This window comes from Plectropomus leopardus, chromosome 11, assembly GCF_026936395.1.
Source record: "Plectropomus leopardus strain MGB_pleo_1.0 chromosome 11, ASM2693639v1, whole genome shotgun sequence".
In the NCBI taxonomy this organism is placed as follows: Eukaryota; Metazoa; Chordata; class Actinopteri; order Perciformes; family Serranidae; genus Plectropomus; species Plectropomus leopardus.
The window spans coordinates 878,436-1,020,000 of NC_142186.1; the positions used below are offsets into that span (position 1 = coordinate 878,436).

Sequence of the window (141,565 nt, forward strand, 5' to 3'; positions counted from 1 at the left end):
CCACAGCACACTTTCCCACCTCAGGTCCAGAGGAGTCGGCCATGTCTGGCTTTCACTTTGCATGGTGGAGTCTGAACTTGCATTTGTAGATGCAGTGATGAACTGTGTTTAATGACAATGGTTTTCTCCTGAGCACGTGTTGATATCTTTATATGCCTCATGTTGTTTATAAACTGTTGGATTAATTATGTATGCAGTTGGAAATGGGTTATTAAACCCTCCAACAGTGAGCCTGTACTGATACCAACTTATTGACCGCGTGCAGCGCCTTAATGCGTTTGTCACTCTACAGTAACCCCGGATTTCCACCAGATCTGTGTGCGGTCCGGCTCCGCTCCATCTCCGCTCTGTCACGGCAGACAGAGCAAATAGATTGCACTATAGTCGATGTGTCAATTTCCACTGGCTCTGCTGTGCTGCGGATCGACTCCGTTCTACCTCCGGCAGTCCGGGGGCTTGCGGATCAGATATGCAAGCCTCCTAGTTTTGCCAGACGCCGGATTACTTCAGATAAATTCCGCCGAATTTAACACAGAGCAGACAAGAAATCGGAGAGCGATACAACATTAAAACATTACTTTTCAGAATAAAACCCTCCGAGTTTATGTCTGATCATGTTTCACTTAACTACATCAACAAAACGTCAAATGAGCGGATCCAGGCCTGGATTCAACAGGTCAGAGGTTTTTGGAGGTCATTACCGGCAACACGGACGAGGGGAAGCCAATTTGGAAGGAGGAAAACCACAAAATTATTTATGACACCACACATCTTTTTATAAGGACAACCACAGAACTAAAAAGCATGGAGCAACTTATTGGGAGTTATGGGACTGAATTGACATCACTATAATTAATCCACGGAGTGCATGGAGTTACTACTTTTTCTTCTGTAATGATATACTGCGCATGATTCTGTAACAACCGCGAGAACTCCTCGGTCTCGCCACTCCAGCTGATCCGGCGGTACTGCGCCATGCCGGACTCAAAACGCAATAGGTGGGAATTGACAGATGATGGAGCACAGAGCAAAACGCAGCGGAGCTGTAATGCAACGCACAGTTTGATGTTTTTATCAATTAAGTTACATTGGATCAACTTTAGGAATGTAAACTGCTCAAACTGAGATCGACATTTAATATTGTCATAGTTGTAGTTGGATGTTTGACGGGCTGTCGTGGTTGACATGACTCTGCAACATTGCGTGGACATCGGGGGCAGTGCCTCTGGACTGGCACCAGAGGGTGTGCTCCAACTACAGGGGGATCACACTCCTCAGCCTCCCTGGTAAGGTCTATTCGGGGGTTAGAGAGGAGGGTCAGCCGAATCCCGGATTCAGGAGGAGCAATGCGGTTTTTGCCCCCATTGTGGAACTGTGGACCAGCTCTGGACCCTTGGCAGGATCCTTGAGGGTGCATGGGAGTTTGCCCAACCAGTCCACGTGTTTTGTGGACTTGGAGAAGGCATTCGACCGTGTCCCTCAGGGAGTCTTGTGGGGGGTTCTCCCGGAATATGGAGTTTCGGACCCCCTGATACGGGCTGTCCATTCCCTGTGCCAGAGCTTGGTCCACATTGCCGGCAGTAAGTCGAACTCGTTTCCAGTGAGGGTTGGACTCCACCAGGGCTGTTCTTTGTCACCAATTCTTTTCATAACTTTAATGGAAAGAATTTCTAGGTGCAGCCAGGGTGTTAGGGGGGTCCAGTTTGGTGACCAAAGGATTGGGTCCCTGCTTTGTGCAGATGATGTGGTCCTGTTGGCTTCATCAGGCTGTGACCTCCAGCTCTCACTGGATCGGTTCGCAGCCGAGTGTGAAGCTGCCGGGATGAGAATCAGCACCTCCAAATCCGAGGCCATGGTTCTTAGCCGGAACAGGGTGGAGTGCCCCCTCCAGATCGGGGATGAAATCCTGCCCCAAGTGGAGGAGTTTAAGTAACTCAGGGTCTTGTTCACGAGTGAGGGAAAGATGGAACGGGAGATCGACAGGCGAATCGGTGCAGCGTCTGCAGTAATGCATACTCTGCACCGATCTGTCGTGATGAAGAGGGAGCTGAGCGGAAAGGTAAAGCTCTTGATTTACCGGTCGATCTTCATTCCTACCCTCACCTATGGTCACGAGCTTTGGGTAGTGACAACAAGATCGCAGGTACAAGCTGCCGAAATGAGCTTCCTCAGTAGGGTGGCTGGGCTCTCCCTTAGAGATAGGGTAAGAAGCTCGGTCATCCAGGAGGAGCTCGGAGTAGAGCCGCTGCTCCTCCACGTTGAGAAGAGCCAGATGAGGTGGCTTGGGCATCTAATTAGGATGCCTCCCGGACGGCACCCTGGTGAGGTGTTCAGGGCACGTCCCACCAGTAGAAGACCCCGTGGAAGACCCAAGACACTCTGGAGAGACTATGTCGCTCAGCTGGCCTGGGAACGCCTTGGGATCCCCCGGGAAGAGCTGGACGAAGTTGCCGGGGAGAGGGAAGTCTGGGCTTCCCTGCTTAGGCTGCTGCCCCCCCGACCCGACTCCGGATAATGATGGATGGATGGATGGATGGATGGATGGATGGATGGATGGATAGTTCTAACAAACTGCCTCAACAAACACTACATTGAATTCAGTGTTGTAATATAAGGTATACCCACCTTTTTTTCTCTGTTTACACTTTATTCACCTGTAAGCCAAAAATCCATTGGAATTATATAGATTATACCCACTTCCTCCTTGGTAGCCTACCCATACGTAAAGATACACCCACTTCATCAACTACCACTACAGGATCAAAATCCGTCTAGTCTCAAGAAAATGGTAGTTGTGTTTATTTGATTTTAAAGTGTTACAAAAACTCTTGAAAAAACTGAGCAGCTTATGAAAATCTGTGTGGAGAAACAAGGATAAGTTTAAAGAAAAAGAAATGTCACCAAAAAAAGCTTGGGACTATACTATGATATTTTTATCAATTGTTGGTCGACATACCATACTATGACATTTTTTATCTGTATTTGGACAACATACTATACGACGACATTTTTATCAGTTTTTGGACAGCATGCTATACTATGACGTTTAATCAATTTTTGGTCGCCATACTATTCAATGAAATGTTCATCAATTTTTGCACAACAAACTATACAATCACATTTTTATCCATTTTCTGACAACAAAGTATACTACTACATTTTTAACAATTATTGGCTGACATACTATACTACAATGTTTTTATCAATTTTTTGACAACATAACATGCTATGACGTTTTTATCAATTTTTGGTCGCCATACTATACTATGACATTTTAGCAATTTTTGGTCGACATACTATTCAGTGACATTTTTATCAATTTTTGAACGACATACTGTACTTTGATGTCTCAATCAAGTTTCTGACAACATACTATACTATGACATTTTTATCAATTTTTGGACACAACGTGATACCATGACATTTTTATCAATTTTTGAACAAACACTATACTTTGACGTTTTATCAGTTATTGGAATACATACTATTCTATGATGTTTTTCTCAATTATTGGCTGACATACTATACAAGGCTGTTTTTATAAATTTTTGGAGGACATACTTTACTATGACATTTTTATTAATTTTACAAAAACATACTATACTATGACGTTTTCAGACATTTTTGATAGACATACTATGACTTTTTCATCAATTTTTGGATATGCTATAGTATGACTTTTTTTTATCACTTTTTGATCGACATACTATACTATGATGTTTTTATAGATTTTTAGACAAAATACCTTACTATGACATTTTTTTCCATTATTGGATAACATACTACACTATGACATTTTTATCAGTTTTTGGAAAACCTACTTTTCCATGACGTATCAGTTTTTTGGACGACATACTGTACTATGGCATTTTTTATCAATGAAATGAACGAAATACTAAACTATGATATTTTTATCAGTTTTTGGAGGACTTACTATACTAGAACATTTTTATTAGTTTTTGATTGACATACTATACTTTGATATTTTTATCAGTTTTTGAATGATATGCTATACTATGAAGTTTTTATCACTTTTTGATCAACATACTATACTGTAATATTCTTATCAGTTTTTGGACGACATACTGTGCTATGACATTTTTATCGATTTATAACAAGGAGATACTATACTATCATGTTTTTATCAAGTTTTGGACAACAAACTATACTATGACATTTTTTATAGATTTTGGATGAAATAATATACTTTGATGTTTTTATCCATTACTGGATGACATACTAAACCATGAAAAATTTATCAATTATTGGACGACAAACTATACTATGATGTTTGTGGTTGACATACTATACCATGACATTTTTATCAGTTTTTGGATGATATGATATACTATGAAGATGTAATCAATTATTTGACAACATACTATACTATGACGTTTTCAGCAATTTTTGGACAACATACTATATGATGACATTTTTTTGATCAATTTTTTGAAACAAGATACTATACTATTTTTGGTCAGCATACCATTTTAACATACTATACTATTACATTTTTAGCAGTTTTTGGACAATACACTATACTATGATATACTTGTACTTGTCCTTATACTTGTCCTTTATTGGATGACATACTGGACTATGATGTTTTCACCAATTTTTGGACAACATAATATGTTAGAATGTTTTTATCAATTTTTGGTTAACATAGTATTCTATGGCATTTTTATCAGTTTTTGGAGGACACACCATACTATGACGTTTTCATCAATCATTTTTGGATGATATATTATAATATGATGGTTTTATCCATTATTTCATGACATAATATACTATGACATTTTCAACCATTTTTGTTATTTTGTTATTCGTTATTTTGAGGTTTTCATTAGTTTTTGGACAACATACTATACTATTACATTTTTATCAATTTTCAGCCGGCAAACTATACTATGATGTTTATTGGATGATATATTACACTACGATGTTTTTATCAATTTTTGAAAACAAAACACTATACTATGAAATTTTCATAAATTTTTGGACACCTTACTATGCTATGACTAATCCCTTTATTATTCAGTCGAAGTGGAAGTTGGTGCTGAATTTGAAGAAATTCCCTCAAGGTGTTTGTGAGATGTCATGTTCACATAAATGAGACAAAAAAGCTCATTTTGATATTGACCTTTGACCAAGAAAATCCCATTTGTTCACCCTTGAGTCCAAGGGAATGTTTGTGCCAAATTTGAAGAAACTCCCTCAACGTGTTTTTGAGACAGACAGACAACCTGAAAACATAATGCCTCTGGCTACAGCTATCACTGAGTGCATGTTAAATGCATTCTGATGAACACAGCCAGTAAAATTCACAACGACCACATCAACTAAGAAATTATGGTTTATTTAAGGAAGAAAAAAAACATAACCAGCCATACAATCTCAGCACATCTCCTGATTGGACAGATCAGAATAAGTCATGCTCTTACACGCTGCTGTCTATCTACAGGGGAGGACAACACACAGTCCCACTCACACAAATGCTATCTGAGGCCCAGTTTCTTCTTCTCTTTCTGTTTCTTGCGAACCACCTCCAGGTTGCGGTCCTTCCACATGCTCTTCCTCAGTTTGATTGGACGACTGCCGACATACTTCCCTGCTCAGACAGTGCGAGAGGGGGACAAAAGGAGAGGCAGCCATTAGAAACAGAGTCAGATTTACACTCTGGCAAAGGCAAAAAAAATGGAAGGAGGAATTTCTAATTTTAATTCAATTATACCTATTGATATTTGAGGTCACCATGATCTTTGACCTTCAACCACTAGATTCTGATGAGTTCATTCTTAAGTCCAAGTGGAAGTTTGTGCCAAATTTGAGAAAATTTCCTTGAGGCCATCTTCAGATATTGCATTCACAAGTGTGAGAAGGATGGGAAGTCAGTGACCTTGACCTTTAAACAAAAAATTCTAATCACGTCATCCTTGAGTCCATGTGACTTTTTGTGTCAAATTTGAAGAAATTTCCTCGAAGTGTTCTTGAGATATCATTTTCACAAGAATGAGATGAATGTAAGGTCACTGTGACCTTGACCTTTGATGTAGCAGGATTTAGGGACAAATTTTAATATATTTTTCTCTTACACCATGTTTAAAAAAAAGACAAATAAATCTATCTTGTACCTTTGACCACAAAAATCTGATCAGTTCATCCTTGAGTTCACTCGAACGTTTGTGCCAAATTTGATAAATTACCTCAAGATGTTTTCGGATATGATGCTCACAAGGATTAGACTGACAAGGTCACTGTGACCTTCACCTTTGATTTTTGACCACCACAATCTAGTCAGTTCATCCCTGAATCCAAGTGATCAATTGTGCCAATTTTTTTTTAAAAAAAAGATATCAGATTCACAAGAATGGGCTTAATAAAAAGACAAGCTGAAAACATAATGCCAAGAAAGAATTGAAATTGAATTAAATATAACAAAGCCATAACATGACAACAACGTTTGTTTTTTTTTGGTAAGTAGCAGAGAACAGCATTCACCTACTGTTCTTAATAAGAAATTTCTTCTTTAAACCCTTGAGTCAACAGTTTGACAAACACATTTTTCTGTTTGGGATTTGTTCTAAGGTCAGACCAGAATCTACAGGCACAAAAGAGCAGTCTCTCTTTTTTCTGAAATCCTACAGTTGTATAATATTGTAAGATTTATATTACCATAATATTTTTATCATTATAACATAAATATATATATTTAAATTTTGTAATTTTACAAAAAGAATCAGTCTTTTAAAATAAACACTACAGTAACACTTAAATTCACATCAGTTATATTAATGACAATCACACCATCTAATAATTAGTGATTGATCACACTAGAAAAAAAAAAGGAGCCCACGTTCCCTGTTTTTCACCCTCGTTTGCCACAAACACACACACACACACACACACACACACACACACACACACACACACACACACACACACACACACACACACACACACACACACACACAGAGTCCTCAGTCCTGACAGCTGTGTTACTGTTATACGTTTGCAGTTCTTTAGCTGATTAATATATATTTTTAGCATCCCATGTATCTCTCAACTTTTCTTCATCTCCAGTCCATCTCTAATGGTGCACACAGCACTGCAATGTCATGGCCTTTTTGGGGGATTTACAGGGTGTTCACCTCTGCTAATTAGGATCAAATGACACACACTGTCAAATTTAGGAGGACTTGAGATTGATTAACTTAGCTGCTTTGCATTTTGCTTTGCACTTGCATACTACTGCATATCTTTAAGATCTTTTCCTTGATTTTATGCATTTATATATTCTATTTTTATGCGTATTTTATTAATAGTATCAGTGGGTTTTATTTTATTTTATTTCATTTTTCATTTAATGTTATGCATTCTGTGCACTAAATTTGTATCCTTATTTTATCTTACTGTTACTGGATCCATTTGAAGGTGCATTCTATGTATTCTATTCTGATTTACACTAAAACATTTTGGGCTGCATTTCTTGTATGAAAGGTGCTATATTTGAACAATTCTGGTGTTTAAAAACACCTCGTGAGCTCTTTCCTTAGGAACAAATTTAAGAAAAAGTGCAGAATACATTGGTGAATGAGTTGACTGTAGGTGACATAAACAATGACTGGCACATCAATACTGTGGAAAATGAGTATTAAAACTGTTTCAAATATTTAGAATCCACATTTATTAAATCAATAGTTTTTAATGCTGGTTGAAAGTCATTAGCTTAAGTTGTACATCCAGCACCGTCAGAGTGTAAAATATATGAATGAATCCAAATCAAAAGCAGGCACATGTAAAGACAAGCGTGTAAATGTGTGAAAAGGTGCAGCATGTCTGCAGACTGACCGTTCATCTCTCTCATGGCTCGCACGTAGTCGTTTGGATCCTTGAAGCTGACGAAGCCATAGCCTTTAGTCTTTCCTGTACGCTTGTCTCTCACCACCTGAGGACAACAGTTCAGGGGATGGTTTTACTTGTCTGCTACAGACACCACAGGTCACACACGTGGAAGTCACAAGTCTAAGATCACAAGCCTAAAGCAAGTCCCAAGTTACTGTGTGAGCAGTCAAGTCAAGTCATTGCTCAGGTCAATCAAGTCATTAGTCAAGTCACACTCAGAGAGGAGCAGGAAAGGGCAGTGCTTAGGCACTGTTACAGTCCAAAATCCTCCGTTATCAGAGAGCCTGAGAATATGACAGCCTACAGTGTGTGTCTGCTATGTGTGCAGTGATGGAACGACGAGCTGACACTGTGTCAGTAGTTGAGAAAGACAATCTATACTGAATGAGTTATTAGTTCAGTCACAGAAGCCAATAAAAGGACATGCTGAAGCATGCTGTCTCTGTACAGAGCTACATCAGAGCTACATCAGAGCTACATCAGAGCTACATCAGAACTACATCAGAACTACATCAGAACTACATCAGAACTACATCATCGCATTCATGAATGGTACATCTAGTAGGTGGCACCTTGTACAGAGAATAACTTCTGCCACTACAGTGTGAATGTGTGTGTGAATGGGTGAATGTGACAAATCCTGTGTAAGCACTTTGAGTAGTCGAAAAGACTAGAAAAGCGCTATACAAGTACAGTCCATTTACTATTTACTATGTCCTCCACAGAGACTTCTTAAAGTGGGTACCAAGACCAGGGGGTTCTCCCCTGCTGCAACATGTCATGTCGAATGTTAAAAAAACAAACAAACTTCTCAATATCAAGAGAAACGTAAATAGCTCATAAAAAAGTCCTGTCTAAAATCCAAGTCAAAGTCTCAAGTCACGAATACAAAGTCAAAGTTCTCAAATTTGCCACTTGATTTGAGTCTGACTTGAATAGCCAAGTTTCCAGTTACTGAGAAAGACTGCGAGATGGAGCTGGAAACTCAGGAAAATACATGAAGAAGAGCTTGAGTTCAGACATGTTTTACAGGATGTGTGTCCTGAGACAGGTACTAGGAAGCCAGTTAAACTACCCAGGATATGTTCGTTGTCAGGCTAAACTAACATAACATATGCTGTCTGGATACCTGGGATTGACTAACTCGGATCAATTTGCTCAGTCAGCTCAGGGATTTCCTCTCAAGCCAAAAGTGCGTTCACACCAAACCATGAACGAAGCATGCTGCCTCATATTCTGACATGACACAGTGACAATAATATATGTTTTTTCCCCTCTATTTAGGTAGATGATGAAGAAACTCCTCTGAATATGCCACATAAAACACTTAAAGTGATGCCAGAAGGTTTCTCCCACAAAAGTGAAAAGTGGAAAAGTAGTAGTTGCATTTATAATAACAGGAGTCCAATTAACAGTCTGGGTTATATTTCTAATAAAATATAATCTTTGGTTTTTATTTCAAGTTCCCATCACACAGGTGTCTGGTATTATTCTGAGCTGCAGAGAAGAATCAGAGCATAAAATCAGACACATTCAGATATCACTGTGGGGACAATTTTTTTCAGCGATCTGATTGCTTGATGGTCAGGTTTGACAGGTTGTGATCTGATCCACAGAAGTTAACACTGTCTGCAGCAGGTTAGCAGTTCAGCAAAGGTTACCATGGTGATTCACTGTGCAAAAAAATGATCCAGCTTTGTGGTACTGAAAAGTTAACCCTTATGTTACCTCGCTAACTCCAAAGCCTGTTTCGTAGTATAGGCCTCTGGATGATATCATGACAGATCTCTACAACAGACAGTATAACTCTTCACGTAAATATATACATGTAAGTTGTGTGACTGGTGAGTAAGATGTTCTCAGAGCTGAAAAACTACAAAGATCAAGGCTGTAGAGTTTGTCTCCAAGTTCTCAGAGAGGGTAACACGCAAACCTTAGCTTTGAGGAAAGACGGGTATCTGCTGAAGGCTCTGGCCAGTATGTCATCATTCACCTCATTACCAAGATCACCGCAGAATATTCGGAAATCATCTGCAACAAAACGAGAATCAAATAGAGCTTTAGTTCTCAAATATATGTCTGCTTTCTGACATCATTGTCATGTTCATCAGGTGTCTAAGGCTGTTTTCACTGAACCCTTTTCAGAGTCCTTCTGTCCCTGTGGCAGTGTGTACCTGAATCCCAATCCAACAGACTGGCGTCCTCCCACGTGGTTCCTGCTGCAGTACGGATACACTTCTTCACCTTCTCCACCTTCGCTCTCTTTTTGTCCTCTGAAGCACTTTCCACAGGCTGGAACACCAACACACATATACACACACCATCAGAAATCTCCACCTATATATCCCTGATAGACATCTTTTAGATGAAAAGTACATTGAATAATATCTTCTGTTTTTTCTCAAATTTTGATTGCAAATTTGTTAAACTCAATGTCAGTGAGCACTTCTTTTTTTTAAGATAATCCACTTCACAGGTGTGGCATATCAAAATGCTGAGTAAGCAGCATCATAACTACACGTGTGTCTTGGTCACAATAAAAGGACATTCTAAAATGTGCAGTTTGATCACAACACCATGCCTCAGATGCCACTGGGATTCTGACTGCAGTAATGTCCACCAGAGCTGTTGCACATGACCAAAATGTTAATTTCACTACCATAAGACATCTCCAGTGTCTTTTCCCAGAAAATTGGTAGTACATCCAACCAGCCTCACAACCCTGGACCACTCCACAGATGTGCCTTGAACTGGTCACAACAAAGGCTTCTCTAGAATGCAACATGTTCTGGCAAATTCACAAAAAAGTACTAACAGCATCACAGCACCAAATCCATCTTGTATTGAATCAGTAATAAATAAAATGGCAAAGTGATAATATTTGAACACTATGTTTTCATGTTTATGAATGGACTTATGGAGCAATTAGTGTCCTGGAGCCTGCGTATAATAAGCATCCACATTATATTTCAGCTTCGTTAACAACCCTCTCTAGATTTCTTTCTTGCTGCAATGCCACAGAGCTCAACCTTTCTCTATGGATCACAATCACAATCTTAATACAAAGGATTTTAAAATATGCAAAGCAACTTTTCAAGGGCTGTTAAATAAAACATTTATCATGGAATGCAGTTTCAGTGAAACTTGCTTGCTCAGGCATAGTGTGTTGAGTGACCTCAGACATTTGCAGTGGAGTGGGTGCAGACAAAGAACTGAAGACTGGGGCTTCCACACTGTCTCAATGTATCCAGTGTTTATGGTGGAAGTCTGCCAATGTTACTTTTGGTTGTTATTTGTGTGGTTTTCAAATTTTCAGACTTACTCTGCAGAAAAATGTCTTTCTTTTGTCTTTTTGTCTACCTTACACAGTATAGCTAGGGGCAATGGGCCTCATTTACTAATATGTATGTAGAGACGTTCATACCCTACACGTAAAATAAGTGCACTTGCAAAACTACCGTCAGATTCATGACATGTGTGCACAAGTTAATTTAGTTCTTACGACTGTGTGTTTGTTGATCAAAATCTTTTTTTTTTTTTTTGATTATTCTTTTGGGCTTTTATGCCTTTAATGTATAGGAAAGACTTTGCGTGAAAGGGGGAGAGAGAGAGAGAGAGAGGGGGCGACATGCAGCAAAAAGGGGTTGAACTGAACTGGAATCGAACCTGCGGCCACAGCCAAGGACACAGCCTCTGTACATGGGGTGCCTGAGAAAGCACTAAAGTTGTTTTTACATTCATATTATGGCCCTGACACACCAGTGTCTGACCCTCAGTAAGCGTCTGTGAATGTAATGACAGTCAGAAACAGCTGATCAGCCACTCCTCTCTCTTGTTGACATGTTCAAACATTTCACTCTCTGCTGAACACAGACTGCAGTCTCTTCCAGCAAGGTTAGATATGACAACGTAACACCTGCTTAGAGAAAATTCTGAATTTTCTAAACCCTGTTTAACAGAATTTCGAAGCAGAGAAATTTGGTAGGAGAAGACATCATTACAGGCAGATTCAATTCTCATGTAGATTCTCAGATTTACTTTCAATTATCCACACCTCTTACAATAAAATCATTATCTCTGGTGATTTTAACTTACACATTGATAATCAGTCAGACTCCATCGCCTCCGAGTTTTTAAACCTGCTTAACTGCATGGCTTTTATTCAACACATCACTGAACCCACTCACAAGAGAGGACACAGTCTGGATGTTGTCATAACCTCCGGCCTGTCCACCAGTGTGTCCTCTGTTGTTGACTTGGCATTGTTTGACCATTTCTGTATCTTTTTTAACATCACTGGTTTTATTCAGCGGGACGCTTCGGCGCACACTGTGAGGAAACACTATCTTACTTCTGAAGTGGCTGTAAATTTTATTTAGGTTTTACATGACATTCCTGTTGACATTTTACCTTCCTTGTGTGATTTTATCGTTGAGAATTTTTACCGGAAATTAAAGTCGACTCTTGACTCCGTCGCCCCACTAAAAACGAGGAAGGTGACAAGAAATCCTATACTTTCATGGAGAAATGAAAAAATAAAACAATTAAAAAAAACACTGCAGGACAGCAGAAAGGAAATGGAGAAAAAACAAACCGTCAATAAATTACCAAGTCCTCCGTGAGCAACTAAAAATTTACAATAATGCAGTCAAAAATTCCAGAAAGGCTCACTTCTCTAAACCCATCACAGACCATAAGCACAATCCAAAAATCCTCTTCTCTACTATCAATCACCTTATTAACCCTGATTATAATAAGTTCAGCGGAATGTCAACAGACTCCCTTTTTGAGGACTTTGCAGACCACTTCAGAGGTGAAATTGAAAAAAATAGATCAGATTTGTTACCATATCAGAATATGGCTTTTAACACACCTGAATCTTTGCTTTTATATGAGGAAACACTGAAGAGTTTTGTCCTGGTTGATGCTGAAATGCTTGGTAGAGTTTTCTCCCAAGTAAATCTTACAAACTGCTTTTTAGACCCCATTCTCAGTTCACTTTTTAAAACATTTTATGGATTCTTTGAAGATGAAATTTTAAACATCATGAATTGCTCTCTTCAGACGTATGTCTTCCCAACTGCCTTTAAGACTGCAGTGGTCAAGCCCCTTCTGAAGTAGAGCAACTTAGATGCTAACATTCTTGATAACTACAGACCAGTATCCAACTTACCATTTTTAAGTAAAATTTAAGGAAAACTTGTTTTTATTCAGCTAAATGATTTCTAAACAAATACAATATTTTAGAAAAATATCCATTTTTAGGATGAGCCACAGTACAGAAATAGCCCTATTAAAGATCATAAATGATTTCAGGTGTGACATGGACATGAAGAAACCTTCTGTCCTGGTGCTACTGGATCTAAGTGCGGCTTTCAACACAGTAGATGAGCAAATTCTTTTAAACAGACTCCACAACCTGGTCGGCCTCTCTGGTACTGTTTTTAACTGGCTTTCCCCCTATCTCACAGATAGAGAATTTTTAGTTAGTATGGGTACCTGCTCCTTGAAGAACTATGAAAATAAACTGTGGTGTGCCCCAAGGCTCAATTTTGGGCCCCACACTTTTTAATCTTTACATGCTCCCACTTGGGAACATCATCAGGAGGCACAGCATCAACTTTCACAGTTATGCTGATGATACACAGCTATACGTATATCTCCATGTCTCCTGATGACCCAGGACCACTCGATGCCCTTTTTAACTGCATTTTAGACATTAGGTTCTGGATGGCAGTTTTTCCTTGGGTGATGTGAGAGTCTAAGGCAGGGGTAGGAAACGTGAGGCTCTAGAGCCACATGCGGCTGTTTTGCCCATCTCCAGTGGCTCCTGTATCTCTGACTAAAAATTATATGGAAAAGAATTGCGATTATTTTTTTAAAATTTTCATTCATTTTTTGCAAAAATTGCAAAAAATATGTAGCCTGTACACAGAATATGAAAATGTATTTCATTAACTAAAATATGCATCATATTTCTGTGACCTTGGTGTCTTTTCTGCTAAATTTTGCCAAATTTCAAAAATGGTGGGCGGTCCTGGATCAAAAAGGCCTTTCTAGCTATGGATTCCAAATCCAAGATAGGAGAAGTCTCAGAGGAAAATGGAGAAGTTATTAGTGCATAGAGATAATATTAACAGTGCATGGATTGATCTTTTAATTTTTACCACCAACACTGCAAAGTTAATGTAAAGAAAAAATAATAAATAGTGGTAAAACATATTAAGGAATGATCATGTAGACCCATTAATAATATTGATAGGCTAGTTTGACTATATGTGTTATGTTACCTGCGGCTCCAGACAGATTTTTTTTTTGTTTTGTTTTGTTTTTTGTTTTGATAGTGTTTTGATAGTAAAGGTTGCCGACCCCTGGTCCTAGGGCAGAGGGATGTTGTACACTGCAAAGCCCTCTGAGGCAAACCATGTTTTGTGATAATGGGCTCTATAAATAAAATTGACTTGACTTGACTTGACTTGACTTGACTTGACTTGACTTCTTGCAGCTCAACCAGGACAAAACTGAAGTTTTAATTATTGGTCCTGAAACTCAGAGAGAGAAACTTCTAACAAAAATACAGACATTGTTTTTAAAAGCGTCACAACAAGTAAAAAACCTGGGGGTCATCTTTGACTGTGAGTTTGGTTTTATTCCACACATTAAAAACATAACAAAAACGGCATTTTACCATCTCAAAAATATTGCCAGAGTCCGCTGGTTTCTCTCCCAAGCAAACACAGAAACGCTGATGCATGCTTTTATCTCTAGTCGTATTTACTACTGCAATGCTCTACTCTCTGGTCTTCCTAAAAAGAACATTACTCGGCTACAACTTATTTCAGAATTTAGCAGGAAATGTGCTGACGAGGACCAGAAAGAGAACACACATTACGACTGTTTTAAAATCTCTGCATTGGCTCCCTGTGTGTTTCAGGATTGATTTTAAGGTACTTTTATTGGTCTATAAACATCTTAATGGTCTTGGGCCTTCTTATTTATCAGACTTTATCATATGCACCCTCGGGAACCCTGAGGTCCTCCGGTACCAGCCTCTAATTCAAAAAACAAAAACCCACAGTGAGGCATCGTTTCAGTATTATGGCCCCCATCTGTGGAACAGCCTGCCACAGGACCCGAGGGCTGCAGAAAGTGTTCATATTTTTAAACGCAGGCTCAAGACCCTCCTTTTTAGTCTATCTTTAAGTTAATCTGTATTCTTTTCTAAAATTATTTATTTACTTATTTATTCTATTAATCTTCCAACACATTCATTTATTTATATTTTATATTTATTTAGTTATATTATTAAGATTCTTAGGTTGTTAAACTGTATGTTTGAGCTAATTTTTGATCACGTATATTTTATCTCAGATTTGTTTTATTTTATCTGGCTGGGAAGGGGGGGTTGGATTATATGTACAGAAGTTGTTTTATGTTTTGATGTTTTGCTATGAAGCCCTTTGTGCTACATTAAATGTATGAAAAGTGCTCTATAAATAAAGTTTGATTTGATTTGATATCATAACTGAATGCTAAACCTAAATAATATCATAATATTATCCACTGCCAATATCATAATATTATCCACTGCCATCCACTTAGTTGGGTTCTTTAATTACCACATATGGCTACAATGTTTGTATCCACGAACTCTGGGCTATATAGTGCACTAAATCCTTTCCATAGTATTAAAAAAATCCAGAGAGTTTCAGAGTTAACATTGGAAAGCAGACATCTGATTTGAAATGTACCTCAGTGTGGGGGGGCTCAGGCTCAGGCATGCTGGGTCCAATGACGGTGCTGCTGTCTTCGCTCTCCTTCTTATCCAGCAGACCTGCTGCCATCACTGCTGCTTGCTGCTCTGCAACCCGCGCTGCAAGTTCCTCCTGAAAGATCCACATCACAGACACTCAGACTGGCTTCATGAGAGGGCAACCTCATGGTACAACAGCCGCAGCCTGGATACTGTATCACATTCATTACATTACACACTCTGGTGTGTATTAATGTGGGTATGTGTGTCACTACACACATACCCACATTAATACACACCAGAGTTTAAAAACACATCAGAATAAAGAAGCAGCCCTCTCTGTGCATGGAGTGATGCAGTCTCTACTGTTCAAACACATACATTCAGGCAACACAAGCAAAATATGAAATAATACAAAGAGACAGACAAGCAGCTTGCTCTCAAAAAATTTGTAGCAGCACGCAGAGACACTCTTTTGTAAGGTATCAATCATATTACCATTCTGGCCTGTCTCTGAGCTCGGACATCAATTCTTTTATGTCCAACAGGGGCAGGAGGGGAGGAGTATACGGTTGGTGCTGCCTGGATGATTGACGGTGTCGGTTTGATTGGGGGTGTGGCTACCTGTCTTGTGGGTGGGGCTGACACCATTGAGACCATATCATTGACCTGGGATACACCAACAGACACAGAGACGCAAGAACTTAAGATACAAGATAGATTACAGTAGACAATATTACAATAAGACATAAAGCTATACTGTGGTGAAAAATCTCCCCGGTACAGTAGGTGGACGCCATGTCAACACCATCTGACCTGAGTTGCTGCAGCCATGTGCTGGATGGGCTGAGAGGCACTCTGAGGTGCCTGGCCCTGCAGAGAAGGAGGGAGCATCATGGGAGGTGGTGGAGGAGGCCGGGGCAGAGGAGGTGCTATTGGAGGGCCGCGCATCATTGGCAGCCTCTGACCAACTGTCAACACAGTGTTAGGAGAATAATAAATACTGAAAATATATATTAATACAGCAATTGGTTTTGCTTCCATTTTTCACAGGTTTAAGTTAAAGACCTGCCTCACCGTGATGGGTATTGATTATCAAAATGCTGATTAAACAGCAGGTGCTCAGGTGTACCTTGGGATGGTCACAATAACGCTCATATTTAAACAAATTTGTGGCCAAAATTTGAGAGAATTAAGTGTTTTTGGTTAAAAAAATTACTTAGAAACATTTTTAAAAAATGGATGCACAAAAAGAAAGTATGGTGTAACTAATAACTTGATGAAAGTAACTTTTATCAGCCATTGCTTTGTTAATTCAATCATTTAACAAACTCAAAGCTAGTTTACATGAAAATATTATTTCCTTGTGGGCTAGATTTACTGATTATCAATAATTAATAATCACTTCTAGCATTTCTGCTGAAAGCCTTTCAAGCAAACATGCTTCCCTGGTAGTAACCTTACCAGGTCGCTGCAGGATATGGGGGACAAAGGCTGGTCTCAGCATGGGAGGACGCACTGGAGGGACTGGGACAGACATAAATCACAAAGTGAGTGTGAGTAAAACTGAAAGGCACATGACAGTAGAATGGGTTCTCCTGCCAGAATAAGCCTGTGAACACTAGAAATAGGCTATAGTCTGTTTTCCCATTGCTAGTAGCAGACAAGTCTGTCTGTGGCCGTTTTGCACTGTCCAATTGACATCACAAGAAGAGCAGGTAAACAGTAGTTAGCATCAGGAACAAAGGTCTGTGAAAACTTTCCAGTTGTTTCTTATATATACACACACACACACACACACACACATATATATCACTTAATCTATCTTTCAAACTTAACTGCAGACTCATTTGGACTGATTTTTTAGTGCTGCTTAGACGGCAACATACATTAATTAATGATGGATCATCTTTGAATTTCGCCAGTTAAGGAGATGAAATCAACACTTTCACTCAGGTGTTCAATCAACGCCGAGGTGATTTGTAATTTGACCCAGGTTTGAATGTCAACTGTATACATTTTCATTAAATTAAGAAGTCAGATGTTAGCGGGTGTTTGTGGGATTTTTGTGTAGTGGGACTGAGGCTTTAATATGCCCTGCCTCTGACAGTTACATATAGCACCTCAAAATACAATCCACCTTTATTAAAGATGCTAGTCTTGAAAAAAAAAGGACAATGAAGTACAATCTTTTAAAACAAAAATCAACTAGAATTGCTGCCTCATGGCTGTATACCTCTGCAAACCATTCTAGTTACAGTTAATATCTGTCCAGACTCATAGCCATGACAGTAGACTCGCTTCAAATATGGATGCTGCTGCAAAGAAGTTACAGTTGTTGATGCTTCACACACATCTTCCCCCAGAAGCACAGAGGATCTCTATAATCAGTGCAGTTTACAGATTACTGTCACCATTTTGGTATTTGACTAAATATCTTCCCCTCTGTTACTGAGTTTTGGTGTTGAATCTGATAAAAAAAAAGACTAAAAAAACATGTTTAACATTTAAAATCAGTGTTTTTGAAACGCTGTTTGGTGAATGTGGAGGGGCTACGAACTATGGTGGCCTACGTGAAAACACATATGTCCTTCTCTAGAGCCAGATTTTGGTTTGTTTGCTCTGTACTACTGTAGAAACATGGCAGTGCAACATGATACATCTCTGCAGATGAGGACCTGCTCCCTATGGAGAAATTAACGGCTAATTCTGGGGCTGTTTACACAGCAAAGGTTCTTGCGTGAAACGTTTAACATTTGGTGCAGTTTGGCCTTTCGTTCACATGGCAACAGTGTTTTGGGAGTCTGAAAACACAAACTTTTGAAACCGGGTTCCAGAGTGTAATTTTTTTGAAAACGCCACCCTTCCTGTTGACATGTAAACTGGCAATATGCAGATACTGTGAGAACAGTGACACATTACATGTCAGACAAATAGCCATGCACAAGTAGAAGGACAACAATAACAACAATGGCAGACTACCGAGTTGTGTTTGTGCTGCTGACTCTGCTGAGATTATGAACGCTGTAGGTTCTCAAGTGTGCATTCACCATGATCTTGTTTGTTTGTACTCAGCGCTCTGTAGAGGAACGCCTCTGTGTGCAGGTTACACCACTAACTACTGGCCTGGCATGTTTTCACGATTTTATCATATGAACACAGATTATTTTAAAACTCAAAAGGAAAGACTTTTCTGTTTGTAGTAGGGCCGTTCTCGTCTAAATGTGGCTTCTAAGGTAATGAAAACACAAGGATTATTTTTTTTCGGGTAATTTGACACTACGGAAAACGTAATTGTATTCTATTCCATTTCTGCTAATAATTTCCTCTAAACACTGCACACTGGGCCTTCAAGTATATTCCTGCAAAACCCTGTGAATTGAATGTGTGTGAGAGTTTATGTTCACCTGGTCCAGCATAGATGGGGGGTGGAGGACCAACAAAACTAGCAGCTCTGGCTTCTAATGTCTGCTGGACCTGAGAGAGGAAAAAAGATAACAAAAGGTAAGAGCTATAAGAGGCAGGGTGAATGCTGTGCACAAAGAATAGAAAAGTCAATTTCAACATATTTCCTCCATCAGTACCTAAATTTTAGAATTTTTTTGCTATGAAGACAAAGAAGCACAGCTGTTAGTATTAGTAAATGTTAGTATTTGATTGTACATTTCAATTTAGATATGACTAGAATAGTACAAACCTGTCTGTAGGTGTTGGTACCGATAATGGGTCGCACTACTGGAATTGCAGGGACAGAGAGGGCCACAGGTACTGCCTCCATAACAGGTGGGCTTCCTGACACTGGTACTGGGCCACCAAGAACCTCCTGCTCAAACCTAAAGCAAGACAGGTACAGAAATAGACTGCCATTAATAGACCACAACATTTACAGTTTTCCGTCAGTTTCCTACTTGATCCCCTTCTGGGTTGTTTTACCTGAGCTAAAGAGACCATCATTTTTTTTATTTATGTATAAAACAAAAAAAACATTAAGAGAGAACAAAGAATGACATTCAAAGAAAAGCTGAGCCTTAACTCATTGAGTGCCATTGACGTATATATACGTCCAAGTGTGTTTTCGGCAGCTGGCACCGGGGGGCGCTCTCAGGTGCCACGGGGTCCAAAGTGTTTACTTTGAAAAAGTACACAATAGTGTTCAAAGCAGGCATGGTCGCCCGCATACTGCAGGCAGGAATAATGAACTAAGGGATTCTGGTTCTACTTTGTGGGTTTTCTCTCTCTGAACTGGGGCCATAATTTGTTGCATTGTCCTGTACTTTGCATATTTACACACATTTGTTATACAATTTTCAGATGTCTTTTATGTCATTGAAGGCAAAATTATAACATTCAAATCACTGTTTTGCTTGACAGACTCCCTTTCACAAAAATGCATTTTTCTCAGCTTTCTAGAAAAAAAATGGTCTTTTTGGTGAAACTAGCCTTTATTCAACTTCAGATAAATCAAGAATGGAACAAGGTGCAAACAGCAGTTTTTTCCATGACGAAAAAGAGAAAAAGATTTTCTTTCATTTGAGCTATTTGGTGTTTTCAGAGTCTTTTAAAAAATATTCTGTGGGTCTTGAAAGATGACTCAAAATGGCCAGAAAAGCTAGCAAAAGCCACTTTCCATTATACAATAGGGCTGGCACTCAATTAGTTAATTGCCTTTTGTGTTGAAAAGAGAATAGAAGTGAATGAAAGCTGCATGCAGTTAATCCACAAAGTCAGGTGGAGCTGTACAGAGGTCCACTTCAAGTCCAACTGCAGAAAACGCTACAGTGGCGCAAGCTTAAAAACACATATACTCCAATTTACAACATAATTATCGGTCATACTTTTGTATCATTTCACCAATACTTCTGCAACATCAACATTTTTTTTTTACACTTGTGAAGTAGTGTGTGAAGCAGAGGGTGTAGCAGTGTGTGAGGCAACGTGTGAAACAGTGTGCGAGCAGTGGGTGAAGCGGTGGATGAAGCAGTGGGTGAGGCAAAGGGTGAAGCAGAGGGTGTAGCAGTGTGTGAAGCAGTGTGTGAAGCAGTGTGTGAAGGAGCAGATGAAGCAGTGGTTGAAGCCGTGTGTGTGAGCAGTGGATGAAGCAGTGTGTGAAGCGGTGTTTGGAGCAGAGGGTGAAGCAGTGTGTGAAGCTGTGTTTGGAGCAGAGGGTGAAGCAGTGTGTGAAGCGGTGTTTGGAGCAGAGGGTGAAGCAGTGTGTGAAGCGGTGTTTGGAGCAGAGGGTGAAGCAGTGTGTGAAGCCGTGCATGAAGCAGTGTGGAGCAGAGTGTGAAGCAGAGGGTGAATTGGTTTGTGAAGCAGTGTGTGAAACAGTGGTACTCACAGAGCCATCTCAGCCTCCATCTCCTTCAGACGCTCCTCTCCTGACTTGAGCGCCATGCTGCTAATCAGAAACATTAATCAAAGACCAACAACAGTGTCTCCATCTGCTGAGATACACCACACACTGAATACTTGCACACATGAGACCAACATCTTCACTACAAAAGACCCCACTGATCTCACTTAACCTTTAAGAAAGCTACATTCTGGCTGGTAACACCAACTTCCACAGTAGATTCAGGAAAGTGTCGGTAGTTTGCAACGGGGTTAGTTAATGCATTGTCAGTCAGACCGTTTCTTAATTTCATGTACTCTAGATAACAGTCATAGAATCACGGACCTTACCTCGATGTGTTATTGTGTCGCTTTGGATATGAATCGCTCCCTCTTACTGTTGACGCTAGGCTTTAACGTTAGCGTTAGCTAGCACATCAGAAGCTAGCTAAGGTAACAATGAGCCTGGCTCTGCTCTCTTAACCAGTTAACTACTGCTGTTACCGCTAACCTACGTGACAGCTACTTAACCTAGTTACCAACTAGGAATTGACATGTTTTAACTGGAAATAATTGTATAATAAGTTGACTTAGCTGCAGCAGCACGAGCCTACACTGATGCTAACCATACTTGTATGACGCTAGCGTTCTTGGTTCTTCCCTGGTTCTTCCTCCCGGAGGTAAAGCCGCGGCTGGGAGCTGGAGGTACTCTCACTACCGCCCCCTCCTGCCGCGGAACGGGAGGACAGCCTGGATCATGCGTCTTATCAAATCGAAGAAAAATCTACTGCCTGCTCCACTTGACAGCTTCATTAATGCTTTTATCTCAAATATGAACTCCAGCCTTCTTGAGATCTTCTTGCGTCCTTTGAGACCCACAGCTCTGGAAAAAATGAAGAGACCACTTCGATTCTTTTCTTCGACCAGCAGCTCTACATGTATGCCAACCATTCTATTCCACTTCAAATCCATTTATTTGACGCAGCGAATCACGTGAACCAAACCTTCTTTAACTAGGAAATGTTTTTTTGTTTGTTTGTTTGTTTTTTTTAAAGAACACTATCATGGTTATCGCTATGGTCTTGCAAAAGGGCCAGCTGGATTGCAAAAGCAGTGTCAGTAGGCTACCTCAAAAAGAATTAAAACATAATTATTGGCCATATCAGAAGAGATGAGGAGAAAAGTCAAGCAAAGTTGAAAAAAAAAGCCCTTCATTCAGAGATCCAGGCTGAAGTTTGAAAAAGACCCTGAGGACTGGATCATGAATTAAGGTCATTCTCTCTGATAAGACCAGTTTTCAGTTTTTGACCAGTAGCTAGATGTCTAATGGCAAAACAGAAACCTGGAGAGACTTAACCACAGTGTCTCACACCACAGTGAAATTTGCAGGAGGATCAGCGATGATTTGGGGCTGCTTAAGTGTGGCTGGAATCAACAAGCAACACATGAATCAATCCAGTCAATCCACCAACAATGTTATCCTGGAAGACAATTTACTTCCTTCTGCTCTATGTTCCCCAAATCTGAGGATTGGTTTTTCCAACAGGCCAATGCTCCATGCCACTCAGCCAGGTCAGGCCATATGTGGATAGGATAACCAGATCAAGACACTGTTATGGCCAGTGCAATCTCCAGACCTAAACCCCACTAAAAACCGACTGCCTGTGATCAAGAGGAGGATGGATGGTCACAGGCAATTAAACACAGCTGAGCCGCTTGAATTTTATTTAATTTTATTTTATCTGTTTGGTCTGCTTATTTGTATTTGTTAATTTATTTTTTGCACCACGAGTGACATGCAGCAGTAATGTCAAAGACTGGCAGAGAGCATGATTAGACTATAACTACTGATTTAGATAGATAGATAGATAGATAGATAGATAGATAGATAGATAGATAGATAGATAGATAGATATGCTTTATTGATCTCAAAACTGAGAAATTGGGGTGTAGCAGAGCCATACAGTAAGAACAAAGAGAATAAAGAGCAAACAATATTAATAGAATATAAAAGGAATACGCTTAAAAAACTAAAAACTAAGAGACTATACATATATACATATATACATAAGAGCAGACAGAGGTGAGTTATTGTACAGATGGATGGCTTGTGGCAGGAAAGATTTCCTGTATCTGTCCTTTCGACAGCGATTTCTGAACTCTTCTTAAGTTAAAACATTAATATTGTGTTTTTTTCAAAATTAATATGAGCTTCTTTTTTTTTACTCAAACACAAACCTATAAATAGTTAAACCAGAGAAACTTATCATTTTGAAGTGGTCTTTATTTTTTTTCCAGAGCTGTATATGCTTTTGAATAAGCATATTGACAGAACTGACAATTTCATTTCGCTGAAGTCATATGATTTCATGTGACAAATTGATTGTTTGAATTCTAATCTACACTCCATGATTACATGTGCTACAGACTCCTCCACCTCACAATGCAAACAGAAAGCAGCTGGTGCGTACAGGTGGAAACTGATAGTGTGCTTTGTAAAGCGTTTGGGCTGAGAAAACAGGCTGGGCAAGATGCCAAAGACTAATTTTAAACTGTGACCTCAGAAAACAGAGAACATTCCATTGGTAAAGATTGTTGGATAGGATTTATTCCAACTAAATGTCATACTTTGGCACTATTAAGCTGTACATATTATTCAGTGTAACGTTATGATGGCCAGTTAGACAGATTATCAGCAGTCATGTTTATAAATCAATGATCACAAAAGATCATCTTTGTTAGAAGTTGCAGTTGCAGGCAGCAGGTCTTCCTTGACTTTAATATTGAAGTTAAGACAGATTGAGTTATAAAAATCTTTTTTAAGGTATGGTTTGGGTTGTACTCGATTTTTTTTTCTTTTTAATTTTTTTTTAAAGATCATTTTAAAAAATGCACATAGATACATAGACGGCAGGACAAAAACAACAATAAATAAGTAAAATACACAAAAAAGGAGACAAAGACAAAAAGCAAATATACAAAAATAATACCAGGGTTTGTGTAACATGCATTATATTATAACCATTTAACAACTTAAATGTCTTAATAGCCTTTTTATTTTTAACCTTCGCTAACCAGGTGATATAGGCCTACTGCTGAAAGTTATTCTCATGAATATGAAATCTTCCAAAATAATAAAAAAGTTGTATGTCATACAATTTGTTATTTTCTAACATTCCATCAAATATATTTCTTTCAACATTTATCTTGAGTGTCTGTTTTAGAAAGTTTGCACAATTGATCCAAAATCCACATTTCACATCCATATAAATCACATTTATAATCAGCATTCATCTTAATTCTTTCCAACACAGGCTTTACTGGATAACTAATATGTATTATTTTTTAACGAACTTATTGAGCACAAGATAAGAACAGACAAAACGGCACATCATAACTATGTTCACATCTCTTAAATGAAACGAACTGAACGAGAGTAACAACCAAAAGAATCAGAACAGGTAAACAGCCACAAGCAAGAAGACAACCATAGAGTGAATCATAAGACACAAAAAAAAGAGAAAAAACCCCAAAACATCGAATGGTCATTGGGGAAGGAGGGTATATAGAAATTAATAAAGATGTAAGGCCTTTTTCAGTTTACAGTGTTTCGATGTTCTTTTAAATGGTTATATTTCATTCACGAAAGTAATAAAAAAAATGGGTAGTATATTGAGAAAACGACACGTGAATTAAATAAACTTTATATTAAACTTCAATGAAACAACTTGTATGATAATTCTTTGCTTGTCATTATACAGTAGGCTATTTATCGAAAAGTTGCCGTGCTCTCTCCAGTTATTTTAGTTGTCTATCCGACGACAGCGCACCGATTTATAATATCTCCATGCAACGCACATCAGGCACGTTTGTATGACGCACGACGTAAGGCCACGCCCCCTAGCGAGACTCCCGCGAGGACTCCGTTCTTAGGTTAGTTCCGAGTCTGGACCCTGGAAGTAGCCACCGTGTTGCGTCGGTTGTGCAGGAAGAAGTAGTATGCTCCGTACCGTGCTCTCCCGGTCCCTTCCCGGACTGAGCAGACCGCTGGTGTGTAACTACTCGGCGGCCGCTATCCCTGCACCCAGCACCCAGCCCGAGGTCCACTACAACAAGGTAAAGTTCGCCCCAGCTACTGTACGTCTTTCGACATGACGTTGGACTTTGGCCAACTGCGCAGTCAACAAGTGTTTGTCAACGGCTTTGATAGAGTTTAAACAGTAAAAGGTGCAGCAGGGGACTATATGTGAGAGCTGCAGCAGAGATTGTGCTGGCTAACGGTCCAACGTCTGCTTTTGCCTATAACCTGTGCTAGACAGGATCTATCCAGGCTCCACACACACATATCACATTTTTGCTCAACTCCTCCGTTACTTCCTGCTCCTGTTGTTTGCTGCAGGTTTGATAAAGAAAAGCCAGGAGTGTCGCTGTTGAAAGGCGTGTCTGTGCTAATCAAACTTACCGAACTATATTTCATTGCAACATTACACAGAAACCTTGCAAGGTGAGGAAAGGTCAATAATTAACTGTGCGTCCGTGTCAGAGAGCTATTTCGCTGCTTGTAGATCAGAGTAGATCATGTTGCATATACATGTAGGCTAGTAGCCTTTTTTTCTACTTTGTTTTATTTATTATTATATATGTATTTAAATTATTCCTGTTATTTTAATTGTTATTTAGCCTTTTTCTCTTGATTTAGTTTTTGTAAATTCTTGTGTATTTTATTTATTGATTATTACTAATTTTCTATTTAGCAATATATTGTTTTTATTATATTTATGAGTCTTGCAATTTATTGACCATAGGTGACACTGTTAAAGTGAAACATGTTCAATAAAATATTAATCAAAGATGAAAAATATTAGCGTTAAATAATACAATATGACAGAGTCATAATTGACCTTGTTTGCAGTTGGAGATGTCCAGTCAACAGTTTTATAGGTGTCTCTTTTATAATAGTGGTCTATGGACAATGCTTTCTGGGCTACAGGGGATTTTTTGCTGATTGGCCACTGGAAAAAAATGCTGCAAGGATGACAAGGATGACTGCTTTCCTGGGGGCCTCCAATTTCTGTAGTGGCCAGAATGTGGTATTGTATTTTCCTGGATTCATTTTCTTGAGTGCCACAGCCTCTGCAGAATGGCTAATTTCCCTATCAGGATTTAATTAATTCACTCTGATAACATTTGGAAAGTCTAGAAAAGCCACAACATTCAGTTATTTCATTCCCATTCAGGCTAGTGGAGCACTAAACTGGAAGCCAGTTCAGCAATGCTTGGTGGTCAAAAGTTTCAAGTGTGCCTGCTCTGTGGGCTTGATGACATGGAAGCATCGGTGATAATCTGAGTAATGATGCTGCTGTCATTTGGTTCTGTGTAAAAATGTAAAGAAATTTCATAGCAGCTCTGTTGCACAATGTCTGTGCGTAAAGGGCTACAGATTCAGTAGCTAGAGTTAGCCAGCTATGGGGCGCTTCCATCAGCAGGTCGTTTTGGTTCAGTGGCATTTTTTTGCGTTTCCATTGTGAAAAGTTTTGGATGGCACCTTTGGAACGGTCCCCATTTTGGTCCCCACTCTGTTAGGGTATCTATCACACAGATCTAGTCCTAAAAGGTGGAGCGAGAAACACTGCAGTCTGTTGACTGCAGTGTTTCCTCTACACTCATTTCTCCTACCCAAATCCTACCCGCCCCTCCTTCAAATGTCGGTTTTTTTTGGTTGTTTTTTTTTTTTTTAAAATTGCAAATACACTACCGCTGCATCACAGCACAGTCCTGCACTGCGTTGGGTGTCGCGAGTGCTGAGGCAGATAACTATCTTGCTCCGTATCTACTCTTTGGGGTAGATACCACCGCCCCCTCTCACCACCCAACAGAACTAATTGGTGCCGACGTTAATTAGCTACTCGCATCAAGGCATCAGGTCGGAGAGTCAGAGTGTCGGCTTGAAAATAGCGTGCAACTTACCGGAGAAAAGGTAGACTTATTAGCTTAAGAAAACTTATAATAGATTTTATTAGTTAAATAAACATTCGCAAAATATTGATGGCCAGCTAAGGTTACGTAGCTTAAGTTAATTGGGCCCGGTGCCAACTCAACTCAGTGTCGCTAACGTGAGTAAACTAATTGATAGCATTAAGCGATATACACGGCATGATGTAACTGCTGACTGCATTTTCAGATGAGCTTGTTCAAATATTTTTCAAAGAAGAGAAAGACACCTGATGAGGATGGCGCTAGTCAGGTATCATTAGCCTTTTTACTGACTCAAATTATGATGGTTAGGTAAAAAAAATATGTTCACATTTGTAATCAAATGTGACGTGAGTGTAAATTATCTAACGTTAATGTTTTATGTAATCGTATAAGACAAGTAACAGACAGGGAGGAGCAGTGGAACAAAGTGAAGGAGAGCAGAGTACAGGAGGGGGAGTGCTGAGTGAAGGAGCAGGAGAGCAAAGTGATGGTGCAGGAGAAAGAGATGAGAGTAGAGGAGAAAAACATAAAGGGAAACACAGGCTATCAGGCTGGACCCTAAATGGGTTGGAAAAAAAAAAAAAAAAATTATTGTTTCTATTTGTAGGTGAAGACTGACTTAAGAAACAGGCTGCAGGGGGATCACCTTGCAGCATGTATGCTGCTGAGCATCAACGGGCCACCTCTTGGGGAATTTCCGTACAACAGAGCCATAGAGCTGTTCTACAAAAAACCAAGAAAAATCCATTGTTCTGAGCCTGGGTGCAAACTTTGCCACTGATTACAGCCCCATCAAGAAATTATTATTTATTGTTTTTATTATTTTATTGTGGAATTTTTGTTATTATTTTTTATTTTTACATTCAGCCTTTAAAAAGCGTCATTTGTTTACGCCGCCACAGCTCCCCAGAGAGCCTGCCCCCACTGCTGAAAAAAATCCTAGAGGAAACACTGGACTGGTCACTTGAGAATCAACACTCTGAGCTCAGAGCTGAGCTGTGGCTGCTTTAATCACTGTTCATACTGTGACAAGCTTTTCCTACATTAGTAAACTACAACTATAAAATGACAGGATGTTTGCAGCCTCTATCAGCAGCTGCAGACTGAGAGAAAATAATTACATTCACTGGTGTGACTTCTGGAAACTTTTAAAGTGTAATCTAATAGCATTCAATCAAAAAAGAAATGTGACAGTGTAAAAACATAGACTGTATAATAAGGAGTACGACTTGCTCCCACTAACTCCCACTATGCTTATACAGACTTTGCAATTTTTCGAGGGCGATGTCATTGAGAACCGGAGTCGGATGAATTGGATTGGCTGTCACAGCTGTCAGTCATGGTGGAACACCCCCTTTTTGTAGAACTGAAATAACCGAAATACCGAACTTATTATTAAAAAAAACACTTGAATAAACATCAGGGTGATGAGAACTACTTTCAGTGACATATACCATCTTTGGGAGAAATTAATTTGGCGTGTACTTTAAGTTTTTTATTTGACCTATGTCCATTCACTAACATGAAGGGGAGGGCTTTCTGACATGTACTGCAGACAGACACCAGGGGGCGATCAAGACTGAAAAGTTACACTTCGCAGGCGCTGTCATGTTGTCCATCTTTATAAGCAGACACACAGACTGTTTCATGCACACTGTCCTCTGATAAGCTGTCCCCACGTCACTGTTATCATAGCCTCTGTCCAGGAAGCGCTCAGTCATTTCTGCTCAAACTCTCCTCTGTGCTGCATTTTGTTTTCAGTGGCACAAACTGTCCTGTAGGAATGATTTTGATAAGTTGTTGAGGATGGAGGCTGTTGGGTGTCAGGAGAGCGCTGCTGCTTCATGGTTTGTGGTAAATGGTGGTATCTAACCCCCTATGTTTGTAGCTGAGAAGTTCTTCACTGACTGTATCAGTGTGGTTATATTGTCAGATCCATGTCAGTAACGCTGAACCAGTCTGAGCTCTCTGAGCTCTGAGCCCCTGATCCTCAGGGAGGAGATGCATGTCACAGCAGCACATGAAACAGACTAAAGAGGCCAAAGAAAGAAAAGGAACTGTGTCATTTACTATTTAGTTTTTCTTCTGCAGTGAATGAAATGTGTTTTTGGAAGGCAGCCTTGTAATGATGTATTTGAATATTTCAGCTGTTCATCAACAACCAGTGGGTGGATGCAGCGAGTGGAAAAACCTTCCCTACCATCAACCCTGCAACTGGTGAAGTCATCTGTCAAGTGGCAGAGGCTGATGGGGTAAACAAAATCTCTTATTCATACACACTGCTGTCATTCATTCGCTGGTGTTCCTGTGAAGGTGGGGAAGCATTGTGGAAATCATTTACTGGGACTGTAAGATAACATTAAACTTGTATTGAACATTGTTGGTCCTACTGAAATGAAATAGCATGTTTTCTGCCATTGCAAACAGATCTGCTCTGTAAACCACGTCTCGTAGAAAATAAAAAAATGAAGAATCATCACACAAATGAATGTGCAAGTGCAAGTAAATTAAATAATAATAATTGATAGGACTTATATAGTACTTCTAAGAACTCAAAGAAGCTTTAAATGAAATGTAAAAAGACAAACACAAAATAAAGACTACAAAATACTGAAAGACACTTACATGAAACGAAAGAACAAATACAAAATTTAGAAGTTATGACTTTTACCACTGTCCCACTGCAAGGTGTGTTTTGAGTTGATTTTAAATGAGTGGAGTGACTCTGAGTTGCTGAGGTTTGGAGGGAGGGACTTCCGGAGGGTTGGGACAGCGATGGCAAAGACTGCTCTTTGGGAGACAGAGCCTTTGCTATTGCTGCCACAACACTCCGAAATCTAAACTGTAATACCATAAGTTAAAGCAACAAATGAAAAATAAATAATTAGAATTATAATGTGAAATGAAAAAGAAATGTTTTGATGAATGTTTAAAAAGATGTTACAGATGTTTAATATCAATATTTTAAATTTAGGGGGCCTTTAAGCTTGGTCAGGCTTTGTCACCAGCCAAGATCTGGATTTCTAGCCGTCTACCTGGTATGTGATGTTAGGCCGCTTGACATGTTGTTAAACTTAATTATTAAGTCTTAAAGTTATACAGTAGTTTGAGATTTTTGAAGAGGGGCTGAATGAGATGCTTATGTAAAATCAGTGTATTACATACAGTGGCAGTCCTTGCGCTCTGGTTTGCAGAAACAAACCCTCAAATCTCAGCTACACTGCTGTGGTATGGGGGTGACAACAAAATGTATTTTAGAAACTTTAAAAGAAAAAAAACAACATTAGTCTAGGTGGAGGCTGTATTGTGAGTATTTTAACGTTTTACCTCGCTGTCATGCCACCCTTTCTTTTAGCATTTTCTCAACTATATAATTTCCATACTCCTACACAAATGTGCCGTGCACTGTATTATGCCGCTGGTGTATTTATCTGTGTATGTACCTGAAGACAGTTGATCATAAAAAAAAAAGAAAAACCCTGATCTTTTCTTTTAAGGATTAGAATCTGTAGTCATTTCAGTGTCTGCATGAGCAAGAGGTGGTATGTTTTTAATTTCATCTGCTGAAGGTGGAAAGCTTTCTCTTGTGTCTGAGTTAAATATGTGTATCTATAACCATGATTTATGACAGCATAACTGATGTGGAGTGTACATCTGCTGACAAGTAAAATCAGGAAAGATTGCACCTGTTTTGGAGCATATTATCAAACATTGTAGTTATTTAAAATTTTGCCAGAAGGTTTGAACTTATTGAGTGATTTTGCATGTTTATGATCAGTTTGTTTGGAGTATCCTGTTTATGTCTTTAAGCATGCCAATACCATATTCTGTTTCTGAGAAACCCAAATATACTAGCTGGAGTACTCTGATGGAAACTGGAGTGTATAAGTAGAATGTGTCAGTAGTTGGTCTTTTTGTGCTTATGTAAACACCACATCCTGAATATAATCACTACTGGTATAAGGTTAATAAACAAGTTGTTCATGTGAATGGACTGTAACCACACTCATTGTGAGAGTGATGTTTCCACATATTCCCTCAAAGACAGATCTCTCAAAAACAACCACAAACCAGGGAAAGTGTTCCTGTCCCTCTAGAATCAGTAACCACAAGCACACACCACTGCCTCACATACTAACATCAACACAAATGCACACGCGCGCACACACACACACACACACACACACACACACAGCCCACAGCAGTTAGCAAACCTTGAGTCAGATCAGTTAAAAGACTTTGGAGGCTTGGTTTAGAGCTACTTTGACTCTTAATATCCATCAGTCCACAATAAGACAATTTTTTTCTAAATGGAGATGATTTGGCGCTGTGGTTAGTCTCTCTAGAGGAGGGCGCCAAATGGGGAGGTCAAGAAGAACACTCGACTTCCGGTTATGGCGGCCACGTAGGAAGACGCATCTCGTGCTGCTCTTTCCTAGCTGCTACAATTTCTGCTAAAAAATCTCAATTTTGCTATAAAGCTTCATAGCGTAGTGATAGAGTGGTTACGGTAATGTCGAAAGTTGTAAAGTTAAGCAAAGAAAAGAGCAAAGCGTCAAAACAGCCGAAGCTAACGGACTACCAGGTGCGTGGTGAAACACAGAAAGCTAGCGATGATATGGCAGAACAGGGTGCTAATGGAGGCGGAGAACACGGCGATGCCAAGACGGATACTGTACTGGCTGCAATAAATTCCATGAAAGCGGAGTTTTCGACCAGATTTGATGGGATTATGGCGGCGATAAATGATATGAGGAAGGAGGTAAGCGACTGCTCTGAGCGAGTGTCACAAGCTGAGCTACGTATATCCAGCGCCGAAGACGAGGTAGCTAACCTGCAAGCTAAAGTAAACAGGCTGGAGTCAAAAAACTTAACTCTGGAAGAGAAGCTTCTGGACCTGGAAACCAGATCTCGTTTGAACAACCTGAGACTTGTGGGACTACCAGAGGGAGCTGAGGGCCAGGATACATGCTCTTTTTTGGAGAAATGGATTCCAGAGCTGCTAGACCCCGCAAATCTACGAGCCCCGGTGGTAATTGAAAGGGCACACCGAATCGGACCGATGAGGGACAGCAAGGCGCCGCCGAGAACACTAATTATGAAGTTTCTCAACCACAAGGACAAGATGTCAGTATTGGCAGCCGCACGGGCTAAAAAGGAGATCCGGTACAAGGACCAGCAAGTCAGGTTCTACTCAGATTTGGCTACGGGAATACATCAACTGAGGAAACAGTTCGACCCGGTCCGGCAGGAGCTGCGCAATCTTGGGATCCGACATGGAGTGATTCACCCCGCCAACCTTTTGGTAACATATAAAGGACAAACCCGCACTTTTAAGACCCCAGGCGAAGCACAAACGTTCATAAAGACGATCCGGGAGGAAGCCGTGGACAGTTAAATGACGAGGAACAATAACGGTAATGCCGGTACATGAGACTGTGACGGTGTGCTGTATTTGAAGGATGGTGCTATAACAGACTAAAATGATTCAACCACACTGGCTGATACAATATTAGGCAGATAGGACGAGCTTGTCACATAGCTATGCACATGTAAAAAAAAAAAAAAAAATATGGATCAGAATTTATTTTTATATTAAAGCTCCATCCATTGGAATCTTAATACATACACTATAATAATTTGGCATATCTTATATGGGGGGTAAAATATGTAACCGTTATGAGGTATAAACTCAGGACAAGATAAGTAATGCCTCAATAGGAGGAGCAGCAGAGATTTGTTTGTTTGTTTAGGAAAATAGGAAGTGGATTGACTGATCCTCACTAAGTGTGGAACTGTTGCAAGCGATAACGGGAGACAGGAGACTTCTGGGGGGGGTTCCCACAATTGTGGGCACGGGGGAAGAGTTCAAGTTCACAGTGTTGGATGTGGTTCTAACATCCAGGTATGTTATGCTTCTCAACAAGTGTATTTTTTTATGGCAAGGTAATCTACTATTTCCCATAGGGAATGTCTCAAGGAGTAAATCTTAATTTTGTTTCTTGGAACTGTAGGGGTCTGCAGCAACTTAGAAAAGTCAAACAAGTCATGAATAAGTTAAAGGATATGGACGCCAAAATTGTATTTCTACAAGAAACTCATCTATTAGAAGAGGATACTAAAAAGATTAGGAGGAGGTGGCAGGGTAGTGTATTTACAGCATCATTCTCATCCCAGACCAGGGGAGTTATGACCCTTATTCACAAAACAGTACCATTTCAAGTAAAAGATGTAATCAAAGATAAAAGGGGAAGATACTTAATAGTCCAAGGTTCCCTGGTCTCAGAAAATTTAAATTTAGTGAATCTGTATGGCCCTAACACAGATGATTCTAAATTTTTAAATGAGATTTGTTCCTTTATGCTATCAACACTAGCGGGACAACATGTAATAGCCGGGACTTTAATTGTACGCTAAAACCCCAACATGGACAGATCCACAGGTACAGATCAATCACACAACAGGTGTAGAACAGTAATTAATCACTTCATTAAGGAATTGAATCTGTTGGATATATGGAGAGAATTGAAACCAAATGCCAAAGCTTACTCCTGTTTTTCTAATAGGTTTCAGACTTATTCCAGAATAGATTATTTTTTAATTTCCTCAGAACTACGATCAAAAATTCCAAATTGTTTCTATGATAATATTGTGATCTCAGATCATGCACCATGTTGTTTGATGTATATGGATAAAAAACTGACAAAAGACCCGCCTAGATGGCATTTCCAACATAAATGGTTACAAGATGAAGAATTTGTCAAATATATAGGAAGACAGATAGACGAGTTTTTTGAAATTAATACTATACAAACATCAGCGGGAACAAAATGGGAAGCATTTAAAGCCTTTCTCAGAGGACATATTATTAGCTATACTGGGTCAAAATCAAAGAAGGCTCGTGAGGAACGGTTGCAGCTGGAACAGAAAATAAAGATTCTCCAAGAAAAAGTTAATGAGAAAAGTAACTCACAATTGGAAAATGATTTACTAATTTTGAGAGCTGAATATGACAAAGTTTCTGCCTCCAGAGCAGCTTCTAGTCTTTTAAGACTAAGGCAAACATTCTATGAGCAAGGCGATAAATCAGGAAAAGTATTAGCATGGCAGATTAAACAACTAGAAACCAAAACATCAATCACATCCATTATATCCAATGGCCAAACTATTGTGGATCCTCAAGAAATTAATGATGCATTCAAGGATTATTATGAGGGATTATATGATACCAACAATGAAACAGACTTACCAAACCTGAATAGATTTTTAGATAAACTATCAATACCCAATATCCCAAATGAAATAAAAAAAAATCTAGAGCTAGAAATTACCAAAGATGAAATAGGATATGCTATCGACAATATGAAGTCAGGGAAAAGGGCTGGACCAGATGGTCTCCCAATTGATCTGTACAAAAAATTTAAGAATAAATTGCTAACACCGCTTTTGGAAATGTTTTTAGAGGCATTTTTCAATGATAGTCTCCCAACTTCTATCAATAGCGCCTTAATTATTTTACTTCCAAAACCAGGTAAGCCCTCTAACAAATGTGAAAACATGAGACCCATTAGTTTGTTAAATTCTGATCTTAAGATAATATGTAAGCTCTTAGCAAAACGCTTGGAAAAGATCGGGTCAAATGGCCTTATCTTTTCAAAGTTTTAGAAAAATTTGGGTGTGGGAACAACTTCATAAAATGGGTTCAGGTGATATACAAACATTCCACAGCTGAAATTATAACAAATAAAAATGTTTCAAAACCAATAAAAATTAGTAAATGATGCCGGCAAGGTTGCCCTCTGTCGCCCCTACTGTTTACACTGGCAATGGAACCTTTCGCAATAGCAGTGCGATCACACTCTCAGTTTAGTAGAATAGCGGTGGGGCCGATGGAGCACAGAATAGCTTTATATGCTGATGACGTAATCTTAATGATGACAAAATTAAATAAAACAATTCCAGCCCTGTCACAGCTAATACATGCATTTGGTGTTGTCTCAGGGTATAAAGTAAATAATACTAAGTCCTCTATACTACTACTTAAAGCATCTGAAAGACAGAACCCAATCACTGAAGCAATCCAATTTAATGTTGTAGAACAATTTAAATATTTGGGAGTACAGATTTTGCCAAGACTAGAACATGTTGTCAGTGCTAACTATGAACCTCTGATGATAGAGACGAATGAATCTATTGAGAAATGGATGTCATTACCAGTATCTACAATTGGGAGAATTAATATTTTAAAAATGAACATTCTACCTAAATTCCTTTATTTATTCCAAAACATTCCCCTGCCGCCACCTTCAGACTTGTTTTCTAAAGTTAAAAAAATATTCCTTAGATTTATATGGAACAATAAGAGGGCACGACTGTTTGTCTCTACTGTACTTACCATTTGACAGAGGAGGTTTAAAATGTCCAAATTTGATGTGGTATACTGGGCTGCACAGCTGAGGTCTGTCATGTTTTATTTTTCAAAATGATTCTCCTCACTGGACAGAAATGGAATGTTATGGTCTAAAATTGCCTCTTCCTTATATATACACTCAGACACAGAAAAAAGACTACGGAACAAGCTAAAAATCCAATTGTAAAACACATGGTAAAGATATGGTATGATATAAAAAAACATTTAAAGAAACATACCCTTATCACAATATAGTCCAATATGGGGTAATCACTTCTTTTGTACCAGGTAGAGCAGATGCAACTTTTAAATTATGGCACTTTAAGGGACTTAGAACAATCCAGGATCTATATATGGTAGACTCAGATATATTGATGTCCTTTGATGAATTGAGGTCTAAATATAAACTTAGTAGAAAACATTTCTTCAAATACCTCTCCAGCTTAGAAGCTTTGTTAAAGCTTAATCAAGACAATACACTCACCAGACCTTTAATGATCTTTGTTGGAAGGAATGATGGTAAAAGACAGTTTGAGAAAGGGTATCATATCAGAGTTTTACAGTTTGATGACATCTGGCTCATCTGAAAGTTCACAATTTAAGTTATATGCCTGGAAAGAGGACTTGCAGAGTGAAATTTCAGATGAAGATTGGAAAATAGCCTGTGCCGATGCCCAGTCCAAAAGTATTAATACGCCTTAAAACTAATACAATATAAATGGTTAATGAACATATGTTACACCTGTGGAACTAAATCGATACAGAGAAAACATACCAGACACATGCACAAAATGTATGGAACATAAAGGGACATGGTTTCACTGTATTTGGCAATGCACAATGATTCAGAAATTTTGGGAAGAGGTAAGAGCCACAATCGAGAAGATCATTTCAAAACAAATTTCACTGGACCCTAAGCTCTTCCTGTTGGGCTTATATCCAAAGATACATAATTATAGTAACAATGAACGAGCATTTATAGACCTCAGCTTACTGAATGCCAAAAAATGTATTGCACATTTATGGAAAAATACTCACAGACCAAATACAGCTCAATGGATGAGACAGATGCTATCAGACCTTCCATTAGAAAGAATAACTCATATATTGAAGGCTAAACAGTACATATTTGAGAATATCTGGAGACCTTTTCATCAATTATGCCAAGAAACTTGATTTAACAGATGATCAAGGTGACTGATTGCTGTAGACGATACAGTTCCTAAACTTTTACAAGTTTTATTTTATTTATTTTTTTTTTCTGAAGTATGTGCTACATTTTGTATCTACTACAATTTAAAATCCACTTAGTATAGATTACCATTTGTTAATACAGGAGGAGCAAAATATTGTTGAGTCTGTGTTCATTTGTCGGTTTTTTGTTTGTTGTTTGTTGTTTTTTTTTTTGTTTTTTTTTTAGAGCTAAAACAGTCTTTTGGATAGGCTGTTAACAGCAGAAATGATAATTACGTATTTTTTATGATCAGTTGTTTAGTCTGAAGACTGTCCTTCTTTAAAAAGGTTCAGGGATGTGCCTCAACTGTGGGCAAGGGAAAATAGCTGAGGATGCCATTTTGGTCCTTGGCAAACACTGATATCTTGTCAGTTTTTCGGACATACAGTGGACGGTTCAACAGATTGGAGATCAGGAAGATGATCAACAGGACTATTGGACAATATTTGGTCTTAGATTGCAGCCCTCTTTATTTATTTATTTTTGTATTTTGTTTTTGAAATAAGGAAGCAAACTGTCAGCATACACTGAATGTAAAAGGCTGATCTCATGCTGTCATGCTGGTAAAATGTTAATAAAAATATTGTGGAAAGAAGAACACTCGAGTTCACAGCTGAAGGCTTGAAGGAATCACTGGAACTGGAGACACTGGAACAGTTGGTATATTGATATATAAACCAACAGAGGAGAAGTCTGTTATACTTTGTATACAATTTAATGTTCTGAATGTTGGTCACCATTGGAATCCTGGGTAAATTTCTTTTTTTTTTCTTTAACCTGCACCTGGAGTATTTGATACACCACAGACCTCTTCCTCACACAAGAATTCCTGTTAAAACTATGAGCCACCGAGTCAATCATGTCGTGCTGTTTTATTTCCAGGCAGATGTGGACAAGGCGGTGAAAGCGGCACGTAATGCCTTTAGGCTGGGGTCACCGTGGCGACGGATGGACGCCTCTCATCGCGGCCTGCTACTCAACCGATTGGCCGATGCCATTGAGAGGGATTCTGCTTACCTTGCTGTGAGTTGTTACCAAGTATCAAAACACTCAACAGAAATTAAGCTGTTTGATGAGAAGTTCCAGGATAGACCAGTACAGAGTCTCCATCACTGACCTCCACTCGCATTGTATTAAGTGGATGCTAAATGGACTGCGCTTGTATAGTGCTTTTTCTAGTCTCACACACTTGTGGTAGTGAGACTACCATACAAGGTGCCATCTGCTACACAGTAACCATTCACACGCACATTCTGATGATGCAGCATCAGGAGCCATTTGGGGTTCAGTGTCTTCCCCAAGGATACTTTGACATATTGATTGGAGGGGCCAGCGATCGAACCGCTTGAATTAAGTCAGTTTTATTTATAAGCCCCTTATCACAAATGACAATTTGCCTCAGAGGGCTTTACAGCATACGACATCCCGCTGTCCTTAGACCCTCACATCACTGAGGAAAAGTCTCCAAAAAACCCTATAATGTGGGAACATAGAAGAAACCCCAGGAAGAGCGACTGAGGAGGGATCCCTCTTAGAATGCTTATGTGAGAAGAAACTATATTTTAACTTTTGGGAAGATTGAATTGAAATATTGCTATTGTACTCTGAAGGGGGCAGAGCTGCATTTTTTGAAAGTGACAGCAGAGAGAGAGAGACAGGGACAGACAGGCAGCTGCAGGTGATGGAGAGCTCAACAGAGCACACACTACACCGCATCAACTGGGTCTAATAACGGGCTGTATCAGTGGAAGAAAACCTATTTCATATTTCAATTTACTAACATAGAGCTGTGGAGGAAGTACTCAGATATTTTACTCCAGTAAAAGTAGCATGTGTAGAAAATATGTAGAAATACGCTGTTTTCATTAAAATTCCTACATTCAAATTTCACGTAAATAATAGTATGTTTTATGGTGAGTATTTCTATCAAAGTTACAACAGCAATCCAAAGTAAAAGTTATGCAGAATGGTCCACTTCAGACTAATCTAGCTATATATTATAAGTATTGATGCATTAATGTGTCCATCACTTTAATATAGCAGCTGGTAAAGGTAAAGCTCATTTTAAATATGGGACCACTGCTGGGTAGATTAATCTATAATAATACATAATCATTAATTAGTTGATATATAGTTTGTGTTAATAATCTGAATCTGTAAAGTAACTGAAGCTGTCACATAAATTGGTGTAGAAAAGTACATTATTTACTTTTTACCTCTACCTCTCCTCGTAAATGAGGGCGAGTAGAAGTAGAACACAAACTAGCATAAAATGGAAATAATCAAGTACATGAACCTTAAAATTGTACTTAGGTACAGTATTTGAGTAAAGGTAATTAGTTACATTTCACCACTGTTCCATACAACTCTGGTCAACACGTGTTTAATAACAGCAGTCTTGAATTATTTATTTTTCTACTCAAAACCCATACTAATTATGACTAACAGCTACTAATACTTTTTATTTACAATTAATCTGTAAAGCTGAAGACACTTTTTGAGGCACGCATTTCAACTTCTCGATGATAAAGATGTGTATTAAATTTCATGAAAAGGTCAGGACTAAGCCCTAAATGTCCCTCAAACCCTAGAACACCAGGCCCATGTAGCTTTGGATAAAAAGATGAAACAATTCACGTTATAGCATGCAGTGAATAACTCCTATTACCCACGAACATCACTTATTGCCCCACATTCATAGCAGTCCCGAACAGGGCCTGTTTCACAATGCTCCAAATCCCCCTCAGACAGAAGTGCAAAACACAGCAGAGGAGTCTCTCAGGCCTGGAGGACAGAGTCTCTAGTTGACACTGTCTGTTTACATCAGGGGCCTGTTTTCAGGAAGCAGCTCTAACAAACTCTGAGTGTAACCCTGAACTCTGAGCTGATGGACTCTGAGATGGAAAACTCTGAGTTTTCAGCTCCAAAGCAGCTGATCAGAGTTTGTTTGTTCAACTCTGAGTGTGTTCACTGTGAGTTTAGCTTGTGCACACTGGAGCTCCAACTCTACCATTCATCATGGCAACAGGTAGATAAAAGGCAGAGCCTCTGTTTTAATCCAGTGGACATATGTACTGATCTTGAGTGATCTTGAGTTACTAACACACACTTTCATTTTCTCCTGCTTATATTATTGTAATTACCTTTACATATGCCATTGTCAAGCTGCTCTAAATCGTTTACAACTGGTTCAAAACGCAGCCAAGACTACTGACTAGGATGAACCGTTGCACCCACATAACTCCTACTCTTGCATCCCTCAATTTGCTACCTGTAAAATTCAGAATATACTACAATATCCCATTGATAACCTTCAAAGCCCTAGACACAACCTCGCCCCCAGTTACATTTCTGATCTTCTTGTTCCTTATGCTGCTTCTCGACCACTCCAATCCGCAAATCTTCGTTACTTATCTTACTTTAAAACAAAAGGTGATTGTGCATTCGCCGTTTTAGCCCCTACCCTCAGGAATAATCTTCCCCACCCTATTAGTTTTGCAGTGTCCTTGGACTGCTTTAAACAACTACTAAAAACTCACCATTATAGGCAAGCCTTTTATATAGCGACTCCATGTGTGATATTTTTCTTTGTTTGTTTTGGTCTTGTCTGTCCCTCATTACACTGTGTTCCAAATTGTAATTCACTGAGACTCATTTAATTTGTTCATTCACTGATATATACACACACGTGTGTGTATATGTGTTTTGTGAAGTGCTTTGTAACTGTATGTTTTAAAAAGTGCTATATAAATCTATATAAAGCTTAACTTACTTACCTACATAGGCATATTAATGCCTGCCCTGTATATACAGACTTTACACATTTATCTCAAAATTTATCTCATTGTTCAGTAACTTAAAACAGCGTTTCATTCACTGTTGTCCATTAATTCATCTTTAAGATAATTGATATCAGAGATATAGACATGGCTGTAAGCTCACACTCTGATCCATTGATAATGTGTTTGGTGATTTGCACCTGAAAAGTCAGGTTAAAATACAGAAAATGTAAATTATTGACATCTATTTGGATCCTTTTTGTTCAGCAGCATTCGACTTTAACAAATGAAGTACACTGAAACACAGCCACTGAGATGCAATGCACTCAGACTTTCCAAAGTTTAAAAAACTCAACATCAAACCACATTCTGCAGCTGCATCAACACCGTGCTCATAACAAATATCCGTTAAGATATTTTATGTATTATATATATATTAAAGTCCAATCTCATAATAATCACAGTTATTGCCTCCACCACCACCCCAAAAAATGAATACTTAAAATTTCCTCTCCAGATGTAACCCACAGTTTAAAGATTTACACTTGCAAAATTATATATAAAGTCAAAACAGACATTGCAAATATGCTGTGTTGTGCTGTGGTGATTTTTCTTGTGTGGCAGCCTTCAATCCTACACCTGCATAAACAAGATTGTCAGGTATAATACACATACTATGATGTCATATCATACAAATACTGAATATTGTGTTGTGGATTATAAATAATATATTAGATTATAAATAAATTTACATCACTGCCATAACTTTATCTCCTCTGCTGCTTCTTATTGGAAATAACAGCATTCCGTAGATTTTCGTTGATATTTGAAACACAATATTTAATATCATATTGCAAAGCTTAAATTGGTTCAGTGTTATACATAGCATGTAAAGCTGATTATGTGTTGTTTGCACAGGAACTGGAGACCCTTGACAATGGGAAGCCATATGCTTTATCCTACACAGTGGATCTGCCCAATGTGGTGAAATGTTTGAGGTAACAAAAACACAACACATGTCGCATTTTGAAACGTAATGTGCTTCATGGCTTTTAAATAATATGTTAATATATTTAGACTTTGCCACTTAGTATAACATATATATTGATGTTTTCTTGAAAAAAATAACACAACTTTTTGATTTAACCCTTTGATGTGCATGATCATACCAGTGTGATCATCTATCAACCTAATCAATATTTGGAGAGAACACAGCTGGTATATGATATTTAAGAGGTTTAATGTGGGAATTCCACATATTAACATCCTGCTATTGTAACACCCTGAGGTGGTGTGCTGTCATTTTCAAATCAAATTGGTCTTTGGAAATGTGTTCCATGTGAATGAGGTTGACTAATTACTAATACAATTTGGAGTCATTTTTTCTGAAACACAGTTTGCAGGGAGTATCATTCATTATCTCTATCATTCATTTTTCATGCCTTTGTGTCAGCTGTCCATCTGTACTTCTGTCCATCCAATTTTTGTGAAAGCAATATCTCAAGAACTCCTTGAGGGAATTTCCTCAAATTTGGCACGAATTGAAACAAATTGAAACCAAACCACCTCCAGATGAAAGACATGCTCCAAGGTCTGGAAATCCGTTCCTGAACATCTGGTTCCCTTGCTTCAAAGTCAATGGGTTTTTTTAATATGTTTTTGGTTTGAAGCCTTGAATAAGGTCTGTGGTTAACACAAGCTGAAAAGACATTCAGGTATTGTTCTACAACATAAAATACGTCAGTAAATACCCCACTGTGAACTTTGAAGCTTTTATATGTCTTAAAAAAGGCAGTTGCTAACAAGTGGCTAAATTAAACTATAGAAGGACATCACATTGAGCTGTACAGAACACGGCTGTACTGCCTCATAGCAGTGGCGATGCAACCATAGTGCAAATATCATTAATGTTTGTTCACTACAGAGCTTATTTTCTGCAATGATCGAAAATCCAATGGAAAAATCTCATAGGCTTTTTGAGGAGGGAACCAGGGTGACACTAGCTTCCGCTGCGGCCTACGGAGAAATGTCATCCTTGGTGTGCTCTGTGATTAACATGAAATGAGTAGAGCCAGTTGCACATTTTGCTTTCAGCCATTCTTGTTGTTGCTGTGCATAACCCCGGATTTCCACCAGATCCATGTATGCTCCGGCTCCGCTCCGTCATGGCAGATGGAGCAAATAGATTACACCATAGTCTGTGTGAGTTTCCACTGGCTCCGCTGCGTTGCAGATCGACTCTGTCTCAGCTCCGGCAGTCCGGAGGCTTGCGTATCTCATCCGTGAGCCTCCGGATGCCGGATCACTCCACATAAATTTAGCCGAATTTAACACAGAGCAGACAGGAAATCAGAATAAAACACTCCGTGTTTACATCTGAACGTATCTCACTTAACTGCATTAATAAAATGTCAAAATGAGCTGATCCAGGCCTGGGGTCAGGTTTTTGGAGGTCATTACCACAGCAACACAGGGAAAAGAAGTTAATTATGGAGGTGGAAAACCACAGAATTATTTATCACGCCACAAATCCTTTTATAAGGACAACCATAGAAAGGAAATGGTGTGGAGTAACTCATTGGGAGTTATGGGAGTGAATCGACATCACGATAATTAATCCACGGAGTGAATGGAGTTATTACTTTTTCTTCTGTACTGATATAATGCGCGTGATTCTGTGATTACCGCGAGAACTCCTCGGTCTCGCCACTCCAGTTGATCCGAGCTGATCTGGCAGTTCTGCGCCGTGCCAGACTCAAAACGCAACCGGTGGAAATCTGCCGTAATAGTTTTCATGTCAACAACTTGGCCCACTGCCTTCATTACAATGTATCATTTAGGGTGCATGCACCAATATTACATTTTTACTTTCTTGAACAATACTACATGGCACACTCCTACTCCTCCCCGATTCATTTGGTTACTTCAGCCTAGATGGACAATACTGTTTGATCCAGCTCCGAAGTGGAAAGACATAAGTAAGATGAAGTATCTGTGCTTTAAACTTTGAATTTGAATACAGATATTGTACTAATCCATGTTTAAACCTGTTGTTTTAGGTACTATGCCGGCTGGGCTGACAAATGGGAGGGAAAGACTATCCCCATCGATGGAGATTATTTCTGCTACACCAGACATGAACCCATTGGAGTCTGCGGACAGATCATACCGGTGAGTGAGGTTGGGGTGGTGGGGAGATAAAGATCAAAATATTGTATGTAAGTTATTAAATACAAATTTTTAAAAAAGCAGAATATGAAAAGAGGGAATGGAAATGCATACAAACAGTGGCTGAACCCTGTGTTACAGGAAAGCACAATTTTAACTCAGAATAATCAAGACTACACAGAGAAGCAGTAAGCGCTTAATACTTGTTAATCTATTCATTGCAAACCTATAGGGTTCTGTTGAATATCAAGCCTGTGGTGGGGAGATCAGCAGCAAAGATTCCTGGGTACAGAACAGAGTGAGCATCAGTTAGTACATTTGTGCAATGTTAGAGAAAGTTGAATTATTATGTTAGTCCAACTAAAACTGGACTTTGAAATACATGTAAACATGTTAGTCTGACCGAAATCATGTTAAATCGAATTTCTCAAAGTAAGACTAACACGCCTAGATATGCAAATGGAAGTCGAGCCATTCCGTCATGTGCAGTCAGACTTAAACTGGACTAGATGTCCTGTGCATGGAAAACTTACCAAACGACAAACAAAAATGACACTGAAATGTCAGACAGAGCATGAAAAGGAGGAGCTGTGGGAGATGCAAAGAAGCAGCAGTGGGCAGCAGTGGGCAGGCTAATGCTGTTTAAACAGACGCCCTGAATGAGATCTGCCAATTGTTTGCATAGAAAGAAAATGTGATCCATCAGCTGACTCACCCTATTAGAAAAACCACAATTTTCTCATGTTTTTCACGTCATCACATGTCACCAAATGGGTTTTTGCACATGTGAAATTCATGTGGTTTTTCTGTCAGGGTTGAGAAAAAAATGGTAGAATTGTAGCAAGTCTAGTAATGGTTGGGAAAACTCTCAGTTTTATTCTGGCATCATTTTTTGGACATTTTTAAATAAACAAACAATATTGAGGTCAGCAAAATGGTCAAGGTCATGTCCATATATGGCACAAGTTGATAATGTATTGACAGTGACAGGCGTGTTGTATACTCCCTGTAGTTGGATGTCTTCACATTTTTCAGCACACTGTGTTTGGTTCAGCTCTGCTGCTGATCTGTATTTTCTCTGAGCTCTGCACTTTGTGTCTGTCAAGAGACAGAATCCTTAAAAGCAGCTGTCACTGTGGCTCAGCAACTTCTAACCTCCCTGCAAACTTAGTAAAGATGTTTCCTCAAACTTATTCACTCATTATTGCACAAGAGCGTGTTTTTGAATGTCATCAGCTGAATTAAATCTAGAGTGTGTTACCAGAGCACAGATGGAAGACATGAGGAGTGGGTCAAATAAGGCCATGTCATTCTAAACCTGAGGGTCTAGGAAAGCTTCCAGGTCACAGGCAAAGATAGAAGTGTGTGCACGTGAGTGTTGTGGTATGAAACATATTTTTGGCCTTTAAATGTGACTGCTGTTTGATCCCCCTGCACACTTTCACCTCTCTTCACTGAATAATCACAGCAGGAGCCAGAGTTTTGAGCTTTGCAGCTCTGTAAAGTCATACTTTGACTCTCACAAAACCAGAACCAGTTTAAAGCAGTGCACGGACTGTGTTGGAGGGAGTAGGGGTTTCCCCCACAGTCCAAAGACGTGCAGGTTAACTGGTGTAGGTGTGAATGTGAGTGTGTATGGTTGTCTCTCTCTGTGTGTCAGCTCTGATAGTCTGGTGACCTGTCCAGGTGAACCTTGCCTCTTGCCCAATGTCAGCTGGGATAGGCTCCAGCCCCTCCAGCCCCTCCCCCCGGGACCCGTGACAGGATAAGCAGTTACGGCTAATGAATGAATGTACATTGTACATTTGATCAAGTACAAATTCCTTTTTCTAAGTAGCTTTAGTGAACCCAGGTAGATTTCTCCCAATGCTAGCTTTGCAGGAGCTTACCTTTTTCCAGTGTGAAGTCATTGGTAGCATGCAAAGCTGTGCTTTAGAGTAGCTTTCCCAGCACTGGAGGAGACAGGAGCAGATGAATGTGTTAAAAGACTTCTCAGACTAACAGGAATGTATCCTTGCATGTGTGTGATTGGTCTTCAGAGAGCCTTACTGGATGATGTCGTGCGCCTTTGCAGCAAAAGTTGAGACTGGCTCAACTTTTTGGCAGAATAACCCTGCATTGTTACGCCTGAGCCCTCTGTGTCTGCATCAGCACTGCTGATGGACTGGCTTTTTCACACAGGCTTCAGGGTCTGAGCCGCCTTAACACATAAAGCTCGGATCAATGAGTGCATGCACAGTGCTAAAAAAGTTAGTCTTTTCTTAAGGTACAGTAAAATTACATTTTCTCATGTGGATACTAAATGTTTATTCACAGCTATAAACAGTGAGGGAGAGCGACAGCATTTGCAGCATTGTAGTAGAATGATAACAAACAAAACATGATGAAGAAACAGGGGAGAATAACTTCATTTCCAAACATTGTTTCTGCTGACCGACCAGGTACATCTACTCAGGCAAAGCCGAAAAAAGTTGAACTGTGACTTGTGATTTAGCCAGAACTAGCTGGAAACCCAAACAGGAAATGTGCCTCAACTTGTCCATTACATGGGCTTTGGTTGAAGTGAATGAAAATCAAAGTGTAATGTGAACATAACCTTCCCCCTGATGTCTTGTCTTCTCTCCCACAGTGGAACTTCCCTCTGTTAATGCAGGCCTGGAAGCTGGGCCCTGCTCTCGCCACGGGAAACACTGTGGTGATGAAGGTTGCAGAGCAGACACCACTCACAGCTCTCTATGTAGCCAGCCTGATTAAAGAGGTACTGTATACTGTATTTTTTTCTTCATTAACACTTCATCAGTTAATGTGACTTTTAAAACAAAAGAGTGATGGCACTATTCAGTGGGCAAAACAAACTGAATCAAAGTGGGAAATTCTGCTCTCTGAGCCTGGAAGCTGGATGGGCTTGATGCTGGTACCAGTCTGCTGTGTGTGCCCCCCAAAAGTACTAATAGCTGATAATAGAGTTCTACAGTTTCTCTTTGCTTATCAGAGAATTGTTGGCCGCAGTATTAAACAATGGAGGAAAGGAGGAAGCATTTTTTTTGACTCGTGTATCAGAAAATGTAGGCCAGGTTTGATATTCCTGCTACAACACCAGCAATACTTGTACACCAGGCACTATCCTCTCATGTTGGAAAGGCATGTCAAAGCTGAACCTGGTAACTATCATAAAATATTACTTGTAAGGTACACAGACAGTACTCACACAGACTGTATGTTCCTCAGATGTACTCAGTAATAAAGAGTAACAGTTCTCTAGCTGCAGCTGACAGACTTCTGTTTCCAGGTGGGTTTTCCTGAAGGTGTTGTGAACATCCTGCCAGGCCTCGGACCGTCAGCCGGCGCTGCCATCGCAAAGCACATGGATATTGACAAGGTGGCCTTCACCGGGTCTACAGAGGTAAGACAACTCTATGTTTATTGATTTATTTATTTTTTTTATCTCTTTATTGGATTATGTGAACATACAAAAACATAATACGCAACCAAATGAGCATGAAGACCTTTCAGTCAAACAAAGCAGCTTCAGATTTCAAGATAGCCGCAACGTAAGGGTGCACTACACAGGCCTGTCTGCTTGCTTGCTTTGTTAGCTATATGTTTCACGTAATAGTGTGATTTAAATACATTTGACTTGTCAAACTCCTGTAGAAGTCTAGTAAACTCTCTGCTATTGAGCACAACGACTCAAGGCACTGCTCAGCTAAACAATGTCACTGGATCAACAAAATCAGATCTCCCTACAAACATTATGGGATGGCCTACAACTGATGAAAACTGAAATGCTCACTCATCTTGATTCCAAAGTGCATCCAATCCAGATAAAACTGAGCAGCATTCAGATGTCTTTGGATACTCTCGGTGGCCATGTCTCTTCACTGGAACAAGGAGTTGGGACAAACAAGGACAGTCTACAGGCTTGGAACAAAGAGCTAGTCAGGGACAATGCCTACCTGATGGAGGGTTCAGGATCTGGAAAACCAAAGCAGATCCTCCAATCTGCGCTTTGTTAGGATCCCTGAATCCTCTGAGGGCCATGATAATCTTGGCTTCATGTCCCAGTTAATCCCACAGCTAGTTAGAAGAGAAAACTTCCCTGCTCCTCCGGCTATTGAAAGGGCTCACCGTACTCCTACGTTTCCTCATAACGACATTTCTGGTCCAAGGCCCATCCTGATTAAACTTTTGAACTTTCAGGACAGGTGAGAATCCGTCTTGCCAAAGAGAAGAAGGAGCTGGTGTTTAAAGGCATCTACATACAGTCATCCTCAAAATTATTCATACCCTTGCTTATTCTTGTGATTTTTTCATTTAGTGATGAAATGAATGCATGTTTTCAAATTTGAGTATCAGTTATATGTGACCAACAATTGAAAGAATGACAACAATACAAAATTCGAAAAAAAAAAATTTATTTCTGGGGTATTTTATTAATACCATGATTAAAAAATGCCATGTTCAAAATTATTCATACCCCTGACAATATTTCAACAAAAATGTGGTAATTTTTGTCCAGTAGTTACTTCAAGATGTCACAATGGAATAAAAGCCTTTATTTAACATTGGTGGCCAAATGTTAAAGCGAAAAAAGACATCTTTCCAGAAGAGTATAAATAGGGGAAAAGTGTTCAGGTCATTCTCAATTTCTGGTCATCATGGTCAAGAAGAAGGAGCTCAGCGAGGACCTACGTCAGCGTCTTGTTCGTACCCACAGTGAAGGAAAGGGTTACAAGGCCATTTCCAAGCAGTATGATGTCCCTGTTTCAACTGTCCAGAGCATCATCAACAAGCACAAGAGGTTCAACACTGTTAAAAACCTCAGTGGGCGTGGCCGGAAGCGTAAGGTGTCCCCCAAACTTGCTGGGAAAATCACCAACCAACAGACCACAACCAAGGCCCTAATTGAAACGCTTGACCAGGCAGGGACAAAGGTGTCACGGTCCACCATCGAGCGAGTCTTGCACAGAGGAGGTCTCCATGGACGTAAACCTTAGAAGACGCTGCTGCTCAGTAAGAAACATCTGGTAGCTCGCCTGGCCTTTTGTAGAGGTCATCTGAAGCAAGATCACAGCTTTTGGTCAACCATCCTGTGGTCTGATGAGATAAAGTTGGAGTTATTTGGCCATATGGATGCTCAATATGTCTGGAGGAAGAAAGGAGAAGCCTATAGGCCAAAGAACACTGTGCCCACTGTCAAATATGGTGGTGGAAGCATAATGCTATGGGGATGTTTATCCTCTAGTGGCACAGGGAATCTTGTCAAGGTCCAAGGTATCATGAAAAAGGAGGATTACATCAGGATACTTGATGAAAATGTGAAGGAATCTGCTGTGAAACTCCAGCTTGGCCACAACTGGACGTACCAGCAAGACAATGATCCTAAACACACTGCCAAGGTAGTGAAGAAATGGTTCAAGGACAATGATGTCAATGTCCTGGAATGGCCAAGTCAAAGTCCTGACCTGAATCCCATTGAGAACTTGTGGCATCACTTGAAGACCAGAGTGATGGCGAGGAAACCAACCAACCTGACCCAGCTTGAGGCATTCGCCAAGGAAGAGTGGGCCAACATCCCACAGGAGACATGCAGGAAGGTTGTGGACACGTACAAGAATCGTCTAGAAACATTCATAAAGAATAAAGGCTATGCCATTGACTATTAAATAAAGACAATGGACTAGGGTATGAATAATTTTGAACATGGCATTTTTTGGGACTCCATTAATAAAATACCCCAGAGATAAATATGTTTTTGTATTTTGTATTGTTGTCATTCTTTCAATTGTTGGTCACATATAACTGATACACAAATTTGAAAACATGCATTCATTTCATCACTAAATGAAAAAAAATCACAAGAATTATCAAGGGTCTGAATAATTTTGAGGACAACTGTATATCCCGATTTCAGTGCTTAACTCACAAAGTAACGCCAGTGTTTTGGGCGGGTAAACAGAGACTCTGTGAACTCAACTTAGAATACTCTCTCCGATATCCATGCACCCTGAGGGTCATTGTGGATGGCTGCTGTTTACCTGCCACAAAGCTGCTGAAGCTGCCTTCATGTCTTCCATAAACTCTCCATCATAAGAGCAGTCAATGCTAATAGCTTTAGCATAGCGGTACAAACGGGAGCAAATGTCATTACGGCCTTTTGTTTCTGGTCCCTTAAAATCGAGCCGTGTATGAAAAGTTGATTTCTTTGCTACTGTTACGCTGTCATGGTTTTTTCCTCTTGTTCAATATTATTTTCATGTGCGACTGGTTGTTCTATGCCGGAGTGTCTTTCAGTTGTTTGCTATAAATCGACTTGTATGTTTACTTACGTTTTTCGCAAAACCGTAGTATTGTATTGCCGGCTGTTCTCAGTTATTGTTGCAAAGTCGGGTTTTTTTTCTCTTAATTTATTTTATTCTTTTAACAACTTAATTAAGTAATTAGATCATTTTCTTCATGAGCTACTGTTACCATTTCCTTTGTGCAGACAGAGCTTTGTGTTGACTGTTAGTGGTCTCTGCTTATATTGTCTTGACTTTGCCTTCTCACAGAGATGCCTTGGCTTGTGTTGGCTGGGGCTGCTGTGCCTGACTTTGGGTTTGCTTTCTTATTTGCCTGTTTTCTACATTTGCTTTTTTGTTTTGTTGTTTTATCATTTAAACCCCTTTCAACCCTCTTACATTTTTTGTTTAGACTAGCCTCCCTCTTATCTCCTAATAATGTTGGCTCCCAAAAACACAAACTTTGAAACTGGATAGTATTAAATATTTATTATTTTCATCTGAATATCAGAAATCTAAATATAAACTTCACACAATATATTAAGGAACCTACTGGAATCACCCCAACATGTCAGTCTTTACTAGACTGGATACGAAATTAATTAAGATTAGACAGCATAAGAAAATGAACGTTGATCTGTTTATAAATGATTTAATTTCTATTAATTGGGATAGATACCAATTAATACCCAATGTTCAGGATGCCTGGGACTTTTTACTCTCTGAATTCACTCAAGTTATTGACAAGCATGCTCCCTGGAAAATGTTAAAAGTCAAGATCAGATTTTTAACATGTCCTTAAGTACCTGTGAGATACGTGCCATCTGGAAATGTTCACGCATTACTCCACTATATAAAGGTGGTGACTTTCTTGACCCAAATAATAATAGGCTCATTTCTATAAAATGATCTATTGCTCAAACTCATTTTTAATCAATTATCAGACAAATAACATTCTATCACCATTTCAGTCCGGATAAAGATCTAATCAATCTACAATCACTGCTGTCTTAAAATTTACCAATGATGTGTTTTTAGCGTCTGATTCGAGTAATATTACAGGGGCAATTTTTATTGATCTAAAGAAAGCTTTTCGATTTACCTACTTCTCGATAAATTGCATGCTGTTGGTCTATCTCTGAATGCGCTATTATGGTTTAAGTCTGACTTACATAACAAAACAATGCGTTGTTATTTAAAGGAGTAAATCTGATTTATTTACTGAACAAAGAGGTGTACCTCAGGGTTCTATGCTGGGTCCACTTCTTTTTTCTATATTTATTAACAATCTTCCCTTGATTTTTGCCAACTCCTTTGTTCATTTATATGCAGATGACAGTGTCATTTATACCTCTAAACCCCATTTCCACAAATTCAAACTGCACTTCGATCAGATTTCAACATGTTATAAAGCTGGCTTTTCTCAAATAAACTACTCATCAATAAAACCAAATCATACATTATGGTCTTGAGACACAGCCTCAAAACAAAATCTAAAAATGTAATTATAAAATGTAATGATGGTACTTACCGACATGTAGTTGACAAAATCAAATATTTGGGTTTGTGACTTCACCCTGAACTCTCTTTTAAACCTCATATTGATTGTATTCTCCGTAAAATTAAATATGGAACCAATGTACTATAGTGTTCCAAAAACTGTTTCTCATTCTGTGTCCGCAAGAATCTTGTCTTACAACTAAAACACCAATCTAACCTTCTACCCCTTAAAGCAGCATACAATAATCTCTGTGGATTTGTTCTTGGTTGTTCCTTTAATACACATTACTGTACAATGTATAACTTACTTGCATGGCCTCCACTCAACATAAGAAGACACGCTCATTGGTTGCAACTCATCTTTAAATGTATACATTTCAACCACCCTTACTATTTACAACAACATTTGGTTCCCTGTTCCTCATCCTATCATTTAAGGCATTCCACACACTTCTCCATCTCTACAGTTAGAAAAACAATTGGCAAGAGAGCATTCAAGTACAAAGCCTTCAGATTGGAATAATTTGACTATAAATATACGTTTGTCAATGTCAATTCACATATTTCAAAATGGTCTGTCTTGTTATTTTTGGTTAAGCTATTTGTGCTTCAGATGAACTACACTTTAGAAACGATATACTATAATCTATTTGTTTATATTTATGTATACATGTGTGTTCATGTGTGTAAAATATATGTAAACACTAATGTATTTTGCTGGTCTATTATGTGTTCATGGCCTCTTCATGGCTATTAATGCCCATTGGGGTAGCTGTGGCTTAGCGGTAGAGTGGGTCATCCTGTAATCAAACGGTCAGTGGTTCGATCCCCAGCTCCTGCTGGCAACATGTCTAAGTATCCTTGGGCAAGATACTGAACTCCGAATCGCTCCCAATGCCGCGACATTTGAATGTGAGTGCGTGTGAATAATTACTAAGTAGCAAGTGGCACCTTGTATGGTAGGCCACCAGTGTGTGAACATGTGTGTGAATGGCTGAATGTGACAGTGTAGGGTCAAAAAGAAATAACTGTACAAGTACAGTCCATTAAGGCGTGGTGTGCATTAATTAATTTATTTTTCTCTAATTTTTGTGTCTAATTTATATAATTTTTATATAAATAAATAAAAAACAATAAATTAAAATAGAGGAAGAAAACAAGTAGAGAGGCAAGAAAAAAGTTATTAAGACAAGAGATCTAATCAGGCTCCTCCTGAGTGCCTCCCATTAGAGGTGTTCTGGCAAAAGTCCAACTGGGCACCCAGAACATGCTGGAGGGATTACATATCTCATCTGGCCTGGGAACACCTCAGGGTCCCCCAGGAGGAGCTGGAAAGTGTTGCTGGGGAGAGGGACATCTGGAGTGCTTTGCTCAGTCTGCTACAGCCGTGACCAGGCCTTGGATAAGCAGACGACAATGGATGGATGGATAATGACAAGGGTTTTAGATCAACACCTACACACATACCCAATGGTCAGTCACTTAGGAGACAAGTCACGATCCATTCTGTCCAGTTTTCAGTAAAGGTAAAAAATTACCTTTACTGAAAATTAAAATTAAAATTAAAAGTCACTCTCTCCATTGCATAAATACTGTATATGGACAACTCTCCGTTTAATGCCTTCATGTGTTGTTGAAGAATAATAACATGTTGTCTACAAACTAACTAGGGCTGGGGCAACGTGTCGATGTAATCGATTACGTAAATACTTTGATTCATGTAACGTGCGTCGTCACGTCGCACCGTTTCACGGTGCGCTATGAGAGCATGAGCAGCGCAGATTGTGTTGTTTTTGTTTCGGCGTTCATGTTACCAAGTTAGAGCGTGCACACTGCTCGCCTGAGTCAGGTGCTCGGATGCCTGTAAGCTGCAGCACATGTAGAGAAATGGAGGCTCGCTGTTTTTATGCGTGACGCTCGCATTTGTCAGCAGGAATAGACTGCTGACAAACTGAATGATTATATTGACTCCATACCACTTAATATTGCAGTTTTAAGTCTCTCTGTCACAGAGACAAGCAAATACAAAGGGTTGGTTGTTTTACCTCAACTTCCTTGCTTTCCTTTCAAAACAAAAGCTATCTGACTGTGGCTCTGTGGATAGAATACCATCAGTTGCTGATACAATGCATTTTTTTAAACATTTACAGTATGGGGTTGTCAGCTGTGCAGGAGCTTGCGCAACTTCATAAATGAGTGGAATAAATGCTTATAAATGTAAAAATACAGCACTCATATCAGCAGGCAGCGATATGTCTTAAGGCCCAGTTAAGGCTGGACTATTCTGATGCAGAAAGAATGTACTAGTTATAATTATTTCTTTTAGAGAAAAGTTATAGTGTTATTCAAATTGCACTAATTTTACTGTAAAGATGTTTTGTCATTGTTTGTTACTATAACAAAGAGTAACTGTTTTTGTTACTCCTCCTAAAAGTGACTTGGATTTTACATGTTTTTATTTATTTTGCTGTTGGATTGCTAAATTGTAGATTGCACTACATTCTTTTTACTTGAGTGGAACAAGCTCTTGCATTATTTATATTTTGGAGAGACTTTACATCAGGCTGTAAAACACAGATTACCAGTTACGACTGGGCAATATTTGTTGGGGAATAATGCAGTGTTTTAAAATGTTATTTTCATTAAATTTGTTGTTATATTAATTTGATTGATAAAAAATGTATAGTTAGATTAATAAAAAAAAGTAATAGATAGATTAATCAATTAATCGAAAAAATAATCAATAGATTAATCGATCAAAAAATAATCGTTAGGTGCAGCCCTAAAACTAACACCAATATAATATAATGTAATACAATGCAATGCAATGCAATATAATATATAGTCTTAAAAGGGTGACAGTAAGATCCTCCAATCCTAAAAATCTGATTCAAATTCCCTGTCAGCAGAGTATCTCAGGCCCTGCTCCAACAAACTTGAAACTAGCTGTACTTAATATCAGATCCTTGGGTAATAAATCACTTTTAAACAATGCTTTTATAACCTCTTATAATCTTGATTTTATGGTTTTAACTGACATTTGGTTGGACAACAAAAATGGAAATGCTGCTCTTATTGAATCCACCCCAGGAAATTTAGACATAGATTTGAGTTTGAAGCACGACAGAACAAAAAAGGAGGTGGTGTCTGTGCCCTTTTCAGGGACAGATTTCTTTGTAAGAAGCTGTCATTTGGTGAGTTTTTATCCTTTGAATATATGCCCTTTAAAATGGAAGTGAAATTCTCGCTGTGTATCTTCTATACAGTTATTTACAGGCCACCGAAATACTCTCCAAATTTTCTTGATGATTTTACTGAGATGCTTTCAATTATTTTCACAGAATTTGGCTGTGTAGTTATCACGGGTGATTTTAATATACATGTGGATCATGTCTGTGAGAAAAATGCCACACAACTCTCTGCAATACTTGAAATGTTTGATCTTTGTCAACATGTGAGAGAGCCAACCCAAGTCAAGTCAAGTCAAGACAATTGTATTTATAGAGCCCATTAGCACAAAACATGGTTTGCCTCAGAGGGCTTTAAAGTGTACAACATCCCTCTGCCCTTAGACCCTCACATCACCCAAGGAAAAACTCCTGAGAAAAGAACCGGGGGTGGGGGAGGGACTTAGGGAAGAGCGGTAGAGGACAATGAGTGATCCCTCTTCCAGGACGGACAGACGTGCCATAGATGTAAATTCAATCCTGGATTTCACAGAAAGCCAGTGCAAAGAAGCTAAAACATGAGAAATATGATCCCTTTTCTTGGTTCCTGTTAGAACACGAGCGACAGCATTCTGCACCAGTTGGAGAGACCTAAGAGATTTGTTGGGGCAACCGAATAATAGGGAGTTACAGTTATCCAGCCTAGAGGTGACAAATGCATTTACTAATTTTTCGGCATCTGTTTGGGACAGGATACGTCTAATTTTTGCGATGTTACGCAAGTGAAAGAAAGCCGTCCTTGAAGTTTGTTTTATATGGGAGGCAAAAGATAAATCTTGATCAAATAAAACACAAAAGGTTCCTTACAGTTGTGCTAGAGGTCAAGGTAATGCCATCTAGAGAAATAACATCGTTACAAAAGGAGCTTCTGAGGTGTTTGGGGCCAAGAACAATAACTTCAGTTTTGTCTGAATTCAACATCAGGAAATTACGGCGCATATTGTCAGCATAGCAATGGAAATTAATAGAGTGTTTTCTAATTGTTGCCTAGAGAAAGCATATATAAAGTGAAAAGGATTGGTCCAAGCACAGAACCCTGTGGCACTCCGAAGCAGACCTTAGTATGCTCGGAGGATTGATCATTGATGTGAACAGATTGGGAACAATCTGATAAGTATGATTTAAACCAGGCTAGTGCCGTTTTTATATTTTATTACTATGTAAAGCACTTTTAATTGCCCTGTGTATGAAATGTGGTATACAAATAAAGCTGCCTTGCCTTGCCTTCCTTGCCTTGCCCTTAAAATGTTGTTTTGTTGTGTTGTTGGGTGCTTGAATAGATGGAGAAGCGTCATCACATACCAGCACCCAAATCCTGTGCACAAAGACAACTATGGCTCAATATGATAAGGCAAAAGCACTGGATGGTGGCGATCATCAAAACAGACAACTAATCTAACATTAGCTAATGTGCTAAAGAAATAGCTTTACAGAAAATTCCAATATTCCTCTTAATACATCCCTAATTTCTGATTAGGAGGACATGATAACCCTTAATATACATAATGTTAATCATCACTACAACAGTAAATACTTATTAATTTGTGCTCTGCACACGCCAGCATTTTTTATCTGTATCTGTCTGCTGTCGGCTGGGCAGAACTTTGGACCACATGACACAAAACCCTTGGTAATTCAGGTCCTGTGCATGGCTAACAGGCATCTAAGGACTGAAACACCTGTCAGTCTGTCTTGACTACACACACTTGGTGTTTCTATCAGCTAAGTGTAAGTGTCCGACCATTCCACCCTCAGGAAGAAGATAGAAGGTAGATTCATTGGTCATTTTTTAAACAAAGTTTAAAAATCGAAATTACAATTATCCTTGAGTTGAAGTTTGAGTTGATTAAAATCATCAGTTACTATGAAGATTCCACCTGGTTGCTTGGTGATGTTGCTGCTGATGGCATCATTCAGTTCCTGCAGTGCATTTTTTTGAATTTGCATCAGAGTCCCTTGTCCAAATAGCCCCCAATAGGTCAGTCCATCCAGTGCAACAGCTTGATCGGGGATGTCAGGTGTTAACCATGTCTCTGTGAAGATGTGCGCAGAGCAGTCCTAGATCTCCCATTGCTGAGTGAGCCAAAACCACATCTCATCCATTTCACTCTCCTGTGATCAGACACTAGACAAAAAAAGGCTTGGTAGAGGAACGGCTCCTGCCCCGAGTCAGGCCAGCCTCTCCATGATACCGACTCTTCTTCCTCTTTTCGTCCGGCACTTTCACTTTTGTTTCTCCCCTGCGGTCCGACCGGCTTGTTGGCATATTCTGACGGTGGGGACCCTTTCGCGGCCTACTGCATTCAGTCCAAGCCCCACACAACTTTTCCAGATGCTGATAAGTGCCACTCTATCGTAGAAAAGTCGTGCTTCAGCAGAAAGGGCCACGGTGTTTAAATACCATTGCTGAATGAGCCTTAATAGCATCTCATCCACTTTTTTCTCCCGCGAGCAGACATTAGACAGAAAAAGGCTTGGAAGAGGAACAGCTCTCGGTCCAAGTCGGGTCAGCCTCGCCCTGATACCAACTCTCCTCCCTCTCTCCTGTCAAATCATCCATCCTCTGAGTGAGAGCACATGGGTCGGCCAGTCTGGGCCTGGTACAGGTTAGCCCAGCATCCTCCTGTCTCACAAAAGATAGAAGTACCCTGTCAGAAGCAGTCCCATCAAATATTGGCAATATTAGACTGTGATAACATTCTCCGGTCTTTGCTGCAAACACTCCATGACATGTTTTGGTAAGCACAGAATAATGAACAGTATGAGCTCTCTCTGCACTGCAGCTGTTAACAAATCTTCTTTCCGATCTCAGGTCAGCTGTGGTAATTTATATAGCACTAACTTCCACACCAATAAAATCCCTGCTCTCTTTGTTTCCATATCTGTGTCCCTCAGGTCGGTCACTTGATTCAGCAGGCTTCAGGCAACAGCAACCTGAAAAAAGTCACTCTAGAGCTCGGAGGAAAGAGTCCTAACATCATCCTGTCTGACGCCAACAGTAGGTCTCCTGTCTCTCTCCGTAAACAGCTGTGTTTGTGTGCTTCACAGGAAGAACTGCTGCAGTCACACTCTGAAACAGCAGCTCCACCGTGGCTCTGTAGGAATCGGATTGTGACTGTGATTGGGAACATGCACAGCTAAAGCATGGTGAAAGTGGTACAAATGACAAGTCACAAAGTGTAGACTTGTTGAATCTCTACAAGTACATTTAAACCATTGTTAACAAAAAAGTATGTTTAACACCTCAAATCTTGACTTCAGTATTATCTATCCAGTTTTGTGTGTGTTTGTGTGTGTATATATATTTGTGTTTTTTTCTCATTTTTCATACATACGGTTCACAGAATGAGCTAGAAATATAAAACTTGGCCCAATAACTGGAAGTGATATGAAAATGCTTCCTAAGTAATATGACTTCAATCTGCCCCTCAAACCGTGAGTACGATTGAGGTGACGTTTGGCAAACATATGAAGTGTCACTGATTGGTGGATGTGGGCCTGGCCTCTTTAGAATTATGTGCTATATTACTGCTTTGCTTAATTCACTGTGAGATGATAAAAGCTAGAGACATGAAAATTGGCACAATAATGGAAATGAGTTGCTAATGTTTCAGCAAATTTGATCCCCTCCAGCCTCATGGTGTCACTATAATTATCAGCAAAAAAAGTGAACATTTCGAAAGGCCATCGTCAAATTTAAATGCGTTTTACAAAAAAGCCTCTTCGACAATTAAGGCCACCATGATTGATATTACATAATGTTAGATACAGTGATATGAAAGCTACTTTTTATTTTATTTTAGTTTATTTTAGATTGTTCTAACTGAGCGAGACAGGTCAAAAATCATGGCCGCAATCATCTTTGCAAAGGGCGGAGATTCAAAGGAAATGGGCCATAACTGAAGTTTTGTCAGAGCAATTCAAATTAAACTCGGTGGAGAAATCGGGCACCAGGTCCCTAACGTACACAGTAAGTTTCATTCTTATTAGATAAAAGGGGAACAGACAGCAGGACTTTGAGTGTGCTGTTACTCTGCGTACACTATAAGGAGGATCCAGCGTGTGATTGGTCTCACTCCTTTAGACAAAATGAATCCAGCTGAAGTGACTTTGCTCAGCTTGTGGAACTTGAAACCCTCCCACTTTCTCTTGCAGCTGTAATTTTGGCAGTTCGGCTGCATTCTTGTGTTGGCTGAGAGGAGTCTTGAACTTCAAGAAATCTTTCATGGTGTGAGTTAAGGTTGTCTGTGTCTTCTCCTCCAGTGGAAGATGCCGTGGAGCAGTCCCACTTTGCTCTGTTTTTCAACCAAGGCCAGTGCTGCTGTGCCGGCTCTCGGACTTATGTCCAGGCAGACATCTACGATGAGTTTGTGGAGCGTAGTGTGGTGCGAGCTCAGAAACGAGTGGTGGGAAACCCTTTTGACTTGAAGACGGAGCAGGGTCCTCAGGTATCACACACACCTCACTCACCATCACACACAGCTGCTCTTCTGCTCAGTGCAATGTTATTTTCATCACGACACACACCCACAGGAACAAAACCCTTAATTGCAATTTTAGTTGTTTCTTTTTATTAGGGCTGCAACTAACAATTATTTTAATAATCAATGAATCGGTCGATTAATCAAATCGGATTTTAAAAAATAAGAACAGAAATAATAATTAAATAAGCATTTTTTTCTCCTATCACTTTGTTTAAAAACAGATTATCATTGACAACAGTGCAAAAAGTGCAGTGCATAAACAGGCAGTTGCTTGAACATCCCTGAGCTGTCAAATTGATATTAAATTATAAACAATAAATAACTACAACATCAAATATGGAACAGTTCAAAAACTAAATGTTTACAAGATGGGAAGTCCTTCCCTTATCCCTGATGGGACGAGTGGAATCAATAAGAGTGAACATTTTGCCAAGATTACTCTTTATGTTTCAATCCTTACCTTTAGAGGTTCCCAGTTCAACATTCAAAACAATGAATAAATGGTTATCTAAATTCATCTGGCAAAATGCAAAGCCAAGAATAAAATTTAAAAGACTTCTATGTTCAAAAGATAAGGGAGGTCTCGATTTACCTAACTTGGAAAAATATTATTGGGCATCTCAGCTCAGATCCCTGGTTGCATGGCTAACTCAAGATAAAGATACTATTTGGGTTAGGATGGAGCAGAGTAGTTGCCCAAATATGCCCCTAGACACAATTCCATTCCTGAATCAAGATACCTGGAGTATAAATAAAATGAGTAATCAATGGGTAAAAACTACTCTAAAAATATGGTCAAAGGTTAGGAAGAAGTTACAACTCCCATTATCTATATCTAGAGCTGTGAAAATTGCACACAATATTGAGTTCATTCCATCCAAATTAGAGGTAGGGTTCAAAAAGGGGGGAGTCCTGATGTCCTTTCAACAGCTTCAGCATAAACACAATCTTCCAGCCAATGATTTTTTTAAGTATTTACAGCTGCGGCATTATTTACAAACACATAAAGAATGGGATAAATTATGTATACAATCATCTAATATAGAACAGTTCCTTATGTTAACAATTAAAGGCACTGTTAAAAAGAAGATCATATCACATATATATAAAATACTGAAAGAAGAACTAACAGATAATAGTTTAGATATGAAGGAAAAATGGGAACTTGAGATGAATACTATAATTTCAGATAAAAATTGGGAACTGTCTTGTAGAGAGGGACATAAAATAACAAACTGCCCCACTTGGAAGGAATTTGACTGGAAAGTCAGGATGAGGTTCTTCAGGACTCCTCTTATCACCTCAAAATCCAGTGGTACCACTGATCAGTGCTGGAGGGGCTGTGGGTTGGTAGGAGACCACACACACATCTTTTGGGAGTGCCCAAAACTTCAAGAATATTGGCAGAATATGCAAAAAGAAATAAAAAAATGTTTAAACATATTTCTGCCCTTAGAACCATCTTGCTTTATACTGGGAATATTACCAGAAGATATAGACAACAACAACCAGATATTACTGAGAGTCCTACTCTTAATTGCTAAAAAGATGATCACAGTCTCCTGGCTGAAGCCGCGGCCCCCCTCAGTAGCACAATGGAGGGAGAGAGTTAGGGACGTCTACCACATGGAAAACATAACTGCAAGGTTACAATTAAAAACAGATTTGTTTTTAATTAAATGGTCCCCAATAACTTCATATTTTTTTTAATATACCCTCTTTATAATTACTATGTGTATGTATGTATATATATGTATATATATGTATGTGTGTGTGTATATATATATATATATATATATATATATATATATATATATATATATTTTTTTTTTTAATTACTTAATTGATTTATTTTCTCTTCGGGATGATGGTTTGAAAATGTAATAACTTGTTTGTTTGTTTGTTTGTTTGTTTGTTTGTTTGTTTGTTTGTTTGTTTTTTGTTGTTGTTTTTCTCTGGATCCATGGACAAAAAGGACTATTCACCCTTATTTATTGAAACAATGCATGGGCAATGAAGGGATACCAAAACTCATGGACTGCTCCTTAAAGACATTAATGGCCTTGATATGTAACATGCTCATGTACTGTACGACTAACTGTTGAAAGGAAAGAAAAGAAGTTAAAAAAAAAACAAACTAAATGTTTACAGCTTTTAGAACATACTGTTACGTTTCCTTTTTCATTAATTAAACCTTTATTTAATCTAGAGATATCATTGAGAGCATGCCCTCATTTACAAGACTACTATCAAAAACAAACAACGTAACACCAGAAACAACAGCAGAATACCTTACTTTAAAACTGAACACAAGTTGTTTTTTGTCGAGACTTACCTGCCGTGGAGCTCTCCACCTCCTCACTTTCACTTTCGTTTTAGATACAGGGGTTCTTTTTCGAGAGTTTTTCCTTAGGTGATGTGAGGTACTAATAATAATAGTAATCAATTTTATTGATTTGTTGTTGCAGCCCTACTTTTTATGACTGATATTTTATTGTTTTAGCATTTTTATGAAAGAAAAACAGTATTGCAAATTTTAAACGGAGAAAGAAAGAGAAAAAAGGAATAAAAATATGCATATATTTATACCCACCTACCCACACACACCCACACACATCTACACTACCCACACACACCCACACACACCTACACTAACCCACACACACACACACACACACACACACACACACACACACACACACACACACCTACACTTGCAATGTAAAAACCTCACAAAGCTCAGAGCTGTCATCAATCCCTCTCCCACAGTCATTCCATCCATAGTAAATATACAAAGTACTGATGAATGCAGCTTTAAAGTCTGAGAGGGTGTTGAGGAGAGAGAGGAAGTACTCTGGCATGCATTGTTCCACACTCAGCACCATCCCCTCTGTGTCACCCTTGCAGGTAGATCAGGAGCAGTTCAACAAGATCCTGGGCTACATCAGCAGCGGGAAGAGAGAGGGAGCCAAGCTGATGTGTGGCGGAGGAGTGGCTGCAGACAGAGGGTACTTCATCCAACCCACTGTGTTTGGAGACGTTCAGGACAACATGACCATCGCCAGGGAGGAGGTAGGCTCATTAGGAAGATTTAAAAGGCCTAATGATAAATAGAATGAAATACAACACAAATTGGTATATGTATTTACTTTTTATGAGCACATTTCCTCTATAATCCCATTCAAATTACTTATTAGTTAGAATATTCACAGAAATTTGGTACTCAAATGTAGTCTATTATTTTGCTAACCCAAGTAATTTCTGTGGGTGAAAAATCACAAATTTCATAACTTTTTTTTTCCTTTTATTTAGCCTTTATTAACCAGGTGTGTACCACTGAGAGCAAATATCTTTTAAACAAGGGAGACCTGGCCAACAATAGCAGCAATACAGAGTTTCAACAGAACATTAAAGTAATTTATAAAGCGCATCGATATGAGTAACATGAAATATTGAGATAAAACAGTTGCACACAGAAAGACTGGACTCAATAGATCTCACCATCATTTTAGACTCATTCACGGTCACCATGTGTTGAAGCTTCAGATCATTCTGCAGATTGTTCCATGCTGGAGGTGCAGAGAACCTATTAGCTTTTTTCCCCCAATTTCTGTTCTGACTTTGGCCACAGCAACATGCAAAAAGACCTGCGAACTGAGATTAGAATTTCAATATTTCAAATTCAAAAGAGAAGATAAGTCAGTAGGAATTCTACCAAGAGTAGCTATGTACATAAAAACATAGCAGTGGCTGAGGTGGCTGGTACACACAGCAGGCCAATTCACTTTAGAGTACAAGACACAATGATGAGGAAGATGGTAAATGTACTGTACTTGTATAGCACTTTTCTAGTCTTATTGACCACTCAAAGCGCTTTTACACCAGACTGTCACATTCACCCATTCACACACACACATTCATACACTGGTGACTGAGGCTACCATACAAGGTGCCACCTACTACTCAGTAATCATTCACACACACTCACACTCCAATGACACAGCATTGGGAGCAATTCGGGGTTCAGTACCTTACTTCGTTGCCGGGGGAGGCCGGGGATTAAATCGCTGACCTTCTCATGAGAGGACAACAGGCTCTACCTCTGAGCCACAGCCACCCCAAAGAGATCCAGAATCAGTGATGAATCTCGGAGCCCCATGATAAAGCTATTCAGCCTGTGAAGACAGTGAGCAGAGGCATTCATATACACATATACACATCGTTATGATCAACAAAAGAAAGAGGGCAGATTCCACTGATCTCTTACATAAAAGACTTGTTTCTGAGATAAAAGCCAACTAAAAGCTTTTGTTTTCTTAACTCATACTGGATATGTGCCTTAAAAGACACATAGAGTTAAAAATCCAGACAAACAAACAGGAATCTGCTGAGCTTAACATTGTGGAAAAAAATGTGTTTGGTTTTTCCTGCATTAAGGAGGAGTTACAGCTTGAAACGCACATCTATTGCAAGCCTGTTTGTCCTGGAGGAGGGATCTCTCCTCAGTTGCTTGTCCTGAGGTTTCTGCCTTTTTTTCTGTCTTTTTTTATGGGGACTTTTTCCTCATCCACTGTTAGGGTTCTAAGGACAGAGGGATGCTGTATGCTTTAAAGCCCTCTGAGGCAGATTGTGTATCATCACCCAGATGTTTGTTCAAGTGATCATTTTTATAATAAGTTCGGTTTTAATGAGTTATGAACGGAGATTTTGAACGGAGAGCATTCGGTGCAACACAATACTGATTTATGATAAAATAAATTGGGATATTATTTTCCGCATTTAGCAGAATAAATGTTTTAACTGTATGTGTTCACCTGCGCCCATGGAAGTGAAGGTAGGAGCAGGGAGGAACGGGACTGCCCCGGCGAACGGATGCGGCGCCCTCATCAGCAACGGCCCGCACAGGCTCAAACCGAGGAGGCCGACTGCCCAGGATGCAACCGACCAGCTACGGACGCAGAAGCAGAATCACCGGTGGTGGTGTCATCACGAGAGCTCGCAAAAGCGGCATGCAGAGGGAACAGGGAAGAGCAGGCTGGTTAGAGCAGCTTAAATAAGGGGGAGCGAGTGAGTTAAGCAAACAGATGCTTAGAGGTGAATCAGCTGGCCATCAGCTGATGATCCTTGCATGATATCAGCTGATATCAACAGTAGCAGCGCTTGACACCGTGGCCTGACTGAACTAATGCTATGCTCAATTTATTGATAGTTAGGAGTGATTGATCTTTTTTCTATCATATTTCTCTCACAGATCTTTGGTCCAGTGATGCAGATCCTGAAGTTTAAAACACTGGAGGAGGTGGTGACCAGAGCCAATGATACCAAATATGGTCTTGCAGCCGCTGTGTTTACTAAGGACATCGATAAGGCCAGCTACGTTTCCAACGGGCTGCGCGCAGGCACAGTCTGGTAGGCTGTGACTACTAAAATCATTACTGTGCCAACATTAGTCTCTAAGCTGCAGATATCCATCACTGTCAACGCTCTCAGATAGGAATTCATCTAACAATTATCTTAAAAATGGATTCATCTAACTTCATTTTTTTTTAGATAATGGTCGATTACTCAGAATGCTTATATAGCAATTATTCTACAGATAATTTGTGTGTGTGTGTGTGTGTGTGTGTGTGTGTGTGTGTGTGTGTGTGTGTGTGTGTGTGTATGTTTTGTTTTGTTTTTCTCTGCAGGATTAACTGCTATGATGTGTTTGGGGCCCAGGCTCCGTTTGGAGGTTACAAGGCTTCTGGTAATGGCAGAGAGCTTGGAGAATACGGCCTGGACAACTACACAGAAGTCAAAACGGTAATTATGAAAAATCTACCATCATAATATTTGACAGTAAAGAGATGAATTGCTTTGAATCAGGACCTCTAGGATATGGAGCATGAAGCTCTTCCTGTCAGTATGTAAAGCTAATGATAATCTGCCAAATGTCAAATATTAAATTTGGCTGGCTCCAGTCTGCAGCAGCTTTTAAATAATGACATGATTCATCAGTAATATGTTCATATTACAGTCAGTGAACATCTCGCACTCCAACATAGCTGAAACTGAAGTTTGAGTTCAAAATTGGTCCAGAAGCTCAGATGAGTTTCAAGTCTGTAAATTAATAATTATACCCTGAGAAACAAAACGTAATATTCCTTACTCCTTGAAATCCTAAAAGCAAGCTATCTTTGGTGTGTGTTGTCAGGTGACCATGAAGGTACCACAGAAGAACTCTTAGACACGTGATGAGCCCAGTTAGCAGCTGTTTGATGTGTCCTCTCAGCTGCGCTCCAAGATCCTGCGCCTGCAATCTGTAGCCATTCTGAGTAATTCAGCTGTCTGTCACACATGCATACTACATACCTGCTGTAAGAGGAGATCCCACACATGAGCTTTTTGCTTTAAAAATGCACCACACCATGCAACGTCCATCACAGTTTTCCACCTGATTCAGAGTCATCCTAAACTTACAAGGACATAATGTCTGTTTGTACGCTACACAGTTTGACATTTATACGTTTTACGTAATAATAAATGCATTTGAAGCACTTTGCTCTGTCATCTTTGTGTTTTAGTTACAGGAAATTTTGAAGCAGGAGCTATTTTCTGAAGGTTTCTCTTGCTTTTGTTTTCTATATTTTTTTATTTGAATGTTACTAAAGTATGGAAGCCCTGAAGGACAAGGTGATTAATGTTTTTATTCTGTGGGCTCTCGTAGAAAAAAGACATGAAGAGCAGGTCATCCAGGCCTTACACTAGCCTTTTTTGACAGGGGGTGCTGAAAGCAATCTTTTTTTTGAAAGGGGGGGCATTTGTGTGTTTCTGCCTTTTACTGCCAGTTTATTTCTACATGCACATTTTCACAATTATATGGTTTAACCTGCCTTTACCATTATCATCTGAAGCTTTGTGAACAATCCTGAGCAATGCTTGTCTTTCGAAGATGAGACCATCAAGGACATCAGCATCCTAAGTCAGAGTTAACGGCCAACAAACCCCAGCATCTGTCATGGTGAACAACAATTATGTGACTGTGCACAAACTCGACACTAAATGGGATGCAGCACCTACTGGAAGAGTCCAACAGTGACCTAAAACCGCCCATTACCTGTATGGAAACATTCCCTGTCAGCCCAGCAGGAAGGAATTTAAACCTCATGAACAATATAAGCGCAGACATGAGGGCTGTCCTGCTGGTCTCAAACATACCAAACTGAATGATTACTAGCATCAATGGCCCCCTACTTCCAAGTTTGATCCTAAAAAGTATCCAATGACCTGGTTTAATAGCCTCAGTGCTGTCTTGTCTTTGCATTCTAGAAAGAGCAGTGTGACAACCTCTGCAGAGAGCAAGACTGTCTGGAATCTAGTGTCGTACAGGGGTGGACAGGCTGCAGACAGGTTTACGAACCTGCACTGACAATAAAGCAAAATCAGTTATTTGTTCTGCGTATTTGTTTATGTGTTACTTATCTAAGGACCTACCTGATGTTTATGTCCCCTGAGCCAAATATGTGAGCACTTATTATATTTAAAAAACCCACCATCAGGTTAAGAAGGTATTTACAGTGTGTTTTTTATGTCTTAATGTAAACACAACTTCATTACTTCAACACTGACGGTCAGAGGAGCCGGTTGTGGAGTGATCACAGCAAAGTCCTGTTCTCTGGTTGGTTCAGTATCCTCCTCCAGACCAGGCTCCCCATTCACATCTTGAGCAGAGGTGGTTTCAGCCTCTGCACCATCCTCCACATCTGCTGTCTGGATGCAATCCTTGTTAGTGTCTATATTTAATGACACTTTGCTGTGAATCTGAGGCTAAAACAGCACACAGATCTCTCCTGTTGATCTTCAGTGACAGACTTCAGTACTTCCGCTACAAAGAGTTTGAGCCTCTTCACCAGGACGTCCTGAGCGTAACCTTGTCTAACCTTTTCCAGAATCCAAAGGACCATGTCCTTCCTGATGAAGCAGAAGAAGGTGACCTGACTAAGCAGGTATGGTGGCATGGTGGACAAAGAGGCGGAGACACGGTCCTCCACAGCTTTTGTGACTCCAGCAGCCACTTTACAGAGCTGCTGGGAGAGCATGTTGAGGAAGGTGTTTTTAAGAAGCAACTACAAGTCCTGTAGATCTTTAGGAGCCACCTTCACAAGTTCCTGTGGACCGAGAAGTTTGGAGCAGGGGGCCCCCTGCTGCTGCTCTGTCTGACATATGTGTGGTTAAATTAAACAAGGAGAAGAAAAACACCCAGATATGGCTGTGAAAGACCCTTCTGTCATTGGCTCCCTGCACTTGACAAAAGTAATTCTGCCTTTGGCTGTCCCCTGTTGGATCATATCAAGCATGTTTCCAGGAATATTGCTGTCTGCTTTTGGAAGAATTTAAGTTTAGAGCATCACACAGCTTGTGCAATCATGGTTTTATCATCTTCGAACTATTTTAAAAATATGGTCTATCAATAAATTGACAATTTTACATGCCTCCATCTCTTCATGCAAGGGTTACTGCAACAGCCTCTTTTCATACCTAAATCAAAAATCTATAAATTGACTGCACACTGTACAATATTCAGCTGCCAGGCTTTTAACTAGAATCAATAGACAAGGTCACATCACTCCAGTTGTAGCCTCTTTACACTGGCTCCCTGTATGTTTTACCATACGTGTCACCGATTGCTGTTTAGGCTCTTCAGTCTTCTCTCCCGGCTATGTCTCTGACCCTTTAGTAGACCTACTATACGTGCTGGTACATACTTTGAGATCCTCAGGCAGCAGAGGTCTTTTTTCTGTTCCAAGAACCCTGCAAAAAACTAAAGGGGACCAAGGGTTGGCAGTCAGGGCACTAGGGCTCTGGAAGAAAATGCCCCAGGAAATGAGGTCAGTGATCTCTTGATCAGTTCCTTTTGAAAACAAACTTTTACCAGACATCCTTTCCTGATTTTACTTTTATTTTGAGTTTCAATTTTAATTTTCTTAACTGTCCGTCATGTCCTCAGATTTAACACATCTTGTTTTGATCACTGTTGATTTTATGACTTGCAAAGCAATTTCCAACTGTTTGGGAAAGCACATTATAAATAAATAGCAGCAATGGTGGTAAGGTGAGCTCATCTGTGGAGGTAAAAAGTAGTACAACAGTGGGCAAGATTCTTCAGGTTTCTCCTTGTGGCTGACAGAAAGCACCATCAATCATAGGCCTTAAAACTCATCAAGGAAGGAAGATGTGTTTAGCAGAGGAAGGGCAGAGTGGCCACATCGATCAGTACTTTTTAAGAAGTCAGATGAGTCAGTCGGGTGATGTCCAGCAGCAGGTAGAAAACCACAGCAGTTCGCAGGATATCAGTAACACTGCCCCTGAGGAGGAAGAGGTAGTAAGAGGTGATGCAGTTGACACTGAGGTCAGCAGGCCTGTCAAAGAGAGAACCATGGAGCAGAAGGCTAGAGTTAGATGGTCTAGGGCATATGATAGTAAAGAGTGGGAGACAGTTAACAGTGACTTGTTGGTAATCTTAAGCAGGCTTAGAGGAAATGTGAGGTTAGAAAAGATGAGAGATGTGATATACTCATATGGTGCAGGGAGGTTCGGGGTGCATAATAGAAAGAGGGGCAAAGGAGTACAGGCAGGCAGGTCTAGATGGCAAAGAGAAATAGAAAAGTTAATTAAGGAAAGGAGACAGTTAAGATAACAGTGGGAAAAGGTTACAGACGAAGAGAGGGAGGGAATCAGTGTTTTGCAAGAGGAGTTGAGAGACAGGCTAGCAGCACATAGAAGGGCAGATCATCTTAGCAAAAAGAGGAGGAAGAAAGAATATGCAAAGACAACTTTTTTTAGGGACCCCTTTAAATGTGCGAAGGGTTTGTTTAATCAGGAAAAAGGAGGGCAACATGAGGCAACAAGGCTAGAGGCTGACCAATATTTCAGAAAGACTTATTCAGACTCAGGATAGGAGTGTAGGTCTTCCACCTGATATGCCTACATTAGGAGAGATAAGTCAGGAGTTGGATGTTAGGCCACCAAGGTGGAAAGAATTTCAGGGGGTTAGTGTGCAAAGGCTTCTTTGGCCCCAGGGCCTAATGGAGTCCCCTACTGGGTTTATAACAGTGCACCTGACATCCTTAAGTTTTTGTGGAAACATTAATAGTTTTTCCCAAATACTTTGGGAGAAACAAATTATCCCAAGAGCATGGCGCAGGGCGGGGGGCGTCTTCATCCCAAGGAGAAGGAGTCCTCAGATCTTAGCCAGTTTTGGATGATTTCTCTCCTGAATGTAGAGGGGAAGATTTTCTTTAGTGTAGAAGCACAGAGATTAGCTTGGTCATTAGAAAGGAATGGGTTAATAGACTCGACGGTGCAGAAGGCGGGGATATCAGGTTTTTCAGGGTGCTTAGAGCACACTAGCATGATCTGGCACCAGATTCAGACAGCTAAGAGGGAGAAAAGACACCTCCATGTAGTATTCTTAGATCTGGCTAACGTGTTTGGTTCAGTGCCACAGAGCCTTATTTGGAGTGCTTTTGAGTATCTTAGGGTGCCAGGAATAGTTGTCAACTTAGTGAAAGCATATTTTCAGGACATAAGATTATGTACAAGCACATCAGATTTCACAACAGGCTGGCAGAGGCTAGAGATGGGTATTATGGCAGGATTTACAATTTCGCCATTGGCATTTACAATGGCGATGGAAGTAAGGGCTTCCAAGTGAGTTGTAGGTGGAGAGAGATGTCAAAATGGGATGTGTCTTCCACCAATTAGGGCTTACATGGATGACATGACACTAGTCACTAGAACGGTGCCACTTATAAAGAGAAGGTAAATAAGAACCTCAAGTGGGCCAGCATGACAATCAAGCCAAGTAAGTCTAGAAGCATTTCATTATGTAGAGGGAAATTAAATGATAGGGAATTCATCATAGATGATGAGGAAATTCCAACAATTAGGGAAAAGTCAGTGAAGAGCCTAGGTAGGTGGTACAATGTGGATTTGAATGATGTTGAACAGGCTGTGCAATTTAGTCATTATCAACCAGCATTCCTCTCTTGCTTTGTTTTTAGCAACAGTGTTGTTTTTTTGCTGTCATTTCTTTTTAATATTCTTCATAAGCAGAAGTAGGCGGCATGTGATTGATCAATTTTGTAGTCTAGAGGACTGATGCACCAAATGCCCTCTTTTACGAAAATGTGCACTAATCCTAATGATGAAAAAGTCTGGTTGACAGTTGATACCTCACTGTTATATCTGCAATCTCTGACTGGGGATTTAGGCTTTGGGGAGCCAGCTAGTTAAGTCCTCTGTGTAACGGGTGTAGTGAGGACCCAGATGCAGTACAACCGTAACCAGGATTAGTTGGTAATAACTTTTATTCAGACCAACACAATTCAGACACGAAGCAGGATGAGGTAATTCAGCATACAGTTCGTTCTTCGGGTCGGAACCCACGACACAGTCTCTGGAGGGAGATCGAAGCAACGAGCCGAAGCTGACGTCACTCGGCGTGGATGTGGAGGAAACCCCGTAGCCCAACAGCTCGACAGCACGTGTGGAGTTACCGTCGAGGAGAAGGCGGAAGCGTGGTCGGGGACAGGCGGAGGTTCCGAAGCCGAGTGAGCAGTCCGATGATGCAGCGGTACCGATGGGGATGGACCAGGAGGATCGTCGGGGCCAGGCGGAGATGTCTTTACCAGCGAAGCAGATCAGGGACGCCAAAGCAGAGCTCGTGGTCGAGGACAGAAGACAGGTAGGTTTACCGGGGATCAGGCGAAGAGAGCAGGTCGGGGACGGGCAGGGTCGGCTTTCGGAGATCTGGCAGGAGAATGCTGGAGAGTCTTGCATAATGCGTAGAACAATCTGGCAATGAGAGTGTGTGTGTGTGGCAGGCTTATATACTGGGTTGATTACTGATGAGATGCAGCTGGAGGTGAGTAGAGCAGGCAGAGTGGGCGTGGCCAGCAGGTAGAGTGAGCAGAGGAAGAGTGAATGGAAAAGTACTGAGGAGGGGGAGAGGAGCGGAATCGTGACACTCTGGACTACCTCAAACCCAGAACAATGAACTGAAGTGAAAACATGTTTCATCTTTCACTCGCACACACAGTAATGCAGATAACACAGTAATATTGTTTTGTGAGACAGCCCCCCAACCTTAACCAAACAGGTGTAGTGGGACTTGGAAATTGCTACATGCACAGTCATCATGAGGCTTTACAGAGCTTCAGCTGTTTTGCAAAGACAAATGGGGAAAATAGCTGATGTGCATTAAAGATTTAGATCCCTATGCACACAAATGGAAAGTTGCGAGCAAGGTTGTGGGGGACTTGAGCCTTGAAGTGCATACTGTCAGAGGTGGGTGTACACTCTGGATTCGAAGTGCTATATCCTAGGCAACAGGACTTGATTGAGACATTTCATCTCTTATCCAAGAGGCTTCTTTAGTTTCTTCAAGAACTAAAGAAGCCACTTGGAAGAGAGCTGAAACATCTTCAAGAAACTCAAGCAAGTCTAGTTGCCTGTGATATATCACTTAGAATTGCCAAGACCTTATTTACTGAGAATCAACACTAACATATACACTGGATATACACACTGGCTATATTAATGAAAACAAGGCAAAGATAAAAGAGGTCTTGTTCAGAGGAGTTTATTATTTATCATCATGTATAAAGCCAATAGGTTGTGCAGATATTAGTTATTCTCCACCAGTACTCCATATTCCATGTGAGCAGTTCAGGTGTTACAATGCCTTGAGATTAACAGAAAGGTTTCAATATCTCTGAGGTTCTTTGTGATAAAAGCCAGATGATACTAACTACTAACCAGGAATGGCCTCATTTCGTCATGCTGATGCTACGTGTAAGGATTCAAGTCAAGACTCCACCATGCCCTTCAGCATCACTTCTCTTTCCTGTAAAGCTCCTTCTGCCACTCGTCTGTATTAAAATATCAACTATCAAACATGTGAACAACCCAATGTAATCCAATACAGCAGCTCAGCATATTCTTTCTGTTTCTGTTGAGACTGATTCAGATGTGTTTTAAACTCCATTTTTCAATACAGAGGCTGTGATTTTGGTGACATTATGCTGAATTGCATTATTAGGAAAGGTGTTTCTATTATATTGTCAACTCCATTTCATTTGATAACCGTAATTAAAGAGATCATTGTATGGTGAGCTGTTGGACTGGATCAGACTGCACAGCAGTATTGTTTGTGAAAACCACCTCTGAGAACAAGATTATGAATATGAACTTAATAGAAGTCATCCATCACTCGCTCTCTCAGTTCCTCTGTTGGCTGCTCCACTACAAACCCTAAACTCTGCAGACCCCATCCTGGCACCTCGTCAACCCACTCGCTGCCAGAAACCTGGTTGCTCTCAGAGCCTTTCATGTGAGAGGTAACGATAACCACCGCAGAGTGACTGGGACTGTCTAGATGCATTTCCTGTGAGCTCACAGAAGCAGAACTGACACTGTGCTTTGTTGGGATGGTATCAGAAAACTCTTGTATCTTCACTGCTCCAGTAAACTGACTTGGACGAAAAGCTTCACCTTCTTCAAATCCAGAATCAAAATCAGAACCATCATGTAACCCGTTTACAAAGACTGGGATCCTGAACCCAGCTGGATTATCCACCTGGTGTGACCCTAACCCTCGGATCTGTAGACTGTGAAGCAAATCATCATCTTCATGTTGTACTTTATGGGTAACAGAATCACCTGCCTGCCCTTGTGTCCCATCAGACTTGGTGTCGACTGATTCATTGACAGACTTGACCTGGTTTGACCACCGGAGAGAGTCCAACATATCTGACATTAGCCTGATTTTTCTTGACTTGCTGACATCAAGAAAACCTACAGAGTCCATTTCAAAGTTAGTGCTGGCAGAATGTGTCCCAGAATTCTCATGTCTCCTGCCAGGAAGACTTGCATGGACTCTTGAACTAGTAGTAGTAGTGCTTACAATAGTAGGGGTAAAGCTCTCTGCATCAATAGCAGTATCAAACCCAGCACTATTTATGGTGGCACTACAATTCATTTGATCACCATTATGACAAAGTTTAGAGACAGTAAAAACAGCTTTAGCAACATTTTCACTAGAACCATAATTACTTGTGTTATAATAATCAATACCAAAACTGGAATTTCTTGCAGAAATAGTGGCTGTAGCAGAGCCGTCTCTCCAAGCATTAGTGCTACTGTTGTCATTGGGCAAGTCACTCACAGAAGCATTTTTGGTACAAGGGACCTCCTCCCAGGCCTCCTCTGCTCCAGTCTGGTCTAACATAATCACGCCGTCTGTTGCTAATTCCTTAGTCTGGCTGCCTGCCTTTTCCATATCTACCTTCTCTGTCGCATCCTCCTCTTCTCCTCTTCCCTGCTTGGTGACAGCAGCATTGTGCCTCCATTCTTTTTTCTCAGTTGTCTTCTCAGGACTAGCTGATTCGTCTTCCTCCTCAAGGCTAATATCTCTCTCCCGCGGAAGAGTCTGGACTTTTTCATTGTGTTTATCCATACTTTCTTGCATCTCATTTTCTTGATCCATCCATTCTCTTCCCTCCTCTGCTTGATAAGATGTCGCCATCATCCTTGCTTTGTCTTTACTCCCTTGTCCAATGAGCCAGCCTGGACTGCTGACTATGTGCTTGACAGCTGAGTAGAAAAGGCCAATAGTTAGAAAATACAAAACCAGAGATGGTGCAGGTTTTAAACAATAACGGTATTTTTCTATCTTTATTTAAGTGGGTCAGTGAATTGTAGGTAGCTGAACCAGATTATGTAGTACAGATTTCTCTATACTACAATGCCATCACCATCAGATAAATCATGTATTTGTATGTATATTTAGATCATCCACAACTAATCAGTGTTAGTCTTTTATTACAAACTGTATTATAACTGATGTGTTTACTCAACTTCAGTTACCAGCTGCTGTGCTGGGTTTAGACTCATTAGTTTAGACTGACAACAATCTCAGAACTTACAGTCCTGCGTGTCAGTGCACATGGAATCACAGCAGGAGCACAGTGAGGGTGGGGCTTCCAGCTCCTCCCACCTACATACATGAATAAACAGAGAAGTCAAGTCCATTAGTGCAAACAGTTTACTTCATTCAAGGTATACACACATTTCACTATGCAATTATTACACTGCCTTCTGAGATTTTTCATTATTGGTTGTACAGTGGGGCTGGTATTAATTTCAGCTTGTCAGTCCCTATGTTGTCATGATAACGTGTGGTCCTTTTCACACCAATAGTAGCAGGGAAGACCACAGAGGTGGTTTTGAGTACTTTGCCAGGTGTCAAGTCAATTTTATTGATAAAGCCTATTATCACAAAACACAGTTTGCCTCAGAGGGCTTTACAGCATATGACATCCCTCTGTCTTTAGACCATCCCATTGACTAAAGAAAAACTGGAAGAAACCTCAGGAAGAGTGGCTGAGGAGGGATCCCCCTTCCGGGACAGACGTGCAATAGATGTCGTAAATAACAATTAAATTACAATAATGACAAAAAAGAAAGAGAGAGGGGAAGAGAGAGGGAGAGAGGGGGGGAGATGCACAGAAATGATACTAACAATAGTATGTCATATTACAATAGTGATATGCGTAAAATTACTAACTGCACTCTATGACAGCACGTTATTTTACGCGCAAATATTATGTGTGCTGATAACAGTCCCATGCATATATTGATAGTGGAGGAATGATGCATAATAGTGGCAGTAGAAGGATTATGCAGGATCATGGCTTTGGAGCAACCAGGACCCACAACACAGGCACAGGCTCAGACAGGACCACAGCAACAGCACAACCAAGACCACGACCAAGGCGGGTACAACAGGTGCAGCATCAGTGCAGCCGCAACACAAGAACGGCCAAAGGCAAGGTCACAGCATCAGCCGTTCTGAGAGGAGAGTATATGGAGAAAAAAAAAATCTGTATTGTTTACTGTTAGCCAAATTCATAATTTAAACACTGTCATCAGTATGCAAATCCAAGACCACGATCAAAGCGAGCTGGAGGTACAGTATCAGTGCAGCCACAGCACAAGCACGACCAAAGGCAGGATCACAGAATCAGCAGAGTCATCGCCACGATCAGGTTCAGCCAAGATTGCAGCCAGGATCTGTGAAAACTAGGAAACAAGGGAGCACAAATGCTCCGGAGCGCAACAGAGTTAGCGTAATGCAGTAAACAGACATAAGTGTTTGCAGATGGAGGGAGCAAGAGATGGAAAAAGGAGCTCAGTGTATCTTAGAAAGTCCCCTGGCAGATTAAACCTATGTCAGCCTAACTCGGGGCTGGTTCAGGCAACCTGAGCCAGCCCTAATTATACCCTTTATCAAAGAGGAAGGTCTTAAGTCTACCCTTAAAAGTGGAAACGGTGTCTGCCTCCCGGACCGAAACTCGAAGATGGTTCCATAAAAGAGGAGCTTGGTAACTGAACGCTCTGGCTCCCATTCTACTTTTGGAGACTTTGGGAACCACAAGTAACCCTGCATTTTAGGATCACAGTGATCTTGAGGGTTGGTAGGGAACTATGAGTTGGGACAGATAAAATGGAGCTTAACCATTTAGAGTTTTGTAAGTAAGGAAGAGGATTTTAGATTCAGTTCTGGATTTTACAGGTAGCCAGTGCAGAGAAGCTACAACAGGAAAAATATGATCCCTTTTCTTGGTTCCCATTAGAACATGTGCAGCAGCATTTTGCACCAGTTGGAGAGACTTCAGAGATTTGTTGGGGCAACCGGATAGAGTTGCCCCAACAACTGTAACAATGGAGTTACAGTAATCCAGCCTAGAAGTAACAAATGTGTGTACTATTTTTTTGCTGTCTGTTAGAGACAGGGTATGTCTAATTTTTGCAATGTTATATAAGTGAAAGAAAGCAGTCCTAGAAGTTTGTTTTATATAGGAGGCAAAAGATAGATCTTGATCGAATAAAACTCTGAGGTTCCTTACAGTTGTGCTAGAGGCCAAGGTAATGCCATCTAGAGAAATTATATCCTTACAAAAGGAATTTCTGAGGTGTTTGGGGCCAAGAACAATAACTTGAGTTTTGTCTAAATTTAATATCAATAAATTGCGGCTCATCCAGGCTTTTATGTCCTTAAGACATGCTTGTAGTCTAGATAATTGATCAGTTTAATCTGGTTTCATAGATGGATACAGTTGCGTAACATCTGCATAACAATCGAAATTTACAGAGTGATTTCTAATAATGTTGACTTGGGGAAGCATATATAAAGTGAAAAGGATTGGTCCAAGCACAGAACCTTGCGGCACTTTGAAGCAGACCTTAGTATGCATGGAGGATTGATCATAATATGAACAAACTGGGAACAATCTGATAAGTATGATTTAAACCAGTTTAGTGCCGTTCCTTTAAGGCCATTATGGTCAATGGTGTCGAATGCGGCACTGAGATCTAATGGGATTCATACAGAGACCAGTCCTTCACAAGTCATTAGTAGTTTTTAGTAGTGCCGTCTCTGTACTATCATGAACTCTGAAACCTGACTGAAAGTCCTCAAATAAACTAGTCTTTCTAGGATTTTAGAAATAAAGGGGAGATTAGATATCGGTCTATCTCTTGCTAATCCTCTGGATCGAGATTGGGCCTCTTTAGAAAGGGTTTAATGACAGCTACTTTAAAGGACTGTGGTAGCTGTTAATAGAGACACATTGATTCTATCTAACAAAGAGCTGTCAGTTAAATGTAAAACTTCGTTAAAGTGCAGGTAAAGTGATAATTAAAACGTGTAGAGTTTGTCACATCACAAAAAGATGTGTTATTAAACACCTGACCAAATCTAAATGACCAAAGTATGTAAAAGAAGGTTTCAAAATCATGAAAAAATGCACAGTATTCTCTGATCTGAAATGCTGGGGGCGTGTCCGCTGGAGGAGCAGAGGCAACACCCAATCACGGGACTATGCTAATGAGGCTTCTTGCTTTTATACTGCTACATTGTCAGGGGTGGGGTTATGTTTAGTATAGCTTAATTGCATCATCGAGCTATGGTTTTAGGCCCGCCCAAAAAAATCTTAAAACAGGAAAATGGTGAAAAACAGTCAACCTTCTAACTTCAAAATTCAGTACTCTATAGTAAAGGGTCTTTGTAACATGTTTTCAACAATCAGTTTCCAACATTTAGAATGTGTTTTGAAACATATCTCTGAATTCACTTTACCCGGACTTTAAGTAGCCTTGTTGGGATGGATTCTAATGGGCGTGTTGATGGCTTGGATGCAGAAATCAATGTAGAGAGTCGGTGAAGGTCAATGTGGGAAAAACGGTCCAAATAAATTTCAGGACTTACTGCCATATCCAAGTTACCTGTGTCTAAGGTCAGGTCGGTTGAGGGCAAGAGGTAATGAATTTTATCTCTTATAATTTTATTATTAAAGAAACTCCTAAAGTCATTGCTGCTGAGGGCTAAAGGAATACAGGGCTCTATGGAGCTGTGACTCTGAGTCAGCCTAGCTACGGTGTTGAAAAGAAACCTGGGATTGTTTTTATTTTCCTCAATTAATAATGAGTAGTAGTTTGCTCTGGCATGGCAGAGGGCCTTTCTATATGTTTTAAGACTGTCCTGCCAGACTAAACAAGACTCTTATAGGTGTTTACATGTCTATTTGTTTGACACTGCCCAAATTCAGTGCTGAACGCAGGAAGTAAAGTTATTGTGAAGGTGATACCCAGACACCTTAAAAACATTGTCCCTCGGATAATCTGAGAATCAGATTAGCTTTATCAGGGTCAGCACTTGTATTCAGTATCCTTTCCGTCAGCATGAACCTAGTTCTACCTCTGGGCTGGTGCTGGTTACAGTTGGTTCAACTTGCGAACATTCTAGAAACCAGTTTGCTTTTCTATAGTCTAGAGAGCCATGTCACTGTATACGTCTTGAAACATCTCTGTTTACCCAGCAATTCTAGTGCCAACTTCAAGATGAACAATAACAATGGCGGACCAAATTGTCCCTTTACAAGTGTTGCTCCTGGCTTTGCGTGCCTATGGCATTAGGTTTAGGCGATATAAAAAGTATTACAGTATACCAGGGTATTTAGAAATACTGAGGGTATGTTGTGTGGCTGACGTGTGGAAGTTGTTAAAATTCATCTGTTCTGTGCGGCAGGAAGGCTCGACTTGGAGTGAGCTGCAGGAGGACTCAACATGTTTGCTTTATGATGGTGCTCACATTGACATAGACATGGCTCAACTCATTAAAACCTGTTAATAACTGTTGGATAAAATAAGCCATGTTCTGCAAACAGTTACCCTGTCAGTGTGTGTGTGTGTGTGTGTGTGTGTGTGTGTGTGACTCTGTCACCAGCACGGTGTTTATCATGTAAACAGAGAGAGAGAGAGAGAGAGAGAGAGAGAGAGAGAGAGAGAGAGAGAGAGAGAGAGAGAGAGAGAGAGAGAGAGAGAGGCTGAGTGGATCATTACACTTTGTGTAGCTGTACAATGAAATGATTCAAAGTTGCAGTGATTGGGCAAAGTTGCAAGGTTGTGCAGAATTCATTGGGATTGGCTGAATTTGAGGTTGAGAATCCAGGTTTGAATCCAGGTTTGCCACATGATTCAGCAGTTAATCCTGAGTGGAACATAATTACTTCATGTCCCAACAGAAAATGAGTGTCTCACTATCACATAGCATCATGTCAAACCAGAGCTCTCTGTCCACACTGAATCCATTAAATATACACCTGTTACTTCATGTAAACAAGCCATGTAGCTATCAGCTGTGTGTTCAGGATCACACTGGAGATGCCAACATTTAAAAGAAGCAGGAGTCACCTACTAGCCATCTTCCTACATTGGTAACGTTACTTTTTAAATCAGATAACACACATTTTATATTGTGATATTTACTGGAAATTAAACACAATATAACCAACAGCAAGTGATGTTAGCCTAGCTTGTTTGTAGTGATGGTCATTTACCTCAGCAGAAACTTTTAGCTTCCTCATGATCTTCCTCCAGCCATCTGACTCTTTGTTTAGGACTTTTGTAATCAATTAAGGATGTTTCATATACATAATTTCTCATTTCACCTTTATGAATCAGATGGTCCTTGTCCATTGCTACGCTTTCAAAACAAGCATCAGATACATATAGTAACATGGCTTTCAGCGAAAGTCCAGCTCACACACCTGCAGCCAGTGAGGACAGATCTTTCCTTGACTTCAAATCCAAAATGTGATATTTTTGTGTAATATTGACACCGTTTTAGTCATATTAATTGACCAACTCTCTCTGACACATCTCCTTTCATCAGCTTAAAAAGTAAACATAGTGTGCACCGCGTTCCCCCCTATGCTGACATGCCATCTTTCTCATGTTATCACACCAGCCGCTTCGGCAGCATATTGAACAAAACCTATTGGACACAAGTGCTCCTTAGGAAAGTTTACAAAACATGATATTACGTTGATCACACTGCCATATTGCTTATTATCGATGACATTTGTGTTGGATTAGGTGCTGTGACTGAGGCTACATTTAAAGTTGCCAGAATATGAAAAAAATGACAAATACAGGTTTAGCCAGTTCACATAAATCAAACTGGTTTAAGCTTGTACACCAGACCAGACCGGCAAAACCAGAAGTTGACCCACCTCTATCTGTTGACTGAAAATATTGAATCACAAAAGTCTATTTTGAAAGGTGGTATATTCTAATAACAAATTAAATACAATAAAACTCAAAACTCACAAAAATTACAAGTATGGAGAGCTGTGGAGTAACCAATCTAAATTGACATTCAATTAACTATAAACACTTAAGTGTTGTTGATACGCAGTCATTTCCGAGTTTGAGCCTCCATGACGGCCACCATGCATTCCCAGAGCTCAAGTAAAAAAAGATTTTGTCAATGAAATTGCATCACAACCTCAAGATAAAGTCACAAAACCTTCCAGGTGTTGAGATGAGAATGAAGGCTGAGATCGAGGATGAGTGTGGTCAGAGCAAGGGCCTGAAGTAAATGGGTAGGACGTAGGGAAGAGGACTATGCCCCACCCTCTTTTATCCCCCTGGCCCACACACATTTTAAGTTGCAGACGGACATTGCAGCTGGCATGATTCCATCTCAAGATGTTCTCTAGTAGTGTTTTCCTTACATATGATTTTTATCATTTCATTGTCATTTAACCGTGTTATACTTGTGAAGACGGTTCATTTAATACACATGTTGCTTACCTGCCAGCAGCTTTGTTGTAGTTGCAGGACTTTGAGGTGTAGGAGGTGGCAAGCCCGACTGACACAGAACAGTGGAGGTACAGCACCTACACAAAGATACACACAACAGTTTAAAAAAAGCCATAATAAGCTGGCAGGTGATGAGAGAGCCTGCTTTGTTTGGAATCCACTAAATTAGAAAAGGTGTCCAGCAAACACACTGGGGGCATGTAAACCAGCAGAAGACTCCCAGCATCCTCTGCAGGCCTATGGGAGATGAGCTGCAGGAGCTGGTGGCACTTGGTGTGCCTAACACCATTCATCTGTACACACTCTTCACACTGCAGTGACACAGAACGCCACAGAGCTGGGATCCATTCCAGAAAGCAACTTTAACAAACTCTGAGCCTAACCCTAGAGTCTGAGATGGATAATAAAAGTTTTTTGCTTCAGAACAGCTGAGTCAGTTCAACTAAGTTCCAGTCCTATGATTCACCATGGCAACAGGCCTACGTAAATAAAAGGCAAAGCCTCCATTCATTTAATTTTTGTGATTTAAACTGAGGTTATGTGAGGGTGGCTTGATACTATGTAGACTGTGGTGATTTTAGATAGTTCTAAGGGACAAATGATAATCTAGCCAAAATTTGATTCTGACATTCAGTAAATCTTTTCTTACTGATGTGTTTTGATCTAGACTAAATGAATGAGGAGATGAAGCAGCGTATAAATCTGTCAGAAGGAGGAGACAGAGTTTGTTGAAGAAAACCTGCCAGCAAGCAGATTAGCTTCACAGAGTCAGTTACCATGGTTACTGAGACAGAGTTTAAGTTACCTCTCCTTTTGAAACTAAACACCAAGAGTTTCCCTCATCTCAGAGTTTATAACTCAGAGTTTTCACTAATGCACCAATTTTGAAATCCTGAGCCGATACTGATGATAATGTTTAAATTATGAATTTGGCTAACAGTGAATAACAATACAGATTTTTATTTTCTCCACATACACTTCTCTCAGTAGTGCTGATGCTGTGACCCTGCCTTTGGCCGTTCTTGTGTTGCAGCTGCACTGATGCTGTACCTGTTGTACCCGCCTTGATCGTGGTCTTGGTTGTGCTGTTGCTGTGGTCCTGTCTGAGCCTGTGCCTGTGTTGTGGGTCCTGGTTGCGCAGATGCCGTGATCCTGCTCGACGTGGCCTTCTCCTGCCATTATTATGCGTCATGCCTCCACTATTAATATACGCATGGGACTGTTATCAACACCTACAATATTTGCACGTAATATCACATGCTATCATAGAGTGCATTTAGTAATTTTATGTCTGTAACTATTGTTATATGTTATGCTACCATTACCATTACTGCTGGACATCTCTCCCCCTCTCTCTTTCTCTTTCCTCTTTGTCATTACTGTAATCTAATTGTTATTTATTACATCCATTGTACGTCTGTCCGTCCTGGAAGACGGATCCCTCCTCAGTCACTCTTGTAGTGGATGATGAGGACAACTCTTGATAAGATGATATTTAAATGCCTCCCCAAAACTGAAACTTGTTTAGGAGATTCCTTAGATGAACCTCGGAGTCAGCTAATGGACCTAACTGCCTTGTTGAACTCACAACTCTTGTAAGCAGAACTAAATTACGACAGATTTTATTGCCCGACCAACAGTTTGAGTTAACTTACGACTCATTTGGGGCAACGAGCTGTACACTGAGCGCCTGCAAAGACTCAAGGAGACATCAGGAGAAATGGACAATTTATGTCTTTGTTACACAACCAACAGGTGACATACCCGCACATCTACAGACTGTAAGAGAGGAGCACATTAACTGATTTTTGTATTCAAAGTAAAACGTACTTTGAAATGTTGTGTGGAGGTCTCAGAACTGGAACTTCGCATACATGCCGATTTTGAGGCCAAACTCACAAACACAAGCTGTGCCTGTGTGTGTGTGTGGAGGGGTGTGACCTTCCGTAACCCCCTGCCAGCAGTGTGCTGCACCCTGAATGGACAGACTCTTACAGAGTTGCATTTTGATATGCATCTCCTCTATCTGTATCTTAATTATCCTTCCTTTACACTGTTGTGTACAGATGCTATATTAATCTATGTAATCCTGTGAATTGTGATTTTCCAATTATAGGTTTTGTTGATAGACCTTTGATCATATTAAGTACTTTCATACTTTGTTATATTATGATGTCTAGTACTTGTTATACCTTTACTCAAATAGGATCTTTAACAACCTTTAATTATATTAGAGTGTTTTGACACTGTGGTATTACATTTACTTATTTTCACACATATTTGTATTTGTTTGTTAAACGTGATTAATGCTGTTTTCCTTACTTAATGATCTGCCAAATAATTATTTGATTTTCTCGTATGTGTTCGGTATCGATCAGCAGAGGAGAGCGTCATGGTTTCAAATATTGAAGAAGATTTGAAGCCCTGTAGTAAACTTAATCAACACTTTAGGAAGAAATTAGATATAGACAGTTAAAACAGTAGAAGTGATAATGGGAATTATAACCCCAGTGAAGTTGAAGGACTTGGGCCTTTCGGGGTCTTTTGGCTCTTTGGGCTTGTGCACCTGATCTGGTCCAGATGTCACATCTAATTCAGTTCCTCACTGGTTTTCGTCCCCTCATTTTATTGCTGCATCATTTATGAGTATGTTGTTCATTTAGTCATTTTATTCACTTTGTGTCTTTGCTGTATTCACTGTCATCATTTATCCCTTCTTATTCTTAAACTCATTCATTTGTAGTCCTTTAGGAGTAGTTTTGATGTGTAGTGAGTAGTTTAATAAAACTTTCATTTATAAAGACTTGATCTTGTGATGTGTGTGTGTGTATAATGTCAGGTCCCTGTACACCTGGAAAAAGAACTCTGTTGCAAACTTCAAATTATGAGACTAAATTAATTTATAAGGCAAAATGGGCTATCAACTCTCTTTTGTAATGGGTGGTGCTCCGAGGTTTTAAAACTCTAATTTTCAATGCAAACTTATTGTTCCTGATAGCCGTAGTTTAGTCCCATTACTCCACTTCATCTTTATACCAATTCATGTTTCTGGGTCATAATTTTGCATTATGAGTTATGGTTATGTATTTTGGTATTAATTAAGTTTTTCCTTAGATGATGTGAGGGCCTAAGGACAGAGGGATGTTGTATTCTGTAAAGCCCTCTGAGGCAAACTGTGATTTTGTGATAATTGGCTTTACAAATAAAATTGAATTGAACAGTTGATGAGGTGGGTGTACTACCTGGTTAAAGGGTTACAGAGTAGGAAGTAGGTATACTCCTCTATATGTTTCAGTGGCTTTGTGGCTAATAGGTGGGTGGAAAAAGGTCCGCTGATGACTCATGCATCGTGCATTAATCAGACTTTGATGACTTATTTGAACCTTTTTTCTGGGCACAATTTTGGCGGCTGCCCATGTCACGTGTGGAAAGCACCACCACTGGGCTTCGAGGTTTTTATAGAATGTAATTTTGAAAATGGTCTTACTTGTGAGACAGCGCTGAAGAGAAATGCATCCACAGAGAACTTTAGCACACTGCCCCCTCCTGACAGGAAGTGTGAGCTGCTGCCCTCCCTCCTGCTGTCTGTCATGCAGCTGCAATCAAAAAACAAATCATACATCAAGACATTTCCAGTGACAAACAAATGACTGTAAACTGTTTGTGTGACTTTTCTTACTAGAGACATACCCATAGTTAGTAATGATATCTAGTCTGGGCATGCTGTTTGAGTCTTTGGAGCTTGTGGCATAGCATGAGTCCACATAAAGCTTTTCCCCAGCCAACAGAGCTCCTGCCTGGGCCACAAAATACACTGACTCCCCCAAGTAGAAGCAATGGTCTGGAGGGACGGGTTCCCCCCGGGCTGTTAACACACAAACATACACACACATTCAAGGCAAAGACACATTCCTTGTCTTCAGTTGAATTTGCTTTTGTGTTGTGTCTTTACTGCACATTATCAAACATGAATTTTGCTGTACAAACACCTGAATTTATACTTTCATACATACAGATCTTAGATCACCGTGCACCCACATTGTGTGTGTATTATGTATTTTTTCTGAATTTAGACAAAGAAAACTGTAACCACAAGTTGTTGAAATGTGCTGACAAGGCGTGTGTGTTGAGTCCTGGCAGGATGGCTAGATCACTATTCAGTGCAGAGTATAACCTGTTGTCAAAAACAGATGAGCAATACATATTGATCCTGAATATCAGAAACAGTGTTGGAAATTAACTTTTTTGCCAACCCGTCACTGTGATTGGTGAATTATAAAATCTACTGGCCACTTAATAGATTAGCAATGTAGTTTTCAATAGTCATCTTCTGTTTTCTACAGTCATTCTGCTTTTTTCTCCTACTGACTAAAGAAAAGCTGTCATCATGTTACAGCCTTGATATATTTATCTTCAAATGAAAATTTAAGATTTTATGCCCTCAGTGTCAATTTTCCAACCATGGTATCAAAAATTGTATTAAATAATGATATTTAAATTGTATTAAATAATGATATTTTTTCAAGGTATTATATTATTATATTACATGTTAAACTCCAGTATCATGAAATCAGAAATCAGCTTTATTTGCCAAATGTGCTTACACAAACAAAGAATTTGACTCCGGTTACCTTTGCTCTCAATGTAAAAATTGAACATTAATGAAAAAAATAAAATAAAATAAAATAAAATAAACAGATAAGAACAGGAAATTATAGATTTAAATGTACATATGTATACGCCCGAGTTAAATAATTTTAGCTAATATATACAATATAAGTTAAAAAGTAAGTTAAAAAAGAACGCAAAATGTGCATTACTGATTATTCTGACACTCTGTGACCGTTAAGAGTTCATTAGAGTGACAGCCTGAGGGAAGAAACTGTTTCAGGTTGTTTTGGCGTGCAGTGACCAGTAACGCCTACCAGACGACCAGATGAAAACAGTAGTGTAAACTTTCAACTCTTTGAATGCATCCCAAATCTCTTAAATTGCACCCATGTTTCCCTCATTTATGAAACCATGCGAGGAGAGAGAAGACCCATAAGTTTGGAGAAGTAAGTTGCTGTTTCCTCTGAAGCTTCACATGAAACTGTCCGTTTCTGATGATGGCAGCATCTACATCCGCTGTCAGTGGGCTTTAACAGCTGTTTGTGTCCGCTACATGTGCATTGTGCAAATACTTTAAAGGGCACACAGTTACCACTGCCAGATGTATTTTCTCTCTGTTTTACAAACACCTGCACATGAATAACTGCATTTTGTATTATACTGTGCGCATATAACCTTTATATTATTTACGTGTGTTTCTTGCTGAAAGACAGGCACTCTGACTTTAATGGTTTCCATAATAAAAGTCGATGGAGAAAAATCGTGGTTCTCGTTGTTCGTGCTTCTCTTGGTGTTTAGACCAACAATGGAGGCTGTATTCACAAACATTGAGAGCATCCTCTCAGAGGGCCCAGATTCAGCCCAAATATTTCTAGCAAGGAGTCCTAGCTTAGGAGTGATTTAGAAATATTCTCTGTGCAACAGAGTGACAGAAACTTTTACCTTACTGAGGTGTTGTGGTTGAACCTGTTGCTAGGTGTGACACATTATTTTAGCAGATGCAATTGGTTGTCATGCCTTTTGTGACCTGTGAGGTGTGGACACCCCATGGAAATGAAATGAACTGCATCACTGCATCAACTGCCAAATATTTTAGTGTTGGATCACTTTTTTTTCACTTTTTTTCTGATGTTACTGTGTTGGGTGGAAGATGTGAGCGCATCTTTAAAGAGATCAACCACAAACATCCCTGCACCTGCTAATCTGCAGCATTCCATTAACTCGCTGTCATCCAGCATTTAGAGAATTTCTTCTTCCTCTTTGTCTTTATGTCATTTTCTCCTTTGCTTCAGAAACTCTTAAACCTGTTAAAAGTCCTCCTAGTTTTAGGAGCTGTCTTAAGGACTAGGACACTCTGTGAATAACTTTTATCTTTACCAGGGGGAAATTCATAGAAAATGTTGCAACTTTAAGAATTTTCTTTCATCACTAGGAGCAACTCTTTGGACTCAGAAGCTTTGTGAGTATGGCCCCAGTGATGTTGTGTCGTATCATGTCAATCTGTAACTCAAAAAAAATCAGTATGTCTGCTGATAAATACCTCTGTGCAGGCTGTGCTCATGTATTCTCACTCATCGCTCCTTAGAAATCCCTCCCTGTTCCTCACTCCGCAGAGAATAAATAAGAGATTTGGATGGGCCTTCAAGATAGCGCACGAGAACAACTTCCGGTTCAAGATCATGGATCATGAATATTTACAGGTTACATGTCATCTTGCACAAATAATAGCAACACTTTTGATGATAGTGCACATGTTTTACCATTACAGACAGTGAGGCTGTAGCTGAGTTTACTCCTGATGCTCTTCATAAAGGTTGTGTGCTGAACTTGAGGTCTGAAGCCCACTTGGTAAGAGTAATGAAACCTGAGAAAGAACAAAAGATTTTCACATGACACCAATGAGAATTTTCCAGCACATCACTCACAAATAAGGTCACGAGACCCTCAAAAGACACAGTGGAAACTGAGCACAACAAATAAGCAGCATAAGTCATGCGGAGCCTCTTCGTGCAGACTGAACCCAAAAGAGACAACAGATGGTCACTGGTTCAAAGTGGTAAATTATTTGTGACAACACTTCAAGCTGACAATAAATATCAAATATGAATAGTAGAATCCAGAATTGAACACACTCAACCCCATGATTTACAACCATTTCAGCTAATCTCTATAAACAGATATCTGCATAGAAATTCAAACAAATACAAAAAAAAATCTAACAAAAGCTAAAAAAACAATTCTGAAAGATTTACCAAAGAATTTTTCATAGCATTTTATTCTATCTCCATGACTTAATTCAAGTAGTTTAAAATGAGTAGATCTATATTGCAAGACAGCCATATATTTTAAACACACACTTCCAAGGCATAAGCAGACTGGCTAACTGCTATAATAAGAACATCCAGAACATTTGGACTGTACGAAAGATATATTCTCGTGTCACAAAGCCAACAAATTTAACTGATCTTTACCCAATCTGTCAAGGAGTAGTCAAATATTCAACCAGTGGCTTGCCAGAAGGTTCTGGATGGCAAACCAAATGTGACAAACGTAGGTAAAAATAGCTAAGGGACATTTAACCAATAATATGATAACATTAATAAATAAAAGAACAAACATGATTTTGTGACAAAAGCAGCATGTGTTCCAATCATTCCATCAAAAAAAGTTTATTACATTTTTGGAAACTAAAGTCTGCCATTACATACATGATCTTGATTATTATCTCACTTCTGCTGAAAGCACTGATATTACCTGTTGTAGTGGCAATGAATGAGAAGGTTGAGTGGTAGAACTCTGATGACGTAACCCTGCTGAGGTGGAGTGTAACACAGCGAATAGGTATACACCAGCTGACCACCAACAACCTGAGACAGGAATGAAGAGAGATTTCATATCAATTCATTTTTCAGTCCAGCTAAACTTAAATCAGTTGAAAATCTAGATTTTACCATTTCCAAGTCTGGATTTTCACTGCCTGAAAAGTAACAACTATGCCTTCATGCAACCAGTCAAATTGCACTTCAATCCATGTCTGTGAAAAAATGGATACTTTATACACATCTCCCCCCTGGCAGCAAAGAAGATCTATACATTCAAGGTGGGCACCCAAGGTTCTTAAGTTATGGCCCAAAACATGTTTAATGAGTTCACTGTGACCTTGGCCTTTGACCATCAGATTCTAATCAGTTCATTCTTGAGTCCAAGTAGACATTTGTGCCAAATTTGAGGAAACTCCCTCAAAACCATCTTCAGATACTGTGTTCACAAAAATGAGACAGATGCAAGGTTACAGTGACCGGCATCTGCTGCATTGGTGAAGTCAGGCAGGTAACAGACATTTGGTTAAAGTAATGGCTGCAAAAGGAGGAGGCACAAGCTACTAACTAAAAGGGTTCACATACTTTTGCACACGTTTAATCTTCAGTTTTTGTGAAATAAACAACTTTTGTTTAATTAAGTAATGAAAATATATCTCTTTTTGCATGTGTCCCCTTTATTTGAAAGGTGTACTTTACAAATTAGGATTTGAATGTATGTTTAATAATGTTGTTTTATTGTTTTTTACAAAAACAGTGACCATGTCTGGAGGGTTCACAAACTTTCAAGCATATATATATATATATATATATATATATATATATATATATATATATATATATATATATATATATATATATATATATATATATATATATATATATATATAAAATGGTGGGATTTTTCTTGTTACCAATTTCCTGTAAGAGGCCAACTGAACATGCAGACATCTAGGGCTGCAACTAACTAACTCAATCAGTAGATTATTTTTTCAATTAATTGATTAATCGGATTTAAAAAAAAATTGAAATAATAATAATAAAATAAGCTTTTTTTCTCCCATCACTTTGCTCAAAAACAGATCATCATTGACAACAGTGCAAAAAGTGCACTGCATAAACGGGGTTGCTTGAACATCCCTGAGCTGTCAAAATAATATTAAATAATAAATAACTACAAAACCCTGGCGGTGGATGAGATCCGCCCGGAGTTCCTTAGGGCCCTAGATGTTGTAGGGCTGTCATGGTTGACACGACTGCAACATTGCGTGGACATCGGGGGCAGTGCCTCTGGACTGGCAGACCGGGGTGGTAGTCCCTCTTTTTAAGAAGAGGGACTGGAGGGTGTGTTCCAACTACAGGGGGATCAAACTCCTCAGCCTCTCTGGTAAGGTCTATTCAGCGGTACTTGAGAGGAGGGTCCGCCAGACAGTCAAACCTCAGATTCAGGAGGAGTAATGTGGTTTTCACCTTAATTTCATTTGTTGCCAAAACATTTGATAATCGATTATAATCGATTTTATCAATTCGTTTTTGCAGCCCTACAGACATCTATTGATTTTCTTTTGCATAAGAAACCTAAATTGAGTGGTAGATATGGCTCAAACAGATTAAGCTGATTTTACTCATTTTTCATTAATGAGACCCTCGTTTTCCAGATCATTTGTAGTTTGGGGGTTTACTAGGATAGGCTGACATGTTTGAATGTTAAAAAAAAAAACAAACATTGTGTGTCATACTGCTGCAGCACCGCTGTCTGTAACAATCTGTCTGACCTTATGTCCCACCTCCTGAGGATCTGCTTTGATTGGTCAGCTGGCTCTCTATGTCCATTCTAGTTGTTACATTGTGATATCACTAATTTACAGAAGTAAATAATGTAACTCAAACGAGTCTTATAAAGGGAGAGAGAGCTCCCTTTTGGCTTTATTACTTTACAAGCACAAAAATGCTACACAAAACAAAGAAAAATGAAAACCTCAAAAAGTATAATAGGTGCTCTTTAAGATGTAGGCTGTTGAATGAAAATATGCTCTACCAAATGGTTGAGCAGGACTTTAAGGGGTATGCTATGTATAGCCATCAACTTTAAGGGACAAGTCTGTGTATTACAATTAGTTCAAATTTATTATTCTTTTTTAAAAGTCATTGCAGGGCTTCTCCTTCACATCTCAGTATTTGAATAACGTGTATCCCACAGATAGCGGGAGAGGCAGGCCCTGTTTGTGACGTTGTCATGAGGGATTGATGGTGTGGTACTGACCTGAGCCTCTCCGCCGCACTCTGTCAGTCCATAGTGAAAGTACAGGAACCGCGTGCTGATCTTGCTGGCTTCGCACGAGCCCAGTCGAAACAATGATGGAACGGTCCAACCGCGCAGCTGGAAGCGGTCCACGCGAACAGCGATTTTATCGATACCGCACCAGACTTCCACAGCGCGTGAACCCGTCCCTTGGACATTGTAGTGCTGGCTCGCGGGCGGTAACAGGAGCTCTGTCAATCCGGCGGGAAGCGGCCTTTTGTAAGGAACCGGCCGAAACAGCTCTCGTGCAACAAGTGGCCGTGGAGCGTGCTGGTACATAGGCAGGTGGTAGAATGCGGGGCGCGATTCTTCACCCTGATGCCTTATTACCGGATTTGTTTCTTCCGACCATGTAGCGCGCTGAAGCGGGCCTCCCAATATCCCACCAAACAAAGTCCAAAGAAGCCACGCGCACACCAACATGATGTGAAACAGGAGCAGCAGGAGCTGCAAGCAGTGGAGAGCCAGGTGCGGTCTGACCTCCTCCTGAGTCTTCCCCTCATCAGCACACCTGCGGCCTGCCGATTGGACTCACAGAGACTAACTGAGCAGCTGGGGTATGGTCTGTTAACGTAGTTATTTGTTAATTATAACACATTTTACTAAGTCACCAACATTTGTTGTTTAATATTTGGTTTTTTAGAGACAGCTTAATTGAAATTCAGTGTATTAGCCCATGCGACCATGTAGTACTGTAATAATCATAGCATCTACATGTATTCTTTATCTCTGATAATAGTATTTTATATTTAAAAAAATCAAAGTCCAAGTCCAACATTCAAATTCAAATCAATCAAAACATTAAGCAGAACATCTTCTCACTACATACACCGAGACAGGAAAAGAAAAGGATTCCATTCATCAGTATGTCAAGAATTATTACACATTACAGGTTTTATTTCAAGTATCCTCACATCCTACCTGTCAAATGTCTACCACACGTAACCAAATTAGGGATGCACAATACTTGATTATGTAAGAACTCATTTTGTTGATAACCAATACCAACATTAATATATCCACTTTTATTCCCACCTGATGATCATCAAGTCTCTTCTGTAGAGGATTAAGATCATATGATGACCCACCAGCAGATGGAGAGATGGAATACAATGCTTTACACTCTCTTACTGGTAATACCTGTCACTTCATTGTGCAAAATAAGAAAATCCTCTCAACCTAGGGTTGACTGTCTCTGTCCTCACTGTTCACTTTATCAATCATTATCTGGCTCATAATCTTCATCAGCATGTCTCACTGTCATCTTTCAATATATAAAGCAATTATCGGCCGATACTATTGATATGCAAATAATTTTTGTGTATCTCAAAACCATAAACAATGATCTATAAAAAAGGGTTTTGTTTCTCTGGGGCTACAGCCTTGACTGTTCCTCAAAAGCTTTGAATCTTTTGAGGGTTTTTTTTTAAATCACCTTCAGCTCTGGATTCATTCAGATAATAATAGGCCTATATACAAAATGTTATCAACATGCCATGCTAGCAATCCATTGTTAAATTAAGAGTATTGAGGACCACGTTTACTTGGCATTGTTGGGGATCCTTAAAGTAAAGCAATTTTTTCTGGCGTATCTAAATCAAATCTTAACTTTAAGGGAAAATTCTGAGAAAATGTCATCAATCTAAGAATTAAGAATTTTTTCAAAATGTTGTCACTCGGGGCAACTCTTTTCACAAGGAAGCTTTGTGAATACAGCCCCCAGATATCCAACTTCAATCTGTGTGGTCATGGTTGTGTAACCGTATGTTTCACATTTCTGTATGTGTTTTCTGATCTCACCTCTGTACATTTTTGGCATATTTTGAAAAAGAAAAAATTGTCAAATTTGAATTGTTTCAGTCAGCTGTCACTGCTCCATACACAGGACCTGATCTGAGGCAGCCTTTTGTATGTGGTCATTCAGGGGTCTTGTCAGGTCCAGGAGGTTAAACCACTGTAGTGGCCAGCCAACCCAAGGAAGTGCCTCACCTCTTTATTGGTTTTGGGCCTCTGCAACTGCTGCTGTGATATTTACCTGAGGATGCACCTGCCGGTCGCCCAAGTAGTGCCCCAGATGTAGTACCCCAGATGTAGTATCCGGGGTACTACACTTAACATCTTCAGTCACTAGTCATGCTGCCACCGCTAGTTCCCTCAGCACTAAAAAGCAGCACAACAATACACTCACAGATATTGTTCCTCTTCTCTGGCAAAAGAGGTCCAGTTGCTCCAAAACTTCCAACACCCATCAGCAAAACAATATTCTCAGTCATGCAGCAAGATGAATTTTGGCAGCAGGTGTGGCTGTCTGCCTTTGGTGTGTGGCAGTCGTCCCAAGTCCAGTGTGCTACTGCATTCAAACGCAGAATATGATTGAACAACAACACCTGCTGTGCTAACCAACCTACCTGAAACTGCTCCCATGAATCATGATACCTCCTATCTGCTCATTCATACATTCACTTAGATACATTTTCACACATTTGGGGTTTTATTCAACTTTCAACTCCCTTTTTTGTTAAATAATCAAACTTGTTTGGAGCTTGACAAAACTGGCCTTTTCAGATTTTTACATTAGTGTGCATTGGTCAAAATGTACAGAGCTCTGAAAAATTCTCTTCAACTTGCTCTCAAACCCACAGTTTTCAATCTACATGAATCATTTTTGGTCAAAAAGGAATATAACTTGTACTCTTTTCAATGGAACATAAACCTGCTCTTGTATGGTGCTTTTCTAGCTGTCAATGACTCAAAGCGCTTTCACACTATGAGTCGCATTCACCCATTCACACACATTGACTGGAGGATCTGGGGATCAAACTGCCAACCATCCTATTAAAGGACGACTCACTCTACCTCCTGCACCACAACCGCCCCACCACACCCCGCTCAAACAGTGTTGCTGTGGAAGCAAATAGACACATTTGGCACTGTGAGCCTGAAAGTGCTTGTACCTTTTATTAGTGATGCTTTTTAACACTTGTAGAGCTAAAGCTAGTTAATAAAATTGTTAGCATAATGTTACAGTATATCTAGCCATAAATCCACCTTTATTCACAGATTAAATAAAATGTTGGCGACAGACATCAAACCATAAACCATGATGCAGCTGCCAGAAGGCTCTCACAGACACCCGTTGTCACTGCTGAGCCTGTGGCATCCTGTCTGAAGTGACATGTGTACACAATAACCAGCGGTGGATGAAGTACCTGAAAGTTATACTTAAGTAAAAGTACAGATTTTTCACCATATAATGACTTTGGTAGAAGTTCAAGACACCTATTAGAATATTACTTGAGCAAACTTCTTTAAGTATCTGTTACTACTATTGTACTTAAGTATAAAAAATCAAGTACTGACTTTTAAAGCAGTGGTGTAATACTTCATGAAATAACTTGGTTATTTTTGGGAGTATCTGTACTTCACTTGAGTTTTTATATTTCTGTCAACTTTCATTTATACTCCACTGCATTTACACTAAGCACAGTAACTTAAAACAAAATATGGAAGACAGGGAGGAGGGACAGAGAAATTAACTTCTGAAAATTCTGATCTTTTCTTATCTTAATACCAGCATATACTTGTACTTTTACTTTCAGTACTTAATTACTCAAGTAATATTCTAATAGGTGACTTCAACTCTACAAAAGTAACTTTCTGAAAAAAGATATCTGTAATCAAGTATGGCCTCCAAGTATCCACCACAGAGAAAAGGTACAAATAAGTGCTGTTAATAAAAAAGCAAGTGGTCAGAATTTGACAATTATGAAGTTTATTCCTTTGTGACATACACCACTGTAAAAATGAAGCATACAGTACACTTGAAGAAAAATGTAGTCTGTATTACATTGTTACATTACAACACCAAGAGCTTGCCAGGGGGACAAATATGCACTGTACAATTTACAATATCCTATTACATTAACAATTTGTAATTTAAATAAATTCACATAATTTTCATATTTTATACGATATTGTGGCAAAGTGGCATCATATTGTTGATCTTATTTGTTTAAAATATTGTTGTCATCAGGTGTGTGACATGTTGCAGTTGACTGCAGTCTGTCTTTGCTCTCTGGGACAGGTCTTTTCTTTCAGCTTTTTGGCTGCTCGCAGCGCCTGTACCTTAATAACAAAAATAGACGCGCATTAAAATCTTCGCTTCGAGTGGAGTGACTAAACGGAGGCTCAGCTGATCGCGCTGGTTTCGGAGCGACGACAGGTTCGAGGGTTGACAAAAGATGAAAATGAGCAACTGGCATTTATGAGACAAGAAGCGAGGGAATGGTGGACTTGGGCCGATTTCCGGATCACGTGATGGGCGCATAATCCCAAGTATATCCATAGAGTATATCCAAGTGGCGTGAGCCGACCGTAGTTGGAACAGTACACGCGCACTGAAATCTAACCAAGGCTGGCCTTGGTTCGGAAACAGCGGCTCACATGTCCGCAGTGGTGCTGTCTCCCTGCAGGTGCCGAGTCTGAGCCGCACACCGGGACCGAACGGGGCTGTGAGGTGAGTACCGGCACACTGGAGCCGCTGGAACCTTGTTTATGAGTCGCTGTTTAGGGGTTTGTGGGAAAATGTAAGCGGGTCCGTGTGACATTCCCTGAGGTTGTCGATGTGCTTGTGATGTAGGCCCGCTGATCCTGCCGGGGCGGGTTTATTTATTATTCTTTCATATTTGCTTTGTTTAAGGACTGATATTAACAGAGGAGACATATATCCTGCTGACAGCTGCTTTGTTGGGGGTCTGATGATGTGCACGCTGCTTAGGGCCACACTATTGTAGCATCCTCCAGTAACAGTCTGTACTGACAGAGATGTGGGTCTCAAGGCTCGTGAGCGGCAGGGATGGAGCTGGGTGCAGACAGGTGACCCACATCAACCTGCGATCACATTCACTGCTGCTCATCCTGAAAGCGTCGGAGGCTGCCTGTAGTAACGGCACACGACGAAGCTGTCTTCCTAAATGCATTTGTCCTAATTTAATGATATTTCCAGTCCAAGCGACCCAGCTGGTTCTGTGTGGTCTCAGCTGTGAGTGAGTGAAATGGTGTCGTCAGCAGGATTCACCAGCAGCACACTGACTGTGGGAAACAGAAAAGATGAGCAGCACGTGGATGTCAAAGGAAAAGGGCAATGTGTCCAAGCACTGCTGTGGAAGCAGACTTATACACTGTACAAGAGGGATTCTCCTCCTGCTTTGCCTGGGGGCCAGTTTAGCAAAATGACAGGAGGGTAGGGGCCAGTAGCAGCAGCCCTTTACCTTTCTAAGATTTTAGGTTGTGTCTAGGATTTTAGGGTGTTTCCAGGATATTAGGACATTTCTAGGATTTTAGGCTGTTTAGAAGATTTTAGGTTATTTCTAGGATTTTAGGACGTTCCCAGGATATTAGGTTGTTTCTGGGTTTTAGGGTGTTTGTAGGGTTTTTGGATTTTAGGATGTTTCTAGGATTTTAGGGCATTTCAAGGATTTTAGCACAATTATAGGGTTTTAGGATATTTCTAGGATTTTGGGATGTTTCCAGGATTTTAGGCCCATTTCAAGGATTTTAGCACAATTCCAGGATTTTAGTTAGGGCTGGGTGGTATGGCTTAAAAATAATATTGGGATATTGCTTTAAAATGTTGCGATATTATTTTTAAGCCATATCGCCCAGTGATATATACAATACTATATATCATGAGATTTTTATATGTCCTTTAAACTAATGTTAACTACTAAAATAAAAGTCTGGAAGTGCCGATGTTTAGCTGTGGGCTTGAAGCCTCCACTCAACAGTTGGCTGTTTAGCGTTAGCAGACAGTTAAACAGACACTGTGGCGTCTTTAATCATGAGGGTTCACTCACTGTGAGCAGCAACAAACTGATGGCACTCAAGTTCATGTATTACTAATTTTTGCAAGTCGCACAGGTGCTGTTCTCAAAATGCGACCAAGTAGTTGCGATTAGAGCTCTGCAGATAAACAAGTATCACCCGCTTACACTACCCCCACTGCCACTCATTAAGTTTGCTGTAAGCTGGAAACAAACTACTAGCTTTAGAGATAATATATTAATAGTGTTTGCAAATCGCAGTGCTCCAAAATGTGACTGGAGTCCTGCAGAATCCCTGCTCTGTGTGTCTGTGTGTGTGTGTCTGTGTGTGTGTGTGTGTGTGTGTGTGTGTGTGTGTGTGTGTGTGTGTGTGTGTGTGTGTGTGTGGTAGAGTGAAAGTAAAACACCGGTGGCTGATAAAAACAGCACATTTTATATGATGGTTTATCGATGGTCATGATAGAGTCATTTTATACATTGCATGAGGAAAAGGCCACGATACATTGAGTATATTCGATATATTGCCTATCCCTAGATTTAGGATTTTTCTACTATTTTAGGATGTTTCTAGGATTTTAGGATATTTCTAGGTTTTAGGATGTTTCTCAGATTTTAGGGTGTTTCTAGGATTTAAGGAAGTTTCTAGCATTTTAGGACATTTCCAGGATTTTAGGCTGTTCCTAGAATTTTAGGGCATTTAAGATGTTTTAAGATGTTTCTAAGATATAGGGTGTTTCTAGGATTTTAGAGTGTCACAAGGATTTTTGGACATTTTTATTTTAGAATGTTTCTAGGATTTTAGGATGTTTTTAGGATGTTAAGACTTTAGGGGCTTAGTTAGGTCCTCTGTTGGTGGGGAATCCTCCACTGGCACTTTTTTGATCAACAAGCTCTATTTTGATGTTGTTTTATGCACTCTAGCACCCTATGTATACTAAATGTACAAAAACAATTCCCAGTGTGAATCACTTTATTACAAAAAAGTTTTTTTAAATGTTTTTCAACAGTGTTTAACTGGTGCTCTGTATAAGATATTGATAGCTGTGCGGAAAATGTTGGTGGACAGACTTAGTTTTGAGAAGAGAGATGGTTTTGAGTGCAGTGTTTCATTTTGCAAGAGATTTGTGGAGTTTTGACAAAATAGTTAAACCTGGAGCTGAGGTGGAGCAGGTGAACAGCTCCTTTGAATTACTGTCACTGAGAACCTATCTTGGTCACTACACATCACCACCCAGGTTAAAAAAGCACAGAAAAGGCTCTACTTCCTGCAGAAACTTAGGAAGGCTAAATTCCAGAGCAAGATCCTGGTTAACTTCTACAGAGGAGCAATAGAAAGCATACTGACTGCAAACATCACAAACAGGCACGGTTCATGCACGGCCCAGAACAGGAAGGCTCTACAGCAGGTGATTAAAACTGCTCAGAACATCACTGGTTCCCATCTACAGAGCATCAGTGACCTCGGTGAAGTGATGTCTGCACAGAGCCCAAAGGATACTGAAAGACAGCAGCCACCCCAGCCACAGTCTGTTAACCCTGCTGACATCTGGAAAAGATACAGAAGTATCTGCTGCAGAACCACCAGACTACGGAGCAGCTTCTTTCCCAGGCTGTGAGACTCCTCAACTCCTCCTTCGACTCCAAAAAGATGTAGCAGGATTTAGGATCACCTTTAGATTTAATTTCTTCTTGAACTATGTTTAGAAAAATGACAATAAAGTTACCTTTTACCTCTTCAGTTTTGTGTTTACAGTTTAAAGAAACTGAGCTCAAGTTTCTGGAAATGTGTGATTGGTAAAAACTGTAAGTTTGCTCAGGAAATACAGCCGTTTGTTAAGGAGGCTAGAGATTTCAGATGACAGGTTTTATGTGATAACTGATTCATTGTGAAAAATAAGAAAAATGCTTCAACTTGGGTGTTGTACATGTTCACATCATCAGTTAAAAAGAAAAATATTGTTTTGTGTTGTGTTTTTTAAAGAAATCAAACAAATTTCTCAGATTTCAGAGGTTTAAATGCTAGTAAAAGGCGTCTGAACGCACCACAACAAAACTGATGTCAATCCAGTTGTTAAAGGCTTAATGGAAGTCTTTCTGAAAGGCAAATTTAGTAAAAGGACCATGTGATAGCACACTGGAGCTGGAAAATGGTCTTTCAACAAAAAGTTCCTATTTCCTGTTGTGAATCAGTTTAGTCTTGATTATGGTTAGATATTAGTGTACTGACTGTAGCCATGTAGAACATGACCTTAGTTTACAAAGTATGAACATGTTTGGCTATGAGTTATAATTACATTACAGTGAAATAGTGAGCAGAATTCACTCAGATTTGAGTTATCTTAACTTTTACAGCTGAAAGGTGCTTATGGAAAAGTTATGGCTCACAAGCACAACATAAAATGACTGGACTGAATGTTCATAAAAAAGTGCATCTCCAAGTAGTGTGTGATGTGAGGCGAAAGTTAATGTGTGAGAAGCATCATTCTACATATAATGATTTAATTTCTACAATCTGGTTTCAATTCATCACCTCAGTTACCATCTACATCACCAGTTTATCCTGCCTCCAAAATGTTCATACACAGGGATCAGAGTTTCCCCACAGGTGCACACATTCTTCCATCAAGTTTGTTTCTCTAGATCACAACTTTTACATGGGAAGTGGCACACACCTTTATCCAGGGCTCATTTTGTGCAGATATAAATGAGACCCCAGGTCTTAGGAAGAGACCTCTGCAAATAATTCAGCTCTCAATAAAAACCTGCTGAATGTCATGATCTTAAGTTATCAGAAAAAAAAGATGAGCACACTGATGATGAGCCTAGCAGCTTGTCCCCAACATGCCAAACAGCATCGCAGAAACACTTTTGGGTCACGTGAAACTGCTTTATTTAGGTTTTAATTACCTTGCCCATTTTTTTCGAGAGGAGGAGACCTGTGTGAATGATTCATCTCCCAGTAAAAACCTCCTGAACAATGAACACCAAAGCAAATTCAAGCAGGAGACGTTTAGACACCAAATCTCCCTAAACCTGACACACTGTTCCAATAAGGGGAAAAAATGTAGTAGAACACAAAGTTTTGTCTCATAGTTCTTTACTCCTCTCTTCCAGGACAAGAACGGTGGAGCTGACGTTTCCACACCTGTGGACAAAACAAAGAGGCTTCCATAATTCATGTGGCCATCAGCATCTGCTGGGAAAGATGAGTGCAGACAGACCCAAACGGAATATCATCAAAAAGAAATATGTAAGTGAAATCTCTTCTCTCGCTATGGTTTATACACTGACTGAAAAAGTTCCTACTATGTTGACTTCTTCAAGTGTTACGTTTTTCAACACAGTGGATTTTAGTTGGGTTTTATGATGCCAATCAGAAGATTTAGATTAGACATAAAATCAACAACAAATTTGTACAGACTGACCTTAATTATTAGAAATGCAAATCCCATTGTTGTTCTCTAACCAGCAGCCTGCATTTACAGCTATGAATTTACAGCTACAAGCGCTAACTCTAACATTAGTAGAGTAAACATCACTTGATCATCATCTGATAGAGTCAATAACAATTAAACAACTAGAGGATGCACTCACTGAGATTGTCAGAGGAAAAGACTTTTGCCGTTTCTTCAACTGGATTTGGCTAAAGCGTGATTTACTGTCTCTGTTGGTGATGAAGATGATCTCCGGTACAACTACATGTTTTTTGTTGTTAGGCCACTGATTGTTGCTGATAATGATCACAACACATACAAATGTTAAATATAAATAAATTGTATTTTTTGACGCTGGGGCTAACTTCAGGATTGACTGAAGGAGTTTGTCTGTCAAGGTGAGTTTGGGGCAGCAGATAGTTCAGACCATAGACTGTATATAAAGATAGACAACATGACAGCTCCCCCAAAGTGTAACTTTACAATCTGGATCGCCCCCTGGTGTCTGACTGCAGTATAGGTCATAAAACCCGCTCCTACATGTTAGTAAGTTGGACATAGGCCAACTAAAAACTGCACGCCAAATACACGCCAAATACATTTTTCCCCAAAGATGGTTTCTGTCACTGAAGGTAGCTCTCATCACCCTGATGTTGGTTCCAGTGATAATTTTTATGATCAGTTTGGTTTAAGTGACAGCTGTGACAGCCAACACATGCATTTACCTACACCCTATGCAATATTCTGTGGAATATTGCCACAGAGCAGACTCTGACATCATTCGAAAGAATAATGTCACCAGGGCAAGATAGCATCAGCAGTATATGGGATATTTTAGCTTGACTTAAGCATAGCAGGGCTAAGTGGGGGGGCAGACTGTGTGGTCCATCTTTATATACAGTCTATGATCCAGACTGACACACAGAGAGAAACACAATGTTGAGCTCATGTGATCAGGGTGGTTTTACCAGGCAAAGAAACTTTACAATCAAATGAAAAAAAAACAACAACCAAAAAAAAAACCCTCTGTAGATACTGTAGTGCCTTACGTTACTCATTTTATTCTCAGATTGTTTAAATGTTTCCTTTTCATTTTGACTTTTGACTGTAGAAGGATCATTTCTAGTGTTTAATCAAAGTCAGGTCACAACAGGAGGACTAATCTGAGCTGCTGTGTGAGCTGAGGCTGATGCTCTCTGTGTCTGTGACTGCAGGACATCAGTGATGGGATGCCGTGGTGTGAAGAACGTCTGGTCCGCAAAGTTCTTTTCCTCTCCCTCAGGGAATTCAGAGACACCCACCGTGCCACACACAAACACACACACATACACACACGTGCACGCAAGTGCACTTCAAAAAATACACTCTGTCATGCTCAGCGAAAGACACAGACACTACTTAAAACACACACAGAGAAAAAGACACGTACGAGACAGAGTGTACACACACCACAACAAAGAGTCACACACAGACCACCAAACACACACACACAGAAAAACACACACAGTGTAAAAAATCCACACATTTCAAAACATCTCCGCCCTCATGAACACACTAACAAAGGGCAAAAATCCAATTTAGCTCAGGACTCACACTCACCAAAAAATAAATGTACTCACACACCACAGAACATTCAGACTCAATCAAAACTGTGTGCAGGGAAGATCACACACACTGTGCAGCATACACACCTACAAGAAAACACACACGTGTTCCAGAAGAGTTCTGTGTCCACCAGGACACTACGCTCACACACAACACAAAACACACTGTCGCTGTTGAACTCCAAATACACTGAAACTGCAAAACACACACACACTTCTCAGCACAAACACTCACTGAAAACCACCCAGACACTGCTGAACCCCTCTGTCCCAGCCAGGACCCTGCGCTCACACACTCCCAGCAGCCTTGGCGGTCAGTACCATCAACACTCCTTCTCTCTTGTGTCTCACTCACAGCTGTGACTGTGCTGGTAGTGACTCTGCAGTGCTGCAGCTGCTGTACTTAATACACACTTGTGTCCAGTAGTAAAAGCATCATTGTAATCACTTGATGAACTGTTGAGCTCTGTGAACACAATGATGTGTGTGAAAAGTGTGTGACACATCCAAACATTGAGACAGGCTGGAAACAAGCCACACTTTCTAAAACAGTGTTTCCCAAGTGGTGGGTTGCAGTCCAAAAGTGGGTCACAGGTAAATTCTGAGTGGACCGCAAGTGCCTTGTGAATTTGTTATGTTTGTAAAACACATTTTATTTTAAAGTAACAGAAGCCACTTTTACACAGAGGTGGTGCTATAGGGACGTAATAAGTCCCTCGCTTTATACTGCTCCTGCATTTCCCACAGAAACAAATGATGGCGGCATGATTCTGCTCTAGTGTGTGATTATACACTGCGTCACTGCATCCCACATCAAGAGGCATGACGGGAGTGATGTGTAACACATGAGTGTCCGTCTCTAGTGTGACGTATAATATATGCATCAGCAGCACTTTCTTAACAATAACAAAGGCAAACATGTCAATCATAATCATTTACTGTTGTATGGCAGCTGATCTCGTCCTCTGCTTAGGAGGTAAGGAGCAGTTTGTAGGCATTTACAACCGCTGGTCCTCTTTGTATTAGCCACTATGCTAACAGCTGCTTTTTAAATTCTTGTGGTGGGGAGCACACGGCATCAAAACGTCACACCTGTGCCGCCCAAGATCATGGCTTAAGGTTTTACACAGACGTCATTGCGGCGCTGTTAATACCTCTGTTCCCGGCACAGAAATTCACAGACAACTCTGTCCCCCCTTCCTGCGATCGGACGTCATATAGAGAACAATGAGGCAGCAGAAGGTCGTGATAGTGTCGCTGTGAACAGGCAGTGAATCTCCAGCGTAGAGTTTTATTTTGAAGTACTGTCTCTTATTATTCCTCCGTGTTTTATTTCCTTGTGTTTTTAAGAATCTGTCAGCTCGGCTCATTTTTGAAATTGCGATTAATCACAGAATTTCCATAGTTAATCATGATAAAAAAAAATTTTAATCACGTTTTCAATTCCATTGTTTTGCCTTTCAATACCGTTTTGAAGTACATATTGACAAGTTAAAGCAATTCTTATCAGACTGTCTTGATTAGGAATCAGATGACAACAAATACTGTCTGGGACTAGCTTAAAGTGGGCGTGTCTGTGAAGAGGAGACTCATGGGTACCCATAGAACCCATTTTCATTCAAATATTTTGAGGTCATAGGTCATTTTTGCATCAACAAAATTTTGCCTAACTTTGGAGCGTTATTTGTCCCTTTTCCTGGGAGACTAGCATGGAATGATTGATAGCAAGGGATTCTTCAGGTCCTTCAGTTTCATATGCAACTTTAAAACTCAGATGTTCCAACAGGATTGTTCACAGGTGATTAACGCGATTTAAAAAAACAAAAGCATTATCCATGGGCCTAAATCACATTGTAATTAAAGTGTTAAAGCTGACAGAACTAGTTTTTAGCTGAAATGATTACGTTTTGTTGAATAAAATTAAAGATGTGGTAATTAATCTAACGTGTTGGCCTTGAACCAGTGACTAAGGAGAAATGCGCACCCTGGGCCAGTTGGGGACCAACGATCTAACCCACTAGATTTGGAGGTCAACTAGCATGTCATTAGTAGCATTAACTGGCCTGTCAAAGTTGAAGCAGGAAGTAGAACTGTAAGCTCTGATGAAGCTTTACTATGCAGTTTGTCTTTTACCATTCAGTTTGTTTCCAGCCTGTCTGACTCTCTGACTGCTTATGTTGAATACACTTTTCACAGCTGCAACCGTCATGTCTTTTGGGCTGTAGTAAATATACTTTTTTTTGGTATATATGAAGTGTCATTGAAAGAAAGCTTTAATTTTAATATGTTTTAGCTGTGGCCAGCAGACACTAAACATTTTTGATTCATGTAAGTAATAAAGTTGTAACTGTTGTCTTCAGGCTCCTTGGTTAATGGCATCAGCCAGTGTCCGTCCCTCCTGTCAGCGAGTCCCAGCTGGAGTTGGTCCTTACAGACACCCCCTCAACAGCGCTGCCCTGCAAGCATCCATCGTCACAAGGTCGACCGTGCCAGCAAGAGGTCAGCTGCTCCACAGTGGCTTTCTGCATGTGTGTTTGTATGTTCGTGCCTGTGTGTATGACTCGCCCTTATAGTGCTTCAGGGGTGACCTTTATCTGTAGGCTGACATAGAAGCTAGCGTCGCCCTGGTTCCCTCGTCAAAAATCCTGTGGGATATTTCCATCAGAATTTGGATCACTGCAGAAAAAAAAAACTCTTTGGCAAACAAACATTTATGATATTTACGAATTTTGTTCAGCAAGCACAAATGAAAACCACTTTCAGGATTTTTCAAGCCTGCATGCAATTACAAGAAGTAAAAAGCCAACGTTAGACTACAAACAAGTTACACTACGATCACATGATTTAATGTCACCAACAGGCTATAAAGCTGTGTTCAGCATGCTGAACACATGCTTGTGTTCAGCGTGACGTTCTATAGTCTCATTTAGCCACTTGTTAGCAACCACCTTTCTTTGCTTTATTTATTGTCTCTTTTAACAAATAAAATGCATTGACAATCAACTCCAACAAACACCTACACACATACATGTACACATATGTTCAGTATGTAGAACAGCACAAAATAATACAAGATAGTGAGACAAAGAGGGAGAGAAAGGCCCCAGTACGCATTCATATGTAGCATACATTGGGTCACAATAATATTACATAATCTTTAATATCCACTGTCCTTACTCCACCACTATATTATTTGTTGATGTCCTTCTGGGTTTTAAGACTCATTCTGGGGTTCTCTATAAACAGTTGGAGAAAAGGTGTTTAACACCTGCTAACACAATAAACTACAAACATAATACAAATCTGCAGCATTCAATGTAATTATCCCACAAACATAATACATTTCCCATAAATGTAATGGCAGTTGCCTACTGCAAATGTAATACGAAATGTCTTGCAAATGTCCAGAAAAGACATTTATATGACGTATGTAGTATAGATGTCTGTTCTGGACATCATATAAATGTCTTTTCTGGATGTCATTTAGATGTCTTTTCTGCATGTTGTATAGATGTCTTTTCTGGACTTTATAATGATGTCCTTTCTGGACGTCGTATAGATCTCTTTTCTGCATGTTGTATAGATGTCTTTTCTGGACTTCATATCGATGCCCTTTCTGGATGTCGTATAGATGTCTTTTCTGGACGTCATGTTGATGTCTCTTCTGGACGTCATGTTGATGTCTTTTCTGGATGTCGTATAGATGTCTTTTCTGGACGTCACGTTGATGTCTTTTCTGGATGTCATATGGATGTCTTTTCTGGACGTCATGTAGATGCATTTTGGGATGTCATATAGATGTCTTTTCTGGACATAGCATAGGTGTCTTTTCCAGACATCATATAGATGTCTTTTCTGGACATTTGCAGGAAATGGTATGGATTTATCACATTAAAAGCTGCAGATTTGTATTACGTTTGTGGTTTATTACTGTTGTAGGCTGTTATTACATTTGCAGGTGTTACAAGGTGTACTGTGCTGCCAGCTGCACTACACTGACAAAAAGAATTACTAGTTCAGTGAATCTCACTGTTGCGCTCTTATTTATTTGTTTTATACTCACAGCTCAGTAATTGTAAGTGTAGACATCACTATAGCAGTTATGAGCAGTGTTTTGTTGTATCCTGGTTATCTGTTTGCATGACCTGAGTATGGAGTACTATCATGGATGTATAAAGAAAAATGGATACAAGGTTGACGGCGAGCCCCATTCATTCCTATAAAAGTTCCTCAGTAACTCATGAGTCCAAAAAGTTCATTTTCACTGATATACAGACATCACTTTCACAATGTAAGTCTATAGAGACAAGTCATTTTGGGTCCCATGGCATCACTTGATGCCAACCCTAGAAGTTGTAAATCTACATTCAGCCACTGTTTAAAACTGGCTTCAAAGCCTGGTGCTGACTCTGGGGGCTAGAGTTCTGCTCAGATCAAAAACCAGGGCCCAGGTGCTCTGAAGTAATCTGATCTGATTTCTGCTATCGGATTGGATCAAATCCTGAAAATGGGTTGCTCAGAATATAAGAACTAAAAAAGGGTTCTGAAATCAGATTAGATCATGTAAGCAAATGGTTGGTTTAATGGGGAAACCTTCAGTTTGTGTTGTTCAAAACATTTTGGTAGGATACCTTTGATCCAAAATATTACTATTATCCTGATCCCAGCAGAAGGCTGGATTCAGGGTGAATCTCAGAGACAAATTATAATAAACCTTTTGGTAACACTTTCTATGAAGACCAGATCTACAATGCATTATGAAGGCATTCATAGTGAATTATAATGCATTCATAATGCTTTATGAATACACTCATAAACATACATAATGCTTACTGATGCATTATATCAATTGTCATAAACCATTATAGATTTGACTTATAATGATTTATAAGTGGAAAAGGTCTTATGGATGCTCTTGATTTGTTATAAACTAGAGGTTGAATGCCGGGGCTTATAATGCATTATAAATATTTATACTTATTCACACATCAACAATGAACTGTAGTAAGGACTCATAGTGTGATATAACCATCCATGCTGTATCATAAGTTATCATCGTATGTGTTAAGTAAGGTGAGGTACATATTTATGCATTTATAAAAATGTATGCTTCATCACAATGTTTCATTGTCAGCGTTAAGTTTAAGTTAAGTGCAATCATTTTCATGCATTTATAAAAATAAATGCCGTGTCTAATTGATAGAGGTGACGTGATTCATGCATACCATAGACTAGAATACTCAGAGGTCATAGGTGGACAGAAACTGTTACAGCCCTTGAAACCTGCAGTAAGTACGCTATATGCTGTAGCTAGCTAGCTAGCTAACCACTGTCCCCATACCAAACAAGGTATTTGTAAGCTAGGATAGCCACTGGAATGTTTGCTATTATCCTACAAGCTAACTGTATGATTTACTGTAGCTGAAGATTGTTTGGTTCAAAAATACATGACTACTTGATATATGAATTTTGAAGCTAGTAATCTTTAAACAGTATTGTTGTTATCTCGCAGGCTTATGGTAAACAATCCAGTAGGTAATGTTAGCTTGCAGGAAACCCCTGCAGTGGTTAGCTTGCTAATTTGCAGCATACAGTATACTCACCAGGGATTTCAGAGCTGTATCTTTGTCCACTTCTTTCTTCTCCAGTGTTTAGTGATACAAATGGGAGGCCATGTCAAAGAGGTACTCTTTATCTCTGCTCATATCTACTTTGTTCCCCCAGAGACTTTTTTTCTTAATAGAGTAGTGAAGGGATGACATATTTTTGTAGACCAATTAGGAAGTTGGCATTGCACTGGATCCCTCGTCAAAAACCTTATGTGATTTTTGAATGGGATTTTAAATTATCGCCAAAAATTAGCTTTGTGATGAACATGAATTTATGAGACTTACACGTTTTGGTCAGCATGATAATCTTGACAGATGAACACCACTTTTGTGTGTTTTGAAGCATAAATAAAATTCCCAGAAGTGAAAAGCTATTGTTAGGCTATACACGAACTAAATCACGATTGCACGACTTGCACGACGGTACAACTACAAACACTGTAAAAACACATTAAAACACATTCGAAAAATAATATAAACAGCTAAATCTACAAGTTCGAGTGCAACTCTGTAAAGCTGTAAAGGCGGACAAGTGGGTTTAATGCTGTGTTAATGTGTGTGCTGTGATTGGCTAGTATCCTGTACTACTGTGCGGTGATTGGATAGTAAGCCAGTGTTACTGTGCTGTGATTGGCTTGTACTTGTTGCCTCTGGTTTTTCCTCTTTAGTCAGTTGAACAGTCAACATTTGAATATTTAGCTACATTTCTCTGGGACTGTGGAAAAGGGGACAAAGAGCTAAGAAGGGAATGAGATGTACTTTGTTAGCGTGGAGAAGAAAAAAGTGGACAGCGATTCCTGCAGCTCCTGAAATCCCTGGTAAGTATGCTATATGCTGTAAGCTAGCCAGCTAACCACTGTAGGGTCTACCTGTGAGCTAACATTAGCTACTGGATTGTTTGCTATAATCTTGCAAGCTAACTGTTTGAACTCAAAATTGCTAGCTTCAAAAATCATATCTAGCAATCTTCAGCTAAAACATATGTTTAGCTTGTAGGCTAATAGCAAACATTCCAGTGGCTAGTTTAGCTAGCAAATATACTATTTGATTTGGGGACAGTGGTTAGCTAGCTAGCTCACTACAGCATATAGCATACTCACTGTGGATTTCAAGGGCTGTAACAATCTAATTCTGTGGCTAAAAAACTCAGACAGTCAGAATTCAGTCTTCTAAACGTGTTTTCAAAGTATTATAGTTTATGGTACGCATTAATCACTTATGATGCTGCTATATTCATATAAATGCATGAAAATGATTACACTTTACTTAACACCTACAATGAAACCTTATAATGAAGCATAAATTATTATAAATGCATCAATGTGTACCTCACATACAATGATAACTTATGAGCCCCAGCATTCAACCTCTAGTTTATAACAAGTCAAGAGCATCCATAACACCTTTGCCACTTATAAATCATTATAAGTCAAATCTATAATGGTTTATGACTATTGATGTAGTGCACCAGTAAGCATTATGTGTGTTTATGAGTGTATTCATAAAGAATCATGAATGCATTATAATTCACTATGAATGCCGTCATAATGCATTATAGATGTGGTCTTCATAGAAAGTGTTACTTCAAACTGGTCAAATATACATTAATTTATTTGCACATGAGTTGTTTGACCATTACAGTGATAAAGTTAATCAAATAGATGTTATCTTTTAATTCTTTAAGGTGTTTTGTCTCCAAAAAATAATCCCCCAAATAGATGTCAATGTTAAACAAAAAGGATTTGTGTGATTTGTGATTTGTTTTGCTCTCTTTGGTGACACCTGTGGTAATGTCAGTAATATAAACTGTAAGTCTTGAAAGCAGACGGATTAATTCATTCATATCAGATATTTAGTTCCTAAAACTGCAAATACATGTGTTTTCATCAGTGGTCCATAGCCTCAGTCACCACTGTGTGACCTCATTCAGTGATAGATATAATAGAGGTTCATTTTAATGGAAATCTTCCAGGTAATTACTTAATTTTAACTTTCATTTATCCCTTTATATTCTAGACGTTTCTAACAGTTGCGTGCCCCAATGCTGTTATCTGTCTCTTCAAATAAAACACTTTAAGTGAGCCCATGCTGCTCCCCTGCCTGCTCCTTACAGAGCCATTTGTTTATCTGGATTTGGTCATCTTGAAAAGTCTGTATTTTGTTCAGGGTGATCCAATCCAATGTTGCTTTGAAAAACTGGTGCACAAGTAAGATGGATTAGCTGATCATAGTAAAACATGGATTTCCAAATCAGATTAAATTTTTTGAACAACTGAGCCCAGGATGTGGAATGAAAACACCTGATCCAGGTTTCTAATGACTGTCTGTCAGTGCAGTGATGTGAGCAACTGCTCCATCAGCTAGAGGAGCTCTCTCTTATTTAGCCTCCCTTCATTAATGCAAATGGGGCGGCCAAATAATAGAAACACCTGTCATTATAATGCAAGACAGAATAACAGCACTACAAACTGCATCATCTGAAATGACCGTTCAGCTGAACAGCTCTCAGCTTTGATAAAAGCTTTGTAGCTTTTAGGGTTGCAGTGATATTGTGGTTTTAAGATATGCTGTGATATGACAGTTGACGATTATCATTTCCTGTACGTTAACGACAATGAAAGAAATTGCTTTTTATACTTAATTAGCCCTGTCAAAAAATTGGGTTCTTAATTATAGTGAAAAGGCATTTGTTTAACCAAAACTAACCCTTCTCTTTTCATTGCTTTGGGGTCATTCTGACTGATAGCAATAATTCTGCAATACCGTGATACTGTGAACCGATGATATTTTCTGAGACGGTTGTCATACTGTGAAAGTCTCATAGTGTTGCAACCCCAGTAACTTTGTATTACGTGTCTTGTTTTATGTAGTTTGTGAGAAAATGTGGTTTAAGTTAACTCTGCTACAATACATCATTAGGGAGCACTTGTGTTTAATTTTGTACATTGTCTTTTACAATAAAATACATTAGTATAAGCATAGATAAAGTAACCTTGGAACCCTCATAAAAGAATTATTGACTGTCGTATTTAACTGCATTATTTTGTGTGCCTAATAAAGTGGTGTGTGTGTGTGTGTGTGTGTGTGTGTGTGTGTGTGTGTGTGTGTGTGTGTGTGTGTGTGTGTGTGTGTGCACGCGTGCATGCGTGCGTGCACGTGCGTGCATGCATAGACCAAGGGTGCAAGCGCAGAGGAAGTTTGCCCAGTCTCCTCCCAGCTCTCCAGGATCTCCAGTGTCTATAGCACCAGCACGAAGTAACCACAGCCACAACCTGACCGTAGTCACCTGTCTGACAAGACGCCGACCCAAGACTGAGGACTTCCTGTCTTTCCTCTGTCTGAGGGGTAAACTACAAGCACATATGCCAACCACACACCATAGTGGTTAACTATTTAAACCACTCAGGGTGGTAAAACAACTGACAAGCAACAATTCAATAAAACACATGGAAAATACATAGAAAAAAGTACAAAGAAAACAGTGATGCCGAGGCCACATTACAAAATATCAGACATATCTCAGATGATGATAACAGTATATCAAAATTTTTCATCAAAAGCAGTAAAAAAGTAACTCCTGTTATATTTACAAAAACAACTGATATATTAATAAACATATTTTCATTTATAAAGATATGTGTGTCTAGAAAAACATACATATACATACACAGCAAATGCCCTTAAGATACAACCAGCATTATTTATTTGAGGGGAAATGTTCGATTTTATGCTCTTAAGTCAGACCTCTGGGTATAAGAGTTTGAAGAGTAAAAATATGAAAGCTTACCCTTCAAAGTAAGAGTCAGTATGTTTCCATGAACAGTTAAATGGGGCTATGGTTACAGCTCCACTAGGCCATTTAATTGGACTACTGTCCAATACAAGCACGGCTATATAAAATGGATAGCAGAGATGGAATTACAGTCGATTTATCGTCCTATCATGAGCTTTAATAATCTTACAACAGATGATTAAAACCACTGATGCCATGATTTTTCAAATTAAATACTTAAATCAAAATATTAAAAACTAAAAATGTTGCCTCGTCTTTCCACCAAATAACAGAAAATGTAAACATGCTGCGTGTTTGAATCACCTCCTCCTCTAAGAGGTCTGACATACTGGATGGGAATGTATCTCAGAGAGGCCACAGGGTGATCAGCTGCTCTGAAAAGCACTGCCATACTCTGCTGATCCTGGTTCTGGATGCAGCTCCTGGGTTCTGCTATTCTGGTTTGTAGTGCTTTTTGTCTTTTTCCTACATATGTTAAACCACATGGACATTTGATGAGATAAATTACATTCCTTGGGGAGAACGGTAAAATGCCTTTTATTTGTTATTGTTTTTCCTGTTATCAGGTGAGAGTATGTAGTACATGTACATGTGACAATGCCATGAGTGCATGAGTCACACTGGTATTTTCTGATAGAAGATCAAAGGAAGTGGTATTATTAGTGGGGATGAGATCAGATATTACCAGCATTTGTTTGAAGTTTGAGAGGTGTTTGAAAACTATTTTGGGTTTATCATTAAAGTTATTTTTAAGTCGTGGATCAGAGCTCAAAATGTGCCAGTGATTTTCAAAATCTTTCCCAAGAACATATAGCACCTGGGACCATACTTTGTCCACCCTCTGCCATGTTTTTTTGACCAATCTTGCTTATTTATAACAGAAATGTGTATCTCAGTAAAGTGTTTCTCTGAATGCCATATTTCTGTTTTTCACATTATTCAAGTCAGCAAAAAAATCCATCATGGCGGACTTTTAAGATTCAACAGGCTTTTTGTAAAGCACATTGAGCTGCATATGTGTGCCAGATTTCAACTCAATCTGACTTTCGTTGTGAGGGGCGTGCCTTTTCAAAATGATTTTTTGTGTATTAATTTGACCACACCATGTCATATATTGGTGTAAAATTCTAAAGAAGCATTTTCACATAACTTTCAGTTATTTGGTCAAGTTTTGTGTTTCTAGCTCATTCCAGCTCAAGGCAAATTGATCAGTGTCTGTCAACAAATAGTACGCCAATAAACCGGCACAAACTTAATAGGGTTCTGCTTCATTGGAGCTTAAACCCTAATAATAATAAATTAGCACAAACTCAATTGTTTTGCCCATTAGGAACTTGAACCCTAACAATTATAACAAATTGATGCAAACTGAATAGGGTTCTGCACTTTCAGAGCTTAAACCCTACTAATTTGGCACAAAATGGGTAGGCTTCTGCTCATTTGGAGCTTAAACCCTGACAATAACAACAAACTGGCACAATCCTTAAAGGTTCTGCCCTTTTATGACTTAAAGCCTAAAAACAACTGAGTTGCATAAGAATCCCACAGTTCTTTGTGGTAGCCATACCACTGTAACTGAACGCACTTTCTCCTTCACTTTAGGTTCAGCAGCGTTACCTAGCAACATGGCCTATTTAGCAAGTGGACGAGCGAAGGAGCCAGCTGGCACTCAGCATCGTACTTCCTGTCTCTCCACCAATCACAGGACTGCAGCTAAGGGGAAGAACATTAGCCAGTTGAGCCGAACATCAGGTATTCATCCACTGCCCTTTCTGTGCATCTGCCTGTGAGGTGTAGAATTTCATGTAGGGGCGGATTTATTTACTTAACTACTGTCACAACAGTCTAAATGAGCATGTTATATATTTCAATACTCAAAATGAAAGAAAGGAAAGAAACATGGTCCACAGGTATGTGAACACAATGACAACCCCCGCCACAGCTGGTAATGATTATACTTCACATGCCTCTTATGCATCAGTGGAGGTAACAGAGGTCAGTCCTCAAGGGGGCTATACAGAGCTAATCAGAGTGTTGCAATGATCACAGTGATAAACAAGCTGTTTGTGGAGGGACGTGTACTAATGTACTTTCTGCACAGAAAGAAAAAATAAAGAAAACAAACAACCCATTATACAGATCCGTTACTGCCCCCTATTAATTAAAATATAGGCTAATTGTTCCTCCTAAATATTAACATTGATTCTTATTCTTTATTATGTAAGTTAAAAAAAGCATGTCATTGAGTGCCAAATAACTGATTGATTAAAGTGGGCTGCTGGCATACCATTATTAGTTTTACAGGGAGCAAAAAGCGATGTGACTAACAATTGTATTTATGAGTGCTGAACTCATAAACAGTTAGTATAATCAGTATTCAAGGGGCCAGTATAGAGCCATTCACATCTCATCCTGTTGTGACTTTTTAATAAAGTTCCCTCCACATACCTCTCCATCAGACTGTGCTGGATGTTGTCAGGTGACCCAAACAATAGCGGAACCTGGAAACTGGATCTCCAGCCAATATCAGATACAAGACGATGAGTGACTCATTAACTTGCTGGCTGCAGAAGCATTACTGGAAATAACACCACCCTTTCCAGGCTCAGTCCCTCTGCCATTGTGGAGCCGGAGCTGCCAGTCTGAGACCAACCCATGAGGAATATTCCTGACCCAGGCTTGGTGCTGAGCTCAAGACACAGAATTGTTGCATTCCTGTTATTTCAGAGCCCTGGATGGTTGTCCAGTGTCAGAGGAGACGAGGTAGGAACCCCTCCTGTACTCTTCCATCTGGGTCTACACACCCTGACAACAGGTTTGAAGTGTTGGGGAAGCTAGAGCAACTCCATGGACAACTACATCCTGGAGCCTTCAGTCATTCTAGTGCAGCTGCTTCCAAGAAAAAGTGGAGCCCCTCAGTCTGCAACTTCTGGTCCCCATGAACTGCACTGGCACTCCAAACCTCAAATCTCCAAAGTCATTCAGCCATCGACACAAATGACAGCACTGTGCCAGTGACATCTATGTGTTTGGTCCCCACATGTGGTCGTGGTATTGGCTGCCTCAGCTGGCTGCTGTCACTGCACAGCTGGCTTTTATTGACAGTTTTAACCTTGGGAATGAAAGCAGTTATTCGGAAGTGATGGCATCCATCCAAACTGGCAAGGGCCATAAATACTGTCCAGGAACGTTTCATATTGTGTCACCCACCCAGGAATTCTATTAGCTTGCACCCGAAACAGTCCCCTGACACCCACCCACTATGACCAGTCTATTGAAGTTCCAGGGGACTAAGCACTAGTCCAATGTGTTCTTCATGTTCCGCTTTTGCTGCTGTCAAGACCCTCTAGCAACCCTATTCTCCAATTGATGACATTGCTATTTACAATAGCTCTTGGATGTTAAACACAACTTGTAACCTAAGTGCCACCCAGTCCAGTTACAACACTGACAAACTGGTTTGGACACCACCCACCATCTGGACAGTCATCTCTACTGTCTACAACCCAAGTGATCTATAACAGCAGGCCTTACTGTGCTGAGCTCAGGGGGGAGCTAATACCTGCAATGTACATCACTTTAAAGGGAAATCCGCTCATCTAACATTGCATCTAAATGCTACTCTCAAACAAACTGGCTATCTAAATATAAGATTGCTTTGCAGCAAATCTTAAATAAAATAATGAACACAGTTTTGGAAATAAGTTACTTTTTGTGGTAACTGAGACAGTGTTATCCAGAGCTGGGTCTGCTGCTTTAGTGGCCATTACACTGCCTGCTTTACACATTTCCATCTACCTCAACCCTTGAAGTGCTCTCTCATTTCCTTTGGGAATTTTTATTTCATTTGAATAGATTGAGTTCCTTAATCTAGTCGATGCTTTAATTTTTATACTGTCAGTTAAACAAGCTACACATTCCAAAGGTCATATTCTAGACTTGGTGCTTATTTCTGGTTTCTGCACAGAGAATGTCAAGTTTGTAGATGTCTTTCTATTAGACCATAAAGCAGTTATTTTTGAAGCTCCTTTGCCATCTTCTTTAGTTTCACAACCTTACAGCACCACTTGGTCCCACATTTTTAATGATCCTCTTTTCAAAGTCACTGTCTTTCTATTCTTGACCTCATTGCTCCTGTAAAAACCCTATAGCTAAAATCAAACTCATTTCCATAGCTTAATGATCACACTGCATCTCTGAAACAGTAGTGCAGAACACAAATAGAACAATAGAACAAGTCTGCTGCCTTTCACACTATACAAAGAACATATAATAAACTTACAGTGAAGATCAGCAAGATCAGCATATTTCTCAGATATAACTTCCGCAAACAATCATAACCCCAAAGTCCTTTTTGATATCAACAACTCTGTTCTTAAGGGGTCCACCAGTACAGACCTAGAAACAGGTCATGATTTTGAGAATTTACTGCTTGTTTTAGTAATAAGACAAAGAGCATTCAATGCCAGATTTCACCTGATCCAAGAAATCTACTCACCATCAATAATAATCTTGTCTCCCTCACCCAGTTTCAAATCATTAACATCTCAGCATGAAGTGTAGCTTGAAGCATGTGTGTTTGTGGACTTGTGTGGACCATGTTTCTGGCTTCATGATTGAGGCAGGGGTGTTGTAATTCATCCAACAAAATGCTTTAATCACATTTTTCTCTTTACTTAAATAAAAATATTTTTCTGTCTCTGCATCTGTATGTGTTCTGCGACCCACAGCGCAGCAAGACTCAAGGTCTTTGAGAGGGAGGCCTGGAGGCTCTGCAGCGGTCACTTCCCTCTGCCCTCTAACTGCCAGGGCACAGAGAAGAAGAGAGAGAGAGAGAAGAGAGGAGGAGAAGCAGAGGAGGAGGAAAGAGGGGATGGAGGAGGGCAGGAGAGTAGGATCTGAGAGACACCTCCTGAGACCTCGCCAGCTCTCCCTACAGGTCAGGAGGACTAACAAGGTCTGATCATCCTTTCTCTATGCTTCTCTATCTGAAAGTTCTGTGTGTGCTTGTATCATCAGTATCATGAAGATTGAATATGACAATGTAAGATGTGCTCTTTTTATCTTCTGTTTACAAATTTAAGATTTCAAAGCCTCAAAAGTAAAAATGTAGCCTTTTCATCACATTCATCTCAGGAATCATTCCGGTATAATCCTATATGTCACCACAGGCAGGAGCACTGGCAGAGGGTGTAGGGTGTGCAGAGGGTGCACAGGATGAGGGTGTGCAGAGAGTGCAGGGTGTGCAGAGGGTGCACAGTGTGCAGAGGGTGCAGAGGATGAGGGTGTGCAGAGGGTGCAGGGGGCGCAGAGGGTGCAGAAGATGAAGGGTGTGCAGAGGGTGAAGGGGGTGCAGAGGGTGTGAACACACCTTTGCCCTGAGGATTCCATCAGCAGTTTTCACACACAACACAAAACATTTGTACCAATGCAATAAAATTAAAGATGACAGCTTTATTTTCATTACTTTTCATTTATAAAGACAACACACATTAATCAACAGTTCTCTAAATGTGCCAGTGTTAGCCAACTGGCTAATTTTCAAGTGCAGTTCTTTGGCTAGATGTTTTAAAATCTATAAAATGATGAAATTCACAAAACAAAGACAGCAGGGTTCCAATAAGACAGCAACAGCTACAACAAACAGGGGATCCTCAAGACACAACACAAGCCATATAAAGCAACAAGAAACAGCAGGACATTAGTGCAAAACAGTAAAACTGCAACAACAAACAGCACAAATAGCCATGCAAGCAGCATGAAGCAGCATCACTCAGCTAAGCATTACATGCAGACATGCAGAGCAGCAATAGCAACTTCACTTAATAAAATGTTAAAAGATGCAGTTACGTGCTAACATTATGTTCATATGCACTAACACACAGTCCATGATCAAAACTTCAGCTGTCAGGAGATGAGCCATGACCAAGACATGACTCTCATCAGTGTGTATGTTTGTGTTTGTGTATTAATAGATTTAGGTTGTTTGTGTCTGGGACCCAAAGATGCCAAGACAGAGTTTGGAAAAGTTTACCAGAGTTTTACCAGAGTAAAAATGAATTAATGAGCAAATGGCAAGCAACATCAGTGGAGGCTGGCAGGCAGGTTGGCATGGGAGGTTCACTCGAACAGGTGAAAAAAACAGTGAGAAGTAGGCAGGCTGTAGCGTTGGTGTGTCACAGGCCAGAACTGCACGAGAGAACAAAAGGCACGAGGGAAATCAAAAAAGTCAACTAGTAAAGAACAAAAAATCAATGTGCATGAGAATCCATGAGAGAAAAAATAACAGGAAGCATACGATGAGGACACAGGGTACTGACTGCAACGGAGTGATCTGGCACTGAAGCATAGTCTCAACAAGGTATAAGAAGGCAGTGTTGATTGTAAGAAGGAGGAACATGTGCGCCTCATCAGAGTAGACAGCCATGCCTACCGCTGCACACACACACACACACTGCAAACAAAGGACTGGGGGAGAAAAAAGGTGGAGAACACAGAAAAACACACACACAGCTCAAAGACTAAACAAAACCATAACATTTACAAATTTATAGAAGTCAAAAACCACTGTGTTGGCCATGTGTTGTGTTTGTGTGCAGTATGAAATTAGTAAAAACTATGAGGACTGTCTTTGAATGTGTGTCTGTTGGCTACAGCCACTTGGTGTTCTATAAATCTGTGGACTCTAATAACATAGCAGCAAAACAATAGCTAATAGCTTACATTATATGTGACTGAGTGGCTCCAAATCAGTTCTAAATGTTAAATGATCTAATGTCTCAATACACTAAATAAAGTGTGCCACCACATAGGCCACAGAGAGCACACTAGGATTGTAATGGTATGAGATTTTTCCCAGTGTCATGGTATATGGTATTACACAATTATTAATGTTGTGAATTATAATGACCCCTAAAGGATTGAAAATATAAAAATGAAGAAGCTCATTTGGATGTGGGGCCTAACTTACTTGTCAAATGTCAAATGACTGTGACAGTCAGTGGAATTACACTGACCAGATCCGTCACGTGATGCTCACAGGACCAGAAGGACTTTTCTCCACTGACTTACATCAGGACAGAGACATCTGTAAATCAGTGGATAATTTTTTTGTGAACGTCAAACCCCTGCGAAACGACTAATTTCACTATCTGGACTTAAGCCATCCAGTTTTATAACATTTGGAAAGTCTAAAAGAGCTGCAAGATCAGTTTTTTAGACCACCATTCAAGCTAGCAAAGCACTAAACCAGAAGTTAGTTGCTCCATCAGCGGAAGTTACCCACACAGGCACACTCGACTGTGCTCCGCTGCAGTTAGTGTTTAGTGTGCATGCCTCATGGGCCCATAGAGCCAGGTATTTTACACTAAAAAAGAGCTTTTCTTTACTTCAATGCAACAGGAATGAACGGGTCCCCGCCTCCATTACTGCATCCAGACTTTAATACATGCATAGGGGAAGTTTGGTGTGTGTTTCTTTATGGGGTCAGAGTATGTGTGTAAGTCAGGGGTAACTGAACAGATGGATAACGCAGATGAAGCCAAAGTGATCCTACACAGCTGATTTGATTTTTTTTGTGCCACTACATGTGTGTGTGGTTCAAGCTTAAGAGTCCTACAGATAATTGGGGAGAAAAAGAGATGGCCATGTGCCTTTGAGATTTTTGAGATTTTCGAGATATCGGTGGCTTTTTAAAAAAAAAAAAAAAAGAAAAAAGAAAATGTACAGGGTATGATAATTGTCAGTTTACATACCACATTATACCGTGAAACTGGTATACCGCTACAACCCTAGTGCACACCTCTTTATTTAGGCTTTTAAGACTCAATATTATGTAAATATTTAAATCATAAGTTGTTTTGTTAATCACTTCCATGTCATATGAAGCAAAGTCTCATATTGAGTACTTTCACTGCTGCACATATAGTACATGAACCAAGACAGCAGATTGCTTGGAGACACCTACACAGTGTGTGTACCAGACTCAACGCTCTGCACTGGTTGTTGTGTTCTGTAAAGATAGGACGGTGTGTGTTGTATGCCCTGGTATTTTTATGCTGGTGATTATATAAGACGTGTTCTCTAAATGCCTGTTGCACCCCCTGCTGTGTCAGTATCTCCCTTGTTATTTATTGTCATCCATTTTTGTTTAATTGCTAATTGCATTATTTGGGTTTTAGCCTCCTTTCTGGGTCCTTCTGGTAAACCTATAAATGCCATTTGCTGACTCATTGATGTTTCTTGGTATATAACTTCTACCAACTGTAAGTGCAAAACCATTGGCAGGAATGTGTATCACAGCTATAGAGTATAGTTGTGTTGTCAGCCACATCGGACACCAGAAATGTTGGTTGGTGTTCCAGACAGCTGTCAGAAAAAGGGGGATAAAAGAGACGTCTTCAGACAGTCTCTACTGGAAGATGTTCGAAATGTTGTACTTAGTTGTTCACATGAAGAGCTACAAGAATAGTTGTTTCAAGAATGGATAAAGAGAGCCAGAGAAAGTCTCAGCTGACCAATGACAGTTATTCAATCGTTTGGCGACCATCTTTAAGAGGCATACTGGCAGTTTAAGTCATGTCTGTATTTGAGCAATCAAATTAAACTTCCCTTAAGCTGATTATGCTGCTGTTTTACTGGGCCTGTGAAGAACAGCAGTCCATCTGTTTACGCAATCATGCTCATAGCTGGCCTTAACGTGAGCTATAATGTTCTTCTGTTGCAGGTTGCCCTGATGACCGGACTCTCTGAACAAAGACCCTCCTGTGTCGGCTCAGTTCCTTTCTTAAAGCCTAGCACAGGGGTGGGCAGCAGATGCTCCCCCAAGCCCTGCAGAAGGCCTAGCAATACCTGTAAACCAAGATTCCAGGAAAGCAACAACAAACACCTCTCCAGGCACAGCAAACAGCAACTGCCTCGCAATCAGCACCTTCCTCTTCCCCACCCCACAGTCTCTAACTACTATAGCAACCCAAAGAGCCTCAGTTGTCTCCAGAACTCAGAAAAACATTCAAGCAGGACTTCAGATCAGATAGCATTGACCAATGGCTCAGTCATCAGACAGCTGAGTGAGAACCCTGGGGTCCTCAGGTTGTCCAGAAGAAGGAGAGGCCTCCCACCAGACACCAGCTCTAGCCTCCGGAATCACGTATCTTCAGACAACAACTCATCAAAGAAGTGCCGGACAGTGCAATACGAAGAAGGTGATGTCCCATTGATGGACAGTGACTGCCATATAGGTGAGATACCACTGAGGAAGACAGACGGTGCTAAAGACGTTAGAGAGGGGTATGTAAGTAATACTGGTGAAATTACTGGTAGTCGTGATAAGGAACTTAGACTAAATAAATGTGGCCATGTTGGAGAGATAAGACCAGAGAGGGGCAGTCGTATTAGTGAAGATCTACAGGACAAGGTGAATGTTAGAAAATTGAGTGTGACCAACGTCGCTGCTCCGGAGCCTTCTCAAGAAACGGTCAACTTTACCAACATCATCACAAACTATGACATCAGCCCTGTCAGTGAGGTCATATGTAGACATGTGAGAGATAAAAGGCTCCAGAGGAATCAGCGTGCTTCAGCCACAGTCCCTAAGCTATTAAGCAGGACCACTGATTCTAGGACTGTTACCAGAGCTGCTAAAGCTAGGACCACTCAAACTAAAGCTGCTATCAACTCAGTGACATCAATACACATACACACTGACCCACCAGCCACTTATCCTGCCAAGCACACTGCTAAAAGTACTAACAAAGGTGCTAGCAAGGACATTACCAAGTGTACTTCACCAGCCAGCAGTTATTCTGTCCACAATTCCAAAGGTGCTGCAAAAGATGCTTTAAAGGGTACCACAGAGGACTCGAGAAAGGACAGTCCGTCAGTCAGTAGCTGTTCTAGCACTTCCAAGGGCTCAACAAAGGGCCTTAACCAGACCAAGTCTACTACCTCAGCCATCAAGACCAGGTCCAGCCCTAGAATCCTTCTGAAGCGCTAACAAACACCTGGGCCCACATTCACTATTTGCTCTATTTAGAATTGTTGTTGAAGAAAACAACATTGAATACTGTTGATCATTAGCACTGCATGGTGATGGTTGTCGGCTGGTAGGATAGTAACATAGTGACTATGTACTGTTCTTTGCGTTTGTCAAGGGTTGTCGGATCATTTTAATTCAATATAGATAAAATGAATCATGAAGAGACAAAGCAGAATGGCAGACACCTTGTATAATGGATTGTAGAGTGAAGAGTCACTGTTTTTGGATGCTTCCCTGCTGTGTCTGGAAAAGTAGCTTGATATTTTTGTATCATTATATTCACTTAGAAAAGGCACTGTTTTATCAAAGCACATAGTTTCACTGGAGTCAGTCTACTGTACAGTTTTCAGTAGATCACTGAAACCTCATTCCCACTGCACAAAAAAACACAATACCTGCTGCCATCTGGCTTTTTAATGCAATGGCAAAGTGTACAATCGCATTCACACCCTGGTCAACAGTGTACAGTAGATTTGTGCGGCATTGATGGAAACCAGCACGATGCAATGACATGCCACCACTGATTAGCCTCTGTCTCCACCTAAGCAGCGCTCAAACATCCATCCAGTTTAGTCTGCACTGAGTTTAAAGGACAGAATGACTAAGTAAGAGATGTATGAAGAGAGGTAACCATGGTTAAGTTTTTACAGACCTCTGTCATTGCTGTCTGTCTGCTGTTTACCTTTCTGAGGACTTTTCTTAAAGATATTGGTGAATGAGGCCCAGTGTTTTCAGACTGATAACATAAGTTCCTAAGGATTTTTCACTTAAAATCTTCACCCGGATTGAAGGATAGGTTCACATTTTTTAAAGGCCATCTTAATACAAGTGAATTGCTCCTCTGAACAATAAATCAGGTTTTACTCGCTGTAATTGTTGTTCCTGCTCATAGGAGTCATCTTCAGTGAAAGTGACATTAACCACAGTTCTGTGCAAAAACAATCTGATAATGAGCTGAAGATAATTTGAAGCTTTAGCAGTCTACATATTGTGGAATGTATATTCATTTATGTGACTGTGAGTTTTTTTTCTCACAATGATTTTTCCATTAGGGAGGGCTCTTTTAACCCTTTCAAACCTGATCAAATTGGTTTGATTTCTTTCAGAAATATAGGAAGATGGCAATGAGTAACAAAAGAAGAAACAACCAAGAAAATGGCAAGAAACTTGTAAAAAGTTCAAGATATATATGTGTGTGTGTGTGTGTGTGTGTGTGTGTGTGTGTGTGTGTGTGTATACAGTACTGTGCAAAAATCTTAGGCCACCATAGATTTTTTGTTTTAGAAAACATTTATTGCTAAGTCTCTTTATGAAGATACAAAGAATACAGAGAACATGTACAATGTTTAAAACAGCAATAAAGTCAAAACAAAATGGTTCCTCTGACTGAAGTCAATATTTAGTGTGAAACAAGGAATCATACAACCATAACAAAAGGTAGCTCAAACAATCAATATTGACATTTGGACATTTCTTGAATGCTACCTGGTGTAAATACACCAGATTAGTATGGTAAATCTCATAATGCCTGCCTAAGCGAGTTCAAGACATGCTAAGTGGAAAGGGAGGCCACAGTAAATATTTGCAATGTAAGCCTGATGAGGCTGTTTTATTCTGAAATATTTGCATTTTTAATACTGTATACTGGTTGTGTTTTAGTAAAGAGACTACTGAGAAATAAATATGTATGGTCCTTATAACCTTGCTAAAATAACAAAGTTCAAAGTGGCCTAAGACTTTTGCACAGTACTGTATATATATACTGTATATATATATATATACATCAATAAACAAGTCATTAAAAGTTCTAATAATTTTGTAACATAACATTACTTATGTAATAAAGATCATTTTAAATATAGTTTTCCTCTAGCTGTTCTCTTTGCCCCTAGACATTTTCTCTTAGCTCTTTTAAAACAATTTTCAAAATCTATTTCTTGCAATTTGTGAAACATTTCTGACCTGCGTTGTTGGGGCAACTGTGACTCAGAGGTAGAGCACATCGTCCTCTAATCGGAAGGTCAGCTGTTCAATCCCTGGCTCCTCTGGGCAAGCCACCAGTGTGTGAATGTGTGTGTGAATGGGTGAATGTCACAACGTAGAGTGAAAGTGCTTTGAGTGGTCAATAAGACTAGAAAAGCGCTATACAAGTACAAGTTGATCATTGCCCCCCCCCCATGATTTAGAAAGAAATCGCACCAATTTGCCCAGGGTTCAGAGGTTTAAATACTTGTGACAGGTGTCCGAAAGCAGCACAAGGAAAGTGATGAGGCTTCAGCTTTCAAAGGGTTGATGGACAGTGTGAACAGGAGGAGCGATAAGAGGGAGCTAAACCCTTTTTCGGTGGACATGTGGGCATGTGAGTATCGTTTGAAGACAGACTTAGAAAAAGTGAAACTATCCTTTAAGTAGTCAGTGGCACGTAAGCAAAACAGAAACGTCCAACTGTCCACATGGACCCTGAGCTCCATCACAGCCACCAGGACCTGAGAGAGGCAAACCAGCTGCACAGTCACCAGCCAAACTGGCTTCACCAGCCTGCAGAGGATCAGGACCTCTCAAACTAGCTCTCTACTCAGTGGTCAGCTCTTATTTTCAAATAGCTTACAAGTAAAGTATACAAGAACAAAACTAGTTTGAACTGACTGATTTCTTGTTTTACGCCCACACTGTGGGGGCTGCACACAGATGTGTTATTTCAGTGTCTGTGTGGGTAAGCAAATCTGTCCAAATAGAAAGATGTGTGTGGACAGGCAGGTGAACAAACATAAAACACCTCAGTAAATACAGGTGACATGGTTTGATGAGGCTGTGTGATAAATGAGTGGATTCATCACCACATCAGATACTATCATGGACTCTGTTGAAATGTGAGGAGGTTTTAGGATTACTTCAGGTGCTATCAGGTGCTATTAACTTGCTCATAAGCTGGGGGGTTAAATAGAAAAGTGGTAACAAATCATAACTTTACTTTAAAAAAATGAAATTAATATTGCACATTTCTTTACAGTAAAGCCCCTGTGTGTAGCATTCAAACATGAACTAACTCTGGGGACTCTAAATGAATAGAAAAAATGAAAACAGCCATTTTTTGAGACAGCAGTGGGTGCTGTTGTCCTTTCTTCTGCCATCAAAATCATTTTTAGATTGTCATGATATTTCTACACACAGGAGCTTTAATAAAGTTATTGACAAATGTGTTTGTAAATTAGTTAATTATACTCTGTTCAGATGACATATCCTCTCGGTCAGATCAGTGCATTTGCTCACCAGCACGTTTAACTAACTTATGGTTTCCTCAGTACGATAAATTCTTTGTCAATATATTTTTTTGAGCTGTTGTTTTGGTTCTGAGTACTTTCAACACAGAGCACGAAAGTTGCTATAAAAAGCAATATGATTTTTATAGGGAGGGCGAGGTCCATTTTTCTAAGCTTTCACACAGTGAGAAAAGGCATCAACCAATCACTTTGCATAATCCTCAGCCATTATCCCATTTTTGTAAGCCAAAACTGCAAACTGTAAGCCAAAACTGCAAACTCTATTACTCCTTTATTACCTTTTTAACTCCAAACTCTGTTAAAACTTTGCACAATAAGAGACATAGACACTGCAAAACTGTTTACCAGAGGGAACTCAAATTCTCACAGAGTAGTTCATAAAAAGAAGCTCCATAAAATAGTTAACCGTACCCTAGGCTTGACAAATTGACCTCAGACAGCTCTGGGTCAGCGGGATCCTGGTAGTCCTAAATTCGCATCACTGCTGTTAAATCTATTTGCTTAAAAACCTTTGATTGAAAATGCATTGTATCTGTTGCAACTTTGCATTGCTGCTGGTATGAATAGTTTTGATCTGAAATCTTTGCAGGCAGGTATTTTGTCTTTTCGTGTTAATAATTCATCACACTTCAGGTGTAGAAAGGCCTGTTGTGTATGGTTAGAGGACGTGCATAAAACTGTACTCAATGCAGTTGACTTTAAAAGATATTAATCCTCATTAGTTCAACGACAATACAAAAATGGGATAGTGTTTAAACTTACATAAAAACAGAAAACTGTGATTTGCATTTCCTGGGTTCTGGTAAGATTTCAGAAAGTTTAACACAGTTCACTTACACATACTACCCACACTGATGCGATACAAAGCTGGTTAAAAATTTGGGAAGTATCCCTTTAACATTGGCAGCTACATGATGGAAAATGCTTCCTTTTTAAACTGAAGAAGATGTTGGTTTTGCATGAGTTTTAAAGCTGGATGACAGGACTCCCCCCCTTAAAGTACACAATGCTAAGCAGTTTACAGACGATGTGGCTTCCTGATAAAGATTCACACTGTGTATGACGTGTGATTACTAGTTTATTGAACATCTCACTTATTCCCACTCACACATTCTAAAGAAGGGATGCTACATGCTGCGTGGGTGGAGCCACACAAAATGAGTTTCTGCCAGATTTTTCAATATTTATTGTAACATTTTTTTCCTTTGACACATCTTGGCTAAATGGCCTTTCATGGAAAATCATAAAATGGGTATGTGGTCAATCCAGCTGACCATGTGCTGGTTTCAGTAGTCAAGTTCATTTGAAATGGTTTGGAGTTCATTTGAAAAACAAACATTTTTGTTTAAAACTACCACTTCATTGAACATCTGCCATGACTCTTCTAGCCGTCTTGAAAAATTTTAAGTGCAAAAATGTGCAAGAGATTTATGTTTTTTGCAGATACTGACATTTCATGTGGACAGAGTTTTTCTTTAATTTTCACAGCAGCCATGGAGCTCACTGATTTGAGTTCTCCAGCTGAGACTGAGGTCCTTCCACAGCAAATGAGTTCATGCCTTTATTCCTGACCGTGAATTTATGTTGTCTCATACATGTTAATGCATCTGTACAGTGTTACTGAAGTTGTTGTCAGTCAGTTGTTTTGTGTTATTTCTGTCATTGTGTGCTCATTTTACAGTAAGAGCAAACTCTGTCAGCCACAAGGAAATATGATAACATGAAACACATGAAACAGCAAATATTGGTGCAGCGACATCTAAGGTAACTGTAAAAAAAAAAAAAACCTGTATAAATGTGAATTATTTGAATTAGAATTTGCAATAAAATCACTTTGAATATTTATCTGCCGGGTGCATTTTTTCTATTTATTCTATTTTTCTTTTCTTTTTTATTATAGTGATCTTAATAAACAGTCTATGGTGGAGCCTCAGTTTTAATCCAGCAGGTGGCGATGATGAGACTTTTTGAATAGCGACTGACAAGAAAACATAAAGCCGCAGAAGAAGAACAGACGGGAGGTTCCTGACAGATAGTATCAGCAGTGTCAACAGACTGTTTCCAGATGACAAAGATCAGCATATAAGAACAGAAGAGAGAGGAATCATGTTTGAGAACTTCAGAGAAAGACTTCACATGGTGCAGCAGGATTTCACCACCGGGTACGTCTGCTCTTTGACACTAAACCCACCGTGAGCCTCGAGCGGCGAATAGCATCATGTGATCATCCTAGACGTGTGTGCTAGAAGCTGTCACAGAATAACATGCACACCTAATGATCGAACACCAGCAGAGATCTGATAAGTAAACTAACTGCTACTACTACGCTGAAGTTCGCTTTAGATTCGTATCTTCCGATACGACTGTTAAGGGGGAAGTTAAGGGAAACCTAAGTTTGATTTCTGACCGAGCCTCTGTTTTTTTTTTTTTTTTTTGCTTCGATATATGAGGTCAAACCATAACTAGCCTGAGTCAGTGATATTTAAGTGCATCTGGTCCAATGTGGTCGATTGTTGGATGTGACTCCATCAATGAAATCTCCCTCCCTCGTCATTAGAATACAGGTTTCGCAAACCCGAGAGTGACTTTATAGCGTTCACAGAGGAAGTACATGAATCTGTTCACTCTTCTTCATCAGAGATGCCCTCCTGGCACAGAGCACTCTGAGAAAGGCAGATCTGAGGCGAACTTCGGCTGTCTGCAGGCTCATTGCTCTGAAATGTTGCTGTGTGTGTGTCAGCTGAAACGTTCTGACACACACAGCTCACCTCCTGTGATTTTAAACAAGCAGTCTCTTACATTCACTGCCTCTGTCACTTTGGACAGTTTCCCATCGTCCTGTGAGCTCAGTCTCTTCCTGTTATTGCTCTCAGCTGACGGTCATGTGATGAGGTTTCAGCGAAGCCATCAGTCTGCTGTTCATACTGCAGCAGTGAAGGAGCTGGAAGCCAGTAGAAGCACAGATATCTTTCCAGAAAATGACTTTGGTAGAAGATAAAGGCCCCTATTAGAATATGACTTTGGTAAAAGTCTTAAAGAATCTGATATTTATTGTACTTAAGTGTCAAAAGATTTTTTTTATGATATTAAATGTGCTCAAGTATGGAAATGAAAAGAACAAGTAAGTGTTGGTAATAAAAAAGCAAGCAGTCAGAATTCTGAAGGGCTATGATGTTTGTTTCTTTGTAACATGCACCACCTTAAAAACTGAGCTTATATTACACTGAAATGAAGTCTTCTTCATAACTGACAGGATTTAAAGAACAAAATCCAATTCTTCCTTCCCTCCAATTCCTTCCCTCCTTCCCCACGCCCTTCCTACCTTATTTTATAGTAATTAACTAAGATGCTGAGGGTAAATGTAAGGGAGTAAAAGTAAAAGTTGACAAAAACAAAACTAAATAAAGTACAGCTACTCTCAAAAAATACTTTGTCTTAAAACCACTGTGTAAAACCCACATCTATTCAAAAAGTATCAATACTGATACTGCGGACAATGTGCGGACCCAAATCAGATGTTCAGACAGCAGCGTGCAGTGGACCCCTGGTTTCTTCTGTCCACTGTCCAAGTGTCCACACTGAACTTCAGTGACTGATGAGGCCAGGACCTTACAGAGTAGCTCACTACCATCTGTGTGGGTGTAACAGATGGCAGTGAGCTACTAAGATGCGATTGTAAAAGGAGTTAATTTTCACCCCATTGTTATAGATTCCCCCAGGGGTGACATTTTTCTATAGACTGACACGGATTTTTCCACTGGATTTTGGATCATTGCAGGAAATAAGCAGTAAACAAACATTATGATACTTAAATGTTTTGTTCAGCAGGATAATTTTCACACATGAAAACCACTTTATGAGTTTTGAATCCTGGTGTTCAGCGTGGTTCAGCATGATGACGTTCTGTTGTCTCATTTAGACACTTGCTAGCAACCGTCTTTTTTAGGACACATTAAAAGCTTCAGAGTTCACAGTGGGGTATGCGCTGATCTTAGAACAAAACATGAAATATCTTCAGCTTGTGTTAACCACAGACCATATTTCAGGCTTTTAACCAAAACACATTGACATTGATAAGGGGGAACTGGAGGTGCTGAAATGCTGACTCATTTCTGGATTGTAGGAGTTTGATAAACGTTCCCTCTGTGAAAGGTTTGCCATGTTTGGCGATTAACATGGCCACTTCGTAGCTTGCTTTGGTGACGTTTTCATTTGCCTCACAGGCCTGCGTGAAGACTCACTGTTGAGAGGCCAAAGCTGCTTGTATTTGCTTCACTTTTTCAGCGCGCTGACTCCCTGTTAGCTTGCTGTATGCGTTAGCTTGTTTTGTTTGGTAGTGTCTCTTTACTTTGAATTCCTTCAACAAGGCAACAATCTCTTGACAAATTAGGCAAACATAATTGCTTCGACTTTCAGTGAAAAAATATTGTAATTCCCATCTCTCCTGGACGCAGCGGCCCTCACTGTCGACTTTCCTCTTTTTATATACAGGCCTACGGTAGAAATGAGCAAGAAGGGTTCACAGTGAGGTCACAGAGCCAGATAGAGTTAGAGTGGTACTGCCACCGTGAGGTGAAAGGCAAAATTGCATTTCGAACCTTATATGATTTAATTATCCTGTTTGACAGTCCTAGCGGGCCATAAATAATACATTATAAAACCGAAGCTGCGGGCCGCATGAAATCTGACCGCGGGCCGTGATGAGGGCACGAGAGTGAAGGAGATCTGTTTGTTTGTCGGTGTACGTGTGGACTGAGACAGCAAAGAGAGAGAGGCAATAGAGAGAGCGAAAGATAGAGAGAGAGGTAGACAGAGGATTACATTTTAAAATGAGGATCATCATATAATCTTGTTGGCCCTTCTCAAATTCTTGGTAGAAATGTATCTCCAGTCCTCTACACCAAACTTCAGTCAAAGAAGGGTGATGAACAGCTGTTCTTGCATGTCTGAATGACCCCAGAAGGTCATCAGGATGTCTTAACACCCTGTTGTGGACTAGATGAGACCCCCCAAAACATCCATCTCTCATGGCATCTTGAGCTGGAAAGTGTCAAAGGCTGACAATTTCTGTGGCTTAAAAGCAGAACCTGTTTGCAGATGTCCACTGGGGAGTCCAAACACAGTTAATTTAGAACCCTCTGTTAAATTCTCTGGGTTCATAAAACAGTCTCTCTTGACGTGTCCCCCACTTGTATAGGGAAAGTTGAGCTCTTGAGATCCACAGAGGGAAAATGAAAAGACCATGCCAAGGCAGTCCACTACAGCTCAGTGTATCACAGAAAGTCCCCTGGCGGACTAAACCTATCCTATCTGACCTAAACCTAGGACACCTCTCTTTGTCTCTTCCTTTAGCTTCAAGACCCTTGGAGACAAATCCAGAGACACCAAAATCCGGAGGAGACCCAGGTCAGCAGAAAACCATTGTGTGTGTGTGTGTGTGTGTGTGTGTGTGTGTGTGTGTGTGTGTGTGTGTGTGTGTGTGTGTGTGTGTGAGTGTAATTCTGATATAAAGGTATTGCTAGCAAGGTCAAACATTCTTCTCCAATGGTCTGCCAATACTCAAAACTGAACTGACAGCTCAGCCTCCACTCACACTCTGTATCATCTTTAATGGAGACATGTCACACAGTTTTACATTCACTTGCCTGTTTAGTTACAATTTGATCTTCAACATCACTAACCATTTCACAAACAACAAAATAAAGGTTTATCAAAAAAACACTTTACATATCTGATCTGCTGCTGCCTCCACAGTGTCCCAAACACATGCAGTCTCTGCTGAAAAGCGTCCGCAGGACACCCTTGACGTCTCTGCCTCACTGTATTCATTCGTTATTCAAATTTGTCTGATTCTCCTGTTTGCTTCTCAGGTTTGAAGAGAGCTTTCCTCATTTCACTGCTGGACTGGACATCCTCAGCAGGTCTACACACACACACACACACACACACACACACACACACACACACACACTTCAGTGCATTTCCAAGCAGTGTTCATGTGTATAGTGGGTGTGTTGTGTTGTTGTGTGTTAATGGAGATCTGTGTGTGTCTGCAGGTATGAGGAGAGCTGGTTTCTGCTCCATAAAAGAACTAAAGACTGCGCTCAGGCTGCAGAGGTAGGAGTAACATCACTTCTTTAGACAACATTCATGAGTTACAGTATGTTGTGGGCTGGGTGGTATGCCTGTGTGAATGTCTCTGGAATTTCAAATAAGGATATTCTCAGCAGATGAACAAACGTACATCTTGTTGTGGTGGCAGCAGGTTGACAAAATACTGTCAGACACCGGTGTGGTGAAGTGCTAGATAAACTTAAACCTTAGTATTTTAGAAAAACACTTCAGACAGAAATGTCAGCTCATTCCATTGTGTTTAAGTGAGCTAGGGGGGAGTCCGAGCTCAGGACCCACCTCGGCAAGAAAACACTTCTAGAGCTAAAAGGATTTATTAATTAGCCAATTGGATATTTTATCGGCAGATTTTAATAATCACTTAACCATTGAAGGAAGTGCCAAAGTAATAACTATTTTCTGATTCACGAGGATCTGCTGCCTCTCTGTTATATATCAGAATATTTATGGCTGTGGACATCTGGTCGGGCAAAATGAGACTTGAAGAAGTCGTTGTGGGCATTGAGACTTCTTTGATCATGGATGGAGCAGCCAGTAGCTCTTCAAATCCTTGCTACTTTTTTGCTCTATTTTCCTATTTTTCCGACTCCATGGCCCCTTCTCCTGAAGCACGACTTTTCTACGATAGAGAAGGACTTATCAACATCAGGAAAAAGTTGTGTGGGGTTTGGATTTTTTTTTTTGACTCTATATTTGTAAGCCCTATATCCCTGCTACTTTTTTTTGGGCTATGTTTTGCTGTATTTTTCTATTTTTTCGACTCCATGAAGCATGATGAAGCTCAACTTTCCTGCGATAGAGACATAAAAAGTAGTGTGGGGTTTGGACTGAATGCAGCAGACCTCAAGCTGTTGCACTGGACCTCTTTGGCAACCAAAAGGACCCAAGACTCTGATGCAAATCCACAAAATACACTGCAGGAATTGAATGATGCCATCAGCAGCAACATGCCTGAGCAACCAGATGGAATATTCATAGTAGCTGCTGATTTTAATCAACTCATCCTTCAACTCTAAAACTGTAGCAGGATCAAGGACAAAAGTAATTTTTTTAACTTTGTTTAAAAAATAACAAATAAATCTACCTTCTATCTTCTAATAGTGAAATAATTAGTTGCATCCCTACAGCAGGCAGAAGTTTTCAGTAACATCTCTATGCTGTTGAATTAGATAATATCTGTCTGTGAGTGGTTTTCTATACCACAGAAACACTGTAGAGGGGGCAGTCCTTTTGTGAGAGCTTGGAGGTAGACTGCAGACTGGTATTAGGCTTGAGGAGTACATACCTTTTATACCGTCCTGGAATTTCAGCAGGGTGTACAGTATATAATGGTGAATCAGTGTGCGGTGCTAACTACCTCCCTGGATGGTGAGTTTTAAAATAGTAGTGGAGATTTTGTGGTGTTGCTACAGCTTTCCTTTTCATTTGGTTTAAAACCAAAAATAATGAGAGCGGACATCTTTCTGCTTGAGTCAGAGTTGCATGGCTGATTCTGCACAGGGTCAGACATTCAGTATGCTAGCATGTTATTACTTTTTTTTTTTGATGCGCTGTTTTTTTTTGTTTTTTTAATTAATCTTTTTTTATTAGGGATCAACAAATGACAACATTACAGAATTACAAGTGTTGTTCCCCTCTTTTTACACAAAACAAACAATAAAGTATGTCTCTGCATCGAAAAACAGTAGTTTTAAATCATATAAATATTGTTAAATATTTTTACAAATAAGACAATAAAATGAAACATGTAAATAATCTGGCTGTAATTAAACAACCAGAGTAAATGTAACCTAGGTTGACGACTAAGAAGGATAAGTAATTAAAAAAATATGAATAAATAAAAAACAAGTAAATAAATAGAAGAAAAAAAAACGGAGTGTGCATTCATATAAATGGTTACTATCTAGTAGGTGGCACCTTGTACAGTAGCCTCGGCCACCACTGTGTGAATGTGTGTGAATGTGTAAATGTGAAATGTCCTGTAAAATGTGCTTTAAATGGTCAAAAAGACAAGAAAAGCCCTATACAAGTATAGTCCATTTACCATGTACCATTTATTGTGGACATGTGAGAACCATTATCTTGGCCAGGCAATATCATTAATAATAATAAAGTTATCATATCGCCCAGCTTAATGAAAATCTTTGATTATGTTCAGTGAAAGCAGCTGTATGCATGAACAGTGTGAATGTTATAAGTGTGAGTTTGTAAGTGTTTATTGTGATGGTGTAGCTCATATAAACAGCAGCTGTCCTCTCCACTCCACCCTGTCTGTCTGTCTGTCTGTCTGTCTGTCTGTGTGTGTGTGTGTGTGTGTGTGTGTGTGTGTGTGTGTGTGTGTGTGTGTGTGTGTGTGTGTGTCAGGCAGTAGATGGGGACATAGTGATGCTCTCAGCACATTGGGAGAGAAGGAGAACAGCTCTAACTCAGCTCCAGGAACAGCTGCAGAGCTTGCCGTCCTTCATCAGTGAGCTTGATGCCATCACTGCTAACATCGGTATGGAGTCTTTTGGTGATTGTGTAAAACTTAATATGATCACAAAAGCTCTCTACTAAATCACTCTACTGAGCTTTGTGTGTGTGTGTGTGTGTGTGTGTGTGTGTGTGTGTGTGTGTGTGTGTGTGTGTGTGCGTGCGTGCGTGCGTGCGTGCGTGCGTGCGTGCGTGCGTGCGTGCGTGCGTGCGTGCGTGCGTGCGTGCAGCTTATTTGGAAGGTGACTTTGAGGAGATGGAGAGCAGACTGGTGTACCTGGAGACTCTGTGCTGTCAGTGTGAACAACAGACATTCAAACAACATCATAACAACCAACTAGAAGTCTACAAGAAGAAGAAGAGGTTTGAGATGCACATCGCTTGTTATTCCCTGGTGTTATGTTACGGCTAAACTCTCAGCTCTGAGCTTTTAAATGCTTTTTCATTTCCTGCCTGAATTCACTGGGTAGACCAAAGAAGTCACATGACATTTTTTTTAACACCGTGGCTCACCTTATTACTGCTGTTGTAATTAGGTCAACTCCTTTTTTGTGTTCCGTGTGTGTCAGTGGGTGAGAGTGAATCATTATTAACAAAATGTGCTCCTAACACGACATAACTCAATGTTGATGCCCAGTGGCAACCCTACAAACAGCAGAACAAGACATGGCAAACAGCTGAGTCAAAAATGGCCAAACTCAGTGTTGGTCCAGGAAATAAAATCAAATCATAATAAGAATTCTTAATTGTCAGACGATGTTTGTGTTCTAACGGGAACTTGTGTGATGTTTGTCTTGTAACAGGAGGGAGCTGGAGGTGATGGAAGGTGAGCATCTTTACTGGCATCAGGCAACACATTGATCACTGCACAGTAATTATTACATTACTACCTTGTTACAAAGCTGTAGGAACGTATATTTCCTTTTTTGTAATGTCCCTATTATTCCATATTTGTGACAATGAATGTTATGGGATGCATAGACAAAATGAACCTGAGGCATAAAGTTATCCAACACCCACACCACCCATGGGAAAACCAGCCTCCCCTGTAGTTCTTCTCAGTTGCTGACTGGCTGATGAAGTGTGTCTCTGTTATTCCATGTCCATGTCTGTGGCAAGTGTGGCCTTAAGCAAATGGAATATTGATCGATGTCTTCATGGTAAACCTGTTGATCAGGTGAAATGAAGACATGCTGACTAACACTGCCTTGAAATAGTGTAGGGATCAGAAGCTGCTCTAAAAGTCACGTGTCTTGTGTTTGCAGTGGAACTGCACTCTGAACATGCTCAGAAGGTGGCAGAGCTGGAGCAGGCCATGCAGCAGAAACTGAGAGAACGACAGAAAGTCTATGAAGAGGCCTTTAATCAAGACGTGGAGCAGTACCTGTCCACTGGACACCTGCAGCACAGAGGTACGTCACACTTATTTACAGCATCTATCTTTGAATTGCAGCTTGCAGAAGTATTCACCTCCTTGCTGCAGTTTTTCCTACTTTTTTGTTTACAACCTGTAATTTGATTGGATCTTTATTGGGATTTTTTTGTTATGGATCTACAAAAAATAGTCAAAATAAGTTAAGTGAAATAATTCTGAAAATTAAAAAAAACTTTTAACTGGTATATGCACACATATTCAGCCTCTTTTCTTTAAAGCCCCTGAATAAAACCTGGTGCTGTCAGTTATCTTCAAAAGTGGCATAATTAGCAGGGAGCTGCAAGTCTGGAGTGAACAGTGTGACCATGATTACCCGAGACATGCATGAGCACGCAAGTGGCAGTATCTTTAAACGTAATGGAGCAACCACAAGGTGCCAGTGGTGGGTGCAGAGTAATGGGGAAATTTGGGAAATCTATTGGCAGTTATGCATTATAATATTCATTACTATGTTTAAATTTGTATATTTGAAACCAAGAATCGTGTTTTTGTTACCCTGTAATGAGGAGAGGGGTCTGCCTGCAGGCCTCCACTGTGAAGACAGTTCTGGTGCAGGCTCAAGTCACCTGCACTTTCAGAACAGGAAATAACACAAAAAGTACAAAATAAATGCACGGAAAAATCAAAATAAAACCGTATAGACACTTGTCTTTGATTAATCTTTACTTAATTAGTCAACAATGTAACATGAAAACCATTATTCCTCAAGTGTAGATATTGATTTTGCATTTTGATTTTGCCTATTCTGTGTGCGTAGAATGTAACAGGGCTATTTATGCCAGTGTACCAACATATAGTATAAAGATTTAAACATTTTAAAAGTAATGCTATCTTATTTACATGCGCTATTGATTGTTTGCGTCAAAATGGGACATAAACTAAGCCCACGTAGCCCAGTGATATCAGTTCATTAAAAAAAACAATATTTTGGACAATTATTGAACAATCTCTCCCCAACACACACTACCCATTCATAATTTCCCTTTGAAGAATATACAGCGGCATTTTACTGGAATCATCTGAAATTAATATGAATTGACATCTGTGGGTATTTTATGACACAAGAAGCCGATGGTTTTCATGTTACATTGTTGCCTAATTAAGTAAAGATTAATCAAAGAAAACACTGCTTCCACTGTAAGTGTCTTCATTTTTTCCGTGCATTTATTTTGTACTTTTTGTGTTATTTCCTGTTCTGACAGTGGAGGTGACTTGAGAGTAGAGCCTGCACAAGAACTGTCTTCACAGTGGAGGCGTGCAGGCAGACCCTCTTGGAAATGAGCCCTTTTGATCCACATGGGGATTGGGTTCTCTTCCACAGAGTCTGCCATGTTTGACCACCATGTTTGTATGGTTGCACAGAACACAGAGGTTTGATTGGAGGGGTATTCAGTTGGTTGCAATCTGCAACCTCACCACTAGATGCCACTAAAGGCTCAGACACACCAGTCTGACATCAGAGAACTAGCAGTCTTGAAAGTCCGCTGCGTTGCCTCACGTCACAGTTTCTTGGTCAAAAGTTGCACATAAACACACCAGCCGTCCAACCAGCATGCACATTCCACGACTGCATGAGAGGAAATACCCCTCCACACCAGCAAATAGCGATAGTCTATATTTATCATTCAAAACGGGAATCCAGAAGACTGTTTGACACTAGTTAGCCACTTAGCACATTAGCAACACCATCTAATGTTAAAAGAACAAAATATATTCACCAACAACACAAACCATAAGGAAAGGTTAAAGAAAAGGCTAAAGAAAAACAAAACTTCCTTTAGATTTTATTTCTTTGTTTACATTTCTCTTTTCGTTTCCATCGTGAACTAAGCTGAACTACCAGTCAGAGTGATTTTATTCACAGGTGGCCTCCACCGCCACCGAGGCTTTGACGTGCTGAAATGGCGTAAAAAAAGCCACCAAGGTCGATGAGGGCCAACCGTGCCGGACACACCACAGCGACAAGCGAGTGGCCCTCGTTGCTGCTTAAGTTGTTTTAATGTAACTTTTCCTGGTGTGTGTGTGTGTGTGTGTGTGTGTGCCTGCTTGTGTGCCTGCGTGTGCTGCGTGTGCTGCGTGTGCTCCGTGTGCATGCCTGCGTGTTGGCAGAGCCAACAGGAGCTGATGTGCGTGTTCTGGATCAGATGATAGTGACTAACATGTCAGACCAGCAGGCCTTAGATGACTTCCTGAACTCCAGTGGTGACGACATCAGTACTGGATCATCACTGACCTCAGGTAACCCCCCAGGTAACTAACTGTTGTATAATATCCAATATCAACATGAGTTGTCATGTTGATATTGGATATTATATAACAGTTAGTTCCGACCAAGCAATTTGATTGGTCAAGAGAGTGAAAAAAATTAATTAAAGAGCTAAAATAATAGTACTCATTAAAACCGATAAAATGATAAAATGTCATTTTTAAAATATATAAATAAAAAATAAAAAGGTAACAACAAATAGATAAAAATGTTAAAATAATAATAATAATTACAAGATTAGTATAGTGTCTGGTAAAACAGATTAAAATGTATAAATAGTCAATAAATAAACATCCATCCATCCATCCATTTTCTTCCGCTTATCCGGGGTCGGGTCGCGGGGGCAGCAGCCTAAGCAGGGAAACCCAGACTTCCCTCTCCCCGCCACTTCATCCAGTTTCTTCCGGGGACCTCGAGGCGTTCCCAGGCCAGCTGAGAGACGTAGTCTCCAGCGTGTCCTGGGTCTTCCCTGGGCCTCCTCCTACCGTGGGACGTGGCTCCTGAACACCTCACCAGGAGGCGGCCCTGAGGCATCCCAATTAGATGCCCGAGCCACCTCATCTGGCTCTTCTCAATGCGGAGGAGCAGCGGTTCTACTCCGAAGCCCTCCCCGGATGACCGAAGCTTCTCACCCCATCTCTAAGGGAGAGCCCAGCCACCCCACGGAGGAAACTCATTACGCCACTTGTACCCGCTGATCTAGTTCTTTCGGGTCACTACCCAAAGCTCAGGACTATAGGTGAGGGTAGGAACGAAGATCGACTGGTAAATCGAGAGCTTTGCCTTCGGCTCAGCTCCTCTTCACCAAGACAGACCGGTGCAGAGTCCGCATTACTGCAGACGCCGCGACCGATCCGCCTCTGTCGATCTCCCTGCTCCATCCTTCCTCACTCGTGAACAAGACCCCGAGGTACTTAAACTCCTCCACTTGGGGCAGGACTTCATCCCCGATCCGGAGGGGGCACGCCACCCTTTTCCGGCTGAGAACCATGGTCTCGGATTTGGAGGTGCTGATTTTCATTCCAGCCGCTTCACACTCGGCTGCGAACCGATCCAGTGAGAGCTGAAGGTCGTGGCCCGATGAAGCCAACAGGACCACATCATCTGCAAAGAGCAGAGACCTAATCCTGAGGTCACCAAACCGACCCTCAACACCCTGGTTGCGCTTAGAAATTCTGTCCATAAAAAGTTATGAACAGAATCGGTGACAAAGGGTGCCCAGCCTGGCGGAGTCCAACCTCACCGAAACGAAGTTCGGGACTTATTGCCGGGCAATGCGGACCAAGCTTCTGCACCGGGTCATACAGGGAACGGACAGCCCGTGATCAGGGGAGTCCAAAACCTATATTCCCGGAGAATCCCCCACAGGACTCCCGAGGGACACGGTCGAATGCCTTCTCCAAGTCCACAAAGCACATGTGGACTGGTGGGCAAACTCCCAAGCACCCTCAAGGATCCTGCCAGGGTCCAGAGCTGGTCCACAGTTCCACGACGGGGCAAAACCGATTGCTCCTCCTGAACTGGGTTCGACTATCCATGGACCCTCCTCTCTAGTACCTCGAATAGACTTACCAGGAGGCTGAGGAGTGTGATCCCCCTGTAGTTGAACACACCTCCGTCCCCCTTCTTGAAAAGAGGGACCACCACCCCAGTCTGCCAGTCCAAGGGCACTGCCCCGGTCATGTCCACTTAATGTTGCAGAGTCGTGTCAGCCACGACAGCCCCACAACATCCAGGGCCTTGAGGAACTCTGGGCGGACCTCGCCCACCCCTCGGGGCCCTGCCACCGAGGAGCTTTTTGACCACCTCGGTAACCTCAGCCCCAGAGATAGAGGAGCCCACCCCGGTCCCCAGGCCCCTGCTTCCCCAACGGAAGGCGTGTCGGTGGGATTGAGGAGGTCTTCGAAGTATTCCTTCCATCGATCCACAACGCCCCAGTCGAGGTCCGCAGTGCCTGCCGCCACCATACACAGTGTTGACGGAGCACTGCCTTCCCTCCTGAGACGCCGGATGGTGGTCCAGAACCTCTTCGGCCGCCCGGAAGTCGCTTTTCATGGGCTCGCCAACTCCTCCCATGCCCGGGTTTTGCCTCGGCGACCGCCGCCGCCGCACTGCTGGCCTGTCGGTACCTGTTCAGCCTCCGAGTCCCACAGGCCAAGAAGGCCCGATAGGACCTTCTTCAGCTTGACGGCACCCTTACCGCGGTGTCCACCAGCGGTTCGGGTGTTGCCGCCCGACAGGCACCAACCACCTTACGGCCACAGCACCGGGTCGGCCGCCTCAGCAATGGAGGCACGGAACACGCCCACTGACTCAATGTCCCCAGCCTCCCCGACATGGTCGAAGCTCTTCCGGAGGTGGAGTTGAAGCTCCTTCTGACGGGAGACTCTGCCAGACGCCCCAGCAGACCCTCACTATGGCGCGCTTTGGGTCTGCCAGGTCTGACCGGCGCCCTCCCCACCATCGGAGCCAACTCACCACCAGATGGTGATCGGTTGACAGCTCCGCCTCTCTTCACCCGGAAAGTGTTCCAAGACATACGCCGCAAGTCCAACGACACGACTACAAAGTCGCATCATTGAACCGCGCCTAGGGTGTCCTGGATGCTGCGCGCATATGGACACCCTTATGTTGAACATGGTGTTCAAGCAGGACAATTCGCGCGCAGCACAGAAGTCCAATAACAAAACACCACTCAGGTTCAGATCGGGGCCATTCCTCCCGATCACGCCTCCAGGTCTCACTGTCGCTGCCAACGTGAGCGCTGAAGTCTCAGCAGAACGAGGGAGTCCCCAGAAGGAGCACTCTCCAGCACCCCTCTAAGGGACTCCAAAAGGGTGGATATTTGAACTGCTGTTTGGACCATAGGCACAAACAACAGTCAGGATCCGGCCCCCCAACCCGGGGCGAGGGAGGCTACCCTCTCATTCACCGGCGTGAACTCCAACGCAGCAGGCACCGAGCCGGGGCAATAAGCTATTGCCACCCCTGCCCGGGCGCCTCACCAGTGGCAACTCCAGAGGGAAGAGAGTCCATCCTCTCAAGAAGACTGGTTCCGGAGCCTGAAGCCATGCGCCGAGGTGAGGCCGACTATCTAGTCGGAACTTCTCAACCTCGCGCACCAGCTCAGGCTCCTTCCCCACCAGAGAGGTGACATTCCACGTCCCCAGAGCTAGCTTCTGCAGCCGAGGATCGGACCGCCAAGGTCCCCGCCTTCGGCTGCCGCCCAGCTCACATTGCACCCACCCCACGGCCCCTCCTATGGGTGGTGAGCCCACGGGAAGGAGGTCCCATGTCACCTCTTCGAAGTTCGCCCGGGCCCCCATGGGTAAAGGCCCGGCCACCAGGCGCTCGCCATCGGGCCCCACCCCCAGGCCTGGCTCCAGGGGGGGGCCCCGGTGACCCGCGTCCGGGCGAGGGGAACTCTGGACCATCGGTTGATGTCATCATAGGGGTCTTGTGAGCTAAATAAACAGGTAAATACAATTAAAAGCCTCACTAAAAAGGTAAGTCTTGAATGTGACAGGCTGAACTCCAGGGGATGAAAATTAGGTTTTCAGTTGATGCTTTGTCACCAATACCCCTTTTGCTGTCAACATAGAACATTCCATTCTGGTCCCTGCAGCTGATTTTGTTCAGAGCATTTTGACCAAAAATAAATTGATTCAGAGCCTGAAAAGTTGGTTCTCAGCTGGAACTAACAAATAGCAGGTTTTTTCTTGACCTGGGTGTGTCACATTCTACAGTTTGGAAAGAGAGAATGGTGAAAGCAACAATGAAGAAGACAAGTGAGAAATCATCAGGAAAAAAAGAGCATGCAGTGATGACATTAATAGTTGGTCCATGCTTTTTTGGGGGGGTTATAAACAAATAGATGTAAAAATAGAACAAAAGTTTGCATCACTGTCATCAGTGTGATCTGCAGTCTTTCTGCTGATGACTTCCATTGTGCATTGTGCAACGCCCTCTGTTAAAAACACATCTTTGATTGAAATGGTTCCTCTCAAAACTGGTTGAAACGTGGGCTGTTTTGCTAGACAGCACCAGGGTTCCAAGTTCAAGTGAAATAAGAATTGTCTTTTCTAACAGGTCCTGACCTTGAGTCCTGCTCTTCTGAATCTTCAAGAAGTCAGATGAACCCTCCCACAAACACCCACGTGTCCACTGAGGAGACAGCGTGGGACCAAGAGGAGGACGCAGCCAGTGAGGAGAGTGGCGAGCCTTTGGTGCAGTCAGATGAAGAGGACGTTCAGCCAGATATGTCACTGATTGGCCTACAGGATGTTGGCACAGTGAGGGGCTCTGATGACAGTGACCCCACAGGGGATCTGCCCTCTGGGTAACCTAGCAACCAGGCCCCTCAAACTTTCTTCAAACACTGAGTTAACACTAACTCCTGGTGCCCTTCTGGTGCCATCTGCTTTAACTGGACACAGTTCCCATCTGTAACCAACATGAGCCAGCAGTGCTTCTGTACTCTGACGGCTGGGCTCAAAAACTGCTTTTCAGTTTTATTATGAAAACATTAACACAAATAAATGTTCATAAAGTGTCAGTCAGTTATGCTACCTGACTGAGACATTGTCGATTCATTGTTGATTAATAAAAACCTTCTTGATGCATCAAGATAAATCAAAGCAATAGAGTAAGCACTTGACTTGTGTCCTTTGATATAAAGACTCTTAGTCTTAGTTACCTTATTTAATTGTGATTGTCTTCAAGGTATAGATATATATTGTACCTTGTATTTCCTGCATTCTGTCTTTGAAACAGCTGCAGGGACTGAGCCTGTACCATAGTTGGAGCAGCTGGTACCAATGTGTACCCCTTTCAGTGGGGCGGTCTTAATGTACTGGTCTTGTCTTGTGGCCTTTATGACCCTGTTTAACATGTTGATCTCACAATAAAGTCGATCACTATCACTCTAAATGGTAAATGGACTGTACTTGTATAGTGCTTTTCTAGTCTTTTTGATCACTCAAAGTGCTTTCACACTACACTGTCACATTCACCCATTCACACACACGCACAATTGGGAGCAATTTGGGGTTCAGTATCTTGCCAAAGGATACTTTGACATGTTGACTGGAGGAGCCCGGGATCAAACCGCAGACCTTCCGATTAGAGGACTCTACCTCTGAGCCACAGCCACCCCAAAATTTTTTTAAATAACAGAGCAATATTCTATTATGCAACAGCTGTTAGAAATAATGTACTACATTGAGTCTCTTTCTCTTCTTCTCTTTCGTCCTCTGTGCTTCACTGTACTGTTGAAACCGATTAGAGGACGACCCGCTCTACCTCTGAGTGGAGGCTGTATTGAGTTTTTTCACTGCTTTACCTCAGTTGCACAGCTTTGGGACAAACTTCCCTCTCTGCAACAGAAAAAAGAACTGTCATACTTTTCGTAACCATGGACAAAAATAAAGATAATTCAAATTTTATGCTTTAAGTATAGTATGTCGTCCAAAAACAGATAAAAATGTCATAGTGTAAGATGTTGTCAAAGAAATCGTGGAAAACACAAATGTATAGTATGTGTTGTTAAAAAACAATCATAAAAGTGTCATAGTATAGTATCTCATTAAAAAATCCAAAAAAATGTCCTAGTACAGTATGTTGTTTACAAATCATCAAAATGTTATACTATAGCATGTCATTAAAATATGAGAAACATCATAGTATAGTAGTTTA

The 141,565-nt window shown here is 40.3% G+C and overlaps 5 protein-coding genes across 9 annotated transcripts; 3 read left to right on the forward strand and 2 right to left on the reverse strand.

The window, feature by feature from the left end:
- Positions 1-5,343: 5,343 nt before the first annotated feature.
- rbm42 (RNA binding motif protein 42) lies at positions 5,344-21,663 on the reverse strand. Of its 3 annotated transcripts, none has more exons than XM_042490946.2 (12): positions 21,341-21,663; positions 20,997-21,053; positions 19,356-19,491; positions 19,066-19,135; positions 17,123-17,185; positions 16,475-16,629; positions 16,157-16,327; positions 15,657-15,791; positions 10,080-10,197; positions 9,839-9,936; positions 7,852-7,948; positions 5,344-5,611 (listed from the first exon to the last, which is right to left on the reverse strand). In XM_042490946.2, exons 2-12 carry the CDS (start codon positions 21,050-21,052, stop codon positions 5,499-5,501), a joined length of 1,212 nt encoding a protein of 403 aa, XP_042346880.1. In that variant the 5' UTR covers position 21,053; positions 21,341-21,663; the 3' UTR covers positions 5,344-5,498. The 3 variants fall into 3 exon arrangements, with proteins under 3 accessions (XP_042346880.1, XP_042346881.1, XP_087941059.1); XM_042490947.2 differs by having other exon boundaries at positions 20,997-21,056; XM_088084933.1 differs by having other exon boundaries at positions 21,336-21,663.
- A 3,250-nt stretch (positions 21,664-24,913) lies between these two features.
- Positions 24,914-65,585, forward strand: LOC121945102 (aldehyde dehydrogenase, mitochondrial-like). The gene is made up of 13 exons (XM_042489127.2): positions 24,914-25,105; positions 29,113-29,217; positions 37,492-37,632; positions 41,307-41,386; positions 43,448-43,559; positions 46,186-46,314; positions 46,846-46,959; positions 57,460-57,562; positions 58,828-59,012; positions 61,956-62,120; positions 64,300-64,457; positions 64,736-64,850; positions 65,242-65,585. Exons 1-13 carry the CDS (start codon positions 24,989-24,991, stop codon positions 65,272-65,274), a joined length of 1,557 nt encoding a protein of 518 aa, XP_042345061.1. The 5' UTR covers positions 24,914-24,988; the 3' UTR covers positions 65,275-65,585.
- Positions 65,586-71,654: 6,069 nt separating this feature from the next.
- Positions 71,655-90,518, reverse strand: LOC121945339 (uncharacterized). The gene is made up of 8 exons (XM_088084934.1): positions 89,949-90,518; positions 87,621-87,733; positions 86,627-86,730; positions 83,946-84,120; positions 83,743-83,851; positions 80,247-80,332; positions 74,015-74,085; positions 71,655-73,682 (listed from the first exon to the last, which is right to left on the reverse strand). The coding sequence occupies exons 1-8, from the start codon at positions 90,408-90,410 to the stop codon at positions 72,280-72,282; spliced, it is 2,523 nt and encodes an 840-aa protein (XP_087941060.1). The 5' UTR covers positions 90,411-90,518; the 3' UTR covers positions 71,655-72,279.
- Positions 90,519-94,004: 3,486 nt separating this feature from the next.
- Positions 94,005-125,373, forward strand: LOC121945340 (uncharacterized). Of its 3 annotated transcripts, XM_088084937.1 has the most exons (9): positions 94,007-94,503; positions 98,924-99,059; positions 100,458-101,160; positions 103,208-103,346; positions 109,629-109,801; positions 111,852-112,001; positions 114,980-115,206; positions 118,975-119,488; positions 121,392-125,373. In XM_088084937.1, the coding sequence occupies exons 2-9, from the start codon at positions 99,015-99,017 to the stop codon at positions 121,397-121,399; spliced, it is 1,959 nt and encodes a 652-aa protein (XP_087941063.1). In that variant the 5' UTR covers positions 94,007-94,503; positions 98,924-99,014; the 3' UTR covers positions 121,400-125,373. The 3 variants fall into 3 exon arrangements, with proteins under 3 accessions (XP_087941062.1, XP_087941061.1, XP_087941063.1); XM_088084936.1 differs by having other exon boundaries at positions 94,005-94,503; positions 114,980-115,188; positions 118,975-125,373; XM_088084935.1 differs by having other exon boundaries at positions 94,006-94,503; positions 118,975-125,372.
- Positions 125,374-125,556: 183 nt separating this feature from the next.
- Positions 125,557-140,807, forward strand: LOC121945342 (dysbindin-A-like). Its single transcript, XM_042489471.2, has 10 exons — positions 125,557-125,728; positions 128,919-128,972; positions 129,437-129,487; positions 129,623-129,683; positions 132,063-132,195; positions 132,401-132,533; positions 132,974-132,996; positions 133,436-133,582; positions 135,715-135,843; positions 139,961-140,807. The coding sequence occupies exons 1-10, from the start codon at positions 125,673-125,675 to the stop codon at positions 140,212-140,214; spliced, it is 1,041 nt and encodes a 346-aa protein (XP_042345405.1). The 5' UTR covers positions 125,557-125,672; the 3' UTR covers positions 140,215-140,807.
- The last annotated feature ends 758 nt before the right edge of the window (positions 140,808-141,565 follow it).

Coding starts and splice junctions, on each gene's coding strand:
- LOC121945102 (XM_042489127.2), top strand. CDS start 24,989: ATGCTCCGTACCGTGCTCTCCCGGTCCCTTCCCGGACTGAGCAGACCG. Junction 25,106..29,112: donor CCGAGGTCCACTACAACAAG/GTAAAGTTCGCC, acceptor TGAATATTTCAG/CTGTTCATCAACAACCAGTG. Junction 64,851..65,241: donor ACTACACAGAAGTCAAAACG/GTAATTATGAAA, acceptor GTGTGTTGTCAG/GTGACCATGAAGGTACCACA.
- LOC121945339 (XM_088084934.1), bottom strand. CDS start 90,410: ATGTTGGTGTGCGCGTGGCTTCTTTGGACTTTGTTTGGTGGGATATTG. Junction 87,734..89,948: donor AGTGCGGCGGAGAGGCTCAG/GTCAGTACCACA, acceptor TTCCTGTCTCAG/GTTGTTGGTGGTCAGCTGGT. Junction 80,333..83,742: donor TCTTCAGCGCTGTCTCACAA/GTAAGACCATTT, acceptor ATCTTTGTGTAG/GTGCTGTACCTCCACTGTTC.
- LOC121945340 (XM_088084935.1), top strand. CDS start 99,015: ATGAGTGCAGACAGACCCAAACGGAATATCATCAAAAAGAAATAT. Junction 101,161..103,207: donor CACTCCCAGCAGCCTTGGCG/GTCAGTACCATC, acceptor TGTTGTCTTCAG/GCTCCTTGGTTAATGGCATC. Junction 115,207..118,974: donor AGGTCAGGAGGACTAACAAG/GTCTGATCATCC, acceptor CTTCTGTTGCAG/GTTGCCCTGATGACCGGACT.
- rbm42 (XM_042490946.2), bottom strand. CDS start 21,052: ATGGCGCTCAAGTCAGGAGAGGAGCGTCTGAAGGAGATGGAGGCTGAG. Junction 19,136..19,355: donor GTACCAACACCTACAGACAG/GTTTGTACTATT, acceptor TTCCTCTCTCAG/GTCCAGCAGACATTAGAAGC. Junction 17,186..19,065: donor CCCCATCTATGCTGGACCAG/GTGAACATAAAC, acceptor TGTCTGTCCCAG/TCCCTCCAGTGCGTCCTCCC.
- LOC121945342 (XM_042489471.2), top strand. CDS start 125,673: ATGTTTGAGAACTTCAGAGAAAGACTTCACATGGTGCAGCAGGATTTC. Junction 132,196..132,400: donor TGCCATCACTGCTAACATCG/GTATGGAGTCTT, acceptor GCGTGCGTGCAG/CTTATTTGGAAGGTGACTTT. Junction 135,844..139,960: donor TGGATCATCACTGACCTCAG/GTAACCCCCCAG, acceptor CTTTTCTAACAG/GTCCTGACCTTGAGTCCTGC.